We start from the raw sequence: 144,179 nt of genomic DNA on the forward strand, positions 1-144,179 counted from the left end.
GACACGGTTGAGAACCCTGTCAATGACTGTGGGTGGAAAATCTCGGTCAAGGAAGAAGGAGGACATGTCAGAGGAACTGTTTTTGAAGGTAGCATCATCGGAACAGATGCGATGGAGGCGAAGGAACTGAGAGAATGGGATGGAGTCCTTACAGGAAGCGGGGTGTAAGGAGCTGTAGTCGAGGTAGCTGTGGGAGTAGGGAGGTTTGTAATGGATATTGGTGGACAGTCTATAACCAGACATTGAGTCAGAGGTCAAGGAAGGGAAGGGAAGTGTCAGAGATGGACCATGTGAAAATGATGGAGGGGTGGAGATTGGAAGCAAAACTAATAAATTTTTCCAAGTCCCGACGAGAGCATGAAGCAGCACCGAAGTAATCATCGATGTACCGGAGAAAGAGTTGTGGATGGGGGCCCGAGTAGGACTGGAACAAGGAATGTTCCACATACCCCATAAAGAGACAGGCATAAGCTGGGGCCCATGCGGGTACCCATAGCCACACCTTTTATTTGGAGGAAGTCAGAGGAGTCGAAGGAGAAATTGTTCAGCGTGAGAACAAGTTCAGCCAGACGGAGGAGAGTAGTGGTGGATGGGGATTGTTCGGGCCTCTGTTCGAGGAAGAAGCTAAGGGCCCTCAGACCATCCTGGTGGGGGATGGAGATGTAGAGGGATTGGACGTCCATGGTGAAGAGGAAGTGGTTGGGGCCAGGGAACTGGAAATTGTTGATGTGATGTAAGATGTCAGAGGAATCACGGATGTAGGTGGGAAGGGACTGGACAAGGGGAGAGAGAAGGGAGTCAAGATAACGAGAAATGAGTTCTGTGGGGCAGGAGCAAGCTGGGACGAGCGGTCTACCGGGACAGTTCTGTTTGTGGATTTTAGGTAGGAGGTAGAAGCGGGCCGTCCGAGGTTGGGCGACTATCAGGTTGGAAGCTGTGGGATGAAGATCCCCAGAGGAGATGAGGTCAGTGACAGTCCTGGAAACAATGGCTTGATGTTCAGTGGTGGGGTCATGGTCCAGGGAGAGGTAGGAGGAAGTGTCTGCGAGTTGACGCTTAGCCTCCGCGAGGTAGAGGTCAGTGCGCCAGACAACAACAGCACCACCCTTGTCAGCGGGTTTGATGACAATGTCAGGGTTGGACCTGACAGAATGGAGTGCAGTAAGTTGAGAGAGAGAGAGAGAGATTAGAATGGGTGAGAGGAGCAGAGAAATTGAGACGACTAATGTCGTGCCGACAGTTCTCAATGAAAAGATCAAGAGAAGGTAAGAATCCAGAGGGAGGGGTCCAGGTGGAGGGAGAATATTGGAGGTATATTGAATTCAACAACTTTAGGTCTTGAGCTCCCTCCTCCATCCCCACCCCCTTTCTGTTTCTTCCCTCTTCCTTTTGTTTTTTCCAATAAATTATATAGATTTTTCTTTTCCCACCTATTTCCATTATTTTTAAATATTTTTAAATCTTTTATGCTCCCCCAACCCCCACTAGAGCTATACCTTGAGTGCCCTACTATCCATTCTTAATTAGCACATTCGTTTAGATAATATCACCAACTTCAACACCTCTGTGTTCTTTTGTTCTGTTGTCGGTGACATCTTTTGATGATCTGCTTCTATCACTGCTTGTTTGTCCCTACAACCATACCAACCCCCTCCACTTCTCTCCCCCCACCCAACCAACGCCCCACCACCCCCCCCCCCACACACCTTAAACCAGCTTATATTTCACCCCTTTCCTGGATTCACTCAAGTTCTGTCAAAGGGTCATGAGGACTCGAAACATCAACTCTTTTCTTCTCCGCCGATGCTGCCAGACCTGCTGAGTTTTTCCAGGTAATTCTGTTTTTGTTTTGTATTTCCAGCATCCGCAGTTTTTTTGTTTTTATGTCACTCACCCTTTCCTGCCTCCTTCCTCCTTCAGCTCCCGCACTCCCCGGGCTTCAGAGACAATGACACTGCGCCCGCGCGATGCCTCTTCCCTCGGGGCCCGCCCCTCATTCACTCCTAAACAAAAACAGAATTAACTGGGAAAACTCAGCAGGTCTGGCAGCATCGGCGGAGAAGAAAAGAGTTGACGTTTCCAGTCCTCATGACCCTTCCACAGAACTGGTGAACTCATTCACTCTGGTTGGAGGACCTTCCGTTCACGCTCGGTCCTCCAGTCCCACCCCCTCTTCCAATTGGTCCGGAGCTGCCGTCAATCAGCCGGGCATTGTGACGATTTCAAATGGTGAGAGCAGCCACAGACTCAGCCTGACTTGCTGATTCTTGACAGCATTTTCTGTTTGGGAATTAGAGCTAGAGATGGATGGTCAGTTCCCCTCTGTCCGGGGGGATTCACACTCATTTCCCTAGTGCACTGATTATCACGTTTACTTTACATGAGAAAGTCCCCGGTTCAATCCTGGCAGGAAGCTTTGTGTTTACAAATGTTACTGAGGAGGAATTAACAGTGAGTTTAGTTTCATGTCGAACAGGGGGACAGTTATTGTCTCATTCTTTAAAAGCTCCTTCTTCACCTTAAAATAGGGAACGATAATTCAGAGAAAACTGATCCACTGTGAATCCAAAAACATGATGCTGGAAATCCGACTTTAAAACAGAAAATGTTAGAAACATTCAGCAGGTCAAACAGCTTCTGTGGAGAGGGAAACAGAGTGAATGTTTCAGGTTGGTGACCTTTTATCTAAACTGGAAGAATTCAGAGATTTCATTTTAATAGAGTTTCGATAAGGTACTGCACATAGGGCTACTCAATAAGATTAGAGTGTTGGGAATAGTGTATTCGTATGGATAGAGGATTGGCTAATGGAAGGCAGAGAGTTGGGAAAAGGGGCATTTTCAGGATGGCAACCTGTAACTAACTAGTGGAGTGCCGGTGTGGAAGTTTCACATCAGAGCTGGAAATGTCACAAGGGCAAAACTCAGGAACAAGCCCAGAGTCGGAGTGAGGGAGTGAAAATAAAAGAGAAGGGCTGTGATAGGTTCCAAAGCACTGACTATCGAGCTGGTGGTGCAAGGCAGAATATTATTCCTGTATTACCCATGTCACATGCAGCTCTAATTCCCTGATTTATCTCATGCCCAACATTACCACTACAGTTTTGCAGCCTATAAACAACTCCCACCAATGTATGTTGCCTCTTGCTGTTTCTAAGCTCCACCCAAACTGATTCTACATCTTGACCCTTCAATCTAAGGTCCTCTCTCACTAATGTGCTGATTTTGTTCCTTATTAACAGCATGACCCTGCCTCGTTTCCCTTTTTGCCCATTCTTCCTAAATGACAAATATCTTTGAGCATTCAGATCAACGAATCACATTGCTCATTGAAAGCAGAACACAGGGCCGAATGGCCTCTTTCTTTGCTGTAACTTTGTCATTTTATTTTTCCTAACACCACGGTTAAGGTGAACTTTATCTTCCACGTGATGCTTTGAATTCAAGACATTGAGCGAATTTTCTTATCATTTCTAGCACAGAATTTAGAACCAGACTCGTTGAATTACAATTAAATGGTCTCAATCATTAGATGCAGCTCACCAAGTCCAAACAGGCACTGTGAGCATCAGCTTGTTACAGACATTCTTGCTGTACATCTTCTGAGCTGTAAGCTGATCACAGCTCCACTTTCTGCACATTGAAAGACAGTGTGAAAATATGCACACTTTCAAATCTTAACAACATGCATATTTGTGTTTCTTTGTGTCTGTCAATGTGGTTCAGTTTCCCATTTTTACCACCCAAACATTATTCATGTTCACTCTGTGGCTTCATATCATATGATTCAGAGAGGAAAAAACCATCAGTTTTGAAAGATGCAAGAAGACATTTCTCTCTTTTCTTGGAGTGGAAACTATTCAGTAACTAACCGTCCGGATATTACAAAGTGGATGATGATTGAAGTTTTCACATGATCTTATTAAGTAGTTGAGAATGCTCGAGGGGCCGAATGGCCAATTCCTGATCATAATTTTTTATATCCTAATTCAGTGTCAATGTTGGTGTAGTCCATACAGAGACAGGCACAAACTCCTCTTGCATCTTTCATCCTGATATTTCTCTGAAACATTTTAATCTGAAGCAGTACCACTATTGTGAATAAAGTTGGTGATGGTAAAAATGTGTTCACCCCGTCAGGATCAGAGGAATGCACACACATATACAATGAGAGTGACAGACACCTCAGGAGAAACAAATACCAGAATGAAATGATGTCGCCAACTTGGTTCAGTTTTTGTTCCATTTCCGATTGGAGAATACAGAAAGCTGACAAATGAACAGAAATAAGAGAAAAACAGAATTACCTGGAAAAACTCAGCAGGTCTGGCAGCATCGGCGGAGAAGAAAAGAGTTGACGTTTCAAGTCCTCATGACCCTTCGACAGAACTAGGTGAATCCCAGGTGAATCCTGATTGTCCTCCTCTCGTGATGTTTTCAATCTCCTGAAACGTCAACTCTTTTCTTCTCCACCGATGCTGCCAGACCTGCTGAGTTTTTCCAGGTAATTCTGTTTTTGTTTTGGATTTCCAGCATCCGCAGTTTTTTGTTTTTATTTATATATATATATATATAGAAATAAGAGAACATGGATATGATTGGATGGCTTTTCCTCTATTTACACAATTAGTCAGCACTCGAGAGAGAATCAGCATGGTTCTAGCAAGGAACGAGGGCCTTCTGCCTGTCCTGCCCCTAACCCTCCAATTGCCCAACATCATCCCTAGACATTGCACTTTTTTTTTATTCATTCTTGGGATGTGGGCATCACTAAGCTAGCATTTATTGCCCATCCCTAATTGCCCTTGTTCACAGGGTATTTAAGATTCAACCACAATTGTGTGTCTGGAGTCACATGTAAAGGAGTCTGAGACAGAAATAGATAAGTTGAGTGAGTGGGCAAAAATATGTCAGATGGAGCATAATATGGGAAAATGTGAAGTTGTTCACTTTGGCAGGAAGAAGAAAACAGCAGAGTATTACTTAACTGGAGAATGACTGCAGTTTTCCGAGGTAAAAGGAGTTTCCAAAATGCAGGTCAGAGGCTAGGAATCCTGCGACGAGTAACTCACCTCCTGATTCCCCAAAGCCTGTCTGCCATCTACAAGGCCCAAGTCAAGAGTGTGATGGAATACTCTCCACTTACCTGGATGAGTGCAGTTTCCACAACAGTCAAGAAGCTTGACACCATGCAGGACAAAGCAGCCAACTTGATTGGCATCCCACCCACAAGATGTACTGCAGGAATTCACCAAGGCTCCTTCAACAGCACCTTCCAAACTCACGACCACCACCATCTAGAAGGACAAGGGAGCAGGTCGATGGGAACACCACCACCTGGAAGTTCCCCTCCAAGTCACTCACCATCCTGACTTGGAAATATATCACCATTCCTTCACTTTGCTGGGTCAAAAATCTTAACAGCACTGTGGGTGTACCTACACCACATGGACTGCAGCGGTTCAAAAAGGCAGCTCACCACCACCTTCTCAAGAGCAATCAGAGATGGGCAATAAATGCTGGCCCAGCATTATCCCTTATCCTGTGAATGAATAAGAAACATAATTTAACTGTACTCTTCTCCGCCAATGCTGCCAGACCTGCTGAGTTTTTCCAGGTATTTTTTATTTTTTGAATAAGAAAGATATTTAGGTCCTGATGAATCGAGTAACTCTGTCAGATCTTGATGCGATGTTTGGTTTGATTTTGAAAATCCTTCACATTTAATACCTTGCAAAAAGGAGATTATGAAAAAATCCATCCCTGTCGGTCCAGGATAGAAATTAAGAGACAATCATTTCTCTGGGTTTGAGTTTGCTGTGTGTAAATCCTCCCCTTCTAACCCCCTGGAAAAGGAGTTTCCAAACACTCGGTGTAAACTGGGCTCCGGGAGTTTCTAATCCGGGTTTGGAGTCCTACACCGGGTGTTTGTGAACCCTCCCTGTGCACCCTCCGGCTCCATTCCTCTCCTGCACGCGACACTTACCCGCTGGACTTTCAATGCCACCACCGTCACCCCGAACCAGCAGCCGCACTGCGCATGCTTCACTTCCAGCCCAGCCCCGCCCCCCCATTCATTCCGATTGGTCGGACGACCTGCCGCACCCTCTTGATCGTCCAGCCCCGCCCCCTCTTCCTATTAGTCCCGGCCCGCCGTCAACAATTGTGAGTTGGAGCATGCGCAGTCCGAGGAGACAGGCGGTGAGAGCGTTGGAGAGAGCGGACTTAAAATAGGAAACATCGAGTGAGGATCCAGAGCTGCAAATACATCCATGATCAGAGATAGGGCCGGCGGGTGGATTAGAAGGCTTCATAAACTCATAGTGTCTGCACAGAACCCTCGATAAGGAGCCATCGGTCCCGCGTTTCACGAAGTGGGACGACGGCTGAGGCCTGTTTCCGGAAATAGGCCCGAGGTAACGGCCACCATCTTTATAGGGGGCGATGAGCATCAGAGCGCATGTGCGGTCGCCCTCTGTGAGGGGCACCGTCCAACAGGGCGCATGCGTGACCGCCATGTTTACAGAAGCCGCACGCCCGGATGAATGACCTGAGGAGGGACAATAAATCAAAGATAGAGTTTGGTGGAAAATCAATGGGTTGTTGTAAAACAGGAGATCAGGGTCACAGTCAGAAACAATAACAACTTCTATTAACATCATAAATCATCCCAGTGACCTTCACAGGGAAATTATAAAACAAAGTGTGAACCCAGACACATAAAGAGATATTAGGGCAGGTGACCAAAAGCTTGGGCAAAGAGCTCTAAGGAGTGTCTTAAAAAGTCGCTTGGTTGTCCAGAACTTGAGCATGACTGAAAAAAGGGACAAGCTGTCAAAGCTTTTCGATTTACACTTATCAGGAAAGACACAAGAATACCAAATTTCAAAGGGAACAACAATTTATACTGAATATATGTAGCTTCTAGCATGTATAAGTGGGCTACATTACGAGCCTAATTGATAATCTTCGAAATTTGGTATTCTTGCATCTATCCTGATGAATACAAGATAAAAAGTTTTGACAGAAGGTCACTTTTTATTATTCTCAATTGTCTTAAAGGAGGAAAGTGTGGTTGACAGAGGGAGAGAATTTTAGAACTTGGTTTCGAGGATATTGAAGGTATGGTCACTAATGGTGGAGCGATTAAAACCGGGAATGTACAAGATGCCACAATTAGAGCAGTGCGGATATCTCGGAGGGTTGTGGGGCTGGAGGAGATTTCAGAGATAGGAAAGAATGAGGCCATGGAGGGATTTGAAAATAAGAATGAGAATTTTAAAATCAAGTTGCTGCTTGACCAGGAGGCAAGACAAGTCAGGAAGCAGAGGGGTGTTAGGAGAATAGGCCTCGCTGTGAGTGAAGACACAGACAGCAGACATTTGGATAGCTTCAAGTTTACGGAAGGTAGAATGTGGAAGACCAGCCAGGAATAGTTAAATTTGGAGTTAACAACTGCAGCGATGAGGGTTTCAGCAGCAGATGCACTGAGACAGGGTGAGGTCGGGTGATGTTACGGAGGTGGAAACAGGCCATCTTAGTGATGGCACAGGTACGAGGTCAGAAGCTCATCTCGAGATCAAGTGTAACACCGAGGTTGTGAACAGACTGGTTTAATCTCAGACTGTTCTCAGGGAGAGGGATGGAGTTGGTATCTAGGGAATGGAGATATGAGCAGGGACTGAAAACAGTGTCTTCAATCTTCTCAGCGTTTAATTGGGGTGAATTAGTCACCAGGAAGAGAAGCAGCAACCAGAATTGGCCATGAGACTGATCCCAGGTTTAACTCAGTTAGAGGGGAAGAGAAGGAAGGAAGGAAACCCTGGGAGGTTTGGAGAAACCACCTTCATGATCGCTCATTAAATCTCCACACAGTAAGTTTTGGACACAAGGTTAACATCTGCTATTCTGTAGGGCCAGTCAGGGGGTTTCAGCTTCATGTTTTGTCTTGAGGAATGACTGAAGTGAATGATCAAACATATTGTTATCTCCAGTTGTAGAAATTTGTTAAAAAGATACAGAAATAATTATCCAAATCTCTGTTTGGATTTCAGCACAGGGAGGAAGGACAGTGTGTGGGACAGGGAATAGCAGCTTTGGACGAACAAGAGAGGAAAAAATGTTCCATAGAAACTAGAATTGTCTGTTCTGAATTTCTATCCTATACTGAGAGTGATGACTTTTGTAAACTCCTTTTACAGAGAATTAGAAGGGGATGAATTGCTGACGGGAAACTCAATCCAAACATCACAACAAGATCTGACAGAGTCGCTTGATTCATCAGGACCTGAATATCAGGCCCTTTGAATGTGGAAGAAGAAATGTTTGTCCGTTCTGTCTGTGGGAAAATATTTCAAGCATCAGTGTCTGGAAAAGCACTGAGACACACACACCCGAGTCAGAGTGTTCCAGTGAACTGCCTGTGGAAAGAGCTTTCACTGTACATGTGCTCTCTGTGTGGATGAGGCTTCAGCTGGTCATCCAACCTGGAGAGACACAGGGACACATGCACCATGGGGAAACCGTGGAAATGTGAGGACTGTGGGAAAGGATTTGATTGTCCTTCCCATGTGGAAACCCATCGACGCAGTCACACTGGAGAGAGACCATTCACCTGCCCCGAGTGTGGGAAGGGATTCACACAATCATCCCAACTGCTAGCACACCAGCGATTACACACTAGAGAGAGACCTTTCATCTGCTCCGAGTGTGGGAAGCGATTCAGTTATCCAGCCTACTAAGACACCAGCCAGTTCACACTGGGGAGAGACCATTCGCCTGCCCTGAATGTGGGAAAGGATTCACTGGGTCCTCTGACCTGCTGAAGCACCAATGAATTCACACTGGGGAAAGGCCATTCAGCTGTATTTCCTGTGGAAAGAGATTCAGTCTTCATCCAGCCTCAGTGCACACCAGCGAGTTTACACCGGGAGAGGCCATTTACCTGCTCTGAGTGTGGAAACAACTTCACTCAGTCATCTGCACTGCTGACACACCAGCGAGTTCACACCGGGGAGAAGCCGTTCACCTGCTCTGAGTGTAGGAAGGGATTCACTCGGTCATCCCACCTGCTGAAACACCAGCGAGTTCACAAGGATGAGAATTTTAAAATCAAGTTGTTGCTTGACCAGGAGCCATGACAGGTCAGGAAGCAGAGGGCTGTTACAGGAACGGACCTCACTGTGAGTGAAGACACAGACAGCAAACTTTTGGATGGCTTCAAGTTTATGGAGGGTAGAATGTGGGTGACCAGCCAGGAATGTGCTAGAATAGTCGAGTCTGGAGGTAGCAACGGCAGCGACGAGGGTTTCAGCAGCAGCTGCACTGAGACAGGGTGAGGTCGAGTGATATTACAGAGGTAGAAACAGGCGATCTTAGCGATGGCAAAGATATGAGGTCAGAAGCTCATCTCATGATCAAGTGTAACACCAAGGTTTGTGAACAGACTGGTTTAATCTCAGCCTGTTTCCAGAGAGAGGGATGGAGTTGGTATGTAGGGAATGGATTCTGCTGTTATTGCTGCTGTTAATCACATCCAGGACTGAACCATGTTCATTCTGACAGTTGGGTTTGTTTCTGCTGATGTTAATAATCCCTGTAACTGGGCTGGAGTTTAATATTCTGGATCTGTAGCTGATTGTGTTCTCAGGGCCTGCAGTGTCCCTTTAAGAACCGCTGCCTCTGATCTTTCCCCATAATTCAGGAACTCTCATCAGAAATTAGTTTACAACAAGATTCCGAACTTTTACTTCAATCCTAAATTGATCTTTGGTCCGAACTCTACAATTCAGTGTCTGGGAGATTCCACATATTAACATCTCCAATTAGAAAGTGCTGATTAATCCTTGCTGACAATTCTTACTGACTTGCACATCACTCACAGCGACACCTCCATTGTCCACCAGAAAGAAGGGGAATGGGAATTGGTGGAGAATCAAGAGTTCCCAAATGTTACCCCTCCCGCCTGGTACAGAAATCCCCTCAGCACGGGAATGGAGACAAGTTCAATCCAAGTAACGGACTGTAAGAAATCACTGTCTAATAACTTAATAACATCTTCAGAAATTTAGGGAATATTACAGAAACAGCTCAGTCTCCCTCTTATGAAGAAAGCTTCCATAGCAGCTTGCTGGCTGACAAACACAGGACAGGCCTGTTATCTCTGCCAAGGACATGTCTCTAGCACAGGCTCTGAAACAAGACATTTCTAACCCTGATACAATTGGATCTCATGACCCATCCGTAAACCAACTGTCTGTGTAAAGGTTAAAACAGGCTCTCGAGAGCACAGAGATTTTGATGTGATCCACACTGGCTTCAACCCAACACCCACACTCTGGCTCACACCAGTTAACCGTTCAGAGGAGACTGCCACCACCAGCTACAGAGAACAGCACTCACTCTGTGTCATCCGTCCATTGTCCTCCAAGATCAGTAAACCTTTCTCACCTGCCACGGGTCATGTGTTTTTCGTATCTATTTAGCTTACGCGTCATATTTAAACTGTTGCTTCTCAATAAACTACTTTAAAATCATTTCAGAGCTCGAGCCTCTTTTCGAGTAATCTGTGACTCCCGAACCTAAATCTTACAAGTGGTGTTAGGAGTGGGATCAGAGGGATCAAGATCATAGGCTTGAGAAGCAACAGTCTTAGTTAAGCATGAATGGAGAAGTTCCTAAGTGAAGCCAGGAGTATACAATGGCGTTGACATATCACAGGGAGCAACTGATAGGCTGACAGAGAAAACAGGCGGGCCGGGGGTGAGAGATATCCTGGGGATTGGTGAAGAGTGTGACCAGGAATACTAGTATATCCTCAATAGGATTTCTAAAAAGGATCAGAAAGGCCAAATTAAGTTGAAGAAAGTCCAGAATCAGTTAGAAAATATCCACGAAGTGGATGCAGGTGAACAGAGAGCTGGATAATCTTTAAAGTCCGTGCATGAACTTTTGTTTGAACCAGATGTATTTACAACATTTCGATAATTTAGAATTGTGTGAGATGATTGGCTGGTGGGGAGGATGAATCTAAGTCGATAGTTCTCACATTTTAGTGGACAAGTTTTGACATTTATTCTTGGTGGCAGCTCAAGGGTTTGTGTTGCTGATTCTGATCATTCTAGTAGCTTTAGTATGTTATCTACAGTTTGTCATCAAGAAATTAGAAAACAAGTTCGTAGCTTAGAAATAGTGAGGTTAGTCAGAAATCAGTTGTGAGAAGTCAATAAGGATTTTCCCTTCCCAAGGTGGGGAGATCTGAGAGAAATCACTGTCTAATAACCTTATAAAATCTTCAGAAATGTATTTAACATTATTGCAATTGCTCTCTCTCTCTCCCCCTCCCTCCCTCTCTCTCTCCCTGTCTGTCTTTCTCATGAAGAAAGCTTCCTGGGTTGACAAACACAGGACAGTGAGGCCTGTTTCTCTGCCAAGGATATGTCTCTGGCACAGACCCTGAAACAAGACAAGCTTGTTCGAGTGGGGGATCTCATGACCCATACGTAAACCAACTGTCTGAGTAAAGAGTAAACAGGATGTCCCAGCAAGTGATGAGCCACAAAAGACTGCATGGGCTTCTGATGGAAATAGGAGGGGTTACCTTGAATATCTGTCCCTTGTTAATTGAATAAGTGATTGACATGTCCCCGAGAAACAAGGTATATAAATGATTTTTGAGGGGAAAAATATTACATCAGTTAAGAGCTTTTTGAACTGATCCATCCAGATGCTCCTTTTCACTGAAATTGCAAGAGACAAGATTGTAGGTTTGGCCTAATGTACAATGAATGATCGATTAATAGTGGAAAGCTACACTAAAGCCCCTGAACCAACAAAGGGAGTGTGTGTTGCCATGGCAGCCGAGTTCTCTCTGTGAACACATGGACCCCACACGTCAAGTCCAAATCACTTTGGAAAGTTAATTGTGGATCTGCTTCCACCAGTCATTCAGATAATGTGTTCCAGGTTATCAGAACTCACTGAGTAAAATAATCTCTCCTCATCTCCATCCTGGATTTTTTGCCAATTATTTTAAAACTGTGTTCTGTGGTTACCAACCATCCTGCCAATGAAAGCAATTTCTCCCTGTGTAGATGAAAACTCCTCATAATGTCCACATCTCTACTCAATAACTCCTTAATCTTCTCTGCTCTAAAGAAAACAATCCCAGTTCTCCACAGAACTGAAACCCCTCATCCCTGATACTATTCTGGGAAATTTTTAGCACACCATCTCCAAGGCCTTCACATCTTTCCTAAAGTGTGGTGCTCAGAACTGAACACAATATTTCAGCTGAGGATTAATCAGTGATTTATAAAGATTCAGGATAACTGCCTTGCTTTTGTACTCCATGTCTCCATGAATAAGCCGAGGAGCCCATTAGCTTTTAATTAAATAGCTTGATCAGCTTGCCCTGTCACATTCAAAGATTTGTGTTCATACAGTCCCAGGTCACTCTGTTCCTGCACTCTGTTTAAAATTGTACCATTTAGTTTATTCTGCCTCTCCTCATTCTTAGTTTCAAAACACATCATTGCCTGTGAATCACTTTGGGATGTTCTGAGGGTGTGAAAGATGATAAATGAACACAGGAAATTCCTTTCTCTTCAATAGTTGATTTAAAGTTGTAGATTTTGTTCCAAAGATTAAATTGGGATTGATATTCAAAGTTAACTATTTAACTGCAGCAACAATTTCAGCTGAGAGTCAGTGAATTAAGAGGAAAGATCCCAGACAGTGGTTCTTCAAGGTACACTGCAGGCCGGACAGCTCAATCAGCTCCACTCTCAGCTCAGGAGACTCAACAACTCCACATCCTGTCCACAGGGGAGTTCTCCTGGTGCAGTGGGACCAACATTCGTGTTTGAACGAACAGCACTAAATAAAAAACTGGATTAATCTGATTGCTTTTTGTGGAATCTTATTGTGCACATAATGGCTGTCTAGAAACAGCAACAACTAGTATTTATAAAACATAGTTAATGTGATAAAATGTCCCAAAGTTCTTCAGAGGAGTTTCATCAAGCGAAAAACCGACACCAAGTCACATAGGGAAATATTAAGGTAAATGAGCAAAGCCTTGATTGGAGAGGCAGATTTTAACAAAATCTTTAATCAGGAGAGAGAGGTGGAGCGGCTTAGGGAGGAAATTTAAGAGCATCATAGGTAGGCACGGCCACCATGGTGGAGTAATTCAAAGCAGGGATGTTCCAGAGGCCAGAATGAGATGAGTGCAAATAGCTCAGAGGATTGTTACAGAGGTTACAGAGATAGGGAGTGATGAGACCATGGAAGGATTTGCAAAAAGTGTTCTGAATTTTAAAATCAAGGCATTGCTTGAACAGGAGCCAATGTAGGTCAGTGAGCACAGGGGTGATGGGTGAACAGGACTTGGTGTGAGAAAGCTCAAGGGCAGCAGAGTTTTGGATGATCTGACGTTTCCGTGTGTGAACAGGGAGAATATGAGAGGTGGGCCAGGAATGTATTGGAATCATCAATTCTAAAGGTAACATGGACATGGATGAGGGTTTGAGCAGCAGGTGAGCAGGGGGTGGCGTGGAGACAGGCAGCGTTATGGAGATTGAAATATCTGGTGTTAATGATGGTGCAAATATGTGGTCAGAAACTCATCTTGGGGTCAAACATGACACCGAAATTGTGAACAGTGTGGTTCAGACTCAGTTCCCAGGGAGAGGGATGGACTGGGTAGCGAGGGAACAGAATTTGTAGTGGTGACTGAAGACAATGGCTTTGGTCTTCCCAATTTTTAATTGGAGGAAATTTCAGCTCATCCGGTACTATGTGTGGGATAAGCAGTTTGATAATTTAGTAACAGTGGAGGAATGGAGAGGGATGGTGGTGAGGTAGAGCTGGGTGTTGTCAGTGTACATGTGAAAACTAACACGGTGCTTTTGGATGATGTCACCGAGTGGCAAGCATGGAGATGAGAAATAGGAGGGGCCAAGGATAGATCCTTGGGGAACACCAAGTACAAGGACTTTAGAGAGGGAAGGGAGGTTGGTGATGGGCCAGTAGTTTGTGAAGACAATGGGGGATCAGAGATTGTTTTTTTAGGATGGGTGATGACAGTGCATTGAAAGGTGAAGAGGGACAGTCCCAGGAGAGAGAGAACCATTAACAATATCAGCTACATGGAGAAGTTGGATGGTCAGCAGTTTAGTGAGAAAAGGGCTGATGGAGCAGAAGGTGGGTCTCATGGACAAGATGAGCACTAAGAGGAAATGAGAGGAGATTGGAGAGAAACTGGCGAAAGATGTTGGTTCTCGGCCCGGATAAGGGGGAACCTTAGAGACAGTTTGGCCTAGTGGGCTAGTGGGATGGAGGGAAGCAGCAGAAGCAGCTGATCGGATTGTCTCAATCTTAGTGACAAAGAAGCTCCATGAGCTCCTCACAATTGTTGGAGGTGGGGATGGAAGAGACAGGGGAGAGAGAGAGCCCTTCAAAAGGAACTAACTTGTGTTGGAGCCATTAAGAAGATTCAACACAGTGTGCTCAACACAAAGCTGATTTATTTGACTTTATCCAGAATATTAACTGGGCTGGAGATTATTAACATCAGCAGAAACAGACCCCAATGAATATTCTTTCATTCTGGATGTGACTAACAAAAAAATCTACTCAATGTTCTGAGTTACTTGTGAACCCGCTGGTGTATCAGCATTGCAGATGACTGAGTGAATCTCTTCCCACACTTGAAGCAGGTGAACAGCCTCTCCCCAGTGTGAACTTGCTGGTGTTGATGCAGTCCTGATGATCGGGTGAACTCCTGCCCACACTCGGAGCAGGTGAACGGTCTCTCCCCTGTGTGAACTCGCTGGTGTTCCAGCAGCCCTGATGATCGCGTAAATCCATTCCCACAAACAGGGCAGGTGAACGGCTTCTCCCCAGTGTGGACTCGCTGGTGTCTCAGCAGGTGGGAAGAATGATTGAATCCCTTCCCACACTTCAAGCAGGTGAACGGCTTCTCCCCTGTGTGAATTCGCTGGTGTCTGAGCAGGTTGGACAAATGATTGAATCCCTTCCCACACTCAGAGCAGGTGACCCGTCTCTCCCCGGTGTGAACTCACTGGTGTGTCAGCAAGTTGGATGATCGAGCAAATCCCTTCCCACACTCAGAGCAGGTGACCCGTCTCTCCCCGGTGTGACTGCGCCATTGAGTTTCCAGCTCAGACGGGAATCTGAATCCCATTCCAAAATCCCCACATTTCCACGGTGTCTCCCCACTGTGAACGGTGCTTTGTCCGTCCATGTTCAATAGGGTGACTCCTTCAGATCCTGATGTGATGTTTGGTTTCAGTTTCCCCACTGCAAATCCTCCCCTTCTAATACCCTGTGAAATTGATTTAAAACAGAAAAAAGGGAGTGGGAGAGAACCCACAAAAACACAAAGGCAGGTTGTGAAATTGAACTGAATGAATCTGGGAATTTGTGGGGCCGGCACTAGGAAAAAGTGACCATGAAAACTGCTGGATTGTCATAAAAACCCAACTGGTTCACTAATGTCCTTCAGGGGAGGGAACCTGCCACCCGGTCTGGGCCTACACAAGACTCTGGCCCCGATAAGAACTGAAAAAATAGGAACAACAGAAGACCTAACACCCCGTCGAGCCTGCTCCACCATTCAATACGATCGTGGCTGATCTTGGGCTTCAACTCAACCTTCCCACCCACTCCCCATATCCCTCAACTCCCTGAGAGACCAAAAATCTCCCCATCTCAGCCTGAAATATATTCAATGATGGAGCATCCACAACCTGCTGGGCTAGAGAATTATATGTGACGGAGAGAGAAGGGGAGTGGGAGAAAGAGAGGGAAGGGGAGTGGGAGAGACAGAGAGAGAAGGGGAGTGGGAAAGACAGGGGGTGAGGGGCAGGTTTTTATAAACCAACAACTAAACCAGAAGTTGGATTGAATCTCCTGAACCACTAACCTTCACCCCCTGGAAGGACCAGGGTAGCAGGTGAATGAACACCATCACCTCCAAGTCACACACCGTCCTGACTTGTCTGACATCCAATACTGGATGAGCAGAAATTTCCTCCATTTAAATATTGGGAAGATTGAAGCCATTGTCTTCAGTCCCCACTACAAACTCCACTCCCTATCCACCGACTCCATCCCTCTCCCTGACAACTGTCTGAGGCTGAACCAGAATGTTCACAACCATGGTGAAATATTTCACCCCAAGATGAGCTTCCAACCACATATCCACATCATCACCAAGACCGCCTATTTCCACCTCAGTTACATCACCCAACTCCAGCCCAGTCTCAGCTCATCTGCTACTGAAACTCTCATCCATTCCTTTGTTACCTCTAGACTGAACTATCCTAACGCACTCCCGGCCGGCCTCCCACGTTAAATCTCCCTGTAATCTTGAGGTGATCCAAAACTCTGCTGTCTCTGTGCTTACCCGCACCAAGTCTTGTTTACCCATCACCTCACTACTCACGGACCTACAAAGGCTCCAGGTTAAGAAGCACCAAAATTTTAAAATTCCCATCCCTATTTTCCAATTCCTGTATGGCTGCTCCCTATTGCTGGAACGTCCTCCAGCGTCACAACCCTCCGAAATATCTGTGCTCCTCTAATTTGGCCTACTGAGCATTCCTGATTTTCCTTGTTCCACATCTGTGCCCATTCTATCAATTTCCAAGGCCCCAAACTCTCAAATTCACTCCCTAAACCTCTCTCATTCTCTACCTCATTTTCCTCCTTTAATTTACTCTGTAAAACCCACCTCTTTGCCCAAATGTTTGGTCATCTGCCCTAATATCTCCTTATGTGGCTCAGTGTCAAACCTTGCTTTGCAACATTTCTGTTGGAACATTGTCTTACAGTAAAAGTGCTATATAAATAGTTGTTGTTGATTTGGACATATATCACTGGTCCTTCATCATCACTGGGTGAATAACCTGTAACTCCTTACCTAACAGCATTGTGGGAGCACCTTCACCACATGGACTGCAGCAGTTCAAGAAGGTCAAACATCATCTTCTCCACAGGCAACTGAGGGTCACAATAGATTCTGGTATCTGTGGAGAGAGACAGAGTTGTGCAGAATTATTATTTTTTTATTCAGGTGGGTGTCACAGGCTAGGCCAGCATTCAGAGAGCAGCTAAGAGTCAACCACTGCTGTGATCTGGAGTCACATGTCAGCAAGATTTCCTTCCCTAAAGAGCATCAGTGAACCAGATGGGTTTTTACAACAATCATTTGACTATTAATTCCAGTCTTTTTTTATTTAATTGAAATTCCACCATCTGCCATGATGGGATTTGAATCCAGGTCCCCAGGATATGGTCCTAGATCTCTGGATCACTAGTCCAGCGACAATACCACTACACCATCGCCTCCCCTTAGGGAGTAAAAATGGTGCAGAATTTGATGATCAATATAAGCTCAGAAGTGGAAGAGAAATGGACTATAGCTCAGGAAAAACAATTCCTAACTATGAACGATACTGTGGGAAGATAAAGCTGGGAAACCAGGGGATTGGGAAGCCTACAAAGACCAACAGAGGACAACTAAAAAAGAAATAAGGGGGGAGAAGATTAAATATGAGGGTAAACCAGCCAGTAATATAAAAGAAGATTGCAAGAGGTTTTTTTTAGATATATAAAGGGTAAGATAGAGGCAAAAGTGGACATTAGGCTGCTGGAAAATGATGCTGGAGAAGTAGTAGTGGGGAACAAAGAAATGGCGGAGGAACTGAATAGGTACTTTGCGTCAGTTATCACAGTGGAAGACATCCCCTAAGTTCAAGAGGGGGGCAGAGGTGAGTATGGTGGCCATTACCAAGGAGAAGGTGCTAGGAAAACTGAAGGTGGATAAATCACCTGGACCAGATGGATTACACCCCAGAGTTCTGAAGGAGATAGCTGAAGAGATAGTGGAGACGTTAGTGGTGATCTTTCAGGAATAACTGGAGTCAGGGAGGGTCCCAGAGGACTGGAAAATCACTAATGTAACCCCCCTGTTTAAGAAGGGAGTGAGGCAAAAGACGGGAAATTACGTTGGTAAGATTTTAGAGTCCATTATTAAGGATGAGATTTCAGAATACTTGGAAGTGCATGGTAAAATAGGGCAAAGTCAGCATGGTTTCATCAAGGGGAGGTCATGCCTGACAAATCTGTTAGAATTCTTTGAGGAGGTAACGAGTAGGTTAGACAAAGGAGAGCCAATGGATGTTATCTACTTGGACTCCAGAAGGCCTTTGACAAGGGGCCGCACAGGAGGCTGCTCAGAAAGATAAGAGCCCATGGTGTTAGAGGCAAGGTACTCGCATGGATAGAAGATTGGCTGTCTGGCAGGAGGCAGAGAGTGGGGATAAGGGGGTCCTTCTCAGGATGGTGGCCAGTGACTAGTGGAATTCCGTAGGGGTCAGTGTTGGGACCACAACTTTTCATTTTATACATTAACGATCTAGATGAAGGAACTGAGCGCATCCTGGCTAAGTTTGCAGATGATACAAAGATAGGTGGAGGGACAGGTACTATTGAGGAGGCGGGGAGGCTGCAGAAGGATTTGGACAGGTTAGGAGAATGGGCAAAGAAGTGGCAGTTGGAATACAATGTTGGGATGTGTGAGGTCATGCACTTTGGTAGGAAGAATAGAGGCATAGACTATTTTCTAAATGGGGAGAGAATTCAGAAATCTGGAGTGCAAAGGGACTTGGGAGTCCTAGTCCAGGATTCTCTTCAGGTTAACTTGCAGGCTGAGTTGGTAGTTAGGAAGGCAAATGCAACGTTGGCATTTATTTTGAGAGGACTAGAATATAAAAGCAGGGATGTGCTGCTGAGGCTTTATAAGGCTCTGGTAAGACCACATTTAGAATATTGTGAGCAATTTTGGGCCCCATATCTCAGGAAGGATGTGCTGGCCCTGGAGAGGGTCCAGAGGAGGTTCACGAGAATGATCCCAGGAATGAAAGGCTTAATATATGAGGAACGTTTGAGGACTCTGGGTCTATACTCAATGGAGCTTAGAAGGATGAGGAGGGATCTGATTGAAACTTACAGAATACTGAAAGGCCTGGATAGAGTGGATGTGGGGAAGATGTTTCCATTAGTAGGAGAGACTAGGACCTGAGGGTACAGCCTCAGAGTAAAGGGAAGACCTTTTAGAACAGACATGAGGAGAAACTTCTTTAGCCAGAGAGTGGTGAATCGATGGAATTCATTGCCACAGAAGGCTGTGGAGGCCAGGTCATTGAGTGTATTTAAGACTGAGATAGATAGGTTCTTGATTGGTAAGGGGATCAAAGGTTATGGGGAGAAGGCGGGAGAATGGGGTTGAGAAACTTATCAGCCATGATTGAATGGCGGAGCAGACTCGATGGGCCGAATGGCCTAATTTCTTCTCCTATGTCTTATGGTCTATATGGTCAGGGGATGGGCATCATCTCATTTAGACACAGTCAACAGAAGTAACAGTAAAATACTAAACATAACTCAAATACATCCATTATGTAATATCAGTTATTACACATACTTTATTACAGACAGGGGAAGTTAAAAAATGGCACAGAGGTGATCAAGGAGGTCAGGGGTGAAACAGAGCAATGGACTCAGATCCACAGTAAAGGAGCCACACCAGTCCCAGAGCCATGGAACATCTCACAGATACAGAGCACAGAACTAAACACTCTAAATTGTAGGTGGATGGTGAAAAACAGTCAACTCTGAAACAGTTTCAGTTTTCAACTTTAAACTCTCCCCCTGGAGACTGCAGCTGGAAAGATATCAGAAGCACTGGAGTCAGAGAAAAATCTCCCAGTTGAGAAAATACCCGGGGAGCGGGGTGATGTCACCATGTAATTGTCGATGTGTGATGATGTCACAGTGTAATTGTTGATGTGTGATGATGTCACAGTGTAATTGTCGATGTGTGACAAAGTCACACACACAGACACAGAACATTATGAAGGATGTGAGGGTCCTTGAGAGGGTGCAGAGGAGATTGACCAGAATGGTTCGAGGGATGAGGGATTTTAATTGTAAGATTAGGTTCAAAAAACTGGGGTTGTTCTCCTCGGAGTAAAGGAGATTGAGGAAAGATTTGATAGAGGTGTACAGGATTATGAAAAGTAGTTAAATAAATGCTGTTCCCATTGGCTGATTATGAAAGGATTAAGGGACAGATATTTAAGATTTTAGGCAAGATCCACAAGGGGGATGCCAGGAAGAGATGTGTTACCCAGTGACTGGTAATGACCTGGAACTCAATACTTACATTCAAAGGCTGGTGATATTCAGGTCTTGGTGAAACAAGTGACTTTCACATTTTGTTATCTTGTTTGGTTTGAATTTCTCATCTCCCTTGAGTTTCCCCTCCTCTTCTAACATCCTGTAAATAGAGTTCACAAAATCCATCACTGTCAGTCCAGGACAGAAATTCAGAAAGAACAAACATTTCTCTCGGTTTGAGTTTGTTGTGTGTAAATCCTCCCCTTCTAACCCCCTGTAAAAGGAGTTTCCAAAATCCATCCCTGTCAGTCTGGGATAGAAATTCACAACATTCTCTCCTCCTGCTACCTGGACCAGGATGACCGCGCATGCGCCCTGATGCACATTGCCCCCTATAAAGATGGCGGCCATTACCCAGGGCCTGGCGAAGGGAGAAATCCAGACTTTTTTGGCCTGTTCTCTGCAAACACAAGACCGGTACCTTGTTATTTGGGGTCTGCGGCCTACACTGTGTCTTTATGAAGCCTCACTGCCCACTCCGCTCTCTCCATTCCTCCTCACACACCCACTAACTCTGTTAGTTTGCTCCACTCAACTTTTCTCACCCACTCTGAGCAGCTTCAGTCACAGACCAGCACTGCGCATGCTCATGAATCCAACCGCAATGCGCATGCCCCAGCACACAAAGCAATGCGCATACGCAGAGCCTGTTGTTGTGAGGATAGGGCACATTCTGTCCTGTGGCGAATGCTGGGTGGCCACTCTGCCATTGAAAGAACATATTGTAGAACAGAAACCGATGTCGTGTAATCAGAATATGATGCGTGTCATAGGGGCAAGACATAAACTTGTTAGAATCAATTGCTCCACCACAATTCTCCCCTGGATGTAATGAACAGCAGAACAAACCCCTACAATTAGATCTGAACTCAGTGGATTCTCAGCAGATGGGGTGAACAATTGACTTTTCTCCCTAAACATGGAACATTAAAACCGTGTCTTGCTCGTTTCTATGCTCTGATTGTGGATCAAATCCTTTGAACTTTTAAAGTTGGGGTGTTAACGTGTGGGCAAACTAAATAAAGCCCTTTGCACACGTGAAATATCCGAATGTCTCCCACTGGCGAGACTCTGTTGCTGTGTTGTTAAATGGGATGAGAGTGAATCCCTTTTCCGTTTCCAGCTGGTGAACAATCTGTTTACAGTGTGAGTTTACCTACACATTTTTCAGCTCAGACATGGATCTCAAAATCTACTGGTCATGGGTTCCACAATCTTAGCACGACATCAGAACGAGGAACAGGAGTAGACCATTTGGCCCTTCAAGCCTACTCCGCCATTTAATTAGATCATGGCTGACCTCATAGTAACCTGAAATCTGTACCCCACCTACCCCTGATAACCCTTGTTTACAAAGAATATATCCACCTCTGCCTTAAAAATATTCAAAGACTTTGCTTCCACAGCCTTTTCAGGAGGAGAGTTCCATAGACTCACGATCCTCTGAGAAAAAAAAAATTCACCTAATCTTTTCAAATGGGTGACCCCTAATTTTTAAACACCAATCCCGAGTTCTAGATCCCATCACAAGAGGAAACGTCCTCTCCACATCCGCCCTATCAAGTGCCCTCAGAATCTTATATGTTTCAAAAATCAGGTAAAGAAAAGCAAAATACTGTAGATGCTGGCTATCTGAAATAAAAACAGAAAATGCTGTAATTCTCAGCAGATCTGGTAGCGTCTGTGAAGAGAGAGACGTGGTTTTCATTTCAGGTCTGTAACCTTTTATCAGAACTGCACTGCATACGAAATATTAATTAAGCCTGTTAATCTAACAATGCTGTCAGATGTGGTCAGGGAACTCAAGAAGAAAATGAAAATACCCTTTGAGGAATGGAATCTGAGGAGAATGAGGGGTGAACTGCCCGAGTGGCCAGAGACAGTCAAGGCACCTTTCCCTTCTTGAAGACTGTGAAATATTGACTCTGATGTTCTCAGTGAAATTAACTGATCTGAGACATTGAAAGGATTCTCGTTACTGCGCATCAGGGATTCAAACCTAATATTGGCTTCAGGACAATCAGAATACTTGGTAACAGACAAAACACTGAAAGGCTGGAAGGGAGATGGCACCGGTTGTCAGAGAGCTGGTAGCCGGTGACATGGATGTGTCTGCAGTGGGTGGGATCAGACTGTTTCCATGTATCCACAATGAATGCCCCACTCTTTATTTTGGAAGAGTCAATCTGATAGAGAGTATTAGTCATTCCGGAAGTGGCAATCTGAAGGCTAGACTCACTGACACCCTAATTGGTCCACCTTGTCAGCTGGGCTTGTGTGCAACATTAATCAGCGTGTTTGCCGATTAACTGAAAGGCTGGTGACTCAGAATCACCCACCGGGTGAAGCCTTTACTGTTTGTCCCCCTATCACCACTCATTGTCACACAATTCAGTGTTGTCATTAAGCACATGGTCTGCAAGATAACATCCCCAAAATGATGGAAGTTCTACTGTTATCCAGTGAGCTCCCACAAAAAGTTTCTTTTTAAAATTATTTATTCTGTGAAATATAAGGAGAAAAGATTTGGAACTACTATGTACCTTCAACTAACCCATTAGAAATCCATAACATCATTCCTCATTTCCACAGTGAGTGAGACAGGGAAAAGCAGAAAAGCAGCAATATTCCGGCCCCGCACTCTCCAATCACCCGCTGCCAGCAGAAAGCGGCGGCTGCAGCTTCAATCAGCGGGTTACTGCCCATCCCTGAGATGCAAGATACTACAACCCAGGCCAAACCTCCAAATACACCGAGCACAGGCTCAGGAAAACGTTTGTCCATCAGGTTTGTACTTCAATTTGTGTTGGATATTGAAGCGAATTTGATTTCAAAATCACAATGCAGGTAAATATTAGATCCAGGAACAAATCCTGAGGAAAATGGATCACAGTATTTGGAAGGAGGTGCAGCTAAGAAGTGGAAGATGTGAATGATGTGATTGAGATTGAGAGGAATGCATTGCAACCTTGGGGCATTTGTAGGCCGATTACGTTCCACACTTTAAAATCTTGAACAAGCTGAGGTATCAGGTGGAAAGCAATAGTATGTTCCCATGTATGTTGGGATATGGAACTACATACTCAGCAAACTCAATCGGTATCAATCTCAGAGTTGTGGGTTCCATCCCCATGCGGGGTGCTGTAATACTTTAAAAATCTGTATAGGAGTCATATGGACTGGAAATGTTCACTCTGTTTCTCTCTCCAGCTGCTGAGATTTTCCAGTATTTTATGTTTTTGTTTCAGGTTTCCATCATTCGCAGTAATTTGCTTTTATCTTTTTATTTTAAAAATCTTGCTGCTTGAAATAAAAAAACACTAACTAATCACTGCAGCTCCTGTGAAACTTACATTCACCACTGAAAGCAACTGACACACATCAAATTCAAAACATTTTTATGTCACATCTCTTTCTGCTTCTGTCCCTGCCTCGCCTCCAGCTCCCTCTGCCCGTCCAGCTCCCAGGTTAGTTAGCTGCTTGATGCAGACACAGCCAGTTCATGGGAATGGATAAAACTCATGGGTAAATAGACACCTGGTTCTCATCTTCCTGGTTCTCCCAGATACTGATTACAGGAATATGCACAGTCCCAATTATCCACAGTCACTCTCCTCCCCGTTGTTCAGCTTTGAAATTGATTTTAACACTGGATTTCAATGTGCAGAAAGCAGAGCTGTGATAAACTTATATTGTTCAGCAGATGTACTGCAAAAAAGGTACAGAACCCTGATGGTAACAGTGCTTTTTGGACGCGATGAGCTCCAGTGAAGGATTGGCACCATTAATGTGTCGCTCAATTAGTCTCGTGACAAATGTTGTGCTGGAAATGACAAGAAAACTCGCAGAATTTGCTCTGTGTTTAGGTTTCAAAAGAGCCGAATACAAGGTAAGAAAGTGCATCTCACTTGAGTCGGTTATAAAATGGCAGAATGACCCGTGCTGTTGGGAAACATAAAATTATAGAGAGTTACAGCACAGAAAGAGGCCATTCGGCCGGGCGTGCTGCTTTCAAAGAGATGTAATGATTGTTTGATCCATCAGGAGTGATATTTGTGCCAGTGCAAACAGTAGGCGGCAAAATTCATATTTCTTACACCCATATTTTGCCTCACACCAACATTTCTATCGTCAGTGCTTATCTTCTCCCTTCATACCCTCACTCCACCAAGTGTGATGTTTTCTAGCTCTGAGGCGAATCTTAAACACTCACTCCTCTGATTCTGGTGGAGCTTTTAAACATTTCCAATCAATGAGTGATCAACACTCGTTTCAACAAAATCAATACATCGAACCCAGGTCGCGGCAGTGAGAGTGCCACATCCTAACCACTAGACCACCAGGGAAGCTGCACCAGTATTTTTCGATTCAGTTTATCTACGCTGCTTTTGCCTATTGTTTTTCAGTTCATATCTCCTTCACCACAAAACTGCCTGTTCTGGATCAAGACAAAGGATTTCTTCAGCCAATGAAAACAACAATTGCTGTTTGCTGGAACATGAAATTGACAGTGAGATGAAATAGTCCCACAAGCTGCTCATGTGTGACTTTCAATTTCCAAATCCCTCCACCCTATTCACTGTTGGTCCAATGGAAGTGCCGATTCCCAGTCACAAGATACCAGGGAAACTACCAATAAGGCTTGACATTTGGCTTATGGAGGCTACTTTTGACATTTTATTTTTCATTCCCAATCTTTCACCAGAGACAACTTTCTCCAACCAAATGGTCTGTTTAGGTTGAACACAAGTGACGTCTTCACCAATGAGTAGAACCATTGCTGTTAGCTGGAGCATGAAATCGATACTTTTCTCCTTTCAGGCAGTTCTTAAAATCTCCCCCTTTGACCGAGCTTTTAGTCATCTGACTGAATATAAGGCTCGGTTTTACACTTTGTTATATAATGATCCTGGGGAAAGCCTTGTGACGTTTCACTAGGTATAAGGAGCTTTATAAATATAAGTTGTTGTTGTAGGATATATAGAAAGGGCCAGTCTCCTGTTTTATCTTTCATGCTGATACTTTTCTCTGTGACATTTTAACATGAAATCGCACAACTAATGTGAATCAAGTTTGCGACCCCCTAAGGGAACTGAACCACATTGACAATCACAGAGGAACAGAAACAGAGATATACACCGAGAGTGACAGAGGCCTAAAGAGAGACACACACCCAAAAAGCAAGGATGTCACCAACGTGGCTCAGTGTTTGTTCCATTTCCGAAAGCAAATTTCCTGAATGCTGACAAATGAATGGAAATCAGAAAATACGGACGTATTTGGATGGGTTTCCTTCTAATTAACTGATAATTAATTTGGTTAAAATCAAAAATGGTGAAAACTTTGTCAGCAGGATTCCAACTGTCATGTTCATATTTACAACAAACATTAATTATCGAACTTTCTCCCACACTTAAATAAACAAGCTTGGATAATGCTCTTGCCAGGTTTCAAATCGCGGCTCCATCATATGTGAAGCGAATATGACCCCACTCGCCTCTATAAACCCTGCGCTGTAAAGATCCCAATGGAGCTGTCTGGAATGTTAAACGGTGACGTCATGCAGCAGCACTTTGGGTCTTTGTTTTGAAGAAATGGAATTCAGCTGTTCTCATTAGGAATGCTGGAGACAGACTGATCAACAATGTCATCATCAAATGGCACAACACAGTAAGAGGACTTTCCACCCATCGTGTCTATGTCAGTTTTGTACAAAGAGCTTTATAATTAATGACAATTTCCTTCTCTTTCTTCTTAGCCCTGTTTTTTTCATTTTCAAGCCATTGTCCAGTTCCCATTTGGAAATCAGTGCTAAGAAAACCAACATTGAAAGCTTCAGCTAGTTCCTCACCTGAGCAAATACGTCAGCCTTGCTCAAGGCACTGGCGTTTGCAGAGCTTTACTTTGGTCAGAAGAAAATGTCAATACAATTTGCAGGCTAATATGGATGTTTTTTTCATTCACAGAATGTGGGCTTCGCTGTCTGGGTCAGCATTTATTGCCCATCCCTAATTGCCCTTGGGGAGGCGGTCTGCCTTCTTGAACCTCTGCAGTCCGTGTGGTGTAGGTACACCCATGGTGCAGTTAGGAAGGGAGTTCCAGGATTTTGACACAGCGACAGTGAAGGAATGGTCGATATATTTCCAAGTCAGGATGGTGAGTGACTTGAAGGGGAACTTCCAGGTGGTGGTGTTCCCATCTATCTGCTGCCCTTGTCCTTCTACCTGGTAATGGTCATGGGTTTGGAAGGTGCTGTCTGAGGAGCCTTGGTGAATTCCTGCAGTGCATCTTGTAGATGGTACACACTGCTACCACTGTGCATTGGTGGTGAAGGGAATGAATGTGGATGTGGTGCCAGTCCAGTGGGTTGCTTTGTCCTGGATGGTTCCAGCTCCTTCAGTGTTGTCCCCATCCAGGCAAGTGGGGAGTATTCCACCACAATCATGACTTGTGCCTTGTAGATGGTGGACAGGCTTTGGGGAGTCAGGAGGTGAGTTACTCGTTGCACGATTCCTTGCCTCTGACCTGCTCTTGTAGCCACAGTGTTTATATGGCTAGTCCAGTTCAGTTCCTGGTCAATGGTAACCCCCAGGAAGTTGATAGTGAGGGATTTGTGATGGTAATGCCATTGAACATCAAGTGGAGATGGTTGGATTCTCTCATGTTGGAGATGGTCATTGCCTGACACTTGTGGGGTGCGAATGGTACTTGCCACTTGTCAGCCCAAGCCTGGATATTGTCCAGGTCTTGCTGCATTTGGACATGGACTGCTTCAGTATCTGAGGAGTCAGGTATAGTGCAGAACATTGTGCAGTCATCAGCGAACATCCTCACTTCTAACCTGATGATGGAAGGAAGGTTGTTGGTGAAGCAGCTGAAGATGGTTGGGCCGAGGATACTATCCTTAAGAACTCCTGCAGTGATGTCCTGGAGCTAAGGTGACTGACCTTCAACAACCACAACCATCTTCCTTTGTGCTAGGTATGACTCCAACAAGCGGAGAGTTTCCCCCTGATTCCCATTAACTCCAGTTGTGCTCGGGCTCCTTGATGCCACATTCGGTCAAATGTTGCCTTGATGTCAAGGGCAGTCACTCTCACATCATCTCGGGAGTTCAGCTCTTTTGTCTATGTTTGAACAAAAGCTGTAATGAGGTCAGGAGCTGTGTGGCCTTTGCGGAACCCAAACTGGGCATCAGTGAGCAGGTTATTGCTAAGACTGTGCCACTTGATAGCACTGTTGATGACCCCTTCCTTTATCTTACTGATGATGGAGAGTAGACTGATGGGGCGGTAATTGGCCAGGTTGGATCATTCTCACTCTTTCACTCCCAGTTTGGTAGGAAGAACGAGGAGAGACAGTATAAATTGCAGGGTACCGGGGAAAAGATCAGGTAATGGCAGTGACAGGACGGGCAGAAAGATCGTTTTCTCCGCTGTAAACATTGTATGATTTCAAACAAATAATAGCACTATTGGAGCAACATATGTAGTCGTGGCTGAGTGGTTAAGGTGATGGATTTGAAATCCACTGGGGTTTCCCTGCGCAGGTTTGAATCCTGCTGACTACGGTTCCTATTATTTCTGATTTTAACTGCATATGGACAGAACTAATTATCGAATGAATCGAGGAAAAAAGATCCAAACACATCCGTGATCTCCTATTTCCATTCATTTGTCAGCTTTCTGCAAATCTCCAATCCGAAATGGAAAAAAAATGAACCAATTTGGTGACATGATTTCATTCTGGTATTTGTCTCTCCTTAGGCCTCTGCCAGTCTCGGTGTATGTCTCCGTTTGTGTTCTTCTGTGTGGGTCAATGTAGTTCAGTTCCCTGAGGAGGTGAGCACATATTTACGAACACAAACTGTATTCACATTAGTTGTGCAACTTCACATTACAATGTTACAGTGAAAAATATTAGGATGAAAGAGGCAAGAGGAGTTTGTAAAACAAAAACAGAATTACCTGGAAAAACTCAGCAGGTCTGGCAGCATCGGCGGAGAAGAGTTGACGTTTCGAGTCCTCATGACCCTTCGACAGAACTTGAGTGAATCCAAGAAAGGGGTGAAATATAAGCTGGTTTTAGGTGTGGTGTGGGGGGGGGGTGGAGAAGTGGAGGGGGTTGATGTGGTTGTAGGGACAAACAAGCAGTGATAGATAGAAGCAGATCATCAAAAGATGTCACAGACAACAGAACAAAAGAACACATAGGTGTTAAAGTTGGTGATATTATCTAAACGAATGTGCAAATTAACAATGGATGGTAGGGCACTCAAGGTATAGCTCTAGTGGGGGTGGGGGGAGCATAAAAGATTTTAAAATAGGCTGAGCGTCAACTCGCAGACACTTCCTCCTACCTCTCCCTGGACCATGGTCCCACCACTGAACATCAAGCCACTGTTTCCAGGACTGTCACTGACCTTATCTCCTCTGGGGATCTTCCTCCCACAGCTTCCAACCTGATAGTCGCCCAACCTCGGATGGCCCGCTTCTATCTCCTACCCAAAATCCACAAACAGAACTGTCCCGGTAGACCGATTGTGGCAGCTTGCTCCTGCCCCACGGAACTCATTTCTCGTTATCTTGACTCCCTTCTCTCTCCCCTTGTCCATTCCCTTTCCACCTACATCCGTGATTCCTCTGACACCTTACGTCACATCAACAGCTTCCAGTTCCCTGGCCCCAACCGCTTCCTCTTCACCATGGACGTCCAATGCCTCTACACCTCCATCCCCCACCAGGATGGTCTGAGGGCCCTTAGCTTCTTCCTTGAACAGAGGCCCAAACAATCCCCATCCACTGCTACTCTCCTCCATCTGGCTGAACTTGTTCTCACACTGAACAATTTCTCCTTCAACTCCTCTCACTTCTTCCAAATTAAAGGTGTGGCTTTGGGTACCTGCATGGGCCCCAGCTTATGCCTGTCTCTTTATGCGGTATGTGGAATATTCCTTGTTCCAGTCCTACTCCGGCCCCCTTCAACAACTCTTTCTCCGGTACATCGATGATTACTTCGGTGCTGCTTCATGCTCTCGTCGGGACTTGGAAAAATTTATTAGTTTTGCTTCCAATCTCCACCCCTCCATCATTTTCACGTGGTCCATCTCTGACACTTCCCTTCCCTTCCTTGACCTCTCTGTCTCAATCTCTGGTGATAGACTGTCCACCAATATCCATTACAAGCCTACCGACTCCCACAGCTACCTCAACTACAGCTCCTCACACCCCGCTTCCTGTAAGGACTCCATCCCATTCTCTCAGTTCCTTCGCCTCCGTCGCATCTGTTCTGATGATGCTACCTTCAAAAACAGTTCCTCTGACATGTCCTCCTTCTTCCTTAACCTAGGTTTTCCACCCACGGTCGTTGACAGGGCCCTCAACCGTGTCCAGCCCATCTCCCGCGCATCCGCCCACACGCCTTCTCCTCCCTCCCAGAAACATGATAGAGTCCCCATTGTCCTCACTTATCACCCCACCAGCCTCCGCATTCAAAGGATCATCTTTCGCCATTTCCGCCAACTCCAGCATGATGCCAACACCAAACACATCTTCCCTTTACCCCCCCCCGGTGGCATTCCGTAGGGATTGTACCCTCCGGGACACCCTGGTCCACTCCTCCATCACCCCCTACTCCTCAACCCCCACCTATGGCACTTCCCCATGCCCATGCAAAAGATGCAACACCTGCCCCTTCACTTCCTCTCTCCTCACCGTCCAAGGACCCAAACACTCCTTTCAAGTGAAGCAGCATTTCACTTGCATTTCCCCCAACTTAGTCTACTGCATTCGTTGCTCCCAATGTGGTCTCCTCTACATTGGAGAGACCAAACGTAAACTGGGCGACCGCTTTGCAGAACACCTGCGGTCTGTCCGCAAGAATGACCCAAACCTCCCTGTCGCTTGCCATTTTAACACTCCACCCTGCTCTCTTGCCCACATGTCTGTCCTTGGCTTGCTGCATTGTTCCAGTGAAGCCCAACACAAACTGGAGGAACAGCATCTCATCTTCCGACTAGGGACTTTACAGCCTTCCGGACTGAATATTGAATTCAACAACTTTAGATCTTGAGCTCCCTACTCCATCCCCACCCCCTTTCTGTTTCTTCCCCCTCCCTTTTGTTTTTTCCAATAATTTATATAGATTTTTCTTTTCCCAACTATTCCCATTATTTTGAAATCTTTTATGCCCCCCACCCCCACTCAAGCTATACCTTAAGTGCCCGACCATCCATTCTTAATTCGCACATTTGTTTAGATAATATCAGCACCTTCAACACCTCTGTGTTCTGTTGTCTGTGACACCTTCTGATGATCTGCTCCTATCACTGCTTGTTTGTCCCTACAACCACACCCTCCCCCCCCACCAACTTCTCTCCCCCAACCCAACCCCACCCCCCAACCCCGGCACCTTAAACCAGCTTATATTTCACCCCTTCCTTGGATTCACCTAGTTCTGTTGAAGGGTCATGAGGACTGGAAAAGTCAACTCTTTTCTTCACCACCGATGCTGCCAGACCTGCTGGGTTTTTCCAGGTAATTCCATTTTTGTTTTGGATTTCCAGCATCCGCAGTTTTTGTTTTTATCTTTAAGCCTCTGTAAACATGGCGCCCACACATGGACATTGCCCCTTACAAAGATGGTGACCACACATGCGCTCTGCTGCTTCTTGCCCCCTGTAAAAATGGCGGCCGTTAACTCGGACCTACTTCCGGAGAAATGGCCGAAGCTTTGGTTGGATCGATGGTTCCTTATTGAGGGTTTAGGGCAGCGACCGTGAATTCATAAAGCCTCCCGACTCCCCCGCCAGCCCTATCAATGCTCATGGGTTTTTTTTCCAGCTCTCAATCCGCACTCGGTCTTTGTAGTTCCCGCATTTCAAATCCGTTCCCTCGAGCTCTCCTGTCGTCTGACCAAGGCACTGCGCATGTTCCGTTCACAATGATTGACGGCAGCTTCGGACCAATAGAAACAGGGGTAGGGCCTGGAGGACCGAGCGGGAGCGGCTGGTCCTCCGACCAATCGGAGTGAATGACGGGCGTGGCCGGATTTGCATTGAAGCATGCGCAGTGCCGGTGCAGGAGACGAAGGCAATGTAGCTAAAAGTCCAGCGGGTGAGAAAGGGCCGAGTGCAGGAGAGGAATGGAGTCGGAGGGTGGACTGGGAGGGTTCACAAACACCCGGTGTAGGACTCCAAACCCGGATTAGAAACTCCCGGAGCCCAGTTTACACCGAGTGTTTGGAAACTCCTTTTACAGGGGGTTAGAAGGGGAGGATTTACACACAGCAAACTCAAACCAAGTGAAACGTTTGTCTCTTAATTTCTATCCTGGACCGACAGGATGGATCTTTTTTATATAATCTTTTTACAGGATTTTCAGTACAGGATTTTCAGTGGGACAGATTTGCATATGGAGAAACTAAAACTAAACATCGCATCAGGGTCTGACAGAGTCACTCGAGTCATCAGGATCTAAATGACTTTGATTGTGGAAGGAAAAGGTTTGTCTGTTCTGTTTGTGGGAAAAGCACCGAGATATTCAAAATCCTGGTTAGACCGCACCTGAACCACTGTATTAAATTTTTAAAATGCTGGAAATACTCAGCAAGATCTGTGTAGAGAAACAGAGTTAATGTTTCACGTCAACATGCCCTTTCATCAGGAAGGAATACTGTGTTCAGTTCTGGGCAGCACTTTAGGAAGGATAGGCTATATCGGCCTTAGTAGGAGTGCGATGCAGATTTACCTGAATAATATCTGGACTCCAAGGGTTAAATTATGAGGTAAAAGCAAAATACAATGGATGCTGGAAATCTGAGTCATACAGACTTGAAACTTTAACTGTATTTCTCTCCGCAGATGCTGTCAGACCTGCTGAGTTTTTCCAGCTATTTTTGTTTTTGTGTTAAGTTATGAGGAGCAGTCAAACAAATATGTCAGTGTCATTACAGCACAGAAAGAGGCCATTTAGCCCATTGAGTCCAGGCCAGCTCTCTGTAGAGCAATTCAGTCTGTCTCATTGGCCCACGGTATCTTCAAATCCCTGCACGTTTATTTCTCTGAAATACTGGTCCAATTTAATTTTAAATCATTCATCATGTCTGCTTCCAGCCCCCTTGTAGGCAGTGAGTTCTGGGTTATTACCACTCGGTGTGTAAAAAGTTCTTCCCTGCATTTGCCCTGTATCTATTGCCCATTACCTTCAAACTGTGTCCCCCTTATCCTTGTACCATCACCTAGTGGAAACAACATTTTCTTTGTCCATCTTATCTAAACCTGTCACAATCTTGTCCACCTCTATCAAGTCTCCTTTCAACTCTGTAACTCCAAGAAGAACAACTCCAGCTTTTCCAAACTAACCTTGTAACTGAATTCCCTTTTTCCTGGAACCATTCTGAAAAATCTCCTCTGCAGTCTCTCGACGACCCTCACAACTTTCCTAAAATATGGAGACCAGAACTGGATGAGAAATTCTTGTTGTCACCTAACCAGAGCTTTATAAAGGGTTAGCTTATTATATCCTGCTTTTATACACTTTAAACCTGCTTATGAAGCCCAAGATCCCACATATTTTGCGAACTGCTCTCTCAATTTGTCCTGTTACCTTAAAATGTCTGTGCACATTAACCCCCAGGTCTCCCTGTCCCTGCACACTCTTTGGGGCTGTACCATTAAGTATCTATTACTTATCCCTATTCCTTCTGCCAGTATTCATTATCTCACTGTGAGTTTTGTATTCCCTGGAATTTAGAAGATTGAGGAGGATTTTCTCGAACTTTTCATGATATTAGTTGGAAATGGTGTGGTAGATAGAGGGGAACTACTTCCATTGGTTGGGGAATCCAGGACTGACGAACATGTTCTAAAAATTAGAGCCAGACATTTCAGGAGTGAGATTAGGAAAATCTTCTTCAGGGAAAGTTGGGAGAAGTTTGGAATTCTCTTCCTAAATTAGTAGTTCATCCTTGATCAATATTCAACCCAAGGTATAAATTGAGGGACATGAGACAGAGGGTCACAGAACGGCCATGATCTGATTGCATGCTGAGACAAGTTCGAGGGGCTAAATGGCCAACTCCTAGAATCATCGAAAGTTAGAGCACCGAAGGAGACCATTCCACCCTTTGTGCTTGTGGTGTCTCTTTGAAAGAGCAGTCATGTTTAGTCCCACACACCCACTTTCTGTTTGTAACCCTGTAAATTCCTCATTCTCAAGTCCCTGTTAACTCCCTTTTAAAATTCCTGATAGAATCAGGTTCCATGACCTTTTCAGGTAGAATGTTCCAGATCCTGACAACTTTCTGTTGGTGCAGAAACTGCTGAACTCGATGTTGAGTGCGGAAGGTTGTAAAGTGCCGAATTGAAAGATAAGCTGCTGTCCCTCGAGCTCCCATTGAGCTTCATTGGAACAGTGCAATAGGCCGAGGACAGAGAGGTCAGAGTGGGAGTGGGGCGGAGAATTAAAATGACAGCTCAGGGTCAAGCTCACAGACTGAACAGAGGTTGTTCCTCAAAACACTTAGAGCAAATGACTGAGTTGAGGTCTGTCTCGGGTAAAAACACGAGGACCATTTGTCACCACAGAATCATAGAAATTTACAGCACAGAGGAGGACATTCAGCCCATCATGTGTCTACCAGCCGAAAGTGAACTTATCCCACTTTCTAGTTCTTGGTCCGTAGGTTACAGCACATCCAGTGTATATCCCAGTCCTTTTTAAATCTGCCTCTACCAGCCTTTCAGTCAGCGAGTTCCAAGACTCACCACCCTCTGGGTAAAAACATTACTGAACTCCCCTCTAATCCTTCCACTAATTACTTTAAATCTCTATCCTCTTGGTTCTGACCACTCTGTAAATTAAATAGGTCCTTCTTATCCTTGCTCTCAGAGACCCTCATAATTTTCTACACCTCAATTAAATCTCCTCTCTTCCTCCCCGTCCCAAAAAATAGCCTCACCCAATCCAATCTTTCCCCAGAGTTAAAATTCTTCAGTCCTGGAAACATCTAGATAAGTCTCTTTTGTGCCCTCTCTAGTGTGATCACATCCTTCCTGTAATTTTCTGACTAAAACTGGACTCAGTACTCTAGCTGTTCTCCAACTAGTGTTTTTTTATAGTTCTTGAACAACTGCTCTCTCACCTTCCATTAACTTCAATGTTATGGAATCTGACAACTGGAATCTGTCAGCATTTGAAAGATATTTCCAAATGATTTGAGGGTTTCTTACAGTTGGGATCTTTCTCTGTTCTCTCCACTCGACGTATTAGTTAGCAGACTTTCTCCTGTGAATATTGAGCTGGATTATTGGTGTTCCCTTGTTCATCTTGTTGACTCTAAATATTGAATCTTGTGGTTTGTGACACCTGATAATCGAGCTCACAACAACGGATTGTCTCACACTGATTTTACCAACAGCACTGCAATAATACAGACAAGTATAGTCCCCTGATCCAGAGAACAGGGATAATATTGGGATAAACTCCTCATTGTTCGAGTGTGTCCAAACTGTAAATGATTTAATCATCTTCTGTGGGTCCTCTCTTGACTGAAGAGTTCGGTGTGGGATCAGCATGGAGGTCCACAGAGCTGGCCATTCATATTGTTGTTGGTGATGCTTGGGTTAACTTCTGCAGCTGTACCACCTCTGACCTTCCTCTGGGCATGTCGGATGTTGAGTTTAGTGTAGATGGTCCTCAAAACACGCTGAATCAATTTTCAGTGCTTTGCGTCCACTTCTACACTCACAGACGTTTAGAGCACAGAATGCCATTCGGCCCATTGTTTCCATGCTGCTCACAAAGATCTGACTCCACTAATCCCATTTTCCAGCGCTTGGCCCATAGCGCTGGAGGCTAAAGCAATGCAAGTGAATATCTAAACGCTTCTTAAATGTTACAAGAGTTTCTGACTCAACCACCTTTCAGGCCATGAGTTCCAGGCTCCCACCACCCACCACTGGGTGAAAAAAAACAATTCTCCTTAACTCCCCTCTTAGCCTTCTACCTCTTACCTTAAATCTATGCACCCTCCTCCCCGGTTATTGACCCCTCTACTAATGGAAAAAGTGCCTTCCTATCCACCCAAGTATGCCCCTCATAATCTATCACCTCTATCAGGTCCCCTTCACTGCTTCAAGGAAAACAACTCCAGCTGACTCAATCTTTCCTCATAGCTCAGACCCTCCAGACTGGGCAGTATCCTGGTAAAACTCCTCTGCCATGCAATCACATCCTTCCTATAAGGTAGAGGCCAGAACTCATCCGGTCGACTGCAGTGTTTTCAAGGGGAGAGGCGGTCTGCAATGCAGAAGTTTGCAAGGCTCTTTTTTAGGGTGTCCTTGTATCAGTTGTAATGACAACTTGATGTTGTTTGCCCTGAGACAGTTCCCCATGGAAGATCAGCTTGGGAATTCTGTGATAAAAACAAAAAACTGTGGATGCTGGAAATCCAAAATAAAAACAGAAATACCTGGAAAAATTCAGTAGGTCTGGCAGCATCGGTGGAGAAGAACAAAGTTGATGTTTCGGATCCTCATGACCCTTCAACAGAACTAAGTAAAAATAGGAGAGGGGTGAAATATAAGCTGGTTTAAGGTGGGTGGGGGGGTGGTTGTTGGGACAAGCAAGCAGTGATAGGAGCAGATAATTAAAAGATGTCACAGGCAAAAGAACAAAGAGGTGTTGAAGGTGGTGATATTATCTAAAAGAATGTGCTAATTAAGAATGGATAGCAGGACATGCAAGGTACAGATAGTTCTAGTAGGGGTGGGGTGAAATAAGACTAAAAGGGCATAAAAGGTATAGATTTTAAAATAATGGAAATAGGTGTGAAAAGAAAAATCTATATAAATTATTGGAAAAAACAAAAGGGAGGGGGAAGAAACATAAAGAGGGTGGGGATGGAGGAGGGAGTTCAAGATCTAAAGTTGTTGAACTCAATATTCAGTCTGAAAAGCTGTGAAGTGCCTAGTCGGAAGATGAGGTGCTGTTCCTCCAGTTTGCGTTGGGCTTCACTGGAACAATGCAGCAAGCCAAGGACAGACATGTGGGCAAGAGAGCAGGGTGGAGTGTTAAAATGGCAAGCGACAGGGAGGTTTGGATCATTCTTGCGGAGAGACCGAAGGTGTTCTGCAAAGCGGTCACCCAGTCTGCGTTTGGTCTCTCCAATGTGGAGGAAACTGCATGGGGAGCAACGAATGCAGTAGACTAAGTTGGGGGAAATGCAAGTGAAATGCTGCTTCACTTGAAAGGAGTGTTTGGGCCCTTGGACAGTGAGGAGAGAGGAGTGAAGGGGCAGGTGTTGCATATTTTGTGTATGCATGGGGAGGTGCCGTAGGTGGGGGTTGAGGAGTAGGGGGTGATGGAGGAGTGGACCAGTGTGTCACGGAGGGAGCGATTCCTACGGAATGCTGCCAGGGGGGTGAAGGGAAGATGTGTTTTGTGGTGGCATCATGCTGGAGTTGGCGGAAATGGCGGAGGGTGATCCTTTGAATGCGGAGGCTGATGGGGTGATAAGTGAGGACAAGGGGGACCCTATCATGTTTCTGGGAGGGAGGAGAAGGCGTGAGGGCAGATGCATGGGAGATGGGCCGGACACCGTTGAGGGCCCTGTCAATTACTGTGGGTGGAAAACCTCAGTTAAGGAAGAAGGAGGACATGTCAGAGGAACTGTTTTCGAAGGTAGCATCATCAGAACGGATGCAATGGAGGCAAAGGAACTGAGAGAATGTGATGGAGTCCTTACAGGAAGCGAGGTGTGAGGAGCTGTAGTCGAGGTAACTGTGGGAGTCGGTAGGCTTGTAATGGATATTGGTGGACAGTCTATCACCAGAAATTGAGACAGAGAGGTCAAAGAAGGGAAGGGAAGTGTCAGAGATGGACCATGTGAAAATGATGGAGGGGTGGAGATTGGAAGCAAAATTAATAAATTTTTCCAGGTCCACCATTGAATGATCCTGCAGCTCCACTCTACTTTCACCCCTACCCCCATATCTATTGATTCCCTGAGTGTCTAAATACTTATGGTTTTCCATCTTGAATACTCTTATGATGGAGAACGATAGATTCCATTCAAGTTTTAATCTGGAAAATTCACATGAATTGCAACTTCACTCATCACTGCTTGGCAATCATGTTTACTGAACTTCCCATTGGCTCTGTGCTGAAATCTAATTATTCCCTGACTGTTTGAAAATAAGGGTTCGCCCATTTAAAATGGAGATTAGGTGACATTTTTTCTCACAGAGGACCACGATTCGTTGGAACTCTCTTCCTAAAAACGTGGTGAAAGCAGAACCTTTGAATATTTTTAAGGCAGAGGTGGATAGATTCTTGATAAGCAAGGGAGTGATAGGTTATTGACGGTAGACAGGATGCAAATTTGAGGTTACTGTCAGATCAGCCATAATCTTATTAAATGGCAGAGCAGGCTCAAGGGGGCATATGATTTACCCCTGCTCCTTATTCGTATGTTCATATGCTTTCCTTTTACTAACAAAAACGAAGTTTGAAAGTCCTCTGTATGGGAAGAAAAAATCATTTGTTCGCACCGCCTACTGAGACTCCATGGAGTTTACATCTAACTGTGAGGGATTGTTCTGCTGCTATTTACTTCCGGGACAGAACTATAGCAGAGGACTCGTGCACTTGGTTTATTACAACAATTGATAAATAATGTTATATCTTAGCCCTGGCCTCCTGTCGTCATCGGATCACATAATTTGCCGTGCAAAAGAAAAGCATTTTCAATGGCAGTGGGGCTACCCAGCATTCAAAGGGGAGATGAATGTGCCCTATCCTCACTGCAGCTCCCTGCACATGCGCATTACGGTATGTGCCTGGAGCATGCGCATTACTGGTCTGTGACTGAAGCTGTTCAGAGCGATGGAATGTCGAGCGGAGCAAACTAACAGAGTTAGTGGGTGCGTGAGGAGGAATGGAGCCAGCGGAGTAGGCAGGGAGGCTTCATAAAGACACAGTACAGGTCGCAGACCCCAAATAACAAGGTACCGGTCTTGTATTTGTGGAGAACGGGCCGAAAAATCTGGATTTCTCCCTTCGCCAGGCCCGGGGTAACAGCCGCCATCTTTATGGGGGGCGGGGGGGGGGGGGGGGGGGGGGGGGGGGGGGGGGGTGGGGGGTGGGGTGGGGGTGAAGGGGGCTGTGCAGCAGGGCGCATGCGCGGTCATCCTTGTCCAGGTAGCAGGAGAATAGATTGTTGTGCATTTCTATCCTGGACTGACAGGGATGGATTTTGGAAACTCCTTTTACAAGGGGTTAGAAGGGGAGGATTTACACACAGCAAACTCAAACCAAGAGAAATGTTTGTCTTTTCTCAATTTCTACTCTTGGACTGACTCTAATGGATTTTGAACTCCTTTTGCAGTGGGGTTGTAGAACTGAATGCAGCCAGAGCCGAGGAAGACAGAAAACTGAGAGAGGAACAAAGAAATGGTGGTGATTGTATGATGGGATTGGATTTCATCACAGAGAGGAGATAGAGTGTGTGGGACTGGGATTTACAGCTTGGAGCTGGGGGAGGGGAGACAAGAGGAAGAAATATTCCGTAGCAAGTGGAATTGTCAATTATTAATTTCCATGCTGGACTGACAGTGATGACTTTTGTTAACTCCTTTTACAGGGTATTAGAAGGGGACGATCATCAAGTATTAAGGTTTGTAGATGGGAAACTCAAACCAAGCTTCACATCAAGATCAGACAGTCACTCAATTCATCAAGACCTGAATATCATCGGCCTTTGAATGTGGAAGGAAAAATGTTTGACTGTTCTGTCTGTGGGAAAAGATTTCAAACATCAGTGTGACTGGAAAAGCACCGAGACACACACGGACACATGAGTGAGCGTGTTCCAGTGAACTGACTGTGGAAAGAGCTTTAACCAGTTACACAGCCTGAAAAAACATTGCGTCATTCACAGTGGGGAGAAACTGTACACGTGTTCTGGGTGTGGATGAGAAAATGTGAGAACGGTGTGAAGCTATTCAGTTATCCACCCCAGCTGGAAATTCATTGACGCACTCACATTGGGGCCAGCACCATGGTGAAACCGTGGAAATGTGAGGACTGTGGGAAAGGATTCAATTATCCATCTCTGCTGAGAAGCCATCAACGTATCCACACTGGAGAGAAGCCGTTCACCTGCTCCGTGTGTGGGAAGGGATTTACTCAGTCATCCACTCTGCTGACACATCAGCGAGGTCACACTGGGGAGAGGCCCTTCAGCTGCACTTACTGTGGTAAGAGGTTCAGGTCTTCATCCCACCTGAGTGGACACCAGCGATTTCACACTGGGGAGAGGCCATTCGCCTGCTCCGTGTGTGGGAAGGGATTCACTGTGTCCTCCAACCTGCTAAAACACCAGCAAATTCACACTGAGGAGAGGCCATTCAGCTGCAATTCCTGTGGAAAGAGGTTCAGGCATTCCTCTGACCTCACTGCACACCAGCGGGTTCACACTGGGGAGAAACCATTCACCTGCTCTGTGTGCGAGAAGGGTTTCACTCAGTTAGGCAGCCTTAAGTCACACCAGCGAATTCACACTGGGGAGAAGCCATTCACCTGCTCAGTGTGCGAGAAGGGTTTCACTCAGTTAGCCAGCCTTAAGTCACACCAGCGAATTCACACTGGGGAGAAGCCATTCAGCTGCACTTCCTGTGGAAAGAGGTTCAGGTCTCCATCTAATCTTAAAGTACACAAGCGAGTTCACACTGGGGAGAGGCCATTCACCTGCACTGTGTGTGGGAAGGGATTCACTCAGTCAGCCAACCTGCTGTCACACCAGCGAATTCACAAGTGACTGCAGGGATTGGATTTTGCTGTTATTGCTGCTGTTAGTCACATCCAGGACTGATAGTCAGATAGTATTAGCTTTGATTCTGCTGATATTAACAACCCTATAACTGGCTGGAGTTTAATATTCTGGATCTGTCACTGATTATCAGAGCTGCAGTGTCCCTTTTTAAAAGCACCATTTGTGATCTTTCCTCTTAATTCAAGAACTCTCTACAGGAACTCGATTACAATAAAATTAAGACTTTTTACTTCAATCCTAAATTGACCTTTGGAGCAAAGTCGACAATTCAGTGTCTGAGAGGTTCCACTGATACTGTGCAAATAAACACTAGATCAACCTATGTCAAGAAATCCAAACTGCTTGTGACAATGGAAATCTGCCTGCTGTGTGTGATGGGAACAGGAGGGCGCTTGGTCCGACCATCACCAAAATTATCCCCTGAAATCAACAGATGGTAAAGTTCTCACCGACAGAAGTAAACAGATGTCCCACTGGATTGAACTTTACTGTGGGCTGTACTCCCGTGAGAAGGACATCTCCCAGTCTCCCTTGACTCTCCTGCAGCTTTCTGTCATGGTTGAGTTGGATGAGGACCCTCATCATTTGAGCTGAAATAGGCCATGAATTGCTGAGCAAGCAGAAAGATACCTGGCAAGGATGGAATTCCAGCTGAACTGCTCAAGCCCAGAAAGTCCCATCTACTGTCACAGCTTCATGACCTCCTCAGTCTCTGTTGGGAGGTAGGATCCATTCCACACGACACGAATGATTGAAGAATGATCACAATGTACAAAAAGAAAGGTGACAGGAGATTGCAACAACTACAGGGACATCTCACTCCTCAGCATCACAGGGACGTCCTTCACTAGGGTCAGGCTTAAAAGACTCCATCTACTTGCAGACCGAGTGTATCCAGAAGCACAGTGCTGTTTCTGTGCTGGCAGATCTACAGTGGACATGATCTCCTCCATACACCAGCTACAAGAGAAGTGTACAATTGGGATTGAATCTAAAATGCTGCCAGGTTCTGTGCTGAGAAAAGTGAAAGGTTATAATGACTGAGTGAAAGTAAACCTTTAAGTATGAATTACAATGAACTTGTACAATTGTAAAAGGCATCGAAAAGTTTGATTCCCTAAAGATAAGCTTCAGCCTTGAGGTTGTGTTCCGGAGCTCACAAGCTGTGGGAAGCTCCACCCTCTTTAACTCTTTTCAGTCTCAGAAGGTTGAAGCTCCTTTTGCCTGTGAAAGCGAACTTTCAGTTTTACTTTTCTTCAGTTTTATTACCGTCATTTGGAAAGGTGCCTGAAGAAAGAAGAAAAAATAACATTTGTGAAAAGCTGAGAAAAATCAAAGAGACTTGGAAAAACAAAGATTGAAATGGGGTTGGTTCATCCTTGATCTGAAAATGAAGCTACATAAAGTTGACACAAGTGTGTACATTTGAGAATGTTTCTTCAGCCCCTTTGCTAACAAGCTGAGAAGTTAAACACTTTCCACTGACAGCCTGGTGACAATTTAAACAAAAGGCTTTGCTTTTTAAAGATTTGGCTTCATCCCATTTGTTATTGTTCAAGACAAAGTGCCTGGGAACGGGAGAAATGGGAGTGATCTACAATCTGATTACAAGTATCTGTACTTCTGTCTCTGATCTACAAACACCATATTATGTGAGTATTGAATGGGACAGTAAAGTTCCTCCGGTGCTCCTGAATGAGATAGAATGGTAAGTTATGGAATGACGTATTTAGAATAAAAGATAGAGAAAATCACACCACCAATTGGGAAACGGAATAATTCACTTGGGTATAATTCAATGGACTAGTTCAATCTGATATACCTGTACATTCTAGTGAAAGTCAGGAAAGTGCAGATGAGACCAGTAAACAGGGATTTCTCTTGGTCGTGTTTGTGTTCTTGCCTCTGTATTTAAAAAAGACTGAATTTGATAGTCTGGCAACTATCCAAGGCATCAAAACCATGCAGGGGTAGATCAGCAAAGATCTTCAGACAGACACCCCATTGATATTTTGATAAGATCACCTGAAAGGCCAAGAGTGACTTGCATAGGTTGGCACATGCAGCATGATATTAGGATACAGCGTGAGTGTGCAGATGTGATATGTCACATGTTGTGTAATTAACATGTGGAAATGCATGGTGACCCTGCACTGAAAAGCAGGTCCCAGACATGCTCAGCTACTTGACAATAGAACAACATGAAGTGATTATTGTGGAAAATTGAATGAGACGTTTTAAATCATCAGAACATTAACATATACTCTATCATGAAACTAACTATAAAACAATCAGCATTGAATTAAACACACTGGTACCTATCAGAGGGAGTAAAGTTAAAGTGAAGAGGGAAATAGAATCTGGATTTAGAAAATATCCACAAGGTGGATGCAGGTGAACAGAGCTGGAGAATCTTTAAAGTCCGTGCATGAACTTCTGTTTGAACCAGATGTATTTACGACATGCTAATAATTTAGATTGTGTGAGATGATCGGCAGGTGGGGAGGATGAATAAAGGTTTAGTGGAAAAGTTTTGACATTTATTCTTGGTGGCAGCTCAAGGGTTTGTGTTGCTGATTCTGATCATTCTAGTAACTTTAGTATGTTATCTTCAGTTTGTCATCAAGAAATTAGGAAAACAAGCTCGGAGCTTAGAAATAGTGAGGTTAGTCAGAAATCAGTTGTGAGAACTCAGTAAGGATTTTCCCTTCCCATGGTGGGGAGATCTGTGAGAAATCACTGTCCAATCACGTTATAAAATCTCCTGAATATTATAGAAATAGCTCTCTCTCTCTCTCTCTCTCGCTCTCCCTCTCGCTTAGGAATAAAGATTCCTGGCTTGACAAACATGGACAACATATCCCAATGTTACCTCATAGGGATGGACTCGGTAGTTAGGGAACGGAATTTGTAGTGGTGACTGAAGACAATGGCTTTGATCTTTCCAATTTTTAAAAGGAGCAAATTTCTGCTCATCCAGTATGGAATGTTCGATAAGCAGTTTGATAATTTGGTAACAGTGGAGGAATGGAGAGGGATGATGGTGAGGTAGAGCTGGGTGTACATGTGAAAACTAACACGGTGCTTTTGGATGATGTCACCTTGTGGCAGTATGCAGATGAGAAATAGGAGGGGCCAAGGATAGATCCTGTTTTTAGGATGGGTCAGGATGGTGGATTCAAAGGTGTGAATGACAGTACCAGAAGAGAGAGAGAGAAGTGTTAACAATATCAGCCAGATGGAGAAGTTGGATGGTCAGTAGTTTAGTGGGAATAGGATCAAGGGAGCAGAAGGGACGAGATGAGCACTGAGAGGAGATTGGGGAGAAACTGGATAGAGATGTGAGTTCAGGGGTGGGACATGGGGGATCTTGAGGGACAGTTTGCCCCAGTGGGCTACTGGAAGGGTGGAAAGCAGCAGAGGCAGCTGATCGGATTGTCTCAATCTTAGTGACAAAGAAGCTCCATGAGCTCCTCACACTTGTTGTTGGAGGTGAGGATGGAGGAGACAGGGGAGAGGGAGAGCTAACTTCTGTAGAGATATTAAAAAGACTCGACACACTGTGTGTTTTACACAAAGCTGACTAATTTGACTTTTATCCAGAATATTAACCCCTATAATTGGGCTGGAGATTATTAACATCAGCAGAAACAGACCCCAATGAATATGGTTCAATCCCAAATGTGATTAACAGAAAAATCCAAATATTGTCGTTACTTGTGAACTTGAATTAATGTTTTGAGTCCATGTGACTCTTCTGAGGATGAAGAGTCACATGGATTCAAAGCATTAAGTTTGTTTCTCTCTCCACAGATGCTGCCAGACCTGCTGAATCTTTCTATCATGTGTTTTTATTTCAGATTTCCAGCATCTGCAGCGTTTTTCCTTCATACTTGTGAACTGGTTGGTGTCTCTGCAGTGTGGATGAACAACCAAATCCCTTCCATACTCGGAGCGTGAGAACAGCCTCTCCCCACTGTGAATTCACTGGTGTACAGTGAGGTCAGAGGATCGCCTGAACCCAGTCCCACAGTGAGAGCACCTCAACGGTCTTTCGTCAGTGTGAACACGTTGACGGGACACCAGTTCTCTGAAACATTTCTAGCACTTGCTGCGATCTGGGCATTTCAAAGGCCTCATCAGTGTGTCTGCAGATGGGACAACTGAGTGAATCTCTTTCCACGCTCTGACCAGGTGAACGGTCTCTCCCCAGTGCGACTGTGCTCATGTCGAATAAGGTCCCTTTGATTGTTTGAACCCAGTGCCACAGTGAAAACATCTGAACGCTCTCTTGTCAGTGTAAACACGTTGGTGGGACATCAGAGTTTTACAGCACGGAAAGAGGCCTTTCAGCCCATTGTATCCACTCTGGTCATCAAGCCCCTATCTACTCCAATCCCATTTTCCAGCACTTGGCCCATAGCCCTGTAAGCTGTGGCATTTCAAGTGATCATCTAAATACTTATTAAATGTTTTGAGGGTTCCTGCCTCTACCACCCCTTCAGGCAGCGAGTTCCAAATACCCCATGCCCTCTGGGTGTATTTTTTTTCCATCAAATCCCCTCTAAAACTCCTGCCCCTTCCCTTAAATCTAAGGGACCCCTCCACTAAGGGGAAAAGTTTCTTCCTATCCACCCTATCTATGCCCCTCATAATTTGGTGCACCTCTATCAGGTCCCCCCCTCAGCCTTTGTAAGGAAAACAACCCCAGCTTATCCAGTCTCTCTTCATAGCTGAAACACTCCAGCCCAGGCAACATCCTGGTGAATCTCCTCTGCACCCTCTCCAGTGCAATCACATCCTTCCTCTAGTGTGGCAACCAGAACTGCTCACAGTATTCCAGATGTGGCCTAACTAACGTTTTATACAGCTCCATCATAACCTCCCTGCTCTTGTATTCATTGCCTTGACTACTAAAGGCAAGTATCCCATATGCCTTCTTAACCACTTTATCTACCTGTCCTGCTGCCTTCAAGGATCTATGGACATGCACACTAAGGTCCCTCTGATCCTCTGTACTTCCGAGAGTCCTACCGTTCATTGTGTACTCCCTTGCCTGGTTAGCCCTCCCAAAATGCATCACCTCACACTTCTCAGGATTAAATTCCATTTGTCACTGTTCTGCCAATCTGACCAGCCTATCTATATAGTTCTTTAGAGTAAGGCTTTCATCCTCGCTAGTTACCAACCTACCAATGTTTGTGTCATCTTTGAACTTACTGATCATACCTCCTACATTCATGTCTAGATCATTAATGTACACTACAAACAGCAAGAGACCCAGCACAAACCCTGCAGTACATCACTGGACACAGACTTCCAGTCACAAAAACAACCTTTGACCATCACCCTCTGCCTCCTGACATTAAGCCAATTTTGGATCCAATTTGCCAAATTACCCTGGATCCCATGGGCTCTTACCTTCTTGACCAGTCTCCCATGTGAGACCTTGTCAAAAGCCTTGCAGAATTCCATATGGACTACATCAATTGAACTACTCGCATCCAATACCCAATCACCTCCTTGAAAAATTCAGTCAAATTTGTCAGATATGATATCTCCCTGACAAAGCCATGCTGACTATCCTTGATTAATTCTTGCCTCTCCACGTGGGGATTAATTCTGTCCCTCAGAATGTTTTCCAAAAGTTTCCTTACCACTATTGTTAGACTCACTGGCTGATAGTTCCCTGGTTTATCCCTCCCACTCTTCTTGAATAATGGTACCACATTAGCTGTCCTCCAGTCCTGTGGCACCCCTCCTGTGGCCTTAGAGGATTTGAAAATTAATGTCAGGGCCCCTGCAATCTCCTCTCTTGCCTCCCACAGCACCTGGGATACATCTCATCTGGGCCTGGGGATTAATCCAGTTTTAAGGCCCAATAAAACTGTTAATACCTCCTCCCTCTCAATACTCATTTGTTCAAGTGTATCACAGTCCCCCTCCCTGATGTCTATAGCTGCATCGTCCTTCTGTATAGTTAATATAGATACAAAGTACTCATTTAAAACCTCACCTATATCTTCCAGCTCCTCACCCAGATTGCCATTTGGGTCACTTATGGGTGCTAATCTTTCCCTGGTTATCCTCTTGCCCTGAATATACTTATAAAATGTTTTTAGATTTTAACTTATTTTACCCAGCAGTGTTTTTCATGCCCCCTCTTCACCTTCCTAATTTCTTTTTTAAGTAGCCCCCTGCACTTTCTATGCCCCTCGAGGGCTCCCACTGTTTTGAGCCCTCAATATCTACCATAAGCTTCCTTATTTTTCCCCTATCTAATCCTGTAAGTTCCTCAACATCCAGGTTTCTCTGGAATTGATGGTCCTTTATGGGAACATGTTGGCCCTGCACTCTCTCTATTTCCTTTTTGAATGACTCCCACTGCTCTGATGTAATTTTTCCTACAAGTATCTGCTCCCAGCCCGCTTTGGCCTGATCCTGTCTTATCATATTAAAATCGGTCTTCCCTCGCAATTCAGAACCTTTATTTCCGATCCACCTTTGTCCTTTTCCATAGCCACCTTAATCCTTACTGAGTTGTGGTCACGATCACTGAAATGCTCCCCCACTGACACTTTGACTACTTGCCCAGGTTTGTTCCCTAAAAGAATGTCTATCACCGCCCCCTCTCTCATAGGACTTTCTATGTGCTGGCTTAAAAACCTCTCCTGGATACATTTTAAGAATTCAGCCCCCTCTAAGCCTTTCACACTTTGTCTATCCCAGTTAATATTGGGGAAGTTGAAATCCCCCACTATTATTACCCTATTATTTTTAAACTTCTCTGAGATTTGCCTACATATTTGGCCTTCTATCTCTCCCTGACTGTTTGGGGATCGATAGTATGCTCCCAACGTGATTGCCCCCTTTTCATTTTTAAGTTCTACCCACACGGCCTCATTTAAACCTTCTAAGTTAGCATCCCCCCTTACTGCAGTAAGTGATTCCTTGATCAATATTGTGACACCGCCACCTTTTTTACAACCCCCCACGCCCCCCCTTCCTGTCTCGCGTGAAGATTCTATACCCTGGAATATTGAGCTGACAGTCCTGCCCTTCCCTCAGCCATGTCTCCGTGGTAGCAATGATATCTCCATGTCTTAATCAACATCCTCAACTCATCTGCCTTACTCGCAACACTCCTTGCATTAAAATAAATGCCATCCAGCCTTGCTATGTTCCCTTGTGCCTTAATTTGACGATGTACACTCTACCTTCCAGACTGACTTGTTTTTTCTTATATATCTGTCTGTACATCACCCCCTACTATACCTCGACTCAGTATCCCAACCCGGTGCCAAATTAGTTTATACCCCCGCCTACAGCATTAGAAAACCTTCCCACAAGGTTCTCCACACCTTTTAAAGCACTCCTCACACCCTGGTCCATCAAAGTGTCTCTTGCCAGTGGGAATGCGCTGGTATCTCAGCAGGTGGGATGATGCGCTGAACCTATATAAATCGCTCCGACATCCCCACCCCCTTTCCAATCCCCCCCTTTTTTTCCAATAATTTATATAGCTTTTTCTTTTCCCACCTATTTCCATTATTTTTAAATGTATCTCCATCCATTGTTTTATCTCTACCTTTTAGCCTATTTCGATCCCTCCCCCCACCCCACCCCCACTAGGGCTATCTGTACCTTGCTCGTCCTGCTTTCTACCCTTAATTAGCACATTCCTTAGATAATACCACCACCTTCAACACCTCTTTGTCCTTTTATCTGTGACAGCATTTGGCAATCTCCACCTATCACTGGCCCTCTATCCAGCTCTACCTGTCCCAGTCCCCTTAAACCAGCTTATGTTTCACCTCTTTTCTATTTTTCCTTCGTTCTGTTGAAGGGTCATTAGGACTCGAAACGTTAATTGTGTACCTCTCTGCAGATACTGCCAGACCTGCTGAGTTTTTCCAGGTATTTTTGTTTTTGTTTTAAAAAGACCGAGTCTGGATTCTGAGCCAAAAATAAATCCGTGAACAGACATAGGGCCGTCGGGTGAGTTTGGAAGCTTCATAAACTCACGGTGCCGGCCCCAAATGCTCAATAAGGAGCCACCAGTCCTGGGTTTGCTCGGAGCTGCGGGAGAAAGGCCCAGGTTAACGGCCGCCATCTTTATAGAGGTCAATGTAGTGATGGGTGCATGTGCGACCACCATCTCTTGGGGGGTAACATACAACAATGCGCATGCGCCCTACTCCCAGGAAAAAGGGGGGTGGGGCAAATGTGCTACCGGGCGCATTTTTCGCCCTTAGGGGCAGTTTCCACCATGGACCGAAGGAGACAGTCATAAAATGTGCATTCACCAGGACTTTTAGATCAGCAGCAATAGAATTGTAAACCCACAGTCACTCATTCGTACAGAATCTAAGTATTGCTGAAAAGTGACATCTGTTGAAGGTTTTCATGTTGCACTCATCCGGACAGATGTAAGAAAACCAAATTTCTGAGCAAACAACAATTTATGCTGCACGAGGAAAGGGTATTGACGGTTTGGCCAGTGAGCTCTGATTGGTCAAGGCATTGACATGGAGAATGCACCAAAGAGCTATCATCCTCCATGCTTTTGTTAAATTCAACAAACGGCCACATCCCTGAACATGCTCCTTCTGCCTGCAGTGGACTGTTCTCTGTGTATGAACATATGTAGCTTCTAGCAAGTGTAAGTGAGCCACATTATGAGCCCGACTGATAATCTTTGAAATTTGGTGTTCTTGCGTCTGTCCTGAAAAGTACAAGATGAAAAGTTTTGACAGAATGTCTCATTTTTTAGCAATACTCAAGTGTCTAAAAGGGGGAAAGTGTGGTAGACAGAGGGAGAAGTGTAGGGAGAGAATTTCACAGCTTGGGGATCAAGGAACTGAAGGAAAGGTCACAAATGGTGGAGCCATTAAAATAGAGAATGCGCAAGAATCCAGAATTAGAGCAATGCAAATATCTCAGAGGGTTACAGAGAAAGGGAGGGGAGGGATTTGAAAGCGAGGATGAGAACTGAAAAATGAAGTTGTTGCTTGGCCGGGAGCCAAGACAGGTCAGGAAGCAGAGTGGTGTTAGGGGAATGGGATTCAGTGCGAGTGAAGACACTGACAGCAGAGCTTTGGACGGCTTCAAATTTATGGAGGTTAGAATGTGGGAGACCAGCCAGGAGTGTATTTGAATAGTCGAGTCTGGAGGTAATAATGACGTGAATGCGGGTTTCAGCAGCAGATGCACTGAGACAGGGTGAGGCTGGGTACTATTACAGAGGTGGAAACAGGCGATCTTAGTGATGGCAGAGATATGAGGTCAGAAGCTCATCTCGAGATCAAGTGTAACACCGAGGTTGTGAACAGACTGGTTAAATCTCAGACTGTTCCCAGGGTGAGGGATGGAATTGCTAGGGAAATGGAGATTGGAGCAGGGACTGAAAAGTGTCTTCAGTCTTCTCAGTGTTTAATTGGAGTTAATTAGTCATCAGGAAGAAAAGGAACCAGAATGGGCCATGAGACTGATCCCAGAGAGAAGGAAGGAAGGAAACCCTCGGAGGTTTGGAGAAACCACCTTCACAATCACTCATTAAATCTCCACCCAGTAAGTTTTGGACACAAGGTTAACGTCTGCTATTCTGTATGGTCGGTCAGGGGGTCTCAGATTAATGTTTTGTCACATAAATGACTGAAGTGGATGATCAAACATATTGTTTTCTCCAGTTGTATAAATTTGTTAAAAATATACGAAAAGAATTGTCCAAATATCTGTTTGGATTTCAGCACAGGGAGGAGGCAGAGTGTGTGGGACGGGGATTTGCAGCTTTGGGGAAACAAGGGTGGAAGAAATGTTCCAGAGAAACTAGGATTGTTTGTTCTGAATTTCTATCCTGCACTGACAGTGATAACTTTTGTAAATTCCTTTTACAGGGTATTGGAAGGGGAGGACTTGCAGACGGGGAACTCAAACCAAACATCACATCAAGATCTGACAGTCACTCGATTCATCAGGACCTGCATATCATCGGCAATTGAATGTGGAAGGAGAAATGTTCGTCTGTTCTGTCTATGGGAAAAGATTTCAAACATCAGTGTGACTGGAAAAGCACCGAGACACAACTCCCGAGTAAGAGTGTTCCAGTGAACTGACTGTGGAAAGAGCTTTACCCAGTTAGACAGCCTGAAATAACATCACACCATTCACAGTGGGGAGAAACTGTACACGTGTTCTCTGTGTGGACGAGACTTCAACTGATCTTCAAATCTGGAGAGACACAGGGACACCTGCACCATGGAGAAACCGTGGAAATGTGAGGACTGTGGGAAAGGATTCGATTACCCATCCCAACTGGAAAAGCATCGCCTCAGTCAAACTGGGGAGAGGCCGTTCACCTGCTCCGAGTGTGGGAAGGGATTCACTCAGTCATTCCACCTGCTGAGACACCAGCGAGTTCACATTGAAGGTTAGCCATTCACCTGCCCGAAATGTGGTAAGGGATTCACTCGCTTACCCCAACTACTGATTCACCAGTGAGTTCATACTGGGGAGGGGCCATTCACCTGCTCCGACTGTGGGAAGGGATTCATTCAGTCAGCCCACCTGCTAACACACCAGAGAGTTCACTCTGGGGAGAGGTCGTTCACCTGCTCTATATATGAGAAAGGTTTCACTAGGTCCTTTGACCTCCTGAAGCACCAGCGAATTCACACTGAGGAGAGACCGTTCAGCTGTACTTCCTGTGGAAAGAGATTCAAGTCCTCATTCCACCTCACTGTACACCAGTGAATTCACACTGGAGAGAGACCATTCATCTGCTCCAAATGTGGGAACGGGTTCACTCAACCAGTTGGTCTACTGAGACACCAGCGAGTTCACCTGCTCTGTATGTGGGAAAGGATTCACTGGGTCCTCTGACCTGCTGAAGCACCAGTGAATTCACAGTACTTCCTCTGGAAAGAGATTCAGGTCTTCATTCAGCCTCATTGTACACCAGCGACTTCACACTGGTGGGAGGCCATTCATCTGCTCCAAATGTGGGAAGGGATTCACGCAGTCATCTCACCTCCTGACACACCAGCGAGTTCACACTGGGGAGAGACCATTCACCTGCTCTGAGTGTGGGAAGGGATTCACTCAGTCACCACACCTGCGTAGACACCAGCGAGTTCACATTCTGCTGTTATTGCTGCTGTTAATCACATCCAGGACTGAACTATGTTCCTTCTGACAGTTGGGGTTTGTTTCTGCTGATATTAATAATCCCTGTTACTGGGCTGGAGTATAATAATCTGGATCTATTTCTGATTGTGTTCTCGGGGCTGCAGTGTCCCTTTAAGAACTGCAGTCTCTGATCTTTCCTCATAATTCAGGAACTCATCAGAAATTAGTTTACAACAAGATTCTGAACTTTTACTTCAGGATTGTTTAGTAAGTTTTGTCCAATGGTAGAATCACATTTAATATCATTTAAGGGGAAGCTAGACAAGCACAAGAGGGAGAAGGGAATAGATGGTTAAGATGGTCGATTTAGATCAGGACAAATGGGAGGGAGTTCTTGTGGAACATAAACACCAGCATGGACTGGCTGGGCCGAATGGCCTGTTTCTGTGTCATGTATCCTATGTAATTATACTCAGTGTCTGGTCCTAACTTTTAAACTATACTACCTATTCCTAAACCACCTAACCAGAAATAATTTCTGTTTACCCTCTGTTCCCCTTAATGTGCTCAATTCTGCTTTTACTGTCACTGTTAATCACATCCATGTTCAGTTGGGGTTTGTTTCTGCTGATGTTAATAATCCCTGTAACTGGGCTGGAGTTTAATATCTTGATGTTAAATAAATCAGTTTAGTTTCAAACATGCAGTATGTTAAGTCCTTGATTTCTCCAAGATAAGAGGAGACTGAATGGTGTCCTGTTACTGACTGCCCATTTTTGGATCTTTTCCCCTTTCTTACTCGAGATTCTTTCAGTTCTCATACCTTTGCTTACTCTCACGGACAAGTCCCAGCTCCATTTTCCTCCCAGAGATCCTCTGTTCACCTTGCGATTCAGGGAAGGCATCGTTATCAAAAACAGAAAATGCTGGAAATAATAATCCATATTTTTCCAGGTGCCAATTAATTTTTTCCCGGATCATTAGCTCCAACCTTTCCCCACCGGTGAAATGAAGCTGATTGTCCTGGAATGGCTGTGTTTTTGAACAGGGGTGTAACATTTACAATCTGTCAGTGCTTTGACACCACTACTATATAAGAAGGATTGGAAGATTGTGACCAGAGCCTCCACAAGTTCCATCTGAAGGATGCTGTCTCTGACAGTGCAGCAGTCCCTCAATGTCACCCTGGAGTGTCAGCCTAGGTAATGTGCTCAGGTTTATTAATATTTCCTCTTGTTACTGATGTGGATCATTAAGAAACAATGGACTCTTATGATGTCATCCAGTCCCAGTGCGATGATGTCATGAAGACTATTAAATACCAGCGGAGCCTTAATGGTGAAAACAGTTTTGTTCGAGATGGCAGCAAGACCATTAGCGATTGATCAGCAAATGGAATTAATGGGAAAGAAAGTGAGGCAGCTCATGAACATCAGGAATAGTGTTGGGAATTATGAAGATGAGAAATATGTACAGTATATGTCCCATCTCCCGACACTCTGTGCCAATCTCCTGACACTCTGCCCCATCTCCCGACATGCTGCCCCCATCTCCCGACCTGCTGCCCCCATCTCCTGACACTCGGCCCCATCTCCCGACACTCTGCCCCCTTCTCCCGACACTCTGCCCCCATCTCCCGACACTCTGACCCATCTCCCGACACGCTGCCCCCATCTCCCGACACGCTGCCCCCATCTCCCGACCTGCTGCCCCCATCTCCCGACACTCTGCCCCCATCTCCCGACACTCTGCCCCCATCTCCCGACACTCTGCCCCCATCTCCCGACACTCTGCCCCCATCTCCCGACACTCTGCCCCCATCTCCGGACGCCCTGCCCCCATCTCCTGACACGTTGTCCCCATATCTATATTCTTCCAGTTTGAATAAAAGATCATCGACCTGAAACATTTACTCTGTTTCCCTCTCCATAGAAGCTGTTTGACCTTTTGACCTGCTGAGGTTGCAATATTTTCTATTCTGAGCTCGGATTCCCAACATCTGCAGTCTCTTGTTTTGGGTTCACAGTGGATCAGTTTTTCCTGAATTACCGTTCCCTGTTTAAAGGTGAAGAAGGAGCTTTTAAAGAATGAGACAATAACTGTCCCCCTGTTCGACATGAGACTAAACTCACTGTTAATTCCTCCTCAGTAACAATTGTAAACACAAAGTTTCCAGCCGGGATTGAACCGGGGACTTTCTCATGTAAAGTAAACGTGATAATCAGTGCACTAGGGAAATGAGTGTGAATTCCCCCACCCCCGGACAGAGGGGAACTGACCATCCATCTCTAGCTCTAATTCCCAAACAGAAAATGCTGCCAAGAATCAGCAAGTCAGGCTGAGTCTGTGGCCGCTCTCACCCTTTGAAACCGTCACAATGCCCGGCTGATTGACGGCAGCTCCGGACCAATAGGAAGAGGGGGCGGGACTGGAGGACCGATCGCGAGTTGCTGGTCCTCCAACCAATCGGAGTGAATGAGGGGCGGGGTTCGAGAGCTGAGGCCCCGCGCAGGCGCAGTGTCATTGTACTTGAAGCCCGGTGAGTGCGGGAGCTGAAGGAGGAAGGAGGCGGGAAAGGGTGAGTGACAGCCGAGTGCAGCAAAGAAATGGAGTCAGTGCGGACTGGGAGGTTTCATAAACAAGACCCGAATTGGAAACTCCCGGTCCCTGTTTGCATCAAACCGACAGCAGCTGCGGCCTCTTCCGATCTCAGACCCGGGGTAAGGGCCGCCCTCTGACAGTAATGCCTCTTGTTCACTTTCTGCAGGTGATTACACCGTGATTCTCAGACAGGAAACTCAAACCAAACATCACATCAAAACCTGACTGAATCACTCCATCCATCAGGACCTGGACATTATCGGCCTCTGAGTGTAAGTGTTGAGTTTCAGGTCATTACCACTCACTGTGTAAATTTCTTCCTCACATCCCCCTGTGGGTCTTGCACCAAATTTTAAATCTGTGTCTTGTAATCCTTTTACTGTCAACTATTGTGAATGGCTTTTCTTTATCCACCTTATCTAAACCTACCATTAACTTGCACACCTCTGTCAAATCTCCCTTCAACCTACTTGGCATCCCCAGTTTCTCCAGCCACAGTGTCAGGAGTGTATACCATCTACAAGATGCACTGCATCAACACACCAAGGCTGGTTCAGCAGCACCTTCCAAACCTGTGACCTTTAACACAGAATGACAAAGGCAGCAGACGCCTGGAACACCATCAACTGCAAGTTCCCCTCCAAGTCACACACTATCCTGACTTGGAATTATATCGCCATGTGTCTTGGAGGGGAACTTGGAGGTGATGGTGTTCACATGCACCTGCAACCCTGGTCCTGCTGAGTGGTGGAGATTGAGCGTTTGGGCGATTCTGTCAGAGTTCTGGTCAAGCTCTAGATAAATAAAGTCCCTCTGCTTCTTCCACCTCTCTCTCTTGCTCTCTTTTTCTCTCTCCCCCATTTTCTCTTTCCCTCTCCTCCCTTGTGGGCTAAAGTCTTGTGTAGGCCCAGACTGGGTGGCAGGTTCCCTTCCCTGAAGGGCATTAGTGAACCCAGTTGGGTTTTTATGATAATCCAGCAGTTTTCATGGTCACTTTTTCCTAGTGCCGGCCCCACAAATTCCCAGATTCATTCAGCTCAATTTCACAACCTGCCTTTGTGTTTTTGTGATTTCTCTCTCACTCGCTTTTTTCTGTTTTAAATCAATTTCACAGGGTAATAAAAGGGGAGCATTTGCAATTGGGAAGCTGAAACAAAACAACAGATTAGGATTTGAAAGAGTCTTTGGATTCATCGGGACCTGAAGATCATCAGCCTTTGAACATGGAAGGAAAAAGCATTGTTCACACTGGGAGGAAACTGTTGGAAATGTGGGGACTGTGGGAAGGGATTCAGTTACCCATCCCAGCTGGAAATTCAATGGCGCAGTCACACTCAGGAGAGACCATTCACCTGCTCTGAGTGTGGGAAGGGATTCACTCGGTTGTCCCACCTATTGACACATTAGCGTGTTCACGCTGGGGAGAGGTCATTCACCTGTTCCGAGTGTGGGAAAGGATTTCCTGGTTTATCCAGTCTGCTGAGACACCAGTGGGTTCACACTGATGAGAAACCTTTTAAATGCTCAGAATGTGGGAAGTGCTTTAAAAGTTCTCAGGAACTGATGTCCCATCATGTTCACACTAATGAGAGATCATTCAGGTGCTCTCACTGTGGGAGCGGATTCAAGGCCTCATGTCACCTCATTGTACACCTGCACCGTCACACTGGGGAGAGACCGTTCACCTGCTCCAAGTATGGAATGGCATTCACCCGGTCTTTCAACCCTCTGACACACCAGCGAGTTCACACTGGAGAGAGGCCATTCATCTGCTCCGAGTGCGAAGGGATTCAGTCAGTTATCCACCCTGCAGAAACACCAGCGAATTCACACTGGGGAGAAGCCATTCACTGGTTCCGAGTGTGGGATGCGATTCAGTAGTTCAACCACCCTGCAGATACACCAGCAACTTCACACTGATGAGGGACCTTTTCAGTGCCCAGACTGCCAGAAGTGCTAAACATTCTCAGGAATTGATGTCCCATCAACGTGTTCACACTGACGAGAGACCGTTCAGGTGCTCTCACTGTGGGACCTCAATGAACCACCCACACTGGGGAGAGGCCGTTCACCTGCTCCGAATGTGGGAAGAGATTCACTCATTCATCCAATCTGCGGAGACACCAGCAAGTTCACACTGACGAGAGACCATTTAAATGCCCAGACTGCGGAAAGTGCTAGAAAAGTTCCAGGGAATTGATGTCTCATCAATGTGTTCACACTGACGAGAGACCATTCAAGTGGTCTCAGTGTGAGACTGGGTTCAGGCAATCATCTCAACTCACTGTACACCAGCACATTCATACTGGGGAGAGACTGTTCACCTGCTTCGTGTGTGGGAAGGGATTCACTCAGTCATCCCACCTATTGAGACACCAGAGAACTCACAAGAAACTAGAGATTGGATTTTGCTGTTGATCATATCCAGGACTGAACCATGTTCACTGGGGTCTGTTTCTGTTGATGTTCATTAATGCCATCCCAGTTTTAGGGTATAACATTCTGAATAAAAGTCAAATACATCAGCTTTATGTGAAATACACTGTCAAATATTTTTATTGTCTCAAACACAAGTTAGTTCCTTTTGAAGGGCTCTCCCTCTCCCCTGTCTCCTCCAGCCTCACCTCCAACAACAAGTGTGAGGAGCTCATGGAGCTTCTTTGTCACTAGGATTGAGACAATCCGATCAGCTGCCTCTGCTGCTTCCCTCCCTTCCACTAGCCCACTGGGACAAACTGTCTTTTAAGTTCCCCCTTGTCTGAGCTCTGACCTTACATCTTTCTCCAGTTTCTTTCCCATCTCTCCTGATGCCCTCTCAGTGCTCATCTTGTCCATGAGAACCACCTCCTGCTCCCTTAACACTTATGCTCACTAAACTGCAGACAATCCAACTTTTCCCTGTTAGCTGATATTGTCAATTTTTCTCTCTCTCTTTTGTTACTGCTCCTCCAGCTTTAAACCCACCGTCATTACCCATCCTAAAAAAGCAACCTTTGACCCCCACCATCTTTGCAAACTACCACCAGAGTCATAGAGTTTTACAGCACAGAACCCATCGTGTCTATGCCAGTCATCAAGCCCCTATCTACTCTCACCCCTTTTTCCAGCACTTGGTCTGTAGCCCTGTAAGCTGTGGCTTTTCAAGTGTTCATTTAAATAATTCTTAAATGTTGTGAGGGTTCCTGCCTCTATCACCCCTCAGGCAGTCTGTTCCAGATTCCAACCACCCTATGGGTGAAAAAAAATTACTCAAATGCCCTCTAAACCTCCTGCCCCTTACCTTAAATCTATGCCCCCTGATTACTGACCCCTCCACGAAGGGAAAAAGTTTCTTCCTATGTACCATATCTATGCCCCTCATAATTTTGTACACCTCAATCAGGTCCCCGCTCAGCCTTCTCTGCTCCAAGGAAAACAACCCCAGCCTATATAGTCTCTCTTCATTGCTGAAACTCTCCAGCCCAGGCAACATCCTGGTGAATCTCCTCTGTACCCTCTCCAGTGCAATCACATCCTTCCTATAGAACTGCACACAGTAGTCCAGATGTGGCTTAACTAATGTTTTATACAGCTCCATCATAATCTCCCTGGTCTTATATTCAATGCCTCGACTAATGAAGGCAAGTATCCCATATGCCTTCTTAACCACCTTATCTACCTGTTCTGCTGCCTTCAAGTATCAATGGACATGCACACCAATGTTGCTCTTATGCTCTGTACTTCCTAGGATTCTACCATTCATCATGTACTCTCTTGCCTTGGTAGTCCTCCCAAAATGCATCACCTCACACATCTCCAAGCTCCCTTTCCTCTCCAAAGTCCTTGTACTTGGTGTCCCCCAAGGATCTATCCTTGGCCCCTCCTCTTTCTCATCTACATGCTGCCACTCGGTGACATCATCAAAAAGCACCATGTTCGTTTTTACATGTACACTGACAACATCCAGCTCCACCTCACCACCATCCCTCTCCATTCCTCCACTGTTATTAAAATATCAAACTGCTTATCCCACATCCAGTACTGGATGAGCAGAAACCTCCACCAATTAAAAATCAGGAAGACCAAAGCCATTGTCTTTGGTCACCGCTACAAATTTCGTTCCCTAACTACTGAGTCCATCCCTCTCCCTGGGAACTGACTGAGGCTGAACCACACTGTTTACAATCTCGGTGTCATATTTGACTCCAGGAGGAGTTTCTGACCACATATTCACACCATCACTAACACCAGATATTTCAATCTCCATAACGTCGCCTGTCTCCACCCCACCCTCAGCTCATCTGCAGCTCAAACACTCATCCATGTCTGTGTTACCTTTAGACTTGACAATTCCAATACATTCCTGGCCAGCCCCTCACATTCACCCTGTCCCCCACACGGAAACATGAGATCATCCAAAACTCTGCTGACCGTGAGCTTTATCACACCAAGTCCCATTCACCCATCAGCCCTGTGCTCTCTGATTTACACTGGCTCCTGATCAAGCAATGCCTCCAGTTTATAATTCACGTCCATGTTTACAAATCCCTCCATGGCCTCATCCCTCCTGATCTCTGTAACCTCCAGTCACTCACCCTCTGAGGTATCTGTACTCCTCATTCTGGCCTCGAACATCCCTGATTTTAATGACTGCACCATTGGTGGCTGTGCCTCGGTGTGAAGCTCTGAAATTCCCTCCCTAAACCTCTCCACCCCCTCCAGCTCTCTCTCCTGATTAAAGGTGCTGGTTAAAATCTGCCTTTCCAATCACAGTTTTGTCCATTTACCCTAATATCGCCCTCTGTAACATGGTGTCAAATGTTTCTTTACAAACTTCCTCTGAAGCACCTTATTACATTAAACATGTTAGATAAAGACAAGTTGCTTCTGTTTCATGACAGCCAGATGTGCAAAGTAAGATTCCACAAACAACAATCATACAAGTAACTGATTAATCTGTTTTTATTTGGTGGTGTTAGGTAAAGTGAATGTTGGTCCCACTGCACCAGGAGAACTCCCCTGTGAACAGGAGGTGGAGGTGTTGAGCTCTCCTGAGCTGAGAGTGGAGCTGATTGAGCTGTCAGACCTGCAGTGTACCTTGAAGAACCGCTGTCTGGGACCTTGCCTCTTAATTCTCAGATCTCCCCATCTTGAGAAGGGAATATCCTTATTGACTTCTCACAACTGATTCCTGACTAACCTCACTATTTCTAAGCTACGAGCTTGTTTTCCTAATTTCTTGATGACAAACTGTAGATAACATACTAAAGCTACGAGAATGATCAGAATCAGCAACACAAACTATTGAGCAGCCACCAAGAATAAATATCAAAACTTTTCTGTTAAAATGTCATAACTATTGTCTTAGATTCATCCTCCCCACCTGCCGATCATCTCACACAATCTAAATTATTGGCATGTCGTAAATATATCTGGTTCAAACAAAATTTCATGCACTGACTTTAAAGGTTCTCTAGCTCTCTATTCACCTGCGGGTATTTTCTAACTCATTCTGGACCTTTTTCAACTTAATCTGTCCTTTCTGACCCTCTTTAGAAATCCTATTGAGGATATACTCGTAATACCAGTCACACTTTTCTCCAATCCCCAGGATATCTCTCACCCCTGGCCTGCCTGTTTTCTCTGTCAGACTATCTATCAGTCGCTCCCTGTAATGTGTCAATCCCATTGTATACTCCTGGCTTCACTTAGGAACTTCTCCATTCACGTTTAAGTAAGTATGTTGCTTCTCAAGCCTATGATCTCGATCGCTCTGATCCCACTGCTAACACCACTTGTAAGATTGAGGTTCGGGAGTCACAGATTACCTGAAAAGGGGGTTGAGCACAGAAGTGATTTTAAAATTGTTTATTGAGAAGCGACAGTTTAAACATGATGCAGAACCTAAATAGACACGAGAAACACACGACCCATGACAGGTTAGAATGGATTACTGGTCCCGGAGGACACAGAGTGAGTGCTGGTCTCCGTAGCTGGTGGTGGCAGTCTCTTCTGAACGGTTAACTGGTGTGGGGAGTGTGAGTGTTGGGCTGAAGCCAATACAGATCACTTCAAAATCTCTTTGCTCTCAAGAGCCTATTTTAACCTTTTTATAGGGTTATTAGACAATGATTACTTACAGTCCGTTACTTGAACTGAACTTGTCTCCATTCCTGTGCCGAGGGGATTTCTATACCAGGTGGGAGAGGTAACATTTTGGAACTCTCAATTCTCCACCAATTCCCATTCCCCTTCTTTCTGATGGATAACGGAGGTGTCACTGTGAGTAATGTACAAGTCAGTAAGAATTGTCAGCAAGGATTAATCAGCACTTTCTAATTGGAGATGTTAATTAGTGGAACCTCTCAGACACTGAATTGTAGAGTTCGTACCAAAGATTGATTTAGGGTCAAAGTAAAATTTCAGAATCTTGTTGTAAACTAATTTCTGATGAGAGTTCCTGAATTATGGGGAAAGATCAGAGACAGCGGTTCTTAAAGGGACACTGCAGCCCCGAAAACACAATCAGCTACAGATCCAGAATATTAAACACCAGCCCAGTTACAGGGATTGTTAACATCAGCAGAAAACCAGCCTAATATTGTCAGACTTTTCATTCTGGATGTGATTAACAGCAGAATCCAATCCCTGCAGTCACTTATGAACTTGCTGGTGTTTCAGCAGGTGGGATAACTGAGTGAATCCCTTCCCACACTTGGAGCAAGTGAACCTCCTCTCTCCAGTGTGAACTCGCTGGTGCACTTTGAGGTTGGATGAAGACCTGAATCTCTACAGGAAGTACAGCTGAACGGCCTCGCCTCAGTGTGAATTCACTGGTGCTTCAGCAGGACAGTGGACACAGTGAATCCTTTCCCACACACAGAGCAGGTGAACTGTCTCTCTGCAGAATGAACTCGCTGGTGTGTCAGCAGGCTAGACAACTGAGTGAATCTCTTCCAACACTTAGAGCAGGTGAACGGCCTCTCCCCAGTGTGAACTCGTTGGTGTACACTGAGGTTGAATGAAGACCTGAATCTCTTTCCACAAGAAGTACAGCTGAACGACCTCTCCTCAGTGTGAACTTGCTGGTGCTTCAGCAGGTTAGGGGACCCAGTGAATCCTTTCCCACATACAGAACAGGTGAATGGCCTCTCTCCACTGTGAACTCACTGGTGTGTGCATAGGTGGGATAATCGAATGTATCCCTTCCCACATTTGGAGCAGGTGAATGGTCTCTCTGCAGTGTGTAACTTGGTGTGTTAGCAGGTTGGATAACTGAGTGAATCCCTTCCCACCACACATGGAGCAGGTGAACGGTCTCTCCCCGGTGTGACTGCGTCGATGGTTTTCCAGATGGGATGGGAAATTGAATCCCTTCCCACAGTCCTCACATTTCCACGGTTTCTCCATGGTGCGGGTGTCCCTGTGTCTCTCCAGGTTGGATGCTCAGTTGAAGTCTCGTCCACACAGAGAACATGTGTACAGTTTCTCCCCACTGTGAATGGTGTGATGTTATTTTCAGGCTTTGTAACTGGTTAAAGCTCTTTCCACAGTCAGTTCACTGGAACACTGTGTGTGTGTGTGTGTGTGTGTGTGTGTGTCTCAGTGCTTTTCTAGTCACACTAACATTTGAAATCTTTTCCTACGAACAGAACAGACAAACATTTCTCCTTCCACATTCAAAAGCTCGATGACATTCAGGTCTTATAAATTGAGTGACTGTGTCAGATCTTGATGTGATGTTTGGTTTGAGTTTCCCGTCTGCAAATCCTCCCTTTCTAATTCTCTGTAAGAGGTGTTTACAAAAGTCATCACTGTAAGAACAGGATTGAAATTCAAAACAGACAATTCTCGTTTCTGTGGAACATTTCTTCAACTCTTGTTCCCCTAAAGCTGCAAATCCCCATCCCACGCAATCTCCCCCCTCTCTGTGCTGAAAACCAAGCAGAGTTTTGGACAATTATTTCTGTATCTTTTTAACAGATTTCTACAACTGGAGGTGACAATATGTTTGATCATTCACTTCAGTCATTACTCGTGACAAATCTTTAATCTGAAGTCCCCTGACCAACCATACAAAATAGCAGACGTTAACCTTGTATCCAAAACTTACTGTGTGGAGATTTAATGAGTGATCGTGAAGGTGGTTTATCCAAACCTCTCAGGGTTTCCTTCCTTCCTTCTCTCTCTCTCTCTAAGTTAAACTGGGATCAGTCTCATGCCCCATTCTGGTTCCTGCTTCTCTTCCTGGTGACTAATTAACTCCAAATAAACACTGAGAAGATTGAAGACACTGTTTTCGGTCTCTGTTCCAATTGTCATTTCCCAGATACCAACTCATCCCTCTCTCTGGGAACAGCCTGAGATTAAGCCATCATCGCTGCTGTTGTTACCTCCAGACTCGACTATTCCAACACACTCCTGGCTGGTCGCCCACGTTACCCTCCGTAAAGTTGAAGACATCCAAAGATCTTCTGTCCATGTCTTCACTCGCAGTGAGGCCAATTCCCCTAACACCCCTCTGCTTCCTGACCTGCTTTGGCTCCCAGTCAAGCAGCAACTTGATTTGAAAATTCTCATCTTTGTTTTCAAATCCCTCCATGGTCTCGCCCCTCCCTATCTCTGTAATCTCCTCCAGCCCCACAACCCTCTGAGATACCTGCACTGCTCTAATTCTGGCCTTGTACATTCCCTATTTTAATCGCTCCACTATTAGTGACCGTGCCTTCAGTTCCCTTGTCCCCAAGCTTTGAGATTCTCTCCCTACCACACTTTCCCCCTTTAAGACACTTGAAGGAGGAACAAAGAGACCTTGGCGTGTGTGTCCATAGATCACTGAAGGCAGAGGGGCATATTAGTGGGGTGGTGAAAAAGGCAGCTGGGGCACTTGCCTTTATCAATTGAGGCATAGATTACAAAAGTAGGGAGGTCATGTTGGAGTTGTATAGAAGCTTGGTGAGGCCACAGCTGGAGTACTGTGTGCAGTTTTGGTCGCCACATTACAGGAAGGATGTGATTGCACTGGAGCGGGTGCAGAGGAGATTCACCAGGATGTTGCCTGGGATGAAACATTGAAGTTATGAAGAGAGGTTGGGGAGATTTGGGTTGTTTTTGTTGTGCAATAAAGAAAGAAATAAGAGCTGCAGCCTCGCTCGGTGCAAATGGGGAGACGGTCCCCCGAGGACCGGGAAGTTCTTTTTCTGGGTTTGCGGTTTACACAACATGTTTACGAAGCCGCCCCACCCACCCACCGGACCCATCGCTCCCTCCGCTCCGCCATTCACTTCTTCACCGATTCCGGATCCGAGAAAGAAGCATCCCTCCATCGACATTACTCACACTGCGCATGCTTCACTCCCAGCCCGGCCACGCCCCTCATTCACTCCGATTGGTTGGAGGACCAGCACCTCCCGCGCAGTCCTCCAGTCACGCCCCCTCCTTCCTATTGGTTCGGAGCTGCCGTCAATCAGCCGGGCATTGTGACGGTTTCAGATGGTGAGAGTGGCCACAGACTCAGCCTGATTTGCTGATTCTTGGCAGCATTTTCTGTTTGGGAATTAGAGCTAGAGATGGATGGTCAGTTCCCCTCTGTCCGGGGGGGATTCACACTCATTTCCCTAGTGCACTGATTATCACGTTCACTTTACATGAGAAAGTCCCCGGTTCAATCCCGGCTGGAAGCTTTGTGTTTACAATTGTTACTGAGGAGGAATTAACAGTGAGTTTAGTTTCATGTCGAGCAAGGGGTCAGTTATTGTCTCATTCTGTAAAAGCCACTTCTTCACCTGTAAATAGGGAACGATAAATCAGAGAAAACTGATCCACAGTGACCCAGAAATAAGATACTGCAGGTGCTGGAAATCCGAGCTCAAAACAGAAAATCTTGGAAACACTCAGCAGGTCAAACAGCTTCTGTGGAGAGGGAACCAGAGTGAATGTTTCAGGTTGGTGACCTTTTATCCAAAGTGGAATTTAGAGATTTAATAGATTACAAAAAAGTCCAGAGTCGGGGAAAGGAGACATGAGACAGTCTTATGATAGGATGGAAGGCTGGAAGTGATTAAATGACAAAGGGGATGATGGTGCGAGGCCACATTGGGTGACGATTAGATAAGGAAATAAACTGATGGGCAAGTGAAGAAGCAGAAGACAGGGGCAGAGGAGATATAAATGGTAACAGCAGAACATGTACCAGCAGCTACTGTCTGAAAAAAATAAGATCAAAAATTATTCAAGTGAATGTTGAGTCTGGAACATTGCAAAGAGGCAAACCGAAGCACGAGCCACTGTTTCTTCAGCTTCCCTGGATCTTCATTTGAACAGTGCAGCAGGATGAGGACAGAGAGGTCAGAGCTGGAGGTCAGAGCTGGAGTGCAGTAGAGAAATAAACAGGTAAGTAATCAGAAGCTCTGGACCACACTTGCAGACTGCTGATGGTCCACAACAGCAGTCATCCAATCGGGATTTAGTTTCTTCAGCAGAGAGGAGACCACATCGTGAACAGTGAATACACAATACAAAATGCAAATAAGTACAAGTATATCACTGTGTCACCTGGAGAGTCTGTCTGGGGCCCTGGAACATGTGGCAGAACTGAAAGGGTGGGTGCTGCATCTGCTGGGCTTTCATGGAAATGAGACACAGTGATCTCATAAGAACTCTAGGAATAGGAACAGCTTGCTCCACCATTAAATGATCTTCCACCTCAACCCCTCTTTCCCGTCCTATCCCCATATCCATTGATTCCCTTAGTGTCCAAATATCTAGACACTGAGTCTATTGCTCTTCATTTTGAGATTCAAGATGGAAATTGACAGACTTAATGAAACTATTAATCCAACCCGGCCAATTACCGCCCCATCAATCTACTCTCTGTCATCAGTAAACTGATGGAAGGGGTTATCAACAGTGCTATCAAGCGGCACTTGCTTAGCAATAACCTGCACACCAATGCTCAGTTTGGGTTCTGCAAGGGTCACGCACCTTCTGACCTCATGTCAGCCTTGGTTCAAGCATGGACAAAACAGCTAAACTCCAGGGATACGGTGACAGTGACGGCCCTTGACATCAAGTGAGTCTTTGACTGTGTGTGGCATCAAGGAGACCGAGCAAAACTGGGGTCAATGGGCATCAGGGGAAAACTCTTTGCTGGTTGGAGTCATACACAGCACAAAGGAAGGTGGTTGTGGTTGTTGGAGGTCAGTCATCTCAGTGCAGGACACCACTGCAGGAGTTCCTCAGCATAGTGTCCTCGGTCCAACCATCTTCAGATGCTTCATCAAATACCTTCCTTCCAACATAAGGTCAGAAGTGGGGATGTTCATTGATGATTGCACAATGTTCAGCACTATTCATGACCCATCAGATCCTGAAGCTTTCCATGCCCAAAAGCAACAAGACCTGGACAATATCCAGGCTTGGGCTGACAAGTGGCAATTAACATTTGCGCCACACAAGTGCCAGGCAATGACCATCTCCAACAGGAGATCGTCCCCTGATGATCGATGCCATTACTATCACTGAATCCCACACTATCGACATCCAGGGGGTTACCATCGATCAGGGACTGAATTAGACTCACCATACAAATACTGTGGCTATAAGAGCAGGTCAATGGCTAGGATTCATCCAATGAGTAACTCACCTTCTAACTCCCCAAAGCCTGTGCACCACCTACATGCACAAGTCAGGAGTGTGATGGCGTATTCTTCACTTACCTGGATGAGTGCAGCTCCAACAACACTCAAGAAGCTTGACACCATCCAGGACAAAGCAGCCTGCTTGATTGGCACCACATCCACAAATATTCACTCCCTTCACCACTGACGAACAGTGGCAGCTCTGTGTACCATCTACAAGGTGCACTGCAGCAACTCACCAAGGCTCCTTAACCAGCACCTTCCAAACCCACAACCGCTAACATCTAGAAAGACAAGGGCAGCAGAAATATGGGAACACCACCACCTGGAAGTTCCCCTTCAAGCCTCTCACCACCCTGAATTGGAAAAATATCGCCATCCCTTCACTGTCGCTGGGTCAAAATCCTAACAGGACTGTGGGTTTACCTACACAATAGGAACAGTAGTGGTTCAAGAAGGCAGTTCTCCACCAGCAACTCAAGTGGCAATTAGGGATAGGCAATAAATGCTGGTTTAGCCATTGACACCCACGTCCCACAAATGAATTTTTTTAAAACTGGAAAATGTACAAACAAGGTGCACATGAATTGCAAATTCATCTCTTCACTGCTTGGTAATCATGTTAACTGAGCTTTCCACTGGCCCCGTGCTGAAATTCAGTCATTCTCTGACAGGTATTCTTAATGGTATAATTGGCGGATTTAGAATGAAAACTGCGCTCTGTTGCACTGTCAAGGTGAGAGACAACTTAGATGATTCATAATGTTACAGAGCGGCTCCTTGGATCTGGTCATTTCATCTCATATTATTTTCAGCTAATGGGAGAATGGCTGAAAGAGGATGGTGTATAACAGCTCGAAACCACAGTTCCCTCTCCCACTGCAAGACTGATCCTTCCAACTAATGGGAATTTGGGACAATAGTGACGCTGATGCTCAGTTAGCTGTCTCCATATTATAAGATGCTTCATGAAGCACTGGGAAGGTGCTTAAAAGATTGACTGGAATTATGGCAGAAATGGAAAGCTATATCAATCACAAAAGATTGAACTGGTTGAAAAGGTTTTGCCTAGGTTATAAGAGTGAGGGATGACCTGAACGAGACCTTTAAGATAATGAAAGGGTTTGACAGGGTAGATAAGTAGAAGTTGTCTCCACTTGTGGATGGATGGGAATAAAGACAGATATGATGAGGTTTTTTTTTCTCCCTCAGTGGGTCATGAGTGTTTGTTATTTTCTTCCTCAAAAGATGGTGGAAGTAGAATCTTTGAACATTTTTAAGGCAGAGGCAGATAGATTCTTAATAAGTGAGGTGGTGAAAGTGAGTAGGTGGGAATGTGGAGTTTTGAGGTTCCAATAATTCAGCTTGATCTTGTTGAATGGGATCGAGGGGTCGAATGGCCTCCTCCTGTTCCTCATTCGTATGTTTTTATGTTTGTATGTAAATAATAAATCTGTTGTACAAATCGGGAACAACTGCTTTAACCATAGATAATGCAGGAAGTGCTGGAAATACTCAGCACACCAAGGAACATCTGTGGATTGAGGAAACTGAGTTAAGTTTTCAGATCTGCGCACTGATGCAGTGCAATTCTGATGGGAAGTCATAGATCTGAAATGTAAAATATGTTTAGCTTTCCACACACGCCACCAGATCTGTTGGAAATTCTGGCATTTTCTGTTACTTTTTCAGATTTACAATGCCCGACTTTCTCTAACTGTGGATGGTTGAGAATGTAGAGCTCATTTTCAGAAGGGTTTGAGATCCAGTGTGTGTTGGAAACTCATGGGTAAAATCACACAATGAGATCGTTCACCAGCTGAATGTGGAAAGGGATTCATTCAGTCGTCCCATTTACTGACACGACAGCACAGCCACATCAGAGAGAGGGCTATTCAGATACTTCATGTGTTCAAAGGGAGTTACTCATTTTGCCCACCTGTTAACACTCCAATTTAAAAGTTCCAGGGATTTGATCCACAATTGCTACATTCTTACTGACAAGACAGAGTTTAAATGAGTTGACATCTAACTGTAGATGTTTGTTCTGTTGTTAATTACACCTAGAACAGAACTATGATGGAGGGCCAGTGCTTTTTGATTGATATTTGAATCGACGCAACAATTTTATATAACACAAAGACAAAAATACCTGGAAAAACTCAGCAGGTCTGGCAGCATCTGCGGAGAGGAGCACAGTTAACGTTTTGAGTCTGTATGACTCTTCAACAGAATTAAGGAAAAATAGAAAAGAGGTGGAATATAAGCTGGATTAAGGGGGAGGTGGTGGGACAAGAAGAGTTGGATAGAGGACCAGTGATAGATGGAGATAACCAAAAGATGTCACAGACAAAAGGACAAAGAGGTGTTGAAGATGGTGATGTTATCTAAAGGAATGTGCTAGTTAAGGGTAGAAAGCAAGACGAGCAAGGTACAGATAGCCCTAGTGGGGGTGGGGTGAGGTGAAGGAATTGAAAAAGGCTAAAAGGTAGAGATAAAACAATGGATGGAAATACATTGAAAAATAATGGAAATAGGTGGGAAAAGAAAAATCTATATAAATTATTGGAATAAACAAAAAGGAGGGGGAAAATCGGACAGGGGGTGGGGATGGAGGAGAGAGTTCATGATCTAAAATTGTTGAGCTCAGTATTCAGTCCGGAAGGCTGTAAAGTGCCTAGGCGGAAGATGAGGTGCTGTTCCTCCAGTTTGCATTGAGCTTCACTGGAACAATGCAGCAAGCCAAGGACGGACATGTGGGCATGAGAGCAGGGTGGAGTGTTGAAATGGCAAGCGACAGGGAGGTCTGGGTAATGCTTGCAGACAGACCGAAGGTGTTCTGAAAAGTGGCCACCCAGTCTGCGTTTGGTCTCTCCAATGTAGAGGAAACCGTATTGGGAGCAACGAATGCAGTAGACTAAATTGAGGGAAGTGCAAGTGAAATGCTGCTTCACTTGAAAGGAATGTTTGGGCCCTTGGACGGTGAGGAGAGGGGAAGTAAAGGGGCAGGTGTTGTACCTTCTGTGGTTACATGGGAAGGTACTGTGGGAGGGGGTTGAGGTGTAGGGTGTGATGGAGGAGTGGACCAGGGTGTCCCGGAGGAAACAATCCCTGCGGAATACTTCCGGGGGGGTGAAGGGAAGATGTGTTTGGTGGTGGTCTTGGCCCTGTGCCTCCAACTGGATTGTAAAACATAATATTCTATGAAACAAAATGGGCCTTCAATGGCTGCGGCTTTGTCCAGCATGCAATGGGGGCCAGAATGTGCCCTATCTTCACTATAGGACCGCAGGCGCTGTGCCGGATAGCGACTGGAGCATGCGCATTGCGGTCTCTGAATGGCGCATGCGTAGTAAAGTTTACTTATTTCTATTCGAAGGGGGCGAGAAATGGCGAAAACAGGCGAGTGAATGGAGCCGGTGATTGGAGAGAATGGAGGCGGCGGAGTGGGCGGGGAGGCTTTATAAACACCCAGTGGAGGCGTGAAACCGCGAAATGAAGCTACAGACCCCGCGGTTGTACTAGACGGGACGAAGGCAGCTGCGGCCGCGACTTCCCTCGAAGACAGTCCCGGGTTAAAGGCCGCCATCTTTATAGGGGCCAGTAGCGCTAGAGCGCATGCGCGGCCTCCATAGTTTTTAGGGCAATGTGCAGCAGGGCGCATGCGCGGTCATTCTGGTTCAGAGGTTCAGATTCACAGACAGCAAACCCAAACCAAGAGAAATGTTAGTTCCTTCTCAATTTCTATTCTTGGACTGACAGTGATGGATTTTGTAAATTTCTTTTGGAAGCAGAGATTGACAGACGGGAAACTCAAAACAAAGATCACATCAAGACCTGACAGAGTCACTCGGTTCATCAGGATCTGAATATTATCATACTTTGAATCTGGGAGGTAAACAGTTTATCTGTTCTGTGTGTGGGCAAATATTTAAGGAAGGAGTAGGAATAATTTACTGGGAGAAAGCCAACTTCAATGGTTTAAGAATGGACCTGACTCAGGTAAACTGGAATCAAAGGTTGTCAGGAAAAACTAACTAAGCACTCGGTTGTCTTTAAAGAAGAAATAGTTCAGACACAGTAAAGGGACATTTCCGCAGAAGTGAAAAGGTGGGGCAAACAAATCCAGAGCCCCCTCAATGATATAAGTGATAGAGATTAAGATGGAGATGAATAAATGTGCTAATGACACATGTCAAGTGGATAAAAAAACCAAGAACCAGGTTGAATAGAGAAGGTTCAGAGGGAAATTGAAAAAACAAATAAGAGAAGTAAAGAGTGAGTATGGAAAGAGACTGGCTAATATAGAAGGAAATCAAAATGTCTTGGTAGGCTTATAGATATTAGCAGGGTGGTAAAAGAAGGAGTAGGGCTGAGTGGGGACCAAAAGGACAATTTGTACATGGAGGCAGTGGGCATGGATGAGGTATTAAATAAACATTTTGTACCTGTCATTACCAAGCAAGAAGATACTACACAGGACATGGTGAAAGAGGAGGTAGTTCAAACATTTGTGGGATTTAAGATTGATAAGGAGAGGGTGTTGGAATAGCAGTCATAGCTCTTGGAATGAAAAGGACAGCAGCAACATGGATATGAAATTGGCTGAGTGACATTGTTTAATGGATGTTTTTCAGACTGAAGGAAGGTTTATAGTGGAGTTCCCCAGGAGTCAGTGTTAGGAACCCTGCTCTTCTTAACAGATATAAATGACTGAGATGTTGGTGTTCAGGCACTATTTGAAATTTGTTGACAAAACCTAGAATGGGCACAGACTGTGTAGCAGCTGCCCTTCCCTGAAGGACATGAGTGAACCAGTTGGGTTTTCAAGACAATCCAGCAGTTTTCATGGTTGCTTTTTCCTAGTGCTGGCCCCACAAATTACCAGATTCATTCAGCTCAATTTCACAACCTGCCTTTGTGTTTTTGTGGGTTCTCTCTCACTCCCTTTTTCTGTTTGAAATCAGTTTGACAGAATATGAGAATGGGAGGATTTGCAGTTGGGAAACTGAAACCAAACATCACATCAGGATCTGATGGAGTCACCCAGTTTATCATTTGCTGAATATCATCAGATTTTGAACATGGCAGGAAAAAGCACTGTTCACAGTGGGGAGAAACCATACATGTGTTCTGTTTGTGGATGAGGCTTCAGCCAAACATCTGGCCTGTCAAAACATAAGTGCAGTTACAACAGAGAGACGCCGTGGAAATGTGGGGACTGTGGGAAGGGTTTCAGATCCCCTTCTGACCTGGAAACACATCAGCGTAGTGACACCAGGGAGAGACCATTCACCTGCTCCTTGTGTGGGAAGGGATTCACTCATTCATCCACTCTGTTAAAACACCAGCAAGTTCACACTGATGAGAGACCTTTGAAATGCCCAGATTGCGGCAAGTGCTATAAGAGTTCCGTCAACGTGTTCACACTGACAAGAAATCATTCAGGTACTCTCACTGTGGGATTGGGTTCAAGCGATCATTTCACCTCACTGCACACCAGCAAGTTCACACTGGGGAGAGACCATTCACCTGTCCGTGTGTGGGAAGGGATTTACTCATTCATCCACCCTGCTGAAGCACCAGCGAGTTCACACTGGGGAGAGACCTTTTAAATGTCCAGACTGTGGGAAGTGGTTTTAAAAGTTCCTGGGAACTGATATCCCATCAACGTTGTCACACTGATGAGGGACCATTCAGGTGCTCTCATTGTATGACTGGGTTCAGGCGATCATCTGACCTCACTGCACAGCAGTGAATTCACACTGGGGAGAGGCCGTTCACCTGCTCAGAGTGTGGAAAGGGATTTGCTTGGTCATCCCACCTGCTGAGACACCAGCAAGTTCACAAGCAACTCCAATGATTGGATTTTGCTGTTAATCACATCCAGGACTGAACCATGTGCATTGGGATCTGTTTCTGATGATGTTAATATACCCCAGCCCAGCTATAGGTGTTAATATTCTGTATAAAAGTCAAATAAATCAGCTTTGTGCTAAATACTGTGTGTTGAATCTTTTAACATCTCTAACGCAGGTTAGTTCCTTTTGAAGGGCTCTCCCTCTCTCCTGTCTCCTCCACCCTCACCTCCAAGAACAAGTGTGAGGGGCTCATGGTGCTTCTTTCAGAGAACTTTCCAAACCCACGATCACTACCATCTAGAAGGACAAGGGCAGCAGATCCACATGAACACCAGCACCTGCAAGTTCCCCTCCAAGTCACACACCATCCTGACTTGGAAATATATCACCATTCCTTCACTAACGCTGGGTCAAATCCTGGTACTCCCTCCCTAACACCGCTGTAGGTGTACCTACACCACATGGACTGCAGCTGCTCAAGAAGACAGTTCACTACCTTCTCAAGGGCAATTAGGGATGGGCAATAAATGCTGGCCTTGCCAGTGATGCCCACATCCCATGAATGAATAAAAATAATTGAGACAATCTAATCAACTGCCTCTGCTGCTTCCCTTCCTTCCACTAGTCCACCAGGCCAAACTATCACTGACGTTCTCCTGTCTTAGGCCTGAACTCAAGTCTTCCTCTAAGTTGCTGTGTGACCTCCCATTAGGTGGGTTTCCTTTTGTCTCTCCATGTTGGATGATCAGCTGAAGCCCCGTCCACACACAGATCACAGACCCCATAAAGAAACCAGGTAATTGGGAGAACGGGGTGTAAGAGTTGTGAGGGGTGAGGGAAGCATTGAGAAGGGCTAAGAATCATGGGGGGTGGGGAAGAGTTGTGACAGACAGAATGGGGGGTGCGATGTCATTTATTCACTGACCTTTATGCTGGAGTGAGTGATGGGGCCTCGAACCTCATTCTCTCGACACCCGGACCACTGGCAGGAAAAGAAACGCACGTGTCCTAGAGCCTCGAACCCGATAGCTGGACTGAGTCTCTGTTCCAAATCCCCCATTGCTGCCTCGGAGCTCACAGCCCCAATTCCTCAGCCCCCCACCTCACCGGGAATCGCGACCCTCTGTTTGAGATCCTCTGCTGTAAAATCAGGCCAAGGTTTTTGTTTGGAGTCTCCTGACTGAAAATCCCCTCTCTCCAATATCCTGCAAATGGAGTTTACAAAGGGCATCACTGTCAGTACAGGATAGAAATTCAGAACAAACAATTCTAGTTTCTATGGAACATTTTTTCCTCTCTTGTTCCCCAAAAGCTGTAAATCTCTGTCACACACACTCTCCACCTTCCCTCAGCTGAAATCCAAATGCATAGCACCATCTCCCCCATTTCCTTTCTCCACTCCCAGTTTTCTCCTTCCCTCTACTCTGGCTGGGTTCAGTACTCCAGCTCCTGTGACTCTTATTTGGATCCTCAGACTGGCCCCAGCTGCCGTCCGGTGGAACACAGGAGGGGGGCCCCCTGTTGGATGTTATCCAGGCCCTAAAGCTGCACAGCTAGTTTCTGACCCTGGGGTGAGTGGTCATAATGCCGTCCTTCAGTTTCTGAATCGGTGATAGTAACAAAGCAGGATGGAGAAAGCCTCATTTTGAGGGGTGACACTGCTGGAAGAATGGAGAGCTGGAGTTCACCTGGAAAAGGAGAAAAGTTTAAAAACAGCACCCAATGTGAGACTTAAACCCACAACCCTGAGATGAAATGACTCATGCAGGACTAGACAGGGTAGATGCAGGAAAGATGTTCCCAATGTTGGGGGAGTCCAGAACCAGGGGTCACAGTCTAAGGATAGAGGGTAGACCATTTAGGACTGAGATGAGAAATTTCTTCACCCAGAGAGTGATGAGCCTGTGGAATTCGCTACCACAGAAAGTAGTTGAGGCCAAAACATTGTATGTTTTCAAGGAGTTAGATATAGCTGAAAGGGATCAAAGGATATGGGGAGAAAGCGGGAGCAGGCTATTGATGTTGGATGATCAGCCATGATCATAATGAATGGAGGAGCAGGCTTGAAGGGCCAAATGGCCTACTCCTGCTCCTATTTTCCATGTTTCTATGCTCGACCAACTGAGTTAGTCAGGCAATCGGAAATGTTATATCCAGATGTTATCACAATGAGATAACTGAATGAAATGGCTGAGAAGGAAATTGACCACCAGATGCCCAAGGGTCCAATGCTTTCCACTCAATCATCAATAACATCATTCACAGCTTCTGCTTCTTAGCTGCACCTCCTTCCAAACATTGTGATCCATTTTCCTCAGGATTTTTTCCTGGGATTAATTTTTACCTGCTTTGTGTTCTCATTTTGAAATCAGATTTGCTTCAATATCCAACACAAATTGAATTGAAAATCTGACGGACAACCAATGGAAAACAAGTCACTCAGTAACACAAATCCCGTGGTGCTCATTTTCAGATTCACAACAGTCAGCTTTTCAATAAACTGAAAGGATTGAGAAAGTTGGTGTGACATTTATTTGTGACTCACTCACCCGGGTATTCTGTAAATGCTGCTCGGAGGTTTGGTGACAGGGATATAACCTACCGGCATTTTCCTGAGCCTGTGCTGGGTGTATTGGGAGGTTTGACCCGGGTTGGAGTATCTCGCTTCCCAGGGATGGGCAGGATCCCGCTGATTGAAGCTGCTGTCACTGCTCTCTGCTGGCAGCGGGTGATTGGAGAGGTCAGGGCCAGAATATTGCTGCTTTCCCCTGTGTTGTGATATGGTAAGTGGTATTTGCCGGGCTGACCAAATCCCAAAGGAAAACTTGGTCAGGCTATCACAATAATTTTGCAATTTGTATTTATTATGAGAAGGTATGTGTACTGAAGTCAGAAGTAAAGATTCCACCACCGCTTTTGGGGATTTTAAATATTAAATTAAAACATTTATTAACAGAAGAAAAGAAAACTTAAACACATAAGATTACAGTTATACAGTTAACTTCATTTTATATCATTTCCCAAAAGATTTCCACTTAGCTAGACTCACAAATAAACACCCATTTCCAGGCAACGGTCCCGATAGATTTTTAATCTTAAAACATCCAGTAATATTCCTGCAAGGCACCCACTGTTGCTATAGGGGAGGTATTTCACAAGCTTCTCTCTCCATCTCAGTCAACAATGGAAATCCAAGTCTTGTAAGAAAACCTTGCTGTCTGGAACAACCAGACACTCCTCTGGGGTGGTGAGAAGCTGCTTCCTTCATAGGACTGTGTTCACATGGCCAAACCCCTCATAAATGTTTTTAACTTTCTTTTGAAGGTTACCTTTCCCAGAATCTAAAAGCTTTCATGTTGATTTTATGGCTACTATTTAGGGAAAAATAAACTTAATAACTTTGTTTTATTTATTTATGCTCTTTGCCAGTTGTAAGACTTCCTTTTTTATCTCTTTAAAATTCAATAGCTAAAAATTCATCTCCTCATTTATCTCCTAATGCAAATTCCTATTCATGCTGGATCTCCTGGTATCCCATCTTAGCTCACTCACCTTCACTTCAAAAATGTCTCCTTTTGCACCTAATCCTCTTCATGATTTAAACCTTGCAGTCTGACTGTTGTCAGTCTAATTAAATTAGTCACACACACACACACAACCTACACACAGTCCGCACAAGCCTGCTTCGCAGTATCCCACAGTAATAAGGGAAAAAAATTATATTCTGTTTACACCTGTTTTACTCATGATGGAACTGATGAAGAGAGAATAATTTATTGTTTTGTTTGAATCCATAAACTTCATGGATTTCTAATGGGTTAGATGTAGGTAAAAGACAGCGGTTCTTCAAGGTACACTACAGGCCCAACAGCTCAATCAGCTCCACTCTCAGCTCAGGAGACATCAACTACTCCATGTCCTGTCCACAGGGGAGTTCTCCTGGTGCAGTGGGACCAACATTCATGCTTTAACTAACACCACCAAAAAAAACTGGATTAATCAGTTAGTCTGATTGCTGTTTATGGAATCTTACTGTGCATCAAACTGAAACAGAAATAACTTGTATTTATAAAACACGTTTAATGTATTAAAATGTTCCAAAGTTCTTCACAGGAGTTTCATAAAGAAAAAAAATGACACAGAGACACAAAGGGAGATATTAGAGTAAATGGACAAAATCTTGATTGGAAAGGCAGATTTTAACCAGCATCTTTAATCAGGAGAGAGAGCTGGAGGGGGTGGAGAGGTTTAGGGAGGGAATTTCAGGGTTTTACATCGAGGCACAGCCACCAATGGTGCAGTAATTAAAATCAGGGATGTTCAAGAGGCCAAAATGAGAGGAGCACAGATATCACAGAGGGTGAGTGATTGGAGATTACAGAGATAGGGAGGGACGAGTCCATGGAGAAAATTGTAAACAAGGCTATGAACTTTAAAATTAAGGCACTGCTTGACCAGGAGCCAATGTAGGTCAGTGAGCACAGGGGTGATGGGGACTTGATGTAAGAAAGCTCATGGACAGCAGAGTTTTGGATGATCTCATGTTTCTGTGTGGGGGACGGGTTGAATGTGAGAAGCTGGTCAGGAATGTAATGGAATTGTCAAGTCTAAAGGTAACATGGACACGGATAAAAGTTTCAGCAGATGAGCTGGGGTTAGGTGGAGTCAGGCGATGTTATGGAGATTGAAATACCTGGTGTTAGTGATGGTGTGGATATGTGGTAAGAAACTCCTCCTGGGGTCAAATATGACAACAAGATTGAGAACAGTGTGGTTCAGCCTCAGACAGTTCCCAGGGAGAGGGATGGACTCGGTTGTTAGGAAACAGAATTTGTAGTGGTGACCAAAGACAATGACTTTGGTCTTCCCAATTTTTCATTGAGGAAATTTCTGCTCATCCAGTACTGGATGTGGGATAAGCAGTTTGATAATTTAGTAACAGTGGAGGAATGGAGAGGGAGAGTGGTGAGGTAGAGCTGGGTGTTGTCAGTGTACATGTGAAAACTAACATGGTGCTTTGGGATGATGTCACTGAGTGGCAGCATGTAGGTGAGAAATAGGAGGGGCCAAGGATAGATCCTTGGGGGACACCAAGTACAAGGGCTTTGGAGAGGAAAGGGAGGTTGGAGATGGGGCAGTAGTTTTCAAAGACAGTGGGGTCAAAAGTTGCTTTTTTTTTAGAATGGGTGAGGATGGTGGATTTAAAAGTGAGAGAGACAGTATCAAAAGAGAGCGAGAACCATTAACAATATCAGCTAAGATGGAGAAGTTGGATGGTCAGCAGTTTAATGAGAATAGGGTCAAGAGGGCATGAGGGTTAGATGGGAGAGAAACTGGAGAAAGATGTGGGTTCAGGGATCAGACAAGGGGGATCTTTAGGGGCAGTTTGTCCCGGTGGGCTAGTGGAAGGGAGGGAAGCAGCAGAGGCAGCTGATCGGATTGTCTCAATCTTTGTGACAAAGAAGCTCCATGAGCTTCTCACACTTGTTGTTGGAGGTGAGGATGGAGGAGACAGGGGAGAGGGAGAGCCCTTCAAAAGGAACTAACTTATGTTAGAGATATTAAAAATATTTGACACAGTGTATTTAACACAAAGCTGATGTATTAGACTATTTTTCTGATAACAGCCCCTGTAACTGGGCTGGAGTTTATTAACTTTAGCAGAAACATAATCCAATGAACCTGGTTCATTCCTGGATGTGATTAACAGCAAAATCCCATCACTGTAGTTACTTGTGAACTCGCTGGTGTCTCAGCAGGTGGGATGACTGAGTGAATCTCTTCCCACATTTGGAGCAGGTAAACGGCTTCTCCCCAGTGTGAACTCGCTGGTGTACAGTGAGCTGAGATGATTGCCTGAATCCAGTCCCACAGTGAGAGCACTTGAATGGTCTCTCGTCAGTGTGAGTAAGTTGATGGGACATCAGTTCCCTGGAACTTTTATAGCACTTCCCACAGTCTGGGCATTTATAAGGTCTCTTGTCAGTGTGAACTCGCTGGTGTTTCCGCAGGTTGGACGAATGAGTGAATCTCTTCCCACATTTGGAGCAGGTGAATGGCCTCTCCCCAGTGTGAACTCGCTGATGTTCAGTGAGTTGAGATGACCACTTGAACCCAGTCCCGCACTGAGAGCAGCTGAACGGTCTCTCATCAGTGTGAACACGTTGATGGGACATCAGTTCCTGGGAACGTTTGAAGCTCTTCCCACAGTCTGGGCATTGAAAAGGTCTCTCATCAGTGTGAACTCGTTGGTGTATCAGCAGGGTGGTTGAACTACTGAATCGCATCCCACACTCAGAGCAGGAGAATGGTTTCTCCCCGGTGTGAACTCGCTGGTGTGTCTGCAGGGTGGATAACTGACTGAATCCCTTCCCACACTCGGAGCAAGCGAATGGTCTTTCCCCAGTGTGAACTCGCTGGTGTCTCAGAAGGCTGGAGGACTGAGTGAATGCCATCCCACACTTGGAGCAGATGAACGGTCTCTCCCCAGTGTGACTGCGCTGATGCACATTGAGGTAATATGAGGTCTTGAACCCAGTCCCACAGTGAAAGCACCTGAACGGTCTCTCATCAGTGTGAACACGTTGATGGAACATCAGTTCCTGGGAACTTTTATAACACTTCCCACACTCTGTGCATTTAAAAGGTCTCTTGTCGTTGTGAACACACTGGTGTCTCTGCAGGGTGGATAAAACAGTAAATCCCTTCCCACACTCGGAACAGGTAAACAGCCTCTCACCAGTGTGAGTGGGCCGATGAGTTTCCAGCTGGGATGGGTAACTGAATCCCCTCCCACAGTCCCCACATTTCCATAGTTCCCTCCCAGTGGGATCAGTGTTTTTTCCTTCCATGTTCAAAGGCCAATGATCCAAAGACTCTCTCAGATCCTGATCTGTTGTTTTGTTTCAGTTTCTGGACTGCAAATCCTCCCCTTCTAATAACCTGTGAAATTGATTTAAAACAGAAAAAAGGGAGTGAGGGAGGATCCACAAAAACACAAAGGCAGGTTGTGAACCCGAGCTAATGAATAATTTATAACACCGGCAGTACGACAAAGTGAACATTAAAGCTGAGAGAGAGAGAGAGACAGACAGGGGGGAGAAAGGGAGAGTGAGAGAGAGGGAGAGTGAGAAAGAGAGAAAGGAGAACCCTCAACCTCCACCACTTCACAGGACCAGGGCAGTTGGTACATGTGAATATCATCACCTCCAAGTTCCCCTCCGAGACACACAGCGATATAGTTCCTAGTCAGGAAGGTGTGTGATTTGGAGGGGAACTTGCAGGTGGTGGTGTTCCCATGCATCTGTTGCCCTTGTCCTTCTCAGTGTTAGAGGTCGTGGGTTTGGAAGGTGCTGCCGAAGGAGCCTTGGTGTGTTGCTGCAGTGCACCTTGTAGATGGTGTACACTCCTGACACTATGGTTGGAGAAAGTGGGGTGGTTCTCCTTCAAGCCAAGTAGATTGAAGGGAGATTTGATAGAGGTGTGCAAGTTAATGATAGGTTTAGATAAGATAGATAAAGGAAGGCTGTTTGCAAGTAGGTTGAAGGGGGCAAAAACAGCAAATACTGGAAAAACTCAGCAGGTCTAACAGCATCTGTGGAGAGAAAGATATTGTTAACACTTCGAGCCTGGTAGATTATTTTCTTCTTCTCTCTGAAGAAAAGTCATCAGGACTTGAAATGTTAACTCTGTCTTTCCCTCCACAGATGCTGTAAGACTTGCTGAGTTTTTCCAGCATGTGCAGTTTTTGTTTCAGATTTCCAGCATCCGCGATATTTTGCTTATATCTTAGGTTGAAGGGAGATTTGATAGAGGTGCGCAAGTTACTGGAGGTTTAGATAAGGTAGATAAAGAAAAGCCATTTGCAATAACTGATAGTAAAAGGATTACAAGAAACAGATTTAAAATTTAGTGCAAGATCTACAGTGGGGAATGTGAGGAAGTAATTTTACACAGTGAGACACAATGACCTGGAACTCAACACTTTCACTCAGAGGCCAACAATATCCAGGTCCTGATGAATGGAGTTATTCAGTCCCACTTAGATGTGACATTTGTTGTGTGTGTCCCGTCTGAGAGTCATGTTGTGATATCCTGCAAAAAAGTAGACAAAGTACAGTCAGGCCAGGAAAGGAATTGAGAAGAAACAAACACTTCTCTTGGTTTGAGTTTGCTGTGTGTACATTCTCCCCTTCTAACACCCTGTAAAAGGAGTTTCCAAAACCCATCCCTGTCAGTCCAGGATAAAAATTCACATTATCTCCTCCTGCTACCTGGACCAGGATGACCGCGCATGCGCCCTGCTGCACATTCCCCTATAAAGATGGCGGCCGTTGATCCAGGCCTGGAACATGTAGAGAGTCGCAGCTGTTGCCTGTTTAGTGCAAACGCGGGACCGGGAGTTCCTAATTAGGGTCCTGAGTCCTACACTAGGTGTTTATGAAACCTCCCAGTCCATATCGACTCCATTTCTCTCCTGCACTCGGCTGTCACTCACCCTTTCCCGCCTCCTTCCTCCTTCACCTCCCGCACTCCCTGGGCTTCAGGTACAATGACACTGCGCCTGAGCGGAGCCTCAGCTCTCGAATCCTGCCCCTCATTCACTCCGATTGGTTGGAGGACCAGCCGCTCCCGCTCAGTCCTTCTGTCCCTCCCCCCTCTCCCTATTGGTCCGGAGCTGCCGTTAATCAGCTGAGCATTGTGACGGTTTCAAATGGTGAGAGCGGCCACGGACTCAGCCTGACTTGCTGATTCTTGGCAGCATTTTCTGTTCGGGAATTAGAGCTAGAGATGGATGGTCAGTTCCCCTCTGTCCGGGGGGGATTCACACTCATTTCCCTAGTGCACTGATTATCCCAAACAAAAACAGAATTACCTGGAAAAACTCAGCAGGTCTGGCAGCATCGGCGGAGAAGAAAAGAGTTGACGTTTCGAGTCCTCATGACCCTTCGACAGAACTTGAGTTCGAGTCCAAGAAAGAGTTGAAATATAAGCTGGTTTAAGGTGTGTGTGTGGGGGGCGGAGAGATAGAGAGACAGAGAGGTGGAGGGGGGGGTGTGGTTGTAGGGACAAACAAGCAGTGATAGAAGCAGATCATCAAAAGATGTCAACGACAATAGTACAATAGAACACATAGGTGTTAAAGTTAAAGTTGGTGATATTATCTAAACGAATGTGCTAATTAAGAATGGATGGTAGGGCACTCAAGGTATAGCTCTAGTGGGGTTTTTTTTATATATAATGGAAATAGGTGGGAAAAGGAAAATCTTTATAATTTATTGGGAAAAAAAAGGAAGGGGGAAACAGAAAGGGGGTGGGGATGGGGGAGGGAGCTCACGACCTAAAGTTGTTGAATTCAATATTCAGTCCGGAAGGCTGTAAAGTCCCTAGTCGGAAGATGAGGTGTTGTTCCTCCAGTTTGCGTTGGGCTTCACTGGAACAATGCAGCAAGCCAAGGACAGACATGTGGGCAAGAGAGCAGGGTGGAGTGTTAAAATGGCAAGCGACAGGGAGGTTTGGGTCATTCTTGCGGACAGACCGCAGGTGTTCTGCAAAGCGGTCGCCCAGTTTACGTTTGGTCTCTCCAATGTAGAGGAGACCACATTGGGAGCAACGAATGCAGTAGACTAAGTTGGGGGAAATGCAAGTGAAATGCTGCTTCACTTGAAAGGAGTGTTTGGGTCCTTGGACGGTGAGGAGAGAGGAAGTGAAGGGGCAGGTGTTGCATCTTTTGTGTGGGCATGGGGTGGTGCCATAGGAGGGGGTTGAGGAGTAGGAGGTGATGGAGGAGTGGACCAGGGTGTCCTGGAGGGAGCAATCCCTACGGAATGCCGATAAGGGGGATGAAGGGAAGATGTGTTTGGTGGTGGCATCATGCTGGAGTTGGCGGAAATGGCGGAGGATGATCCTTTGAATGCGGAGGCTGGTGGGGTGATAAGTGAGGACAAGGGGGACCCTATCATGTTTCTGGGAGGGAGGAGAAGGCGTGAAGGCGGATGCGCGGGTGATGGGCCGGACACGGTTGAGGGCCCTGTCAACGACCGTGGGTGGAAAACCTCGGTTAAGGAAGAAGGAGGACATGTCAGAGGAACTGTTTTTGTAGGTAGCATCATCGGAACAGATGCGACAGAGGCGAAGGAACTGAGAGAATGGGATGGAGTCCAGACAGGAAGCGGGGTGTGAGGAGCTGTAGTCGAGATAGCTGTGGGAGTCGGTGGGTTTGTAATGGATATTGGTGGACAGTCTATCACCAGAGATTGAGACAGAGAGGTCAAGGAAGGGAAGGGAAGTGTCAGAGATGGACCACGTGAAAATGATGGAGGGGTGGAGATTGGAAGCAAAATTAATAAATTTTTCCAAGTCCCGACAAGAGCATGAAGCGGCACCGAAGTAATCATCGATGTCCCGGAGAAAGAGTTGTGGAAGGGGGCCGGAGTGCTGTTGTTGTCTGGCGCACTGACCTCTACCTCGTGGAGGCTGAGCGTCAACTCGCAGACACTTCCTCCTACCTCTCCCTGGACCATGACCCCACCACTGAACATCAAGCCATTGTTTCCAGGACTGTCACTGACCTCATCTCCTCTGGGGATCTCCCTCCCACAGCTTCCAACCTGATAGTCGCCCAACCTCGGACGGCCCGCTTCTATCTCCTACCCAAAATCCACAAACAGTACTGCCCCGGTAGACCGATCGTCTCAGCTTGCTCCTGCCCCACAGAACTCATTTCTCGTTATCTCAACTCCCTTCTCTCTCCCCTTGTCCAGTCCCTTCCCACCTACATCCGTGATTCCTCTGACACCTTACGTCACATCAACAATTTCCAGTTCCCTGGCCCCAACCGCTTCCTCTTCACCGTGGACGTCCAATCCCTCTACACCTCCATCCCCCACCAGGATGGTCTGAGGGCCCTTAGCTTCTTCCTCGAACAGAGGCCCAAACAATCCCCATCCACCACTACTCTCCTCCATCTGGCTGAACTTGTTCTCATGCTGAACAATTTCTCCTTCAACTCCTCTCACTTCCTCCAACTAAAAGGTGTGGCTATGGGTACCCGCATGGGCCCCAGCTATGCCTGTCTCTTTATGGGGTATGTGGAACATTCCTCGTTGCAGTCCTACTCCGGCCCCCTTCCATGACTCTTTCTCCGGTACATCGATGATTACTTCGGTGCCGCTTCATGCTCTCATCGGGACTTGGAAAAATTTATTAATTTTGCTTCCAATCTCCACCCCTCCATCATTTTCACGTGGTCCATCTCTGACACTTCCCTTCCCTTCCTTGACCTGTCTGTCTCAATCTCTGGTGATAGACTGTCCACCAATATCCATTACAAACCCACCGACTCCCACAGCTATCTCGACTACAGCTCCTCACACCCGCTTCATGTCAGGACTCCATCCCATTCTCTCAGTTCCTTCGCCTCCGTTGCATCTGTTCCGATGATGCTACATTCAAAAACAGTTCCTCTGACATGTCCTCCTTCTTCCTTAACCGAGGTTTTCCACCCACGGTCGTTGACAGGGCCCTCAATCGTGTCCGGCCCATCTCCCACGCATCCGCCCTCAAGCCTTCTCCTCCCTCCCAGAAACATGATAGGGTCCCCCTTGTCCTCACTTATCACCCCACCAGCCTCCGCATTCAAAGGATCATCCTCCGCCATTTCCGCCAACTCCAGCATGATGCCACCACCAAACACATCTTCCCTTCATCCCCCTTATCGGCATTCCATAGGGATCGCTCCCTCCAGGACACCCTGGTCCACTCCTCCATCACCTCCTACTCCTCAACCCCCTCCTATGGCACCACCCCATGCCCACACAAAAGATGCAACACCTGCCCCTTCACTTCCTCTCTCCTCACCGTCCAAGGACCCAAACACTCCTTTCAAGTGAAGCAGCATTTCACTTGCATTTCCCCCAACTTAGTCTACTGCATTCGTTGCTCCCAATGTGGTCTCCTCTACATTGGAGAGACCAAACGTAAACTGGGCGACCGCTTTGCAGAACACCTGCGGTCTGTCCGCAAGAATGACCCAAACCTCCCTGTCGCTTGCCGTTTTAACACTCCACCCTGCTCTCTTGCCCACATGTCTGTCCTTGGCTTGCTGCATTGTTCCAGTGAAGCCCAACGCAAACTGGAGGAACAACACCTCATCTTCCGACTAGGGACTTTACAGCCTTCCGGACTGAATATTGAATTCAACAACTTTAGGTCGTGAGCTCCCTCCCCCACCCCCACTCCCTTTCTGTTTCCCCCTTCCCTTTTTTTTTCTCCAAAAATTATAAAGATTTTCCTTTTCCCACCTATTTCCATTATATAAAAAAAAACCCCACTAGAGCTATACCTTGAGTGCCCTACCATCCATTCTTAATTAGCACATTCGTTTAGATAATATCACCAACTTTAACTTTAACACCTATGTGTTCTATTGTACTATTGTCGTTGACATCTTTTGATGATCTGCTTCTATCACTGCTTGTTTGTCCCTACAACCACACCACCCCCTCCACCTCTCTGTCTCTCTATCTCTCCGCCCCCCACACACACACCTTAAACCAGCTTATATTTCAACTCTTTCTTGGACTCGAACTCAAGTTCTGTTGAAGGGTCATGAGGACTCGAAACGTCAACTCTTTTCTTCTCCGCCGATGCTGCCAGACCTGCTGAGTTTTTCCAGATAATTCTGTTTTTGTTTTGGATTTCCAGCATCCGCAGTTTTTTTGTTTTTATCACTGATTATCCCGTTTACTTTACATGAGAAAGTCCCTGGTTCAATCCCGGGTGGAAGCTTTGTCTTTCCAACTGATTTTTTAAAATTCATTCATGAGATGCTGGGGGATGTTCAAGGATTTTGACCCAGTGACAGTGAAGGAATGGCGATATATTTCCAAGCCAGGATGGCGAGTGACTTGGAGGGGAACTTCCAGGTGGTGGTGTTCCCATGTGTGTGCTGCCCTTGTCTTTCTAGATAGTAGTGGTCGTGGGTTTGGAAGGTGCTGCCTAAGGAACCTTGGTGAGTTTCTGCAGTGCACTTTGTAGATGGTACACACTGGCTGCGACTGTGCGTTGGTGGTGGATAGAATGAATGTTTGTGGATGTGGTGCCAATCCAATGCATTGCTTTGTCCTGGATGGTGTCGAGCTCTTGAGTGTTTTTGGAGCTGCACTAACCCTAGCAAGTAGACAGTATTCCATCGCGCTCCTGACTTGTGCCTTGTCGATTGTGGACAGGCTTTGGGGAGTCAGGAGGTGAGATATTTGCCGCAGGAGTCCTAGCCTCTGATCGGCTCTTGTAGCTGGACTATGGAAATGGCTGGTCCAATTCAATTTCTGGTAAATGGTAACCACAGGATGTTGAAAATGGGATATTAAATGGTAGTAATGCGTTTCAATGTCAAGGGGAGTTGGTTAGCTTCTCTCTTGTTGGAGATAGTCATAGCCTTGCACTTATGTGGCATGAATGTTACTTGCCACTTGCCAGACCAAGCCTGGGTATTGTCCATAAGACCATAAGATGTAGGAGCAGAAGCTGGCCATTTGGCCCGAGTCTGCTCCGCCATTCAATGAGATCATGGCTCATCTGATAATCCTCAACTCCACTTCCCTGCCTTGTCCCCATAACCTTGATTTCCTTACTGATTAAAAATCTGTCTATCTCAGCATTAAATATACTTAATGACCCAGCCTCTTCAGCCCTCTGTGGTAAAGAATTCCACAGATTCACTATCCCCTGAGGGAAGAAATTCTGCCTTGTCTATTTTTTAAATAGGTGCCCCCTTACTCTGGGATTATGCCCTCTAGTCCTAGACTTTCTCACAAAGGGAAACAACCCCTCAGCATCTACCAAGTCAAGCCCCCTAAGAATCTTATATGTTTCAATAACGTCACCTCTCATTCTTCTAAGCTCCAGTGAGTACAGGCCCAACCTACTCAACCTCTCCTCCTAAGAAAATCCCTCCATACCCAGGATCAACCGAATGAACCTTCTCTGGACTGCCTCCAATGCCAGGATATCTTTCCTTAGATAAGGGGACCAAAATTGTTCACAGTATTCTTGGGGCAGTCTAACTGCTGCCTTGTATAGTTTTGGCAAGACTTCCCTATTTTTATACTCCATTCCCTTTGAAATTAAGACCAACATTCCATTTTCCTTCCCTATTCCCTGCTGAACTTGGATGTTAGCTTTTTGGGATTCATGCACAAGGACTCCCAAGTCCCCCTGTGCTGCAGCCTTCTGCAGTCTTTCTCCACTTAAATAATATTCAGCTCCTCTATTCTTCCCATCAAATAGCATAATCTCACATATTCCCAAATTATATTTCATCCACCAAGTTTTTCCAGGTCTTGGTGTATTTGGACATGGATTATTTCAGTACCTGAGGAGTCACGAATGGTGTTGAACATTGTGTAATCATCAGTGAACATCCCCACTTCTGACCTTATGATGGAAGGAAGGTCATTGATGAAGCAGCTGATGATGGTTGGGTCGAGGACGCTATCCTGAGGAACACCTGCAGCGATGTCCTGAGTTGAGATGATTGACCTCCAACAACCACCACCCAGGACTCAAACCCATGGAGAGTTTCCCTCCTCATTTCCATTGACCTCAGTTGTGCTCGGTCTCTTTGATGCCACACTTGGTCAAATGCTGCCTTGATGTCAAGGGCAGTTACTTTGCCCTTATGTCTGGAGTTCAACTGTTTTATCCATGTTTGAACGAAGGCTGTAATGAGGTCAGGAGCTGAGTGATCCTGGCAGAACCCAAATTGGGCACCAGTGACCAGATTATTGCTAAGCAAGTTCCACTTGATTGCACTGTTGATGACCCCTTCCATTACTTTGTTGATGATCGAGAGTAGAATGATAGGGCAGTAATTGGTCCAATTGGGTTTATCATGCTTTATGTGTACAGACATACCCAGACCATTTTCCACATTGCTGGGTAGATGCCAGTGTTGTAGCCGTACTGGAACAACTTGGCTATGGGTGCAGCAAGTTCTGGAGTCCAAGTTTTCAATACCATTGAAGATGGGGATATTTGTGGAGCCTCCTCCTCTAGTGAGTTGTTTAATTGTCCATCGCTATTCACGACTGGATGTGGCAGGACTGCAGAGCTTAGGTCTAATCCATTGGTTGTGGAATCGCTTAGCTCTGTCTGTCACATGTCGTTTACGCTGTTTGGCCTGCAAGTCGTCCTATGTTGTAGCTTCACCAGGTTGACACCTCATTTTTGTGTATGCCAGATGCTGTTTCTGGCATGCCCTCCTGCTCTCTTCATTGAACCAGGATTGATGCCCTGGCTTAGTGGTACTGGTAGAGTGGGTGGTGGGGGGGCAGTGGTAAGCCGGTCATAAGGTTACAGATTGCAGTTGAGTGCAATTCTGCTGTTGCTGATGGCCCACAGCACCCCATGGATGCCCAGCCTTGAGTTTCTAGATCTGTTCGAAACCTATGCTATTTAGCACAATGGTAATGCCACACCATACAGTGGAGGGTATCCTCAATGTGATGATGAGACCTCGCCTCCACAACGACTGCGTAGGAGGTGACTCCTACTGATGCTGTCATGGACAGATGCGTCTGCAGCAGACAGACTGATGAGAATGAGGTCAAGTATGTTTTTCTCTCTTGAAGACTCTCTCATGACTTGTCACAGACCCAGTCTAGCAGCTATGCCTTTTAGGAATCGACCAGCTTGGTACGTAGTGGTGCTATTGATCCACTCCCTGTTACTGAGGAGGAATTAATCATGAGTTTAGTTTCATGTCGACCAAGCAGACGGAATGTTTCAGGTCGCTGACCTTTCTCATTGTGTCACCTGGAAAGTATGTTTGGGGACCTGGAATGTGGGAAGGGAAGAGGTGAAGGGCGGACGCTGCATCTGCTGTGCTTGTATGGAAATGATTCACAGTGATGTTCATAAGAAAACAGGAAATAGGAGCTGGGGTAGACCATACGGCTCTTTGAGCCTGTTCCACCATTAAATGATCTTTCAGCTCAACTCCACTTTCCCGCCCCATTCCCATATCCATTGATTCCCTTAGTGTCCAAATATTCTAGTGAGAGAATCTCTCAAATAAAGAATGATGAATAACAGCTCGAAACCACAGTCCTCTCTCCCACTGCCGTACTGATCCTTCCAACATACAGGAATTTGGAGCAATAGTGATGTTGATGCTCAGATTAACTCTGTCTCCATATGTTAAATTGGATGGAGAAGCACTGGGGAAGGTGCAAAACAGATTTACTGGAATGATGCCAGAATTGGAAAGTTATATCAATCAACAAAGATTCAGCAGTTTGCAAAGGTTTTGTTTGGAGAAGAGAGTGAGAGATGAACTGACCAAGGACTTTAAGATAGTGAAAGGGTTTGACAGGATGGACACGTGGAAGATATTTCCACTTGTGATTGGATGGAAATAAATGTAAGTTAGTCACTAATAAATCTAATGTGGAAATAATGATCAATTTTCATTCACCAGAGATAATGCAGAATGTGCCAGAAACACTCAGCACATCTAGGAGCATCTGCATTGAGAAGCATTAAGTTTTCAGGACTGTTCTCTGATGCTATATTCCTCACTGTACCGGTACTACCAAGTCTGCTAAAAATTCCAGCATTTTCCATTTTAATTTCAGATTCACAGCACCCACTTTTTGATAACTGTAGATGGTTGAAAATGTGGAACTCATTATCTGAAGGGTTTGAGATCCCTGTGTGAGCTGGAAACTTATGGGTAAAATCACACCGTGAAATGATCGTTCACCTGTTGAGTTGTTACATCCTAACTGCGACAGAATGTAAATGTTCTGTGTATGGAATGAAAAATCACTCGTTCACACGGCCTGCTGAGATTCCAGTGAGTTCACGTCTAACTAGGGATTTGTTCTGCTGTTAATTACACCTGGCACAGAACTATGGCGGAAGACCAGTGCATTTTATTATGTCAATTGATATCAAAAAACATTGTTATATCTTGACCCTGTGGCTCCAATCGTCAGTGGATCACAAATAATAATTTCCTATTCAGAAATATGGACTTTCAATGGCAGCCGGGCTACTCAGCATTCAAAGGGGAGCAGAAAGTGCCCTATCCCCACAACAGCAGCTCCCCGCACACACGCATTACCTGTTTCATGAGCATGCGCAGTGCTGGTCTGTGACTGAGCTGCTCAGAGCAGGTGAGAGAATGTCGAGTGGAGCAAACTAACAGAGTTAATGGGTGTGTGAGGAAGAATGGAGCCAGCGGAGTGGACAGGGAGGCTTCATAAAGACACAGTGCAGGCCGCAGACCCCAAATAACAAGCTACCGGTCTTGTGTTTACAGAGAACGAGCCGAAAAAGTCTGGATTTCTCCCTTCGCCAGGCCCGGGGTAATGGCCGCCATCTTTATAGGGGGCAATGTGCATCAGGGCGCATGCGTGGTCATCCTGGTCCAGGTAGCAGGAGGAGCGAATGTTGTGAGTTTCTATCCTGGACTAACAGGGATGGATTTTGGAAACTCCTTTTACAGGGGATTAGAAGAGGAGGGTTTACAGACGGGAATGTCAAGACCAACATCGCATTTAGATATGACAGAGTCACTCGATTCATCAGGACCTGGATCATCCTTTTCTAATGCTCTGTACAAACCGTTTCCCAAACATGTCACTGTCAGTCCAGGATAGAAATTCAGGACCTGGATATTATCAGCCTCTGAGTGTAATCATTGAGTTCCAGGTCATTAACACTCACAGTGTAAAATTTCTTCCTCTCATTCCCCCTATAGATCTTGCCCAAAATCTTTAATCTGTGCCCCGTAATCATTTTACAATCAGTTAATGGGAACAGCTTTTCGTTAACTATCGTTATCATTAGGGACCAAGGGGGCAATCTATGGGTGGAGCCAGAGGACATTTCTAGAGTGTTAACGAATACTTCAGGAGGAGTGGACAAGGGTGTCCCGGAGGGAACGATCCCTATGGAATGCCGACAGTGGGGGTGAAGGGAAGATGTGTTTGGTATTGGCATCATGCTAGAGTTGGCGGAAATGGCGGAGGATGATCCTTTGAATGCGGAGGCTGGTGGGGTGATAAGTGAGGATAAGGGGGACCCTATCATGTTTCTGGGAAGGAGAAAAAGGCGTGAGGGCGGATGTGCGGGAGATGGGCTGGACACGGTTGAGGGCCCTGTCAACGGGGCTGCTAATGTTAATATACTTCACATAAAAGTCAAATAAAACAGTTTAGTGTGAAACACAATGCGCTGAGTCTATTAATCCAGCACTACCCAAACCTTTTCCTGGTGAAACCCCATTTTAATGTCTCAGACTTGGTGTGACCCTGGAGTGAAAATCTGGGGGTTACAGGAGATGTTGAACAGGGAGGAGGCTTCAAACCGACAGTTTGGACAATCATTATTCTGCAGAGAACACTTCAAGCAGCTAAATACTTGCTCTAAGCTCAATGGAAATTTAATATAATGTAAAGTCTACATTGTAAATTGGACTCATGTATAATTAACTCTTAATAATTCTCTTTATAACTCTATAATTCTTCACTAAATAAAATCTTGAAATTCCATTTCTGCGTGTACAGGATATTTCATATACATGACGGCCAATTACACACACAAGCAGATTTTATCATAGTCACTGCAATATGGTTTCACCTGTATTCAACAGAAGCTATTGGTATGATGTACAGTCAGAAAGATGTTTTTTCCTCTACAAACATTTTATGGCTCATAAAACTTTACATAATCCTGAAAATATGCTTTTTTAAAAACTGCATATGTATATCTCTCAAATTTAGACTGATTTACACAAGCTTCAACCTGTCTGCAGCCTTTGACAAGGTTGACCACACCATTCTGCTCCAACACCTCTCCACTGTTGTCCAGCTGGGTGGGGCTGCTCTCTCCTGGTTCCATTCTTCTCTGTCTAATCATAACCAGAGAATCACTTGGAACGTCTTCCCTTCCCACTCCCACTTCTGGTGTCCCCAAAGGATCGAGCCTTGGCCTCTTCTTATTTCTCATCAACATTCTCCCCACAATGACATCATCTGAAAACACAGTGTCAGTTATCGCATGGACGCTGACAGTGCCCAGCTCTACTCACCACCACCTCTCTCCACTTTTGTTAAATTATTAGATTGTTTGTCTGATATCCAGTGGTGAATGTGCAGAAATTTCCTCCAATTAAACATTGGGAAGACTGAAACCATTGTTTTCATTCCCGAGCTATCAACTCCATTCTTCTTCCTCACAACCGTCTGAATGTAAACCAGACATTTCGCACACGTGATGTCAGGTTTGACCCCGAGATGTGATTCCAACTTTTTGTGTGTGTGTGTGTGTGTCCCGGTGATTTTCCAGTCACACTGATGATGTGAATCTTCCCCGCAGACAGAACAGACAAACATTTTTCCTTCCATAATCAGAGGCTGATAATTTATGAATTCAGTGATTCTATAAGATCTTGCAAGATTTTTGGCTTGATTTTCCCATCTGAAAATCCTCTCCCTCTAATCCCCTGTAAATAGATTTTACAGAAGTGTTTACTGTCAGTTTAGGATAGAAATTCAGAACAGACAATTCTAGTTTCTATGGAATATTCTTTCTCCTTTCATTCCCCCAAGTCTATAAACCCCTGTCCCACACACTCCTCCCCTTCTCTGCTCATTGTTCCAGATTCAGTGCCCAGTCACCTACTAATTCTTCTCTCTTCTCCAGATTTTCTCTTTTCCTGTCCTTAAAGTGGTGACTCAGGCTGTGGGTCAGTCCCATTCCTTCACTCTAATTCTACCAAATAATTCAACTCAAAACAACAAATCATCTTTGATGACTTGATTAGTCATTTGGATGTGTGGAAAGAATCACCTTTTTCCCAACTGTAGCGAACAGCAAGTCCAGTAATTAATTCAGAGCTTCCTTCTCCCCAGGTCTCTTCCAACAAGCTGTGTGTATCCGAGTTACATTGATACAGACTCACTCACTCGTAAGTGATCAGGTCTCACTGAACTATGACACAAGTTGTGTCTATCTGAGTTACATTGATACAGACTCAATAAGTGATCAGGTCTGACTGAATTACAACAGAAAATGCAACAACTTATATTTATATCGAGCTTCTAACATAATACATTGTCCCAAGAAGTTTCACAGGGGCATAAGGACATATTAGGTCAGATGACCAACTGCTTGGTCAAAGAAGTCGGTTCGAACGAGTGTCTGAAAGGGGGAAAGTGGATTAGAAAGGCAGAGAGGTTTAGGGTGGAAATTCCAGAGCTTAGGGTCCAGGCAGCTGAAGGCCCGGCCACCAATGCTGGAGTGATTAAAATCGGAGATGAAGGACACCCGGTGATGATGCTCCATGTATGTGGGCCCCATAGCCCAGGCTCAAAGCCCAAATCTGAACTTTGGGTCACAGTTTGACTGTCCTGGGTCTCAGAGAAAAACAATTCCCCAAATAAACATCTTGTAGGATCTTGGTTTATTGATACCATAAGAAATTTGGACCAGTTGAGTCCTCCTGTGTACTCGATGGGGATTGACAGTAACAGAGTTAAAATCCTCTGGATTTCAGTGTCAGAACAAGAACATGTTTCAGCAAAAATGAAAATATATAAATACTGAAATACTGAACAGAACAAACCTGGGGAAATACACAGCAGGTCACTCACCATTAGAAAGTGATAAGTTAATAGTCACTGTTTCAGGTGGGACTCCTTCAGAATGAACACTTCCCACCAGCAGCACCAACCCCCCTCCCCCATCCCCCTCCCTGTGAACTGAACATTCCTCCACCCACTCATCCACCCATTGCACATCCACCCAATGGCTCCCAGCCTGGATTGACATTCAGCATGAACCCAGTGAGAGGGTGAGCTGGCCTACGGGATGTCAGAATGGACAAGAGCTGGAAGTGGTTCCAATCAATACATTTTATGTGTCGTTGTTAAAAACAGGAAACTTAATATTTTGTTAAACCCCCATGTGCACACACTTGGTGAATTACAATTTCTCACCCAGTCCTTTCCTCTAGTTTCAACATGGTATATCCTGTGTGGGTTCAGCAGAGGTGGAGACAGGCTGCTCGGGAGATGGGGGCAGAGTGTCGGGAGATGGGGGCCAAGTGTCGGGAGATGGGGGCAGAGTGTCGGGAGATGGGGGCAGAGTGTCGGGAGATGGGGGCCGAGTGTCGGGAGATGGGGGCCGAGTGTCGGGAGATGGGGGCCGAGTGTCGGGAGATGGGGGCCGAGTGTCGGGAGATGGGGGCAGGGTGTCGGGAGATGGGGGCAGGGTGTCGGGAGATGGGGGCAGGGTGTCGGGAGATGGGGTCAGAGTGTCGGGAGATGGGGGCAGAGTGTCGGGAGATGGGGGCAGAGTGTCGGGAGATGGGGGCAGAGTGTCGGGAGATGGGGGCAGGGTGTCGGGAGATGGGGGCAGAGTGTCGGGAGATGGGGGCAGAGTGTCGGGAGATGGGGGCCGAGTGTCGGGAGATGGGGGCAGAGTGTCGGGAGATGGGGGCAGAGTGTCGGGAGATGCGGGCAGAGTGTCGGGAGATGGGGGCAGAGTGTCGGGAGATGGGGGCAGAGTGTCGGGAGATGGGGGCAGAGTGTCGGGAGATGGGGGCAGAGTGTCGGGAGATGGGGGCAGGGTGTCGGGAGATGGGGGCAGGGTGTCGGGAGATGGGGGCAGGGTGTCGGGAGATGGGGGCAGGGTGTCGGGAGATGGGGGCAGAGTGTCGGGAGATGGGGTCAGAGTGTCAGGAGATGGGGGCAGAGTGTCGGGAGATGGGGGCAGGGTGTCGGGAGATGGGGGCAGAGTGTCGGGAGATGGGGGCAGAGTGTCGGGAGATGGGGGCAGGGTGTCGGGAGATGGGGGCAGGGTGTCGGGAGATGGGGGCAGAGTGTAGGGAGATGGGGGCAGCTTTTTGGGAGAGGGGACATGTATACTATACACATTGCTCATCTTCATAATTCACAACACTATTCCTGATGTCCATGAGCTGCCTCACTTTCTTTCCCATTAATTCCATTTGCTGATCTATCAGTAATGGACTTGCTGCCATCTCGAACAAAACTGTTTTCACCACTAAGGCTCCACTGGTATTTAATAGTCTTCATGACATCATCGCACTGGGACTGGATGACATCATCGCACTGGGACTGGATGACATCATCGCACTGGGACAGGATGACATCATAAGAGTCCATTGTTTCTTAATGATCCACATCAATAACAAGAGGAAATATTAATAAACCTGAGCACATTATCTAGGCTGACACTCCAGTGTGACATTGAGGGACTGCTGCACTGTCAGAGACAGCATCCTTCAGATGGAACTTGTGGAGGTTCTGGTCACAATCTTCCAATCCTCCTTTTATAGTAGTGGTGTCAAAGGACTGACGGATTGTAAATGTTGCACCCCCGTTCAAAAACACAGCTATTCCAGGACAATCCACTTCACATCAGTGGTGGGGAAAGGCTGGAGACAATAATCCCAGAGAAAATCAATTGGCAATTGGAAAAGTATGGAATTTTATTTCCAGCATTTTCTGTTTTTGATAGCGATACCTTCCCTGAATCGCAAGGTGAACAGAGGATCTCTGGGAGGAACAGGGAGCTGGGACTTGTCCGTGAGAGTAAGCAAAGGTATGAGAACTGAAAGAATCTCGAGTAAGAAAGGGGAAAAGATCCAAACATGGGGCAGTCAGTAACAGGCCACCAATCAGTCTCCTCTTATCCTGGAGAAATCAAGGACTTAAAATACTGCGTGTTTGAAACAAAGCTGATTTATTTAACATCAAGATATTAAACTCCAGCCCAGTTACAGGGATTATTAACATCAGCAGAAACAAACCCCAACTGAACATGGATGTGATTAACAGTGACAGTAAAAGCAGAATTGAGCACATTAAGGGGAACAGAGAGTAAACAGAAATTATTTCTGCTGGTTAGGCAGTCTAGGAATAGGTGGTATAGTTTAAACGTTAGAACCAGAGCCTGAGTATAATTACATAGGATAAATGACACAGAAACAGGCCATTCAGCCCAGCTAGTCCATGCTGGTGTTTATGTTCCACAAGAACCTCCTCCCATTTATCCTGATCTAAATCTACCATCCTAACCATCTATTCCCTTCTCCCTCTTGTGCTTGTCCAGCTTCCCCTTAAATGATATTAATGTGATTCCACCATTGGACAAAACTTACTAAACAATCCTGAAGTAAAAGTTCAGAATCTTGTTGTAAACTAATTTCTGATGAGTTCCTGAATTGTGGGGAAAGATCAGAGACTGCAGCTCTTAAAGGGACACTGCAGCCCCAAGATATAGATCCAGAATATTATATACCAGCCCAGTAACAGGGATTATTAACATCAGCAGAAACAAATCCCAACTGTCAGAATGAACATAGTTCAGTCCTGGATGTGATTAACAGCAGAAATAACAGCAGAATCCAAACTCTGAAGTCACTTGTGAACTCACTGGTGTCTACGCAGATGTGGTGACTGAGGGAATCCCTTCCCACATTTGGAGCAGATGAATGGCCTCTCCCCAGTGTGAACTCACTGGTGTACAATGAGGCTGAATGAAGACCTGAATCTCTTTCCACAGGAAGTATAGCTGAACGGCCTCTCCTCAGTGTGAATTCGCTGGTGCTTCAGCAGGAGAGGACCCAGTGAATCCTTTCCCACACTGGAAAGAGGCCATTCACATATAGAGCAGGTAAATGGCCTCTCCCCTGTGTGAACTCGCAGGGTGTCAGCAGGTCAGGTGATGTAGTGAATCCCTTCCCACACTTGGAGCAGGTAAATGGCCTCTCCCCAGTGTGAATTCGCTGGTGCTTCAGCAGGTCAGAGGACCCAGTGAATCATTTCCCACACTCGGAGCAGGTGAACGTCCTCTCTCCAGTGTGAACTCGCTGGTGTCTCAGTAGACCAACTGATTGATTGAACCCCTTCCCACAATTAGAGCAGATGAACGGCCTCTCTCCAGTGTGAATCCGCTGGTGTACAGTGAGGTTGAATGAAGACCTGAATCTCTTTCCTCAGGAAGTATAACTGAATGGCCTCTCCTCAGTGTGAATTCACTGGTGCTTCAGGAGGTCAAAGAACCGAGTGAATCCTTTCTCACATATAGAACAGGTCAATGGCCTCTCCCCAGTGTGAACTCTCCGGTGTGTTAGCAGGTGGACTGACCGAATGAATCCCTTCCCTCAGTCAGAGCAGGTAACTGGCCTCTCCCCAGTGTGAATTCGCCGGTGTGTCAGTAATTGGGATAAGTGAGTGAACCCCTTCCCACTTTTAGGGCAGGTGAATGGCCGACCTTCAACATGAACTCGGAATAACCGAGTGAATCCCTTCCCACACCGAGAGCAAGTGAATGGCCTCCCCCAGTGTGACTGAAGAATAATTTGGGTTTTTCACGCAGTGTTGGGCTGTGTGAACCATCAAAATAGCTGACAATATGCTGAACTGGCACTGGTTGACCCCCATCCCCCAGTGTGATGTTTTTCCAGCTGGGATGGGTAATCGAATTCTTTCTCACACTCCTCACATTTCCACGGTTTCTCCATGGTGCAGGTGTCCCTGTGTCTCTCCAGGTTGGATGATCAGTTGAAGCCTCGTCCACACAGAGAACACGTGTACAGTTTCTCCCCACTGTGAATGGTGTGATGTTATTTCAGGCTGTGTAATTGGTTAAAGCTCTTTCCACAGTCAGTTCACTGGAACACTCTCACTCGGGTGTGTGTGTCTTGGTGCCTTTCCAGACTCACTGATGTTTGAAATCTTTCTCCACAGACAGAACAGACAAACATTTCTCCTTCTACATTCAAAGGCCGATGATATTCAGATCCTGATGAATCGAGTGATTCTGTCAGATCTTGATGTGATGTTTGGTTTGAGTTTCCCATCTGTGAATCCTCCCCTTTAATTCTCTGCAAAAGGAGTTTACAAAAGTCATCACTGTAAGAACAGGATGGAAATTCAGAGCAGACAATTCTAGTTCCTGTGGAACATTTTTTCCTCCCTTGTTCCCCAAAAGATACAAATCCCTGTCCCATACTCTTCCCTCCTCCCTGTGCTGAATTCCAAACAGAGTTTCGGACAATTTTTTTCTGTATTTTTTTAAACAAATTTATGCAACTGGAGATAACAATATGTTTGATCATTCACTTCAGTCATTACTCGTGACAAAACATTAATCTGAAACCCCCAGTCTGACCATACAGAATAGCAAATGTTAACCTTGAGTCCAAAACTCACTGTGTGGAGGTTTAATGAGTGATCATGAAGGTGGTTTCTCCAAACCTCCCAGGGTTTCCTTCCTTCCTTCTCTCCCTCTCTAACTATGTTAAACCTGGGATCAGTCTCATGGCCCATTCTGGTTCCTGCTTCTCTTCCTGATGATTAATTAACTCCAATTAAACACTGAGAAGTCTGAAGACACTGTTTTCAGTCCCTGCTCCAATCTCCATTTCCCAGATACCAACTCCATCCCTCTCCCTGGGAACAGTCAGAGATTAAGCCAGTCTGTTCACAACCTTGGTGTTACATTTGATCTCGGGATAAGCTTCTGACCTCATATCTTTGCCATCAATAAAATCACCTGTTTCCACCTCCGTAGCCTCACCCTGTCTCAGTGAATCTGCTGCTGAAATCCTCACCCCTACCGTTGTTACCTCCAGACTCGACTATTCCAACACATTCCTGGCTGGTCTCGCACATTTCACTCTGTAAGTTTGGTGCCATCCAAATATCTGCTGTCTGTGTCTTCACTCACAGTGAGGCCCATTCCCCTAACACCCCTCTGCTTCCAGATTTGCCTTGGCTCTCGGTCAAGCAACAGCTCGATTTTAAAATTCTCATCCTTGTTTTCAAATCCCTCCATGGCTTTGCCCCTCCCTATCGCTGTAATCTCCTCCAGCCCCACAACCCTCTGAGATATTTACACTGCTCTAATTCTTGCTTTGTACACTCCCTATTTTAATCACTTGTACATTCCCTATTTTAATCACTTTAGTGACCATGCCTTCAGTTCCCTCATCACCAAGCTCTAAATTCGCTCCCTACAGCTCTCCCTCCATCTACCACATCTTCCACCTTTAAGACAATATGTATTAATATAAGTATTAATAAAAAGAGACATCCTGTCAAAATTTTTTATCTTGTACTCATCAGGTCATCTGCAAGAATGCCAAATTTCAAAGATTATCAGTCAGGCTCATAATGTGTCTCACTAACACTTGCTAGAAGCCATATATATTTACACATAGGAACCTGTCCTCTGCAGGCAGAAGGAAGATGTCCAGCCTTGGGGTCTTGTGTTGAATTAACATAGAAACACAGAAGATTGGAACAGGAGTAGGTCATTCAGCCCTTCGAGCCTCCTCCACCATTCAAAAGATCATGGGGGCTGATCCTCTATCACAACGCCTTACTCCCTCTCTCTCCCCATACCCCTTGACTCCTTTAGAGTCCAGAAATGTCTCTATTTCCTTCTGAAATAAATTCACTGACATAGCCTCCATAGCCTCTGTGGTCGGTAATTCCACAGGATCACCACCATCTGGGTGAAGACGTCTCTCCTCATCTTGGTCCTAAATGGTCTACCCTGTATCTTGAGATTGTGACCCCTTGTTCTACACACCCCCAACAACCACCCCCACCCCAAGCCAGAGGAAATATCATCCCTGCATCCAGTCTGTCCATCCCTGTCAGAATGTTATACATTTCAATGAGATCCCCTCTCATTCTTCTAAACTTCAGTGAATACAGGCCTTGTTGGTCCAATCCTGCCATCCCAGGAATCAGTCTGGTAAACCTTCGCTGCACTCCTTCTGTGACAAGTATATTCTTTTTTAGGTAAGGAAACCAAAATTAGACACAAATCCTCCAGGTGTGGTTTCACCAAGGCCCTGTACAGCTGCAGTAAGACATTCTTGCTCCTGTGCTCAAGTCCTCTAGCAATGAAGGCCAACATATCATTTGCCTTCTTCACTGCTTGCTCCACCTGCTTGCTTGCTTTCAGTGATTTGTGTACAAGGACACCTTTGAACATCAACATTTCCCAATCTATCACCATTTAAATAATACTTTGCCATTCTGTTTTTTCTACCGGAGTGGATAACTTCACACTTATCCACATTATACTGCACCTGCCATGTATTAGTTCATTCACTCACTTTGAGTCTAAATCACTTTGAAGCCTCTTAACACCCTCGTCACCGCTCACATTCCCAAGTTTCGTGTCATCAGCAAACTTGGAAATATTACTTTTGGTTCCCTCATCCAAATCATTGATAGACATGGTGAATAAGTGGGACCCAAGCACTGATCCCTGTGGTAAATCATGAATCACTGCCTGCCGCTCCGAAAAAGATCCACTTATTCCTACTCTCTCTTTCCTGTCTGCTAACTAATTCTCAGTCCACGTCAATATATTGCCCCCAATCCCGTGTGCCCCCAATGCTAATTTCTTACACACTAACCCCTTATGTGGGACTTTATCAAAAGCTTTCTCAAAATCCAAATACACCACATCCACTGGTTCTCCCTTATCTATTCTGCTAGTTACATCCTCAAAGAACTCCACATTTGTCAAACATGATTTCCCTTTAATAAATCCACGTTGACTTTGATGAACCCTGTTGATATTTTCCAACTGTCCTATTATCACATCCTTTATAACATACTCTAGCATTTTCCCTACTACCAAGATCAGGCTAACCAGTCTGTAATGTTTTCTTCCTCCCTTCTTTGTTAAATAGTGGGGTTACATTTGCCACCCTCCAATCTGCTGGGACTGAACCAGAATGTATAGAATTTTGGAAGAGGACAGTCAACGCATCCATTTCCATGATCACCTCCTTTAGTCCTCTGGGATGTAGATTATTGAGCCCTGGGGATTTATCGGTTTTCAGCTACATTAATTTCTCCATCACTATTGTTTTAGCAATGCTAATTTCCTTCAAATCCCCCTTCTCACTGGACCCTTGGGTCCCTCGTATTTCTGGGAAGATATTTGTGTCTTCCTCCGTGAAGACAGAACTAAAGTAGTTGTTTAATTGCTGTCATTTCCTTGTTCTCTATTATAAAATCTCCTGTTTCGGACTGTCAGACTGTCTATATTCATTTTTTTCTTTATATTTAAAGAAAACCCTGGTGTATTATCCATGGCAATGACCAATCAGAGCTGTCGGGCCAACCAATCAGCACCCTTTTCTCATGCAGTATAAATTGTTGTTCCCTTTGAAATGAGCTATTCTTGTGCCTGCCCTGATGAGCGCAAGTTGAAAAGTTGTGGGACCATGCCGGTTTTCTCAGTGACACTCAAGTTCTGTACAACCAAACGACTATTTAAAACTCTCCTTAAAACTCTTTGTCCAAGCTTTTGGTCACCTGCCCTAATATCTCCTTCTGTGTCTGGATGTCACACTTTGTTTTATAATTTTCCTGTGAAGCTCACTGGGATGATTTATGATGTTAATAGAAGTTATTGTTGTTCCTGACTGTTACCCTGATCTCCTGTTTTACAACAACCCATTGATTTCACACCAAACTCCATCTCTGATTTATTGTCCCTCCTGCGGGTCATTCATCCAGGTCTGCAGCCTTTGTAAGCATGGCGCCCACGCATGCGCTCTGCTGCTCATTGCCCCGTAAAAAGATGGCGGCTGTTACCTCGGAAATAGGAGAGGGATGAAAAAGAAGCTGGTTTAAGGTGGGGTGGGGTGGGGGGGGGGGGGGGGGGGTGGCGGCGGGGTTGGTTGTAGGGACAAGCAAGCAGTGATAGGAGCAGATCATCAAAAGATGTCACAGACAAAAGAACAAAGAGGTGGTGATATTATCTAAACGAATGTGCTAATTAAGAATGGATGGCAGGACAGGCAAGGTACAGATAGCTCTAGTGAGGGTGGGGTGAAATAAGACTAAAAGGGCATAAAAGGTATAGATTTAAAAATAATGGAAATAGGTGGGAGAAGAAAAATCTATATAAATTATTGGAAAAAACAAAAGGGAGGGGGAAGAAACGAAAAGAGGGTGGGGATGGAGGAATTATTTATATATATTTTTCTTTTTCTTTTCCCACATATTTCCATTATTTTTAAATGTATCTCCATCCATTGTTTTATCTCTACCTTTTAGCCTATTTCGATCCCTTCCCTTCACCCCACTCCACCCCCACTAGGGCTATCTGTCCCTTGCTCATCCTGCTTTCTACCCTTAATTAGCACATGTCTTAGATAATATCACCACCGTCAACATCTCTTTAGCCTTTTGTCAATGACATCTTTTGGCAATCTCCATCTGTCACTGGCCCTCTATCCAGCTCTACCTGTCTCTCCGCACTGCACCCCCCCTCCCCCCACCACCCCCTTAAACCAGCTTATATTTCACATCTTATCTATTTTTCCTTAGTTCGGACTCGAAACGTTAACTGTGCTCCTCTCCGCAGATGCTGCCAGACCTGCTGAGTTTTTCCAGGTATTTTTGTTTTTGTTCAAGTAAATCACTGTTTGGTTCCATCTTTCAAAACCTTGAGAACAGGAAGAAGAAATGTACTTAATTTGAAGAGTAAATGTTCAAAAGTAAAGTAATCTGATTGCCAGAATATATAACTCTACTCCAGTTCCAGGGATTATTAACATCAGCAGAAACAAACCCCAACTGTCAGGATAAACATGGTTCAGTCCTGGATGTGATTAAGAGCAGCAATAACAGCAGAATCCAACCCCTGCTGTCACTTGTGAACTCACTGGTTTCTCAGCAGTTGGATGATCAGTTAAATCCCTTCTCACACACGGAGCAGGTGAATGGCCTGTCCCCAGTGTGAACTCACTGGTGTGTGTCCTGGAGATGATGGTTTTCCCACACACCCACTGCCCTTGTATTCTGGCTGGTGTGTGCTTTGAGTTGGGATGATTCTGTCAACAGTCTGGTTGAGTTATGGATGTGCATAGTCCATTTCCCATGCCCCATCTTTCTCTCCTCCCACATGGACCAGAGTCCTGTGTAGGCCCAGACCAGGTGGCAGGTTCCCTTCCCTGAAGGACATTAATAAACCAGTGTTTTTATGACAATCCAGCAGCTTTAATGGTCACTTTTCCCCTGTGCTGGCTCCACAAATTACCGATTCATTCAGCTCAATTTCACAAGTTGCCTTTGTGTTTTTGTGGGTTCTCTCTCACTCCCTTTTTTCTGTTTTAAATCAGTTTCACAGGGAGGAGAGGATTTGCAGTCGAGAAAGTGAAACCAAACATCACACCAGGATCTGTTGGAGTCACCTAAATAATCTTAACCTGAATATCATCATATTTTGAACATGGAAGGAAAAAGCACTGTTCACGGTGGGGAGAAACCGTACACATATTGTGTGTGTGGATGAGGCTTCATCCGATCATCTGACCTGTTTAAACACATGTGCCATCACACCAGGAGCAACTGTGGTAATGTGGGGATGGTAGGAAGGGATTTAGTTACCTTTCTAGGCTGGAAACTCGTTGGCACACTCGCGCTGGGGAGAGACCATTCACCTGTTCCGAGTATGGGAAGGAATTCACTCAAATATTCACCCTGATGACACACCAGTGAGTTCACACTGACGAGAGACCATTCAGGTACTCTCGCTGCAGGACTGGATTCAGACAATCAACTAACCTCACTGTGCACCAGCTCATTCACAGTGGAGAGAGAGCATTCCCCTAATCTGACTGTGGGAAGTGACTCACTCAGTCATTAAATCCCCTGAAACACCAGAGAGCTCATGAGTAAGGACAGGGAATGGATTTTGCTGTTAATCACATCCAGGAATGAACCATGTTCATGGTGGCCTGTCTCTGCTGATGTTTCGAGTCTGAATGACCCTTCTTCAGCTTGTTCTTTTTCTGCCGACATGGACACGATGGATCGAATGGCCACCTTCTGGGTCATAAATATTTCTATGTTTTGGTATTTCAGTGTTTAAAAACGATGAGACTTTTCTTGTATGCTTGCATGTGTTTGCTCAATAAAACCTCTGGCAGAGAAGGATTAAGAGTTTTCAGGGTGGGATAGAAGTCATATGGGTCAACAGCAAAGCAACACATTTCAAATCAGAGCAGAAATAGACAACAGGTACAGAATGACTCTCCCACCTTTAGTTTATTTACTCATTCCATTACCATAGTTTTTGTCTTGTATCCTCATCCCTTTTGTTATTTCATCTCTCCTGAATTCACCCAATCACAAACCTTCTCTTTTGTTCCCGTTCCCCTCCCCTCCCCTCCCCTCCTCTCCCCTCCTTTCCCTGTCTGTGTATTTTCCCAAAATCTGTTGAATCACGAACTTATTTTCCAGTTCTGTTTGAAGTTCAGTGACCTGAACTATTAACTGTTTTACTTTCCACAGCCTCGGCATGACTACTGAGTACTTTCAGCATTTTCTGGTTGAGATTCAGGATCACAGCTGGTGGAATTTAAATTCAATGAATCAATCAAAGTGTGTAATTGACAGCCAGTGTCAGTAACGGCGATGATCAGTCAGAAAAACTCATTTGGTTCATTATTGCCCTTTAACGATATTAACAATCCATCTTTAAAAGTTCAAAGCATTTCACTCATAATCAGCACATTCTTAACGGCAAAACGTAGTTGAAATGTCTCCTGTCTGGGGAAAAAAATCGAATGTTCACCCAATCTGCTGAAGTTCCAGTGAATTCACAACTAATTGTGGGTAATTACATTTAGCACAGAACTATGGTGCAGGGCGTGTGCACTTTGGTTTATAAATCAAGGGATTTAATCATTTTATATCTTGCCCCTATGGCTCTATCGCAATCAAATCACAAAACATAATTATTTATTCAACACTCTCGCTTTTCTATGGCGGGACTATTACCCAGCATTCGGAGCGACACAGAATGTGCCCTATCCTCACTGCAGGGGCGGCTACGCCATCGGATCATAAAAATTTATTGTAGATGCAATAACGTCCTCCCACCCAGCATTCAATGCGGGACAGAATGTGCCCTATCCAGAGCGCCAGGGCCTTACGCATGCACATTGCGGAGTGTGATTGGCACCTGAGCATTGCGGGCTTTTGGCTGAGCATGCGCAGTGCTATCCTGTGACTGGAGCCGCAGAGTGGGTGAGAAAATGGCGACTGCAGCAGAATAACAGTGGGTGAGTGGGCGGGATGGAGCCAGCGGAGTGGGCAGGGAGGCTTCATAAACACTTGGAACAGGCCGCAGAGTCTTAATAAGAAACTACCGGTCCCGCGTTTGCAGCGAACAGACCGGAAATGGCTGCATCTCCCTCTGCTCGCCCTGGGGGAGCGGCTGTACAGCAGGGCGCATGCGCGGCCATCCTGGTCCAGTTATCAGGAGGAGAGAATGTTGTGAATTTCTATCCTGGACTGACAGGGGTGGATTTTGGAAACTCCTTTTACAGGGGGTTAAAAGGGGAGGATTTACACACAGCAAACTCAAACCAAGAGAAATGTTTGTCTCTTCTCAATTTCTATCTTGGACAGACAGTGTTGGCTATTGTAAATTTCTATTACAGAACATTAGAAAGGGAGGATTAACAGATGGGAAACTCAATTCAAGAATCACATCAAGAACTGAAAGATTCACTCCATTCATCGGGACCTCACTATCATCAGCATTGAATGTGGCAGGAATAAGGTTTGTCTGTTCTGTCTGTGGGAAATGATTTCAATCATCACAGGGACTGGAAAAAACAGAGGGAGAAACTGTTGAGAGATTTGAAAACAAGGATGAGAATTTTAAAATTGAGGTGTTGCTTCACTGGGAGCCTGTGCAGGTCAATGAGCAGAGTGGTGATCTGGGAGTGAGACTTACTTATGATTTTGAATACATCTTCAAATCTGAGGGGTCTGGACAGAGTGGAGAGGGAGAAACTGTTCCAATTGGTAGAAGGATTGAGAACGAGAGAGCACAGATTTAAGAAAAAAGAATCAATGTCGACATGAGGAGAAACTTTTTCACACAGAGAGTGGTTAAAATGTGCTGTCTGAGAGTGTGGTAAAGGCAGCTTCAATTGAGGTATTCAAGAGGAAATTGGATGATACCTGAAAAGGAAGAATGTGCAGGGTTACAGGGAGAAAGTGAGGGAATGGCACCAAGTGAATTGCTCACTAGAAGAGCTGGCACAGACAGGAAGGGCGGAATGGTCTTCACTGCTCAAACAACTCTGATACAAAGAGTGAAGTTTTGGATGATCTCAGGTTTATGGAGTTTGAATGTGGGAGGCTGGATAGGAAAGTGTCAGCAGAGTCACGTCTAGAGGGAACAACAGAATGGATGAGAGTTTCAGAAATGGTTGAGCTGAGGCAGAGGCAAAGCCGGGCAATGTTACTGAGGTGGATCCACCCGATCACAGACCTTCCCTTTTGTTCTTCCCTCACAATCCCCCTTTCATTGACTCAAAACCTATTGCATTTCTATCTTTCCCCAGTTCTGAGGAAGGTTCATTGGAACCTGAAACATTAACTCTCGTTCACTTCACAGATGCTGCCTGACCTGCTGAGTATTTCCTACATTTTCTGTTTTTATTACTGAGGTGGAAATAGACGGTCTTGGTGATGATGTGGAAGCTCATCTTGGGGTGAAATATTTCACCATGGTTGTGAACTGTCTGGTTGTCAGGGAAAGGGATGGAATCGTTGGGCTCAGGATTGAGTTTGTAGTGGGGGTTGAAGACAATGGCTTCAGTCTTCCCAATACTTAAATGGAGGAAATTTCTGCTCATCCAGTACTGGATGTTAGATAAGTCAGGACAGTGCGTGACTTGGAGGGGAACTTGGAGGTGATGGTGTTCATGTACACCTGCTACCCTGGTCCTTCCAGGTCAGGGGTGAGGATCCTTTTTCTGATCACGGGCCATTCACACACAGACAAAATCAGTTGCAGGCCACACACACATAAAAATTAACATTGTGGCTGGAGCTTTAGTACATAGAACTGCATTGTCAACTTGTCATCTGCTGATTTGGGCTCTTCCCACAGAACAGCAACCACAGCCAAACATAATGTTTCTCAGCGTTCCTGGTGTCATCCTTTTGTCTAAATTGGACGGCGAGTTTCCCAACCCAGAAGTCTAGCACTGTCCTAAAGTTCACCCGGGACTTCGTTGTTTTCCCGCAGCATCGTGGTCAGTTACAGAGACAAACGAGTAGCCGTGCTGTCAAGATGAGTTTGTACAGACCTCACTAAAAATAGAGACTGAGACAGCAAGAAAACAAAGTCATTTTGGCAATAGAAAGATCTGGTGCCACGTTCAGACTACACAAAACATCGGAGCTAATTTTAATTTTAGAACTCTTGCCACAGGTCGGATAAAATTGAGCAATGGGCCAGATCCAGCCCACGGGCCGTGGATTCCCCACCCCTGCCATAGGTGGAGGTTTTGTCAAAGCTCTGGTTGGGTTTTAGGCAAATAAAATCCCTCTCATTTCCTGCCTGCTGCTCCGATCTCTCTCTCTCTCTCTTTCGCTCTCTCTCTTCCTCTTACCCCCTCCCATAGAGGCCATAGTCTAGTGTGGCAGGTTCCCTTCCTAAGGACATTAGTGAACCAGTTGGGTTTTTATGACAATCCAGCAGTTTTCATGGTCACTTTTTCCTCGTGGCGGCCCCACAAATTACCAGCTTCATTCAGATCAATTTCACAACCTGCCTTTGTGTTTTTGTCGGTTTTCTCTCTCTCCTTTTATTTAATGTTATTTATTAAACCAATGTCACAGGGAATGAGAAGCGAAGAACTTGCAGTCAAGGAACTCAAACCAAATATCACATCAGGATCTGACAGAATCGCCCAATTTATCATAATCTGAATATCTTCAGATTTTGAACATGGAAGAAAAAAGCACCGTTCACAGTGGGGACAAAACCTGGAAATGTGGAGACTGTGAAAAGGGATTCAATCGGTCATCCCACCTGCTGGTACACCAGCGAGTTCACACTGACAAGAGACCTTTTAAATACCCAGACTGCGGGAAATGCTATAAAAGTTCCTGAGATCTGATGTCCCTTCAACGTATTCAAATGGACGAGAGACCATTCAGGTGCTCTCACTGCAGGACTGGGTTCAGAGAATCATCCCAACTCACTGTACACCAGCGAGTTCATACTGGGAAGAGACCATTCACTTGCTCCGAGTGTGGGAAGGGATTCACTCAATTATCACATGTGCTGAGACACGAGATAGTTCACACTGGGGAGAGACCTTACAAATGCCCAGACTGTGGGATGTGCTTCTGGGGAGCTGGTATCCCACCAACATGTTCACACTGACAAGAGACCATTCAGGTTCTCTCACTGTGGGGCTGGGTTCATGCTATCAGCAGAATTCACTGCACACCAGCGAGTTCACACTGGGGAATGGCTGTTCACCTGCTCCAAATGTGGGAAGGGATTCACTCAGTCATCCCAACTGCTGACACACCAACGAGTTCACACTGGGGAGAGGCCGTTCACCTGTTCCGAGTGTGGGAAGGGATTCATTTGGTCATCCCACCTACTGACACACCAGTGGGTTCACAGTAGGGAGAGAGCTTTCACCTGCTTCGGGTGTGGGAAGGGATTCGCTCAGTCATCCACTCTGGTGTATCACCAGCGAGTTTATACTGGAGAGAGGCCATTCACCTGCTCCAAGTGTGGGAAGGGATTCATTCGGTCATCCCACCTGCATAATCACCAGCGAGTTCACGTGGGGAGAAGCAGTTCACAAGCTCTGAGTGTGGGAACAGATTCACTACCTCATCCCAGCTGCTGAGCCATTAGTGAGTTCGCAAGTAACTACAAAGATTGGATTTTGCTGTTAATCACATCCAGGGTTGAACTATGTTCACAGGGGTCTGTTTCAGCTGATGATAATAAACTCCAGCCTAGTTATACGGTTAACATTCTGGATAAAAGTCAAATAAATCAGCCTTGTGCTGAACACACTGTGTTGAGTCTTCTTACTATATTGAACACGTTAGGTCCTTTTGAAGGGGTCTCTCTCTCCCCTGTCTCCTCCATCCTCACCTCCAACAACAAGTGTGAGGAGCTCATGGAGCTTCTTTGTCACTAAGATTGAGACAATCCGATCAGCTGCCTCTGCTGCTTCCCTCCCTTCCATTAGCCCACTGGGACAAACTTTCTCTAAAGTTTCCCCTTGCTTGAGCCCTGACCCAACATCTTTCTCCAGTTTCTCTCTGATCTCCCTCATGCCCTTTCATTGCTTATCTTGTCCATGGGACCCATCTTCTGCTCCCTTGACCCTAAACTGCTGACCATCCAACTTCTCCATGTTGGCTGATGCTGTTAACAGTTTTCTCTCTCTTCTGGCACTGTCCCTCCCACCTTTACATCCACCGCCATCATCCTAAAAAAACAACCATTATCTTTTCAAACTACTGCCCCATCTCCAACCTCCCTTTCATCTCCAAAGTCCTTGTACTTGGTGTCCCCCAAGGATCAATCCTTGGCCTTTCCTATTTCTCATCTACATGCTGCCACTGGGTGACATCATCAAAAAGCACCGTGTTAGTTTTCACATGGACACTGACAATGTCCAGCTCTACCTCACCTTGGCTTTCAATGGCTGGAACTCTGCATCATTCTGAAAGTTAATTTGTCTCAAACTCCAGGAGAAAACTGGGCCTGTTTGTGACTTTAAACAAATGAAACCCTGTGGGTGTGGAGCAGACATTTCAACCTTTGTGACTGAAGCGTGGGAACATGATAAAACAATGTCCACACAATTCAAGGGCTGACTTCAAGGAATGACTATGCAGACAGGGAAAGTCACCATTAGAACAAGCAGAATCCCTGGTTTCAATAAATGAACAGGTAGAAAGGTTCGGAAGAAGCTTAATACCATCATCATTCAGAACATCACATGGAAGACAAGGCCTGGGAGAGGGGACCCACTGCAGACATAGGAACAGAAGAAGGCCATTCAGCTTGTCCGGCCTGCTCTGCCATTCAATACGATCATGGCTGACCAAACACTTCAATACCTTTCACCCACACTATCCCCATAACCCTTTGCATTATTGTTAGTCAGAAATCTCCCACTCTCTACCTTAAACATACTCAATGACTGAGCATCCACGGCCCTCTGGGGTAGGGAGTTCCAAAGATTCACAACCCTCTGAGCAAAGAAGTTTCTCCTCACCTCGGTCATAAGTGGCTTCCCCCTTATTTTGAAATTGTGTCCGCTGGTTCTGGACTCCCCAACCAGGAGAAACATCTTACCTGCATCTATCCTGTCTATTTATTTAAGTATTCTGTCGGTTTCAATGAGGTCACCTCTCATTCTTCGAAACTCTAGAGAATACTGGCTCAGTTTGCCCAATCTCTCTTCATAAGACAGTCCTGCCATCCCCAGAACAAGTCTGGTGAACCTCTGTTGCACTCCCTCTAATAATATCCTTCTGAGGTAAGGGGACCAAAACAACACACAGTACTCCAAGTGCGATCTAACCAAGCTTCTATACAATTGAAGCAACACTTCACTACTCTTGTACTCAAATCCTCTTGTGTTAAAAGGTATGTTTCCATTAGCCTTCCTAACAACTTGCTACACCTGCATGCTAGCCTTCAGTAACTAATGCACAAGGACACCCAGGTCCCTTTGTACATCTACACTTTTTAATCTCTTATCATTTAGGAAATACTCTGCACATCTGTTCCTTCTACCAAAGTGGATAGCCTCACATATTTCCACATTATATTCCATGTGTCATGATCTTGCCCACTCACTAAGTCTGTCCAAATCCTCTTGTAGCTGCTTTATATCTTCCTCCCAGCACACATTCCAGCTGAGCTTTGTATCGTCCATGAACTTGGAAGTATTACATTTGGTTCCAACATCCAAATCATTAATATATATTGTGACCATCTGGGACCTAAGTACTGATCCTTGCAGTACTCCGTTAGTCACAGTTTACCAATGTGAGAATTACCCGTTTATTCATACTCTGTTTTATGCCTGTTCGCCAATCCTTAATTCATGTCAGTCCACTGCCTCCTATCACATGTGCATTTATTTTGTTAATCAACCTCCTGTCGGTGATTTTATCAAAAGCCTTCTGAAAATCAAGTACATTATGTCTATCGACTCTCCTTTATCAATTTTGCTAGTAGCTTCCTCAAAAATCTCCAACAAGTTCGTCAAACGTGATTTCCCATTCACAAATCCATGCTGACCATGCCCAATCAGATCATGATTATCCAAGTATCCATATATCACATCCTTTATAATAGATTCCAGCATTTTCCCTACTGCTGATGTAAGACTAACAGGTCTGTGGTTCTGTTTTCTCTCTCTCTCTCTTAAATAGTGAGGTGACATTTGCTACGTTCTTTCTTCAGGAACCATTCCAGAATCTATTGGATTTTGGAATGTGATCACCAATGCATCCACTATCTCTATAGCCACCTCTTTCAACACTCTGGGATGCAGAATATCAGGTCCCGGTGACTTTTCAACTTTCAGTTCCATGCTTACTTATACTAATTTCCTTCAGCTCCTTATTCTCCCTAGTCCCTTGGATCTCTAAATTTGGGAGATTTCCTGTATCTACCTCAGTGAAGACAGACACAAATTTATCATTTGGTTTCTCTGCCATTTCTCTATTCTCCATCATGAATTCTCCTGACTCTGCATGCAATGGACCCACATTTAATCCATACATATAGGAGCTTTTAGAGTCTGTTTTTATCTTTTTTCTAGATGGCATTCATATGCTACTCTCCCTTTCTTTACCAATTTCCTGGTCTTCCTTTGCTGTATTCTTAAAAAACCTCCCAATCCTCAGGTTTACAACTACTTCTTGCAACTTTATAAGCCTTTTCTTTAAATCTCATACAATCCTTAACTCCCTTTGTCAGCCATGGTTGACTGACCTTCTGGGGGTTTTGCACCTTGAACGAGTGTGTATTTGCTGTAAACTATTTAATTATTCTTTGACGACTATACATTGCCTATGCAAAAACAGAATTACCTGGAAAAACTCAGCAGGTCTGGCAGCATCGGCAGATCTCCTGCTGAGTTTTTCCAGATAATTCTGTTTTTGTTTTGGATTTCCAGCATCCGCAGTTTTTTTGTTTTTATCTATACATTGCCTATGTACCTTTTAATGTATTTTCCCATTCTATGTCAGCCAATATGTCCCTTATGTCTTCATAATTTCCTTCACTCAACTTGAACACCCTTGCTTCAGAGTGAACGACTTCATTTTCAAACATAATATAAAATACTGCAATGTTCTTATCACTCATCCTGAAAGGTTCTTTAAGAACAAGATTATTAATTAGTCCTATTTCATTACATAATGCGAGATCTAAAAGAGCATGTCCTCTAGTTGGCTCCTCAACATATTGCTCTTGAAAACCATCCCCAGCACATTCCAGCACATTAGTGCTCAATTGGTTTACCCTGTCTATAGGATTTCTGTATTGCCTATGCTACATGCTTCTCTCATCTCCTGATTAATCCATTGCCATTACTATTTGGTGGCCTATAAACAACTCCAACCAATGTCTGTGCTGCCCTTTGCTGTTTCTTAGCTCCACCCAAACAGATTCCACACATTGTTCTTCTGAACTGAGATCCTCCCTTACTAATGCACTGATCTCATCCCTTATTAGCACTATTCCGCCTCCTTTCCCTTCTTACCTGTTCTTCCTAAACGTCGAATATCCTTGAATATTAAGTTCCTAGTCTTGGTCACCATGCAGCCATGTTTCCATAATGGCAATAATACCATACCCATTTACCTCTCTTTGTGCCTTTAGATCATCTACCTTATTGCGAATGCTGCACACATTCAAGTAGAGCACCCTTAACTTTGTCTTTTTGACATAATTCCATAATCAAAGCATACTCAATGCTCTGCTTGTTTCTCCTGCCTTCTTGTCTCATTACTACTTCCTATTGCCAATTTTATTTATTTCTAATTTATTGGACTTTAAGTAAACTAAATTACTAGTAACTTAACTTTACTACACTTCTGCTAACTTCATCTTACTTTGGTTTACTTAAGTACGCAATTTCACTTTGACATGATTTAAATTTAATTCCCTATTGCTTGTTCCTTACTGGAATCCAAGTAACTACTTTGTTATAAATGAAACATTTTTCTAATTTTAAGCTATTTAAATACACTCCCTCATAGCAGCATCTCACCAACCAATGAACGTACAGTTTCCCTCTGATGTCACTCTTGGATTGTTTTCAAACTCAGCCCACTGCCTGAGTAGAGGTGTCCCTCACAGGTCTGCCTGTCTCCGCTCCTGGAAGGTGAGACAGGTTGTGAAGGACCAGAAGGGAAAGTTTGCCTTTGATACAGCCTCAAAAGATGTCATTTGTGGCTTTGATAGGAACTGGTTTGGAACTGTTGTGGGGCAGAAACCTGATTGGCGGGATTCAAATCTGGAGTTCTGTGAAAGATGGACACAGATTTGGGAGATTACAAAACATTTAAGGCTTGTTGAAAGGAAAGTGAGGCTGGAGATGGGGCGACAGCATTCAAAGATGGAGGAGTGAAGAGTTTGTTTTTATTTAAGGACAGTTGTAATAATGGAAGATTTAAAGGAGAGAGGGACAGTATCTGAAAAGAGAGCCATTGACAATGTCAGCAAGAATGGGGAAGTTCAGTGGTCTGTAGTTTTGCAGGAATAGAATCGAGGGAGCAGGTGGTGCACACAGAGACCTTTGAGGGAATATGAAAGGAGATGGGGAGAAACAAATGAGTTCAGGGCTCCAGTAAGGGGGAATCTTTAGAGACAGTTTGGCCCATTGGGCTAGTGGAAGTGAAGGAAGAAGCAGAGGCAGCTGATCGGATTGTCTGAATCTTAGTGACAAAAAAGCTCCATGAGCTCCTCACACTTGTTTGAGGTGAGGATGGAGGAGACAGGGAAGAGGGGAAGCACTTCCAAAGCAACAAACTTGTGGAAGAGATCTTGAAAAGACTCAGCATAAACATAAAGATGATTTATTTGAATCTTATCCAGAAACTGTAACTGGACTGGAGTTTATTAACATCAGAAGAAACACACTTCAATGAATATGCTTCAGACAAGAATATCATTAGGATCTAAATCCAAGCTGAGAAGTTACTTGTGAACCCGCTGGTGTCTCAGCAGGCTGAATGACTGAGTAAATCCCTTCCCAGAATCAGAGCAGGTGAATGGCCTCTCCCCAGTGTGAACTCGCTGGTGTCTCAGTAGGGTAGTTGAATCAGGAAAACCCTTTCCACACATGGAGCTGGTGAATGATCTCTCCCCAGTGTGAACCCATTGGTGTCTCAGCAGGCTGAATGACTGAGTAAATCCCTTCCCACAATCGGACCAGATGAACAGCCTCTCCAGAGTGTGATTTCGCTGGTGTGACAGCAGATGGGATGACTGAGTGAATCCCTTCCCACAATCGGAGCAGGTGAATGGTGTCTCCCCAGTGTGAATGGACTGGTGTCTCTGTAGGGTGGATGAATCAGAAAATCTCTTCTCACACACTGAATATGTGAATGGCTTCTCTCCAGTGTGAGAATGCCAATGAATTTCTGGCTGGGATGGGTAATTGAACCACTTTCCACAGTCCCCACATTTCCATGGATTCTCTCCAGTGTGACTGCGCTTGTGTTTTGAGAGGTCAGATGATCGGCTGAAGCCTCGGCCACTTAAAGAGCATGTGTATGGTTTCTCTCCTCCGTGAATGGTACTTTTAACTTCCATATTTAAAATCTGATGATATTTGGGTTATGATAAATTGGGTGGCACCGTCAGATCCTGATGTGATGTTGGGTTTGAGATTCCGAACTGCAAACCCTGTGAAAATAGTTTAAAACAAAAGGGAGTGAGAGAGAACCCACAAAAACACAAAAGCAGGTTGTGAAGCTAATCTGAATGAACCTGGTAATTTGTGGGGCCAGCAACAAGTGCCCATGAAAGCTGCTGATTGCTGTAAATGTCCTTCAGGGAAGGAAACCTGCCAAGTGACCAGGATCTATATAAAACTCCAGAATCTGTGGGAGGAAAGAGGGAGGGAGATGGGAGAACAGGGGACAGAAGGAGAGTGATTGAATATATCTAAACCTCTACCAGCGCTTTGACAAAATCTCCAAAACCCTCATCCTCCACCACAAAAAAGGGCCAGGGTAACAGGTGTATGTGAACACCATCGCCTCCAGATTCCCCTCCAAGTCACACACCGTCTTGACATCCAGTACTGGATGAACAGAAATTTCCCCTATTTAAATATTGGGAAGACTATAGCCATTGTCTTCATAGCCCCTGCTACAAACTCCACTCCCTAGCCGTCAACGCCATCTCTATTGCAACTTTCAGGCTGTACCAGGCTGTTCACAATCTTGGTGTCACATTTCATCCCAAGCTAAGGTTCTGACTACATATCACTCAGACCACCTCTTTTCACCTCAGTAACTTTGCCTAAATTCACTCCTGCCTTAGCTCATCTGCTGCTGAAGCTCATCCATTTCTTTGTTCCCTCTAAACTGAACTATTCTGTTCTGCCCACATGAAGATAGGGTCATTCAAAACTCTGCATACCGTGCCTTTACATGCACTGACTTGTTCAAGGAGTTACAAAGGCTGCTGGTTAAGCAGAACCTCAATGTTCAAATTCTCATCCTTGTTCTGAAATCCTTCAGTGACCACTCCCCTCACTATCTCTATAATATCCTCAAATCTACATCCCTCCAAGGTATCTAACTCTGGCCTATTAAGCATCCCTGGTTTAATTGACCCACCATTGGTGACCGTGCCTTCAGATGCCCAGGCCATAAGCTCTGGAATTCCCTCCTTGTACCTTTCTGACTCTCTCTCATACTTTAAGATTCTCCTTATAACCTCTTGACCAAGCTTTTGATCATCTGCCCTGATGTCTCCTTATGTGCCTCAATGTTAAATATTGCACAATAAAATTCCTGTGAACTACATTGGAAGGTTTTATTTTACCCAGGGTGCGAAACAAATACAGATTGTTGTTGTTGATTTGGACATATATCATTACTGAGTGAAAATCCTGTAACACCTTACAAAACAGCATCATGGGAGCACCTCACCACAGTGACTGCAGTGGTTCATAAATAAGGTCCACCAACACCTGATCAACACACAACTGGGAAAAAGGCAACATGCTGCAGATGCTGGAAATCTGAATCAAAAGCAAAAAATGCTGGAAAAACTCAGCATGTCTGACAGCATCTGTGAAGAGAAAGACTGAGTTAATGTTTTGAGTCCGTATGACTCTTCAGAGTTGGTGGGGGGTGGAGGTGTAGAGGGATTGGATGGTCTGAGGGCTCTCCGCTTCTTCCTCGAACAGAGTCCTGAACATCAACCACTACTCTCCTCCGTCGGGCTGAACTAGTTCTCTCATTCAACAATTTCTCCTTAAACTTGGCTCACTTCCTCCAAATAAAAAGTGTAGCTACAGGTACTCGCATGGGCTCCAGTTATGCCTGTCTCTTTATGGGGTACATGGAACATCCCTTGTTCTAGTCCTACTCAGGTTCCCTCCCACAACTCTTTCTTCGGGACATAGGTGACTATTTCGGTGCTGCTTCATGCTCTCATCTGGACCTGAAAAAATGTATCAATTTTGCTTCCAATTTCCACCCCTCCATCACTTTCTCTTGCTCCATCTTCGACACTTCCCTTCCTTTACTTGACCTCTCTGTCTCAATTTCTGGTGATAGACTGTCCAACAATATTCATTACAAGCCTACCGACTCCCACAGCTAACTTAACTACCGGTCCTCACACCCCGCTTCCAGTAAGGACTCCATCCCATTCTCTCAGTTCCTTCGCCTCCGTTGCATCTGTTCAAATGATGCCACTTTCCAAAACAGTGCTTCTGTCATGTCTTCCTTCTTCCTTAACCGAGGTTCATGCTGCAGCTGTATAGAACCTTGGTTAGGCCACACTTGGAATATTGCGTGCAATTCTGGTCACCACATTACTAGAAGGATATGCAGGCATTGGGGAGGGTGCAGAGGAGGTTTACCAGGATGTTGCCTGGTCTGGAGGTTATTAGCTATCAGGAGAGGTTGGAGAAACTCCGATTGTTCTCACTAGAGCGACGGAGATTGAGGGGTGACTTGATAGAAGTTTACAAAATTATGAGTGGCATGGACAGAGTAGATAGTCAGAAGCTTTTTCCCAGGGTGGAAGACTCAATTACTAGGGAACATAGATTTAAGGTGAGAGGAAAAAACTATAGAGGAGATGTGCAGGGCAAGTTTTTTACACAGACGGTAGTGAGTGTCTGGAATTCGCTGCCAGAGGTGGTTGTGGAAGCACGTACAATAGTGGTGTTTAAGAGGCAGCTATGAATAGGATGTGAATAGAGGGATATGGACCCCGGAAGTGCAAAATGTTTTAGTTGATGGGCAATATGATCGGTGCAGGCTTGGAGGGCTGAAGGGCCTGTTCCTGTGCTGTACTTTTCTCTGTTCTTAGTTCCCCACCCAGGATGGTTGACAGGAATCTCAACCGTGTCTGATCCATCTCCCGCGCCTCTGCCCTCACGCCTTTCTCTCCCTCTTAGAACCATGATAGGGTCCCCCTTGTCCTCACTTTTCACCCCACCAGCCTCCGCATTCAAAGGACCATTCTCCGCCAACTCCAGCACAATGCCACCACCAAACACAACCCCACACCCCCCTGTCAGCATTCCTTAGGGACTGTTCCCTCTGGGACACCCTGGTCCATTCCGCCATCACCCCCAACAGCTCAACCCCCTCCCACAGCACCTTCCCATGCAACAGCAGAAGGTGCAACACCTGCCCCTTTACTTGCCCCCTCCTCACCATCCAAGGGCCCAGACACTCCTTTCAAGTGAAGCAGCATTTCACCTGCACTTCCCTCAATTTAGTCTACAGCATTCGTTGCTCCCAATGCGGTTTCCTCTACATTGGAGAGACCAAACGCAAACTGGGTGACCGCTTTGTGGAACACCTGCGGTCTGTTCGCAAGCATGAGTCAGGCCTTCCTTTCACTTGCCATTTCAACAAACCACCCGGCTCTCATGCCCACATGTCCATCCTTGGCCTGCTGCAATGTTCCAGTGAAGCTCAATGCAAACTGGAGGGACAGCACCTCATCTTCCAATTAGGCACTTTACAGCCTCCCAGACTTAACATTGAGTTCAACAACTCCAGCCCCACCCAATCTTGAGCCACCTTTTCTCTATATTCATTTTTATTTTTCAATTTAATTTTATTTTTTCCACTTATTTTCATTTTTATTACTTTTAAAACTTTGCTTTCAATTTCCACCCCTCCATCACTTTCACATGGTCCATCTTCGACACTTCCCTTCCTTTCCTTGACCTCTCTGTCTCAATTTCTGGTGATCGATTGTCCAACAATATTCATTACAAGCCTACCGACTCCCACAGCTACCTTAACTACAGCTCCTCACACCCTGCTTCCTGTAAGGACTCCAACCCATTTTCTCAGTTCCTTCCATTTACTTCCATTTTTATTCATTGTTTCATCCCGAGCTTTTGGCCTATTTTCGATCTTTTTTCCTGCCCCCACTAGGGCCATTTGTCACTTTCCAGAGTGCTTACCCTCGTGCAGCCATTATCATATTCTACTTTCCACTCTTAATGTCACCATTAGCACCTCCTTTAGCCAGTGCCACCACTGTTAACAACCCTTTGACCTTTTGTTTGTGACATCTTTGCAATCTCTCCTTTGCTTCCACCTATCGCTGACCATCTATCCAGCTTCGTCTGTTCCACCCCCCTTAAACAGGACATATTTCACCAAATTTCTACTTTCCTTTAGCTCTGAAGAAGACTCATACAGAATCGAAACGTTAACTCTGCCTTTCTCTCCACAGATGCTGTCAGACCTGCTGAGTTTTTCGGGCATTTTTTGTTTTTGTAACAGACAGCTGGACATTGACGATATCTGCAGGTCTTGTTAGTGACATCCAAATACCAAGAATGGAGTTAACAAAAAATCTCTGATACAAATGCACTACAGAAATACTTGATACTAAAACAATACTCTTAAATTGAATGGATAGTGTCCATTTAGCAAACTGATCTCACCCAGAATCTACCTCCCTTGACAGTCTCACATTGGAAATTGCTGAGCCCGACTGGGTTCCAAAGTCCACGGGGTTAAACCCGGCAGCTTCTCCTTCAATTCCACTCCAGCTCAAAACTGATGCAACAAAGAGGACCCCCATTTAACACCCACCCTAATTTAAAGTGGCTCCTAATTGGGCTGAAATCAAAACAGAAATTGCTGGAAAAACTCAGCAGGTCTGAAAGCATCTGTGGAGACTGAAACAGAGTTAATGTTTCGAGTCTGTATGACCCTTCTTCAGAGCTCTGTTTTGTTCAGAGCCCCATTCAAAAGAGCCGCGGGACAGCGAGACAGAGTTTAGAAACACTCGCCCACGCAACTCCAGTGAAATATCCACCAGGAAGAGGGAAAACGATGACTGTACCTGCTCTGATATCGCCTCAGACCTGTCACTCAAAACTCCCAACTCCGCCCAGTTCACAGCGGCAGAGCTCTGAAGAGTCATAGACTCGAAACATTAACTCTGTTTCTTCTCCACAGATCCTATCAGACTTGTTAAGTGTATCCTGCTTTTTCTGTTTTGATTTCAGATTCCCAGCATCTGCAGTATTTTGCTTTTATTTGTGTTTCGAGACTCGGTTCTATAAAACAATAAAATGAAAGCAAAACTCTGCAATGTTGGATCTGAAATTAAAATGTAAAATGCTTTAAATATCCAGCAGGTCAGACAGAAAAAAACGAATAAGAAACCGAGCAAGGGGCTCAGGTCACTGACCTGCCTTCAGACTGAACGAAAACTCTCAGTGAAAGCCGTTGACGAAGGGCGGTCAATATTCCCAAAATGTTCTGTGCCCCAGAGCCCGCTCGATTTAAAAGTTGTCTATTTTTCTAATCCAAGGTCGCTCGTTGCAATCTGCAGGTGGCAACAATGGCGCAGTGAGAGCCAGGGAGGTGAAGGACTGCAGCAAAATACAGGAAGACAAACAGATTTGCAGACTACACAGATAAACGGAAAACGGATAAAAAGAACTGTCCCGCATTCAGAATCACCGGAACCTGCAGCCTGGAACTGTGAGTGGGAGAAGCAGGAAGAATGAAGAGAAACAATATAATCCAACACTCACAGCAACCTCCAATCCACCTCCATTCCCGGATAGTGAGACAGAGTTTAGAAACACTCACCAACACGACTCCAGTGAAACTTCCACGAGGAAAGGGGCTGTGCCTGCTTTGATGTAGCCCTAGACCTGTCACTCAAACACCCCTAACTCCGCCCAGTTCACAGCTCAACCTACCAGCTTGCAGCTTCATGCACCTTGATCCCGCCCTGTCCAGGTATGGGATAGTCCAAGGTGAGTCCTTTGTGTCACCAGGAGAGTGGGGGAGGGGTTACGTACCACCCTGAGCTGTGTCCCAAATACATTCTTCCTCCCCTCCGCCAGGGCCCACTAAACACTGCATGAAGTTGGCTGATGGATGTTCGGGAACCTCAATGACCTGCGCAGGTATATTATGCTGCACCCTCCCTCAATTCACTGTGTGAACCAGTTGATGTCCTTATTTTGCTACTGCTTCGCGTAAACATCATCTTTCATACAAATCTTGCTTCAGACTTGTTTAATCTTGGTTAATTGCGGGGCTATGGGGCAAAGGCAGGGCTATGGCATGAGGTAAATTGCTCCTTCAGTGGGTCAACACAGACAGGATGGGCCGAATGGCCTCCTTTTGTGCTGCAATAATTCTATGAATCTCTGATGTGTCTATCCCGCTGCTCCATTCTCAGTGATTTCGATCTTATGGGGCACTTTACAGCCTTAAGGAATCAAAATTGCGTTCAACAATTTTCTATCGTTATCTCTGCCCCCATTTTGTTTCTTGTTTCTTTGTGTCTTTGTTCCCTCTCTCATTCCACTTTTTATTTTCTTTACTTTACATTCAGACGGTTGCGAAAGTGCCATCCATACCTCATCTAGGCACATCTTTTGTGTTTTTACTTGTCCCATTCTCAATCCCTTTGACCTTGCATCATGAAACCTTTTGTCAGTTAATCTCTCCCGCCCTGCAGCCTTTTAGAGACCTATCCTTCTGTTCTTCCCCTGCACTTTCTCCCTCTTCTCCCCCTTACCCCGCTCTTGCCCCCCTTTTCCCCACCCTTCCCCCCTTTTCCCCCTCTTCCCCTCCCTCTACGCTCCCTCTCCCCTCCCAAAGTTGAATTATTTGACCCATATCACAGCGTGAAATTCCCACCATTATGTAGGCGGCCTTTTTGTTTCCTGTCACTCAGTCAACTTTGTACCCATGCTGCCTCCACCCCATGGGTTTTAACTTTGCTGACAAGCCTGTTACATGGCACCTTATCAAACCCCTTTTAGAAGTTCATGTGCACATCTACCGTATTACTCACATCATCCTTCTCTATTAACTCATCAAAGAACTCAAGCAAGTCCATTCAATCCGATTTGCTTCAAGAAATCCATGCTGGCCTTTCTTAATTCATCCACGTGTCCAAAAGTCTGTTAATTTTGCTCTGAATCAACACTTATAAATCCTGTCCCACACGGTGGTTAAACTGACTCATCTGTCGGTGTTGGGCTGACTCTTCCATTTAAGATTAATAAGGATTTAATATTAGTGCCAGGAAGTGTGAGTAAAATCAGGGAAGTGATGAATTTGTAACTACGTTTAAAGACAATGATGACTGATAAATAGCTCAATAATTAATCACAGATCAAAAAATAAATTACAAATAAGAAATGAATGTATTAATTACTTTGTTAATCAGCGTAATCAGTCCCTGTGTCGGCATTGTACAAAATGGAAATATTGTGGAGACTTAAAATCTGAGATAAAATCAGTAAAAGCTGGAAACTCTCAGCAGGTCTGGAAGAATCTGTGGAGAGAGAAACAGAATTAACGTTTCAGGTCTGTGAGCAAGTGAAAGGTGGGAGGTGGGAAGAAGAACACAAGGAAGGGTCTGTGAAAGGCTACAGGGCTGAAGAGATTAACTGACAGAAGCTTTCATGATGTGATTTCAAAGGGAGTGGTAATGGGACAAGTAAAATACAAAAGATGTGTCTCTACGAGGTGTGAATGGCACGTTAGCAATCGTCTGAATGTAAAGAAAATAAAGAGCAGAATGAGAGAGGAAACAAAGACACAAAGAAACAAGAAACAAAATGGGGCCAGAGATTAGGACATAAAATTGTTGAACTTCAAGAGTAAAGAGTCCCCATTTCACTTTGTTATAAATGATTAAATTTCCAACTAACCCCATTCGGGTCTAATGTGCATAAATAGAAGAATCTGGAGAATAGTAGCTGCATTTTGAGTTCTGGTTTTTAACAAAATAATTGTTCCTTGTGTGTGGGGCAAAGAGTTTCAGCTTTACAACATTCAGTTAAGGCAAGTTTGAAGCTAAATCCTGAAATTCTTTAGACTTAATTAAAGACAGAAAAGCAGAAAGCTGCTGATGGTTAAATGGGATGGGGCGGTGATGGGGGGAGCTGTCCGGAGGAAGTCTGACACACACACTGCACAGGGTGAGCATGGGAAAGACGGGGAATTACTTGGTTATACAGGGAGCCAGAGACAATAGCAGAAGGCGGGAATCACAGGCAATAGAGCAGCAGGATAAAGACACCTCAGAAGATCATAGAATGGTTGCAGCATAGTAGAAGGCCGCTCGGCCCGTCGTGTTTATATTGTCCCCAAAAAAGAAAAATTTACCAAGTACCACCTCCCTGCCTTTGCTCATTTGCCCTACAACAAAACAAGTTTTAAACAAGACTAGCATGATAGAAGATGTTTACTTGAAGGTGTGGCAGAATAGTAGAACAACAGCTGTTCACAGAGTGAATCGTGAGTGGGGTGCAGGTCAGTGAGGATCCTCATGGTCCACCAGCCGTCTGCATGCAGTGTTTAAAATGCCCGGAGGGAGGAGAGGAAGGATGCATTTGAGACACAGCACAAGGCGGGAAGTCAGCCCTCCCCCACTCCCCTGGTTACACAAATGACTCACCTGGGATTGTCTCACCCTGGGCAGGGCGGGGTCAAGGTGCAGGAAGCTGAAAGCTCGTAGGTTGAGCTGTCAACGGGGCGGTGTTGGGGTTTGAGTGACAGGTTTGGGGCTATATCAGAGCAGGCACAGTCACTGATCCCCCTTTCCTCGCGGATGTTTTACTGAAGTCGCGTTGGTGAGTGTTTCTAAACTCTGTCTCACTATCCCGTGAATTAAGGTGTTTTGGTGGTTGCTATGAGTGTTAGATGACAATGTTTCTTCTCATTCTTCCTGCTTCTCCAACTCCCAGTTTCAGGCAGCAGGTTTCGATGATTCTGGATGGCTTTAAGTTTGGGTCCTGGTGTGGGTGCGCAACCGCAGAAGCGCGGCTTATTGTTCTATAATAATGGCGGCTGATCCTACCCAGGATGCTCCAGGAGGTCGAATACGGTCTACCTCCATCAGCAGGGACACAACCTGCTCTCCTCCCACTATTTCGAATCTAGTTTTCAATTTATCCGTGTAGTCTGCAAACCTGTTATGTCTTCCTATATTTTTCTGCAGTTCTTCACCTCCTTAACTCTCTGCGCCATTGTTGCCACTTGCACATTGCGACAACTGATCTTCAGTGGGAAAATGAACAACTTTCCGATCGAGTTGTTTCTGGGGCGCATGGCATTGTCACCACCATTACTTTGCTACTGTCGCTAAGAGTTTTCATGCAATCTGAAGGCCGTTCTTCATCTGTTTCTTAATCGATTGATGCTGCCTGACCTGCTAGATATTTAAAATATTTTATCCCTTAATTTCAGACCCAGCTTTGGTGAGTTTTGCTTTTGTTTTATTGTTTTTTTTTTAACCGAGTCTAGAAACACAGACAGACCAATTCGAAGCCGGTTTGAATTTGGGTGGGTGTTGGATGGGGGTCTTTATTTGTTGCATCAGTTTGAGCTGGAGTGTATTTCACCCCGAGGATTTTGGAACACAGTCGGGCCCAGCAATTTCCAACGTGAGACTGTCAAGGGAGGTAGATTCTGGGGGAGATCAGGTTGCTAAACTGACACTATCCATGCATTTAGGAGCATCGTTTTAGAAACAGATATTTCTACGGTGCCTTTTCATCCGAGATTTTTTTTGCCAGCTCCATTCTTGGTATTTGGGTGTCACTAACAAGACCAGCAGATATTGTCAATCCCCAGTTGTGTGTTGGTGGGCCTTCTTCCTGAACCGCTGCAGCCACTGAGGTTAAGGTGCTGTTGGGTAAGGAGTTACAGGATTTTCATTCAGTGATGATATATGTCCAAATCAAGAACAAGTTGTATTTATATAGCATGCTGGATATAATAAATATTCCAAAGTATTTCATAGGAATATTACATTCCAATAATTGACACTGAGGCACATAAGGAGATGTCAGGGCAGATGATCAGAAGCTTGGTCAAAGAGGTAGGTCAAATGAAGAGTCTTAAAGGATGAGAGAGAGGCAGAGATGTCTAAGGAGTGAATTCCAGAGCTTATGGGCAGCTGAAGGCACGGCCGCCAATGGGGAGTCAATTAAAATTAGGGATGCACAATAGGCCTGAACTGGATGACCCCCCAGATATTTGGGAGGGATGGAGGGTATTACTGAGATAGTGAGGGGCGAGATCATTGATGGAATTTGAACACTTAAGGTGCTGCTTAACCAGGAGCCTATGTAGCTCAGTGAGAACAGGGGTGTTGGATGAACGAGACTTAGTGTGATTAAGGACATGGGAAGCAGAGTTTGAAATGACCCCATCTTTACGTGGGCAGCTAGGAATAGTCCAGTTTAAAGGGAACAAAGGAATGGATGAGTTTCAGCAGCAGATGAGCGAAGGAGTGAAGTTAGGGAAAACTACTGAAATGGACAGAGTCGGTCTTCCTGATCTGTACTCAGAAGCTCAGCTTGGGGTGAAATATGACACCAAGATTGTGAACAGTCTAGTGGAGGATTTCAATATGCAGGTAGTCTGGGAAAATCAGATTGGTAGTGGATCCCAAGAAAAGGAATATGTGGAATGTCTACGAGATGGCTTTTTGGAGCAGCTTGTGGTGGAGCCCACTAGGGAACAGGCAATTCTAGATTTAGTGATGTGTAATGAGGCAGATTTGATAAGGGAGCTTAAGGTGAAGGAACCCTTTGGAGGGAGTGACCATAATATGATAGAATTTACCCTGCAATTTGAGAGGAAAAAGCTGGAATCAGATGTAACAGTATTACGGTTGAATAAAGGCATGAGGGAGACGCTGGCCAGAATTGACTGGGAGATGAGCCTAGCAGGAAAGACAGTGGAGCAGCAATGGCAGGAGTTTCTGGGAGTAATTTGGGAGACACAGCAAAAATTCATCCCTAGGAAGAAGAAGCATACTAAAGGGAGCACAAGGCAACCATGGCTGACAAGAGAAGTCAGGGACAGCATAAAAGCTAAAGAGAAAGCAGATAATGTGGCGAAGAGCTGTGGGAAACCAAGGGATAACCAGGAAGCCTACAAAGACCAACAGAGGACAACTAAAAAAGAAATAAGGAGGGAGAAGATTAAATATGAGGGTAAACTAGCCAGTAATATCAAAGAAGATTGCAAGAGTTTTTTTAGATATATAAAAGGTAAGAGAGAGGCAAAAGTGGACATTGGGCCGCTGGAAAATGACGCTGGAGAAGTAGTAGTGGGGAACAAAGAAATGGTGGAGGAAATGAATAGGTACTTTGCGTCAGTCTTCACGATGGAAGACACTAGTAACATCCCCAAAGTTCAAGAGAGTCGGGGGCAGAGGTGAGTATGGTGGCAATTACCAAGGAAAAGGTGCTAGGAAAACTAAAAGGTCTGAAGGTGGATAAATCACCTGGACCAGATGGATTACACCCCAGAGTTCTGAAGGAGGTAGCTGAAGAGATAGTGGAGATATTAGTGGTGATCTTTCAGGAATCACTGGAGTCAGGGAGGGTCCCAGAGAACTGGAAAATCACTAATGTAACCCCCCTGTTTAAGAAGGAAGTGAGGCAAAAGATGGGAAATTACAGGCCGATTAGCCTGACCTCAGTCGTTGGTAAGATTTTAGAGTCCATTATTAAGGATGAGATTTCAGAATACTTGGAAATGCATGGTAAAATAGGGCAAAGTCAGCATGGTTTCATGCCTGACAAATCTGCTAGAATTCTGTGAGGAGGTAACGAGTAGGTTAGACAAAGGAGAGCCAATGGATGTTATCTACTTGGACTCCAGAAGGCCTTTGATCTGGTGCCGCAAAGGAGGCTGCTCAGAAAGATAAGAGCCCATGGTGTTAGAGGCAAGGTACTAGCATGGATAGAAGATTGGCTGTCTGGCAGGAGGCAGAGAATGGGTATAAGGGGGTCCTTCTCAGGATGGCGGCTGGTGACTAGTGGAGTTCAGCAGGGGTCAGTGTTGGGACCATAACTTTTCACTTTAAACATTAATGATCTAGATGAAAGAACTGAGGGCATCCTGGCTAATTTTGCAGATGATACAAAGATAGGTGGAGGGACAGATAGTATTGAGGAGGCGGGGAGGCTGCAGAAGGATTTGGACAGGTTAGGAGAATGCGCAAAGAAGTGGCAGATGGAATACAATGTGGGGAATTGTGAGGTCATGCACTTTGGTAGGTAAAATAGAGGCATAGACTATTTTCTAAATGGGGAGAGAATTCAGAAATCTGGAGTGCAAAGGGACTTGGGAGTCCTAGTTCAGGATTCTCTTAAGGTTGACTTGCAGGTTGAGTCGGTAGTTAGGAAGGCAAATGCAATGTTGGCATTTATTTCGAGAGGATTAGAATATAAAAGCAGGGATGTGCTGCCGAGGCTTTGTAAGGTCAGACCACATTTAGAATATTGTGAGCAATTTTGGGCCTCGTATCTCAGGAAGGGTGTTCTGGCCCTGGAGAGGGTCCAGAGGAGGTTCACGAGAACGATCCCAGGAATGAAGGGCTTAACATATGAGGAATGTTTGAGGACTCTGGGTCTATATTCAATGGAGTTTAGAAGGATGAGGGGGGATCTGTTTGAAACTTACAAAATACTGAAAGGCCTGGTTAGAGTGGACGTAGGGAAGATGTTTCCATTAGTAAGAGAGACTAGGACCCGAGGGCACAGCCTCAGAGTAAAGGGAAGACCTTTTAGAACAGAGATGAGGAGAAACTTCTTTAGCCAGAGAGTGGTGAATCTATGGAATTCATTGCCACAGAAGGCTGTGGAGGCCAGGTCATTGAGTGTATTTAAGACCGAGATAGATAGGTTCTTGATTGGTAAGGAGATCGAAGGTTACAGGGAGAATGGGGTTGAGAAACCTATCAGCCATGATTGAATGGCGGAGCAGACTCGATGGGCCGAATTGTCTAATTTCTGCTCCTATATCTTATGGTCTCATGGTTCAGCCTCAAAGCTGCAAAAGAGATGGATGGTATTGATGGTTAGGGAGTGCAGTTTGTCGTGGGGATTTGTTATGATCCCAGTTGAGGTTACCCCTGGATAAGCCTGATCCCAGTCTGGAAACCAGCTTGATGTATCCTGACTTTTATTTGTTTGTATAGATACATGGAGAGTAGCTACTGAACAGAGGCACAGGGGTCAGCTGATGAACTTTTAGCCGCAGCTTAAAACATTTATTCAATAAGAAAAGATGAACTATATTACAATACTCCTTCACTCACACCTATACCATTACAGAGGTATACAGATTGGTAAGGATAACTCAAGTCACAAAAGCTATCTTATACTTTAATGTACACAGTAAATACCTAGTCCATATAAACCTATAGCACCGTGTAGTCAGACACACCACACTCTGACCTCAAGTGACAGATGTCACCTCAACCAGATGCTGTGGATCTTTCCTCAACTCCCCCCAGACGGTTGTCTCACTGTGAGCCAACCAGTCTCACTGAATTCCGTCCTTCATACGAGGGTTTCCAATCTCCACTCTCCAAAACCTCACCTTGGAATCTTCTCCCAAACTGACGTTTTCTCTCAGACACCATCCACAAGGTTTCACCTCCAGGGTTTCGAATTCTCCTTCTGATATTCCTCTTCCCTGGGTAACCACATGCATTCAAGCTGTCTTCCATGCATTCTCTCTCACCAACTCAGCCGTCAACAGTACACCACTGCTTCACATGCCCATAGCAAAGAATTACAGATCTTCAGCTGTCTCTTTGAACCTTTTTGCTTCTTGCAAGCTGTTCTCACTTTAAACCTGAAGCTTGGAGCCTTCCTCTCTGCCCCTCACTCTTAACTTCACTTAACAGATGTTTTCCCAGGTTCCTGTACTCCCTTTGCCTGCAAGATCTTCTTTGGGCTTCCCCCTCTTCCATGCTCCTGGATTTTTAGGGGTTTTCTTTAGCTTTCTTTATCTGTCCCCTTTGCTCCAGTCTCTCTGGCAGCAACTTCAAAACCAGCCAAAGTCCAACAGGTTCCAAATAAAACTGCTGCCTTTCTTCTTCTGTGTGTCTGAGGGAGGAACCTGCATATCTGTATCCCCCACCCCTCCCTCCCTCCCTCCCCCACCCCAAGTGCTAAGCAACAGCACTGTTGTTTCTACTCTTGAATATTTACTTTTACTTTACAGGGAGTGTAAACATCTCATTAGAAATGCAAGCAGCTTTTTAAAATGAAACTAAAATATTTGACCTTTCTTAACATGCAGATACAGGAAAACAAATCAAACCTAAACTTTAAAGCTAAAATTCATTCCTAATACCCACAAATACAAAGATAACATAATTAAACTATTTCTATTTCCAGCAGGACTGAAGGCAATAAATTAAGTCTTCCCAATATTTAAATGGACCAGATGTCAGACAGTCATGTTTATGTGTGACTTGGAGGGGAACTTGGGGGTGATGATGTTCACATACACCTGCCACCCTGGCCCTTCTAGCTAATGGAGTTTGAGGGTTTGGGAGATTCTGTCAACGTTCTGGTAGAAATGTAGATATATAAAATCCCTCTCCTTCACCCCTTGCCTCTTTCATCTCCCTCTCTCTTTCCTCCATAGATGCTGGAGTTTTGTATTGATTCTGACCAGTTGGCAGGTTCCCTGTCCTGATGAGCATTAGTGAACGAGCTGGGTCCAGCAGCTTTGATGGTCAATTTTCCAGGTGCCGGCCCCACAAGCTCCAGATTCATTCAGTTCAATTTCACAACCTGCCTTTGTGTTTTTGTGGGTTCTCTCTCACTCCCTTTTTTCTGTTTTGAATCAATTTCACAGGGGATTAGAAGGGGAGGATTTGCAATCAGGAAACTGAAACCAAACACCACACCAAGATCTCACAGAGTCGCCCAATTTATAGTAACCTGAATAAAATCAGATTTTGAACATGGAAGAAAAAAGCACCGTTCACAGTGGGGAGAAACCACACATCTGTTGTGTGTGTGGACGAGGCTTCAGCCGATTATCTGGTCTGTCGAGACACAAGCGCAGTCACAATGGGGAGATATCGTGTAAATGTGGGGATTGTGGGAAAGAAGGCAATTTCCTGTCAAAGCTGGAAACTCATCAGTGCAGCCACAGTGGAGAGAAACCATTCACCTGCTCTGAGTGTGGAAAGGGATTCACTAGGTCATCCAACTTACAACGACACCATAGAACTCACACTGGGGAAAGGCCATTCACTTGCTCTGAGTGTGGAAAGGGATTCACTCAGTCATCGAACCTGTGGGCACATCAGCGAGTTCACTCTGACGAGAGACCTTTTAAATGTCCAGACTGTGGGAAGTGCTATAAAAGTTCCGGGGAGCTGATTCGTCATCAATGGGTTCACACCGATGAGAGGCCATTCGGGTGCTCTCAGTGCGGGGCTGGGTTCAGGAGGCCAGTGCACCTCACTGAACACCAGCGCACTCACACTGGGGAGAGGCCGTTCATCTGTTCAAAGTGTGGGAAACGATTCATTACCTCAACCCATTGGCTGAGACACCAGCGAGTTCACACAGGTGAGAGGCCATTCACCTGCTCAAACTGTGGGAAAGGATTCGCTACCTCAACCCACCTGCAGTCACACCAGCGAGTTCACACTGACAAGAGACCTTTTAAATGCCCAGACTGCGGGAAGTGCTATAAATGTTCTGGGGACCTGATGTCCCATCAACGTGTTCACACCGACGAGAGACCGTTCAGGTGCTCTCACTGCGGGACTGGATTCAGGTGGCCATCTCAACTTATTTTACACCAGCGAGTTCACACTGGGGAGAGGCCTTTCATCTGCTCCAAGTGTGGGAAGGAATTCATTAACTCATCTAACCTGCTGAGACACCAGCGAGTTCACAAGTGACTACAGTGATTGGATTTTGCTGTTAATCACATCCAGGACTGAAGTTCATTGGGGTCTGTTTGTGCTGATGTTAATAAACCCCAGCCCAGTTTTAAGTATTCTGTATGAAAATCAAATAAACCAGGTTGTGTTAAACACATCGAGTTGAGTCTTTTAATATCTCTAACACAAGCCAGTTCCTCTCCATTACCCACATCTTCAGCCGCATTGGCACCAGTTTTGTGTTCACCAGTTTCTTAACCTGATGCCCCCATTTATTTACATTTGAAACTTTAATTCCTAAAACTAAAAGTTATATTCCAAAACATATTAATTATATTCACTACAATGTATTAAAATCACATAAATCGGCTTTGTGTTATACACATTGTGGCAAGTCTTTTTTTATCTCGAAGACAAGTTAATTTCTTTTGAAGTGCTCTCCCTCTCCCTTGTTTCCTCCATCCTCACCCCCAACAAGTGTGAGGAACTCAGGGAGCTTCTTTTTCACTAATACTGAGACAATCTGATCAGCTACCTCTGCTGCTTCCCTCCCTTCCACTAGTCCACCGGGACAAACTTCCCCCTTGTCTGAATCCTAACTCAGCTTTGTCCATGCAGCCTCCACACAAGCACAAACACACACATATGAGCTTTGCTTTAACACACTGTTGTAGATTTCTGTCTTTCCCACCTGGGTGTTTAACATCACCTGGCTGGAGCTCAGGAAGGACAATCTGGGTCATGGATCATACAGCAGGAACAGAACTTCAACCTGGACACAGTCCCTCTTGTACACCGCTATCAGGTCGCCCCTCAGTCTTCTCTGCTCCAACGAAAACAACCCAAATCTATCCAACCTCTCTTCACAATTGAAATGTTTCATCCCAGGCAACATCCTGGTGAATCTCCTCTGCACCCGCTCCAGTGCAATCACATCCTTCCTGTAATGTGGCAACCAGAACTGCACACAGTACTCCAGCTGTGGTCTCACTAAGGTTCTATACAACTCCAACATGACCTCCCTACTTTTAGAATCTATGCCTTGATTGATAAAGGCGAGTGTCCCATATGCCTTTTTCACCACCCCATTAACATGCCCCTCTGCCTTCAGAGATCTATGGACACATACACCAAGGTCTCTTTGTTCCTCAGAACTATCTAGTTTCATGCCGTTCATTGAATATTTCTTTGTCAAATTACTCCTTCCAAAGTGTATCACCTCACGCTTTTCAGGGTTAAATTCCATCTGCCACTTATCTGCCCATTCCATCTATATCTTCCTGTAGCCCAAAACACTCAACCTCACTGTTAACCATCCGGCCAATCTTTGTGACATCTGCAAATTTACTAATCCTACCCCCCATATAGTCATCAATGTCATTTATATAAATGACGAATTATAGGGGACTAAGCACAGATCCCTGTGGTACACCACTGGACACTGGCTTCCAGTCACTGAAGCATCCTTCTGTCATCACCCTCTGAGTCCTGCAGATAAGCCAATTTTGAATCCACATTATCAAATTACCCTGTATCCCATGTGCATTTGCCTTCTTTATCAGTCTCCCATGTGGGACCTTGTCAAAGGCTTTGCTGAAATCCATATAAACTACATCAATTACACTGCCCTCATCTACACACCTGGTCACCTCCTCAAAAAATTCAATCAAATTTGTTAAGCGTGAATTGTCTCTGACAAAGCCATGCTGACTATCTCTGATCAAACCTTGCCTCTCCAAGTGGAGATCGATTCTCTCCTTCAGAATTTTCTCCGATAGTTTCCCTACCACTCATGTGAGTCTCACTGGCCTGTAGTTCTCTGACTTATATCTACAACCCTTCTTAAATACCAGAACCACATTAGCTGTTCTCCAGTCCTCTGGCAGCTTCCCCCTGACCAAAGAGGAATTAAAAATTTGGGTCAGAGCCCCTGCGATCTCCTCCCTTGCCTCCCTCAGCAGTCTGGGACACAAATCATCTGGATCTGGACATTTGTCCACTTTTAAGCCTGCCAACATCTCCAATACCTTGTCACTCCCTATATCAATTTGCTCAAGAACCTCACAGTCTCTCTCCCTGAGTTCGATACCTTCATCCTCAATCTCTTGGGTGAAGACGGATGTGAAGTATTCGTTCAACACTCTACCAATGTTCTCTGGCTCCACCCATAGATTGCCCACATGGAGAGGGCATCGAATGGAGCTTTGTGGGTAGAGCTTAGGAATAAAAAAGAGGCAGCCGCATTGTTAGGTGTTTGTTATAGACCCCCCAGATAGTCAGCGGGAAATTGAGGAGTAAATAGGTGCACAATTTACAGAGGTGTGTAAAAATAACAATAACAACAGGGTAATTATATTAGGCGATTTCAACTTTCCCAACATTAATTGGGGTAGACATAGTGTAAAGGGCTTGGATGGAGTGGTCCCTAATGGGCCCTACTCTTTCCCTGGTTATCCTCTTCCCATTGATATACTTACAGAATATCGTGGGATTTTCCCTAATTTACCAGCTAGAGCTTTCTTATATCCCCTCTTTGCTCTCCTAATTGCTTTATTAAGCTCCATCCTGTACTTTCTGTACTCCACTAATGCCTCTGCTGATTTGCTTCTCTTGTACCTGCTAAAAGCCTCTCTTTTCCTTCTCATCGTATCCTGAATATCTCTGTTCATCCATGGTTCTCTGGGCTTGTTACTCCTTCCTATCACCCTAGAAGGAACATGTTGAGCCTGTATCCTCCCTATTTCCTTTTTAAATGGCCCCCACTGCTCTTCTGTTGATTTCCCCACAAGTAGCTGTTCCCAGTCTACCTTGGCCAGATCCTGCCTTATTTTACTAAAATCCACTCTCCCCCAATCCAAAATATTTTTTTTGCAACTTGTCTATTTCTTTGTCCATAACAAGCTTAAACTGTACCATGTTGTGGTCGCTATCACTAAAATGCTCCCCTACCACCACCTCAGCCACCTGTCCGGCTTCATTCTCCAGAATTAGGTCCAGCAATGCGCCGTCCCTTGTTGGGACCCTCGACAAATTGATCTAAAAAGTTCTCCTGTCCACGTTTCAAGAAATCCACTCCATCCAAGCCCTTTACACTATGTCTACCCCAATTAATGTTGGGAAAGTTGAAACCACCTGGTATAATTACCCTGTTGTTATTGTTTTTACACACCTCCGCAAAGTGTGCACCTATTTACTCCTCAATTTCCCGCTGACTATCTGAAGGGGTCTATAATAAACACCTAACAATGCGGCTGCCCCTTTTTTATTCCTAAGCTCTACCCACAAAGCTCCATTCGATGCCCCCTCCAAGATATCCCAGGGAAAAGCCCCGGAGCTGCAGACGCGCGAGCTCCAGGTTTCCATTGGGGATTTGCGGCCTCCACCGGGTATAAATGAACTTTCTCCCCCCGCCTCCGCCTCTGACCAGCTGCCGAGCAACAAACAAGCGTCTCCCCATCGTCATCCCTCACTCTGCGCATGCTCGGAACACAACACATGCGTACAGCACCACCCCTGTTGTGAAGATAGGGGACATTCTCCACCGGCGAATGCTCGGTGAAGTCCCGGCCATTGGAAGAAATCTCCAGGTGTTTATAAATATTTATTCGCTTTCACTGAGGCTGCGCTCGTCCCTGCCCAGCTTCCTGCAGCCCCACCGCGCATGCTCCGCGCTAGGAGACGGCAGAGCCTTTTGGCGCATGTGCGATTGTGCCCGTCTGATGGAGATAGGCCGTGTTCATCCGCGCTGAGCTTTCTGGATAGAAGGAATCGCCATTTTTGCAATTAAGAGGGAAAGATCTCTTGTCACAATAATTGATAAATAAAAGGGCACAAAGCAGTGAACATTACCTATTCCCACTCCTTACTATCATGCGCAAAATAAACATATTAATTGCAGTAATTATTTTTATTTTAAAATGGTAATTTTATTTCCCAACTCAGATTCATGCCCTCAATTTTTTTTCTTTCTCCCAGCCCCTGAACTCCATCTGACAGTGTAATGTTGGCGAGTGATGATTGATTGTTGTTGAAACCAACAGAAAGGGAACTCAGAGGCTGAAGGATCAAGCGAGCAGCGAGTTCTGTAACAAGTCGTGCAGCTGGGTCCTGCATTGAGTCATTGTGAAACCCTGGTTTCCAATTTATCTATTCAACTTAAACCTGCCATTTCACATTCAGCCAGAGGCAGATGACAGTTTTACACCAATCTCTCTTTTGACAGCACTTTTGCAGCATTCACTGTTGTTCTTCTGGACTCCAAACACATTTGTATAGGATACTTCTGTTTCATGTCTAGGAGCTGTGAACCATGGAAGAGTGTGGCTGGGACACTTTTCTTACACACGTCAGGTTTAACCCTCATGGGGACTTTGCTGTCAGTTAAGAGAGATGAGAAAGAACAACGTGCTGTTTGTCCCTTTCAGTGTGACCCTGAAAGACTGTGTCCAGCTGACTTTCTGTTCCTGCTGTATGATCCTCCCCCAGATTGTCCTTTCTGAGCACCAGCCCAGTGATATTAAACACCCAAGTGGGAAAGACAAAAATCTACAACAATGTGCTTTAACTGTAACCAATTACTTTCACATTTATCCAGAATATTAAACACCAGCCCAGTTATTGGGATTATTAACATCAGCAGAAACATACCCCAACTGTCAGAATGAACATGGTTCAGTCCCGGATGTGATTGACAGCAGAAATAACAGCAGAATTCAACCCAGAAGTCACCTGTGAACTCACTCATGTCTCAGTAAGTGAGATGACTGAGTGAATCTCTTCCCACACACAGAGCAGGTGAACAGCCTCTCCCCAGTGTGGATGTGTTAGTGTTTCAGAGAATCCATTTTGCTTTCAAATCTCCGCTCATGGTGAAAACTTTAAAAAGGTTTCTTATCAGTGTGAACAAGTCGATTTGTAGTGAAGCAGGATGACTAAGTGAATCTCTTCTCACACAAGGAACAGGTCTCTCCCCAGTGTGAGTGAGCTAATGGACATTGAGCTCTCATGATCACCTGAACCCAGTCCCGCATTCAGAGCACCTAATTGTCTCTATTGATGTGAACATATTGAGGGCACCTCAACATCACAGAACATTTATAACACTTACTGAAATCCAGACATTCAAAAAATTTTCCATCAGTGTGAACTCACTTGCGTGTCAACAAGTTGGATGAATCAGTGAATCTCTCCCCACACATGAAGCAGGTGAATGGCCTCTCCCCGGTGTGAATTCACAGGTGTTGTAGCAGGACAGACAATCACCTGAACCTCTTCCTGCAGTGAGAGAAGATGAATGGAGCAGAACCGGAGTGAATGCACCATTGAATGTGGGGTTTTAAAGCACTTGTTACAGCCTAAGCATTTAAGCCCTCTCTCTCCAGTCTGAACTCACTGGTATTTGTGGAGGCTGGATGGAGGAAGATGGGAATTCAGAGATTGGTTAATGTGGAGATGCATAATTACCCGCCCCCAAATACAGGAACACTGCCTCCCTTGCTTAGAGGCACAGCAGAGCTTAGACTGATCTCCTGGGAACAAGAAGCAGAATTTGAGGAGCTTCTTTTGCTGAACGGGTTATCTGAGAGTAGCCAGGCAATGTCCTTGGATGTCCCAGATGTCGTAGGCAGAGCATTGCATCTCTTCTCTGGCATCACCGATGAATGTTAAATCTGTTCAGGTGAGAAAAAGCTTAGTAATAGCATTAGTTTGGAAATTTATTTCATTTCTCTTCTCGGTATACAAACATACAAAATAGGAGCAGAGGTAGGCCATTCAGCCTCTCAAGCCTGCTCCGCCATTCAATAAGATCATGGCTGACTTTCTTGTGTTTCGAATTCCACATTCCCATCTACCTCCAATAACTATTGATTCCCTTGCTTAACAAGAATCTATCAACCTCTGCCTTAAAATATTCAATGACCCCAATTCCACTGCCTTTGGAGGCAGAAAATCCAAAGCCGCACAAACCCCGGAGAGAAAATAATTCTCTTTATTTGTCCTAAAAGGGCGACCCTAATTTTAGAGCAGTGCCCCCTAGTTCTGGACTCACCCACAAGAGGAAACATCCTTTCCACGTCCACCTAATCAAGGCTGTCCAAGATATTACCGACTTCAATCAAGTCACCCCTCACTCTTCTAAACTCCAGTGGAGACAAGCCCAGTCCGTCCAACTTTTCTTCATAAAACAACCCACTCATTCCAGGAATCAATCTAGTAAACCTCCTCTGAACCAGCTCCAATGCATTTACATCCTTCCTTAAACAAGGGGACCAAAACTACACACAGTATTCGAGATGTGGTCTCATCAATGCTCTCTATAACTGAACAATAATATACTTACTTTTATGTTCAACTCTTCTTGTAATAAAGGATAACATTCCATTTGCCTTCTTAGTTACTTGCTATCCCTGAATACTAACTTTTTGTGACTCATACACTAGAACAGCTAGCTCCCTCGGCACCTCTGCAGACATTCTTCAGTTAAGTGATACTCTGCTTGTTTTTATTCTTCCTGTCAAAGTGAACAACTTCACACTTTCCCACATTACACTCTATCTTCTAAATTTTTGCCCACTCACTCAACCCGTCTACACCTGTCTGCAACCTCATTATGTCCTCTTCAAAACATATTTTCCTGACTATCTTTCCCACATATTTCTCTACCACTTGAGACCATTCTCTAATTAGCCTAAGACATAAGCTCTAGAATTTCCTCCTCAAAACTCTCCACCCCTCTTTCCTGCTTTAAGAACCTCCTTAAAACCTACCTCTTTGGCCGAGCTTTTGGTCACCTGCCCTAATATATCTTTATTGGCTCAGTGTCAAATATTAGTTTGTAATATTTCTGTGAAATGCCTTGGAAAGTTTTATTATATAACACACCACACTGGATAGAGACAGTCAGTATATAACACACCACACTGGATAGAGACAGTCAGTATATAACACACCACACTGGATAGAGACAGTCAGTATATAACACACCACACTAGATAGAGTGAGTCAATATATAACACAACACACTGGATAGAGACAGTCAGTATATAACACACCTCACCAGATAGTGAAAGGGAGTACATAACACACTGCACTGGATAGAGACAGTCAGTATATAACACACCACACTCGATAGAGACAGTCAGTAGAAAACACACCATACTGGACAGAGGCAAGCTGTATATAACACACCAAAATGGATATGGACAGTCAGTATATAACACACCACACTGGATAGAGACAGTATAAAACACACCACACTGGATCCAGACAGTCAGTATATAACACGGCACACTCAATAGATACAAGCATGTATATAACATACTACACTGGATAGAGACAGTCAGTTTATAACACACCACACTGGATAGGGAGAGTCAGGGCATAACACACTATTCTGGATACAGACAGTCAATATAAAAAACTGGATAGAGACAGTCAGTACATAACACACCACACTGGATCGAGAACAGTCAGTAGACTGTCACTAGACAGAGGAGCAGTCGGAAGGGTGCTACACACGGCAACACGGGGAGAGGATCAGGAGACAAGATAGCCCACTGGAGAGACAGTATATAACATACCGCACTGGATAGAGACAGTCAGTATATAACACACCACACTGGATAGTGACAGTCAGTATACAGCATACCACACTGGATAGGGAGAGTCACGGTGTAACACAACACACTTGATAGAGACGGTCAGTATATAAAACACCAGACTGGAGCGAGACAGTCAGTATATAACACACCACACTGGATAGAGACAGTCAGTATATAATGCACCACACTGGATAGAGACAGTCAGTATATAACACACCACACTGGATAGAGACAGTCAGTATATAATGCACCACACTGGATAGAGACAGTCAGTATATAACACACCACACTGGATAGAGACAGTCACTATATAACACACCACACTGGATAGAGACAGTCACTATATAACACACAACACTGAATAGAAAGAGTCAGGGTATAACACACCACACTGGATAGAGACAGTCAGTATATATCACATCATTCTGGACAGAGACAGTCAGTAGGAGGGAGGTGAGTTGAAGGGGAGGGGAGTGGAAGGGGAGGGGAATGGGATGTGAGGAGAATGGGAGAGGGGCACGTGAGTGGGAGGGGAGGTGAATATGAGGGTAGGTGTGTGGAGGGAGGTGAGTGGCAGAGAGGTGAGTGGGAAGGGAGGTGAGTGTGAGGGGAGGCGAGTGGGGGGCGGCGAAGTGGAGTGGATTGGGAGGGGAGGGAGAGAAGGGAAGGGGACGGTAGGTGGAGGAGATCGGGAAGGAGAGGCTTGGAGTGGGAATGTGAGTGGAAAGGGAGGGGAGGGGGAGTTGGAGGTGGGGTGGTGAAGGGCATAGGGAGGGGTGGATATTGGGCGAGGAGGGGATTGGGAGAGAGAGGGCGAGTGGGAGGAGAGAAGAGGGGAGTCTAGATGGAAATGGAGGCAAGTGGAAGGGAGGTGAAGGGGCTAGAAATGGCAGTGAGGGAGGGGAATGGGAGGGGAGAGTCTGTGAAGGGGAAGGAGGCAGTCAGTGTGAAGTATTGCTGGTGAGAGGAAGTGCCTGTGTGTGGGAGCTTTGGAGTGAGGGAGCGTCAGTGCGAGGGAGCATCGGTGCGAGGGGGCATCGGAGTTAGGGGGTGTCAGAGTGAGGGAGCTTCGGTGTGTGGGGGTGTCAAAAGGTCGAGTGGTAGAGAAGGCAGTGACTGTCAGTATATAACAGACAGTGAGGCTCTCAGTATGTAGCATACTGCAGAGCAGAGACAAGATCTAGAACACATCACTGGATTGACAGTATTGAGCATAACTCAATGGGTAGAGACAGTTATAGGGGCCATTAGCAGAGAATAAGAGACACTGGATAGAGGTCATCAATATGTAGCATAATGCACTAGTTAGGAGAGACTATATAACATAACACTGATAGAGACAGGCAGTATCAAAAGCATGGGCTAAAGAGATAACCAGTGCAGGCACAAGACACAGGATAATGACAGACAGTGTATGATACAGTGCACTGGTTGGACTGTCAATGTATAAAACATAGCTCAGGATAGTGGTACTGGATAGAGACAGTCAATATATAACACACTGCACTAGATAGAGAAGGCCATATATAACACACACTGGACTGAGGCAGTCAGTATAAAACACACTACCACTGGATAGAGAAGACAGTATATTACACACAGCAATGGATTGAGGAGACAGTATATAACACAGTGTACTGGATAGAGAAGACAGTATATAACACACAGCACTGGACTGAGACAGTCAGTACATAATGCACTGTGCTGGATAGAGAAGACAGTATATAACACACAGCACTGGATAGTGACATGTATTAAACACAACACAGTGCTGCCAACAGAATGTGTAAAACAAACAACCCTGGATAGAAACAGTCAATACATAACACACCACACTGAATAGAGACAGTCAGTATGGAATGCACTGCACTGGATAGAGACGGTCAGAATATAACACACAGCAGTGGATAGAGACAGACAATATCTTACGCACTGCACTGGAATCAGAGAATATATAACACACATCAGTGGATAGAGATGATCAATATCTTACACATGCACTGGAAAGAATGTAAAGCACACTGAACTGGATAGAGAAAGTTGCAAATTGCATAATCCACTGGATTGAGACAGTCCATTTATTACACAATGCACTGAATAGAGACATGAAATGGATAGAGACAGTAATATATTACATAAACCACTGGATATAGACATTCAATATATGACATACTGCACAATGAGTCCTGATACAACATGCTCCTCTGGATGAAGGCAGTATTTATTCATGACGTATGAACTCTCAGTGTGTAATCATGAATCAATCTATTATTTTTCTTACACAGAAAAATGGCTTCTAATAATATGTTTAAAGATATTTGCTTAAATTAATATATATATATATTTGATTACAAATAAACAATAACAGCTTTTAAATGGCTTATGATTGACTTTTCACACTCCACATGGGGAGAGTTCCCAATGAATGGGGAGTGGACATGAAGAGAGTTCCCAATGTATGGGCAGTGGACACTGGGAGAGTTCCCAGTGACTGTGGAGTAGGCACAGGGAGAATTCCAAGTGATTGGAGAGTGGACATGGAGAGAGTTCCCAGTGACTGGGGAGTGGACTTGGGGAGAGTTCCCAGTGACTGGAGAGTGCACATGGGGAGAATTCCCAGTGAATTATAGAAAATTTACAGCACAGAAAGAGGCCACTTGGCCCATTGTGTCTGCATCGACTGAAAAACGAGCCACCCAACTGAATTCCACTTTCCAGCATTTGATCCGTAGCCCTGCAGGTGACAGGACTTCAGGTGCACATCCAGACACCTTTTAAACAAGTTGAGGTTTTCTGTCTCTACGACCATTTCAGGCAGTGAGTTCCAGATTCCTACAACCCACTGGGTGAAAGATTTTTACTCATCTCCACTCTACTCTTTCTACCAATCACTTTAAGTCTATGTTCACAAGTCTCTGCCCTCTCTGCTAAGGTAAATAGGCCTTTCCCATCCACTCTATCCAGGCCCCTCACAATTTTGTATATATCAATCAAATCTCCCCCAGCCTCGTCTGTGCGAAGGAAAACAACCCCAGCCTATCCAATCTTTCATCATAGCTACAACGTTCCAGTCTTGGCAACATCCTCATAAATATCCTCTCTACTCTCTCTTGGAAGGATGTAATTGCATTAACGAAGTGACCAGAATTACAAGCAATTTTCAAATTGTGGCCTAACTAATATTTTATAAAGTTCCAACATAACCTTCCTGCTCTCATATTCTATGCCTCGGCTATTAAATGAAAGGATTCCATGTGCCTTCTTAACCACCTTATCGACCTCTCCTGCTACCCTAGGGATCTGTGGACATTCACTCCAAGGTCTCTAACTTCCTCCACAGATCTCTGTATCCTCCCACCTATTGGGTCATCCTTTGCCTTGTTTGGCCTCCTCAAAAGTATCATCTCACACTTCCTTGAGTTGCATTCCATTTGTGGCTTTTCTGCCCACCTGACTAGTCCATTGATATGTTCCTGCAGTCTGGAGGTATCCTCCTTGTGAACGACTGCACGGCTAATTTTTGTGTCACCTGCAAACTTCTTGATCATTCCCCTTACATTTCAGACCAAATCATTATTTTTTACCACAGAAAGGAGGGGAACTAATACTGAGCCCTGAGTTGAGGATAGAAATATAGAAGAGAGAAACATTTCTCTTGGTTTGAGTTGGCTGTATGTAAATCCTCCCTTTCCAACCCCTGTAAAAGAAGTTTCCAAAATCCATCCCTGTCAGTCCTGGATAGAAATTCAAAACATTCTCTCCTCCTGCTATCTGGACCAGGATGAGCGTGCAAGCGCCTTGCTACACGTTGCCCCTATAAAGATAAAAGCAAAAAATACTGTGGATGCTGGAAATCTGAAAGAGAAACATAAATACCTGGAAAAACTCAGCAGGTCTGACAGCATCTGAGGAGAGGAATACAATTGACGTTTCAGATACTTCACGTGTGCAAAGGAGTTCACTCAGTTTTCCCCACACCAACATTAAAAGCTCAAAACATTTGAAACAATATCAGCACATCCTTATTAACAACGAGCAGTTTAACTGTTCTGCCGACGGGGGAAAAAAGGAAATGACTTGTTCACTCCATCTGCTGAGACTCCAGTGAGTTCACATCTAAGTGTAACTGTTTCTACTGTTGTTAAGTTCACCCAGAGAGAACTACGGTGGAAGGCCTGTGCTCTTCAGTTGCTGTATCAATTGATTTAATAATTATGTACCTTGGCCAATGGCTCGAATTGCAAGCGAATCACCAATCGTAATTTTCTGTTCAAAACATTAGTTTCAATGGCGGGTGGATTACCCAGGGTTCGCTGCCGGTAAGAATGTGCCCTATCCTCACCACAGGAGCTCCTTGCGCAGGCGCAATACCCGGCAGAGTGGAGCATGCGCAATGCGGGCTGTCCCTGGAGCGGTTCAGGAGGAATTGAGAGCAGCTGAGTTATGGAGCCAGTGGATGGACGGAGAGGAACAGAGTCCGTGGAATGGGCAGGAAGGCTTCACAAACACCCCGTGGAGACTTCTAACCTCAAATAAAAAGTTACCGGTCATGTTTTGGCAGCAAACGTAGAGTAAACTGCGAGGATGCGTCTAAGTGAGCATGGAGACCCGGCCCAGTTAACGGCTGCCATCTTTATAGGGAACAACGTGCAGCAGGGCGCATGTGCGCCCGCCATCTTTGTAAGGGGGAATGTGCTGCAGGGCGCATGGGTGGTCGCCATCTTTATTCGGGTCAATGCGCCGCAGGGCGCATGTGTGTCCACCATTGTCCCTGTCAGTTGGAAGAGAGAATGTAGTAATTTCTACCCTGGACTGACAGGGATGGATTTTGGAAACTCCTTTTACAGGGGGTTAGAAGTGGAGGATTTACACACAGCAAACTCAAACCAAGAGAAATGTTTAACATTTGTGCAAGAGACATGTTTGTCTCTTCTCAATTTCTATCCTGGACTGACAGTGATTGATTTTGTAAATTTCTTTTGCAGGATATTAGAAGTGGAGGATTGACAGACGGGAAACTCAAACCGAGCATCACATCGAGATCTGACAGAGTCACTCGATTCAGCTTCTGAATCTGGAAGGAGAAAGGTTTGTCTGTTCTGATTGTGGGAGAAGATTTCAGGTATCAGTGTGACTGGAAAAACACTGAGATTCACAACCCCTGGTTAGGCTGCACTGGGAGAACTGTGTTCGGTTCTAGGCAACAAACCTTAGGAAGGATAGATTTGGCCTTGGAGGGAGTGTTGCACTGATTTACATGAGTGATATCTGAACTCCAAGGGTTATTTTGCAGGACAAGTTACACAAAAGAATCAGAGTCATTATGGCAGAGAGGAGGCCATTCAGTCCATGCCAGCTCTCTGCAGCAACCAATCATTGCCATTCCCCTACTCTATCCCTGTATCCCTGCAAGTTTATTTCCCTCACTTGCCGATCTGATTCCCTTTTGAAATCATTCACCCTATCCATTTCCACCACCTTCCCCCCATACCCCAAAACTCCCATATGCAACAAGTTCCAGGTCATTACCACTCACAGTATAAAAATGTTCTCCCTCACATCCCTCTCTATCTCTTATCCAAAAACTTAAATCTGTGTTCCTAGTCCTTGTATGATCAGCATTAGGGAACAGATTTTCTTTGTCTACCTTATTTAAACCTGTCATAATCTTGTGCAGCTGAATGAAATCTCCCCTCAACCTCCTTTGCTGGAACCTTTCTGGTAAATCTCCCCTGCACCTTCTCAAAGACCTTCACATCCTTCCTTAAGTTTGGAGACCATAAGTGGACACAAGACTCAACTTGTGGCCTAACCAGAGATATATGAAGATTTAGCACACCTTCCCTACTTTTGTACTCATTATCTCAGCTTATGAAACCCAACATTCCATTTGCTTTCTCTCTTAATGAGTCCTGTCACCATCAAAGATATACCCACATGAAGCACAGGTATCCCTGTCCTTGCACACTTTTTAGAACTGTGCTATTAAGTCACTATTCTCCTTCCCTCTCTCTCTCTTTCTATCTCTCTCTCTTTCTCTCCCCACCCTGCCCCAGTCAAAAAACATCACCTCGTTAAGAGAGTTGTGTTCCTGCAATTTAGAATATTAAAGGTGATTTCATGAAAGTTTTCAAGATATTAGTTGGAGCTGCAGTATATACAGAGGAACTATTTCCACTAGTTAGGGAGCCTAGGACGAGCGGACACAGTCTGAACATGGAATCAGGTTCCAGCACCATTTCACGTAGAGTGTTCCAGATCTTAACAACTCTCTGTTGGTGCAGAAACTGCTGAACTCGATGTTGAGTCTGAAAGGTTGTTAAGTGCCGAATCGAAAGATGAGCTGCTGTTCCTCGAGCTTCATTGGAACACTGCAGGAGGCCGAGGACAGAGAGGTCAGAGTGGGAGTGGGGCGGAGAATTAAAATGACAAGTGACCGGAAGCTCAGCATCAAGCTCACAGACTGAACGGAGGTTGTTCCACAAAGTGATCACCCAATCTGTGTTTGGTCTTCACAATGTAGAGCAGATTGCATCATGAGCAGTGAATACAGTAACTAAACTGCAAGAAGTACAAGTAAATCACTGTTTCCAAACACATCTTTCCAAACCTTGAGAACAGCCTGAAGACAGATAATTTATTTGAAGAGTAAAGTTTACAAAGTAAAGCAAACTGATTGTCAGAATCTTAAACTGCAGCCCAGTTACAAGATTTATTAACATCAGAAGAAACAAACCCCAACTGTCAGAATGAACAGAATCCGGCCCCAGCAATCACTTGTGTACTGGCTACATTCTCAGCAGATTGGATAACCAATGAAATCTCTTCTCACACACAGAGAAGGTAAACGGCCTGTCCCAGTGTGAACTCGCTGGTGTGTGTCTTGGAGGGGATGGTTTTCCCATGCACCAGTTGTCCTTGTCCTTCCAGGTGGAGGAGGGTGTGGGTTTGGGAGATTCTGTCAATGTTCTGGTTGAGTTGCAAATGTTTGAAATCCATCTTATTTTCCTCTCTTGCACCTCTTTCTGTCTATTTCTGTCCCTCATTCTCTCTCTCTTTCTCTTACATCTTTGATGGAAACAGGACACATTAAGAGAGCAGTTTGCAAAGTTAATGGGATGTTGGGTTTCAGAAACAGAGCTATTGAGTAAAAAAGCAGAGAAGCTGTGCTAAATCTTCATAAAGCTACGGTTAGGCCACAACTTGTTTAGGTCCAGACAGGGTGGCAGGCTCCCTTCCCTGAAGGACATTCCATAGAACCCTAGACCCAGAGAAAAGTTACAGCACAAAAAAGGGGAGGCCATTCAGCCCGTTTTGTCTGTGCCGGCCAAAAAAGGCACAAAAGAAGAAACTAGCCAATCATTCAGATACTGAAACAGTCCATATCCAAATGCAGCAAGACCTGGGCAATATCCAGGCTTGGGCTGAAAAGTGGCAAGTAACATTTGCACCACAAAAGTGTCAGGCAATGACCATCTCCAACTTAAGAGAACCCAACCATTGCCCCTTGATGTTCAATGGCATTAACATCACTGAACCCCCCACTATCAACATCCTGGGGGTTACCATTGACCAGAAACTGAACTGGACTAGCCATATAAATACTGTGGCTACAGGAGCAGGTCAGAGGCTAGGAATAGTGTGACAGGTAACCCACCTCCTGACTCCCCAAAGCCTGTCCACCACCTACAAGGCACAAGTCAGGTATGTGATGGAATACTCCCTACTTGAAGGAAGGGTGTAGCTCCCACAACACTCAAGAAGCTTGACACCATCTAGGACAAAGCAGCCCACTTGATTGGCACCACATCCATAAACATTCACTCCCTCCACCACCAACGTACAGTAGCATTAGTGTGTACCATCCAAAAGATGCACTGCAGCAATTCACCAAGGCTCCTCCAACAGCACCTTCCAGACCCACGACCACTACCATCTAGATGGACAAGG

General features: G+C 45.2%; 3 long non-coding RNA genes and 1 other non-coding gene across 6 annotated transcripts; 3 read left to right on the forward strand and 1 right to left on the reverse strand.

Annotated features, from left to right (window-relative positions):
- Window positions 1-6,508: 6,508 nt before the first annotated feature.
- Window positions 6,509-31,175, reverse strand: LOC121273875. The gene is made up of 4 exons (XR_005942098.1): window positions 30,977-31,175; window positions 20,254-20,367; window positions 16,948-17,053; window positions 6,509-6,549 (listed from the first exon to the last, which is right to left on the reverse strand). It is a non-coding gene; the product is annotated as an uncharacterized LOC121273875 (long non-coding RNA).
- Window positions 27,756-27,837, forward strand: trnas-uga. Its single transcript has one exon. It is a non-coding gene; the product is annotated as a tRNA-Ser (tRNA).
- Window positions 31,176-38,139: 6,964 nt separating the features above from the next.
- Window positions 38,140-51,938, forward strand: LOC121273871. 3 transcript variants are annotated; one of them, XR_005942092.1, is made up of 4 exons: window positions 38,140-38,274; window positions 38,910-41,808; window positions 43,961-44,294; window positions 49,997-51,938. It is a non-coding gene; the product is annotated as an uncharacterized LOC121273871 (long non-coding RNA). The 3 variants fall into 3 exon arrangements; XR_005942094.1 differs by having other exon boundaries at window positions 38,910-41,752; XR_005942093.1 differs by lacking the exon at window positions 43,961-44,294 and adding an exon at window positions 49,551-49,670 and having other exon boundaries at window positions 38,910-41,752; window positions 49,997-51,937.
- Window positions 51,939-53,819: 1,881 nt separating this feature from the next.
- On the forward strand, window positions 53,820-56,366 carry LOC121273872. The gene is made up of 2 exons (XR_005942095.1): window positions 53,820-54,100; window positions 54,943-56,366. It is a non-coding gene; the product is annotated as an uncharacterized LOC121273872 (long non-coding RNA).
- Window positions 56,367-144,179: the final 87,813 nt, after the last annotated feature.

Source organism: Carcharodon carcharias (assembly GCF_017639515.1).
Source record: "Carcharodon carcharias isolate sCarCar2 chromosome 27 unlocalized genomic scaffold, sCarCar2.pri SUPER_27_unloc_2, whole genome shotgun sequence".
Taxonomy (NCBI): domain Eukaryota; kingdom Metazoa; phylum Chordata; class Chondrichthyes; order Lamniformes; family Lamnidae; genus Carcharodon; species Carcharodon carcharias.